This window comes from Vitis riparia, chromosome 5, assembly GCF_004353265.1.
Source record: "Vitis riparia cultivar Riparia Gloire de Montpellier isolate 1030 chromosome 5, EGFV_Vit.rip_1.0, whole genome shotgun sequence".
Lineage (NCBI taxonomy): Eukaryota > Viridiplantae > Streptophyta > Magnoliopsida > Vitales > Vitaceae > Vitis > Vitis riparia.
Window position 1 is genome coordinate 22,167,339 of NC_048435.1, and position 144,179 is coordinate 22,311,517.

Below are 144,179 nucleotides of genomic sequence, written 5' to 3' on the forward strand. Positions count from 1 at the left end.
ATTTTGGAAAAACAATGGGTGACGACGACTCATTTAGTCATGTGTGTGTTTTTCATTTTTCCTACGGTCTACATTGGATCTCTCAAATGGTTTTTGAATGGGAAATCCTAAATTTTCCTATTAATTTCAATATTTCAAAAAAAAAAGAAAAAAAAATGAAAAAGAATTTGACCATTTGAATTCATTTTGAATTTGGCATTTGAAGTAAAATAAAATTTAAAATTAGAAGAATTTTATTACCTTAAAAAAAATAAAAATTAAGAATGAAATAAATAAAAGAATATTAGTGATTTTAGAATTGGATTAGTTCTGTGTCTCCGACGCCATCATTATAAATACTCCTCCTCTCCTCTGCTTCTATCTCTTCGTTTCAATTCTCACAATTCTAATTCTCTCTTTGTTTTTCTCTCTCGCGATGGCTCCCGTTATTGGCGTCAACGGCGGTGCTGGCGGTCTCATTCTGAGTTTCGGCGAGATGCTGATCGACTTCGTGCCGACGGTATCCGGAGTGTCCCTGGCGGAGGCTCCTGGATTTTTGAAGGCGCCTGGAGGTGCTCCAGCGAACGTGGCCATCGCCGTGACAAGGCTTGGTGGAAGATCTGCGTTTGTTGGGAAGCTCGGCGACGACGAGTTCGGGCACATGCTGGCCGGGATCTTGAAGGAGAACGGCGTGCGCGGCGACGGAATCACCTTCGACGTTGGTGCCAGGACGGCTCTGGCCTTCGTCACGCTCCGCGCAGACGGAGAGCGTGAGTTCATGTTCTACCGGAACCCTAGCGCCGACATGCTGCTGAAGCCGGAGGAGCTCAACCTCGAGCTCATTCGATCCGTACGTTTCTTCTTCTTTTTACTCTTCTGCTTCGAGCTCTCTGTCTTTTCCCTTTAGAATTGAGAAGATTCTCGGAGATCTTCCATGGATTTCTCTCTCTAGACCTTCTCTCAATGGAGAAGATTTTCAGAGATCATTCATGGACTCTAGGAGAGAAGACGCCGATCTCACGCGCTGTCACCAGATTTTTCGCTACTACGTTTTTCATCCTCTCGACGTCAGCACTAGGTCCCACCCCCTAGATACTCGCAGTCAAATTTATCCACATCTCGGGTAGTTTCAAGTTTCAACTTTGAAAGTCCCTTTTTTTCCAATGGATAAGTATTTAAATCGGATGGATAGGTTCAACTTATGATCCCTTAATGCTGACGTGGCAAGATCTTAGGTATTGTGTACGGTGTCAAGTCCCAGCACCGAGGCTTCTCCTATGGCGCAGCGGAAGAATGCCACTCGCTTGCATGCGCGTGTTTTCACGCTATTGCATGGCGAGTAGGTCAATATTCATCTGCTGTTCTTTGATTCACGTCTGTCTCCATTGATTTTGACTTTTTTTTAGGAAATTTTGATGTCTTATTTCGTTTTTTTTTTCTTCTGGAAAATAGGCAAAGGTGTTCCACTACGGATCCATAAGCTTGATAGTGGAGCCATGCAGATCGGCGCATTTGAGGGCGATGGAAGTGGCGAAGGAGGCCGGAGCACTGCTCTCGTACGATCCCAACCTCCGGCTGCCACTGTGGCCGTCGGCGGAGGAGGCGCGTGAGCAGATCATGAGCATCTGGGAGAAGGCGGAGGTGATCAAGGTCAGTGACGTTGAGCTGGAGTTTCTCACCGGCAGTGATAAGGTGGATGACGAGACAGCGTTGTCGCTTTGGCACCCTGGCTTGAAGCTTTTTCTGGTGACCCTTGGGGAAAAGGGCTGCAGATACTACACCAAGGTATGTGAACCACATTTGAAATTTCTCAATTTCTCAATCTCTCAAACCAAGTAAATTTTTTTTTACAGATTTTTCCTGATCTTCTTAATAAAATTATTTCAATATGCCATTTTATTTGATTTCTTCCGAATTAAGAAAAATTCGATACTTGCATAATTGGGTAAGAGTTGCATTTGATGGGTATCATATGAATAAATACCTATAATTTTTGTATAAAATTACACGCTATGCCATTCGATTGAAAAGTAAATGAAGATGATCCGTTGGTGTAAATTTGGATTATTCTTTCTGAGAATTTGGTTGATTGTCTGTTCATTCATTGATTGCTCTGAGCCTCTCCAGTGACTTGTTTGACTTTTAGCTGTAAAGTGGGTTGGTGACGCCTTCAACTCCACAATTAGGGGTGAATGCGATACATGGGCATTCGTGCATTGTGAGGGAGATGGGTCCCACTATCTGGGGGACGAATCAGAAATCCATTAGGGGCTGTTTGGTAATTTCACGTAACGTGACAGCGGCTCCACCGAACTCCATTCAAGGAGTCCATAGGAGGTCAAACCCAAAAATCCCAATAGCCACATATCATCAATAAAAAAATAAAATGAGATAAAAATATTCGTAACTAGTTAAAGTTCAAAACAATGATAGACAAGGAAGAGTCAGGATGGCTATATTATTGATATTTTATTTTAAGTTTTGAAAATGAGTATTTCCCCATTTTAGTGAGGGTGGGTGGAGAGGTAGTTGAGAGAGTGGTGAGATTTGTAAAGTACATATATATATATATATATATATACACCAAATTGCGCATAAAGCCCTATATTAATGCCTCTCTATGATTGTAATGCTGCAATTAGGTAGTGCTACAAACTGCCAAAGCTTGTGGCTTGGTCTTGGTTTGAACTCTTGGTACAACAGTCTTTTTTTTTTTTTTTTAATTTTCTGTGGACCCATAGATTGAAACAAACAGTATCATTTTCGAAATATCTCCATTCCCCAGATTTGATTGAAGGTTTGTCTGATATCTGGCAGGCACTCTCCGTTTGGAAAACGGAAAAGGGGGGTCAGATACATACGAGTCTGTTGATTAATACAGCTCTGTAACTTTTTCTAAGGAAACATCATTTGTTTTGTTTGATTCCTTGAATTAGTGAGACTTTTCACTGCATGCTGCCCCATATATATATGTTATGTTGTCTTTGTACCTAAAATGAGCACGTGATCCGACACCGACTATTAGTACCTTTATCTCTCCTCTTGCTATATGACGGTATGAAACTGACTTATTTTTGGTCAGTTTTGGTAAGTATGGTATGGAGCCAATTATGCTGGTAGCACTACTTTCAGCACTAGGCACCCTAAAAAGGCTCTCTCAAATTCTTTTATTAATACTACAATTTTCTTTCTTGACGACTTCGCCGAACAACACAAGTGAAGGGAACTGCTCAACCAAATGTTTCATGAACTACTTTTGAACCATTGACAGCCTAGATTTACCTAATGCTCATGATTTTTTTTTTCTCTTTTCCTTTGTGTTTGTGCAAAATGCAGAATTTCCATGGAGCTGTAGAGGGATTTCATGTCAAAACGGTGGATACAACTGGTGCTGGGGACTCATTTGTCGGTGCCCTTCTATGCAAAATTGTCGATGACCAATCTGTCCTCGAAGACGAGGTAAGCCTTCATCTTCATCTTGTCATCAGTTTTTTTACTAGGCGTAAGGGAGGCCCCTTGTTCTGTCACCTAAAATATGAAATTGGCATTCAATTCCCTCTCCTTCCATACTTGTCTTAGAAGCTTGGAAGAGTCGCTACAACCACCAACATTTTTTTGGCAAACCATCTGTCTCTACTTCTTTTTCTTTTTCCTTTGGGTAAATGTAGAATTTTAGATCTAACCTAGTCCTACCATCTAATTTCTGTTTGGTGCGCAATCATAGCATCAATAAAAATGAGTGTCCTACGCCACCTGCAAACTTTTCACAGAAAATGCTCCAAATCCAATGGGACCCCAGTTGAAAGCCAATAAGCTAATGTTATTGTGGAATGACAAAACCGTTCACAACTGAAGGCACACGATAAAATCTTTTTTCTTTTTCGTAGTCATTAGATGTAAAACTATAAATGTATGATTTGATTTGTCTAATGTGGGACAATTTCTGAAATTGCAGGACGAGGCAAGGTTGAGAGAAGTCCTGAAGTTTGCAAATGCATGTGGAGCCATTACAACTACAAAGAAAGGAGCTATCCCCGCTCTTCCTGCCGAGGCTGACGTCCTCTCCCTACTCCATGGCGCGTAGACACACTTTCCCATTTTCCTTTTCCTTTGGCTTTTTAGTTTTTATTTTTCTTTTCTTTAAATAGTCTGGGTTTGGGTTTCCATTTCAAGTTGAACAGGAGTTGCTTGCAATTCAATTAAAAAGGAGGATCTCCGATCTCTCTGAGTTTTTTGTTTTTTTTTGTTTTTCTCTCTCTCTCTCTCTAAAATCCCTCTCAATGTAATGATGGAAGACCGTGCTTCTAAGGTATAAATAAATTTCTCTTTCATGTTTGGCATTTGCTCTACTTCTCCCCTCTATCCAGCAATCATTGAGATCTACCTCTCTCTCTCTCTAATATATATATATATATATATATATATTTAAATATTTAACAAATATTCAAAAAATAATTCAAGAGCCTACCGCGGAGGAGGCTCTGACGATCTTCATCAACTTAAAGTTATACTTTATCAAAGTGTGAATCGCATCTTCAATGTCCCTAGTACTGTTGGTGAGACAGAAGAACATGGGTGTACAGGATAAAAAGAGTGCATTGGGTGGACTGGAAATAAAGAGAGCATTATAATAACAAGGTACAATTAAAAGTTTTTTAACCTTTCTAAACAATAAAAAATTTGAAGTGTTAAAAACATTAAAAACAATTTTTAAAATTACTGTCCGGGTTCTAGTGATGGTGGCTGCTTGCACCTATATGGGTAGACTTTAAACCCAAGACATTAGCTGAAAAGTAACCCACAAAAGAGGTGTTTTGATCTGATGAATATACCCATGCATTTATTAGACCTAACTTTAGCAGCCAACATTAAAGACTCGGGTTGTGACTACTGACTTGTGACCAAATACAACTACAAGTGCCCTGTTTGCCTTGCCATTTGCAGCTTCTGTGGTTGCCTTCATGACCCAAAGTATGCCTACTCAAAGCATGTCAGACCATCAAACAACCCTCAAAACCTTCATATTTTCAATTATTTTTCAAATACTTCATAAAAAAAAGACAAAAAAACGCCTCAAATTAAAAAAAAAAAAAAAAAAAAATCATGTTTTCATAACAAATTCTAAAAAACTGTATCGGATTAAAATTTTCCAAATATTTTTTCTTAGAAGTTAGAATAGTTATTTTTAACCGGACCTGGTGTTCCGAGTTTGCGACTTACAGAAATTTGGTTCAGTTGAAGTATGATAATCGGGTTGACTCAACCAACAACATATAATTAATATCATATCCGCAGGAAAGAGCATAAAAATGGAATGGTTTTTTTGCATTATCCTCTTCTTTAAATCACTGCTGCTATTTCAGAGGGTCATGGGACCAATGCTGCCAGGGCACTGTCACCTTTATAGTCTCGGTCGTGCCCTCCTGGCAGCCATCTGGAGTAGGTGCCTAAGTCGCTTTCCTTCAAGACCCACCACTCGCAGATAATATAAAACAGAGGGATGATACACGACTAAGGTCAAGATCCAAATTGACAAAATCAAGTTGAATTGAAGCCCAGCAGTTTACTCTTTTTAACCAAATTTAGAAAATGATAATATTTTCTCTAGTCATCTGTAAGGCCCATTGGTTTAGGGTGGACTTGGACACCAGGGAAGGGGAATGACAATCTAAAAGAAAGGCCCATGTACCTAAAACTCAGAATTTTCAGAGGAAGGCAAACACAGCTTTAGTCATGCAATTAAGATTTCTATTATGCATTTTCAACATCCAAGTTTGGTTCTCAATGCCTTAAGGCTTTTGAATTATTGCTAAAAGAGTAGGTAGTTACTATAATGCAATTGCCTGCGGAGGGTATTCACTAACCTCCATCTGCAGAGAACTCCAAACTTGCTTGCATTTTTCCCACTTGGTTTCCAAGTGAGCCATAAATGCCTTAGCCCATGGTTCATTGCTCCCTCCCATGCTCAGGTCATAAGGCACTGAGAAACTGCCAGAGCATTACAACATAAGCAAAGCACATTTCAAGATGAGGTGGTGTTTGTTTTTTGGCTGAATAGAAAAGCCAAATATTTTGGCTTTTTCTATTCAGCTAAAAGTAACCTGTTGACATTATCCAATATAATTAAATTAAACTTATTGATAACAAGTTCATTTTAACTATGTTAGATGATGTCAACATGTTACTTTTAGCTTAATAGAAAAAGCCAAAATATTTGACTTTTTCTATTCAGCCAAAAAACAAACACCTTAGTGTATGAAACAACAATAGTAGTAGCGGTAATAATTAATAATTACATAATTGGGGGTTGGGGTGGGGGGGGGGGACTCACCTCAGTAATTCTTCTTTCCCAGATCCTTTGTAGGCATCATTCCTGAAAAAGTTCGAACTTTCTGAAATTAGCAGACCATTGGTATCAGCCTTAAAAAAAAAAAGACAGATTAGCACGCCATTTGCCTCAGCCTCAATGAAAACGACAGACCCTTGGAAGGGGGACCAACTTCAAGTGGCAATGGACTAAAAGTATGCATTTTTTGTGGAGACTGACCAATTTACATATATTTCAGCAGATTTTTAAAGAGTTCATCCTCGACGTTGCAAAAGAAGTATTTGCTTGAGTACTTTGCCAAGCTCAAACACTGCAAAGAGGACACATGTCTTGAACATCATGTTGAACATGACACTCCTCTTCGCCTCTGGAATGTGTCTGACACTCCTTGGACATGTCTGAAGTTTTTAAAGTAAATTTTTGCCAATGTGTACAACTAACATGCAGAGCATATGATACATCGTTATATAAGAAACATATACAGGTGTTAAGGGAAAAGGAAAATGACAAAAAGTAGTTACAGTGGGATATAATATGATTATATATGTTATATTTGTTGAGTTCATCTTCCAAGTTACTCAAAACTGTTAGCACATAAATTTAGCTAAATAAACTGTGTATAAAATATAATTATTACACATAGAATAAATATGCATTATATACTGTCAGAATGACTCTAGATAATGCTGAATAGTGAAGAGCGATTCATGTAGCCATGTCATGTCCTTGGATTGTCCAAGCCCTACGTTTTTCAGGATGTCACGTCTAACATATTGTGTTCTGTGTCTATGTTCAAGCTATATTAACATGCACTATATTTTGCACCTTGACAAATTTTCATAATGTGAAGACTCTTGACAATAAGCAACACATAAAAGTACTTTCATTTCTATCTTTCTTCTTGCTGTTTAACTGCAGATCAGCTGCATGATGGACAAACTTGTCCTTTCAGCAAACAATCAAAGGGATGACAACAGTGTCCACTTACCGTAACCCTCAATTTAGGATTTATTACACAGGAGAGGAGTGGAAAATAAAGAATTCCAAAGGGTTTAGCTTAAAGAAACCACAATGGAAGTCCTTCAAGTTGCATCTAAAAAGTACATCAGACAAGATTCAGGAACAACAAACCTGCAGATTAAAATTTTGAATATGCGAAGGGACTTGGTTGAAAGATTAAAAATAGCATCTGAAATATGCTCCGTGCTGAACAAGTACACCACTGGATATCCAAGAAGCCATCTGCAGTAAATTAAATGCCCAATTTTACCACCTAATTATAAAATGGTAGAAACAAAGAAGCCATCTGAAGAGATTAAACATCCTTTTTCACTGTAACATAACAAAATGGAACTAACATGAAATCCAGAAAAAGGAATTTATAGAAGTAGTCAAGTCAATATCTCAGTCTTCTCCATTCAATCCAAGAGATAACTTTTCAATAGGCAACCTAACTAGGTGATCTTAAATATTTTTTTCAAAAACATGTGTGCATGTTCTCTATAAAAGGTGTTGATTTCATAAGCATTAAAATCAAAGTTCCGTTGCATGTATAGGATCAGTGGCGGAGCTATGATTTCAGTTCAGGGGGGGGGGTAAAGTTTGCCAATTATAAAAGATGTGGGCTTTAGCCCAATGGCCAGCCATGACACTTTTCAGGGAGGGTGGAAACAAGGTCTGGGATTCCCCTTGTGAGAAGTGGAAATTTCTTTTTTTTTTTACATTTTCAGGGGGGCACCTGCTCCCCGGGCCTTGCCTGGATCTGCCCCTGTATAGGATAAAATACACTTTTCTTTGAAAGGTAACTTTAAGAGAACTCTATATCCTTGAGCAGGATACTTTATTTGTGCATATGCATGTATTTACACACCTAAATTTGTGAAACATTTCTAGTTTGCATGCATACAGAGTTCAGTAGATAGGCATGACTGCATACTCAAATTTTACAATGCTACACAAATTCAATATGCAATAAGATTACTACTATTATTTTGTTTTTGATGCATATATGCAATCAGATAAATTTAGAGAGGAAGTTTTTGGGGTGTGGCTTAGGAAGGAATCCTTTGCTACATATGTGAGGACAATTTATTTTAGCCTCTTTTTCTGTATCCACACCAAAAATTTATTGCATGTGGCCATGGTTATACACTGATGTTGGATTCAGTTATCTTAGGACACCATGCCTGATCTTGTATCAGTGAGTCTTGGCCCAGTGGTAAAACATGACTACAATAGATCAAACAGTGTGATTTAAGTTCTACCTACTCACAAGACAGCTTAAGAAAAAAAGCATCTGTTTCTATATCATTTGTCACTTAAGCAGACAAAAGTATGTGATGAACTACTGAACTATCAAGAATGTGACTCATTCAATCAGGTAGACCAAACCTGCAAAAACTATCACAGTGTCATATCATTTTTTTAAAAAAACTTTTGAAGCAAAGATTCTTCTTCGTGCGAAATTCAGGTTTATGAAATAAGCGCATTAGTCAGCCCCCCCACCCCCTTCAACAACTGAACTGTGCCCTCAACCACCATAGTGCATTCTCCATAAATTCTTAACCTTGACTAATGATCAAAAACCTCTGGTCAAAAGAATATCTATGCTATTCCAATATAATAGTACCTTTAACCTCCATATCAAAAACCTCTGGTCAAAAGAATATCTATGCTATTCCAATATAATAGTTCCTTTAACCTCCATCTTGATTTCTCTGGGGAATCATAAATTCATATATCAGTTTCTTCCAAAGGAAATCCCAAATTACAACAGCCTTAGTTGACCATGTTCTTATGTTCTGAATTTGTAGTCTGATTTGTAGCAATTTCGCTTTAATTTAATGAATGAGAACTGAAATCTGTTTCTCTTCTTGCAAGTTCATAGTTCAATCAGAAAGTCAATGTACTTCTTGAGAACTAGGGTTTCCTTATCTGGTTGCCACTTTCCCATAACACATTAACTTTTTGCTTCTACTTTCATATTTCTTTGGCTTTTTTTTTTTTTTTCTTTTTTAATTCTGTTACTTATCCTAAATGATACTGATGCTCATCTAAGCTTTTTGGAAATATCATTGCACATGACCAAAGCTAGTGTGGTCCTTAAAAGTGGAAAAAACAAGTCCATACATGCCATATACCTGCCACAAACATGGAAAATTAACTTCTTCATAGTTTCAGTACTTCATCCAATATCTGGATCTGGAATCCATTCTCAGTTTATAGATGCCAAAAGGATTGTGTAAATCCCACTTCACATTTAGTCTATGTTTGGTTCCTGGAAAGTACTAGGGAAAAGAAAAAAAATGTTAAGAAAAATTATTTTTTCATGTTTGGTTTTATTAAGGAAAATGCGAAAGAAGGTCAAATATAATTAAAATTACTAAAAATTTTGTATATTTTTAAATTATTTAATCTTTATATAGAATAGTTAAATAAGTGAAGAAAGTTTAGAGTAGTATATACAAATAATTTATTGATTTTAAATCTATTTTTTATTTTCCTTCACTTTTCTTTCCTTCTTCTTTTCCTCTCTATTTTCTTTCCCTTGCAATTTCCTTTAAATTTTCAGAGAACCAAACATAGCTTTAGAGTTTTCCAAGACAACGTATATGTCATTCACAATTAATTTTCAGACCCACCTAAACTTACATCATAGAAGCTAGAGAGACTTTTTTTTTAAACAAATAAAGGATAAGACTCAGAGGGTGTTTGTTTTTTTAGCTTTTTGCTGAAAGCAATTTGCCTTAGACTTTAGGTTGTTTATTTTTCTACTTTTTCATAACGTATTATAAATTTTTGGTTAAATAGAAAAAACCAAAATATTTGACTTTTTTTAAATGGAAAAAGTAACGTGTTGGTTTTTCTTTACTTTTCAATGCTTAATAAAAATAAAATATTATATAAACAAACAACCTAATACTTAACACTGTAAAACATTATTTAGTTTTAAGTTCTATTTAGAATTAAGTACAAAAAACAAACACCACTTAAATCAAGGGTGTGGAACCAAAGCATCATAATATATCATATCTCAGGAGAAATGCATGCACATGCGAGGAAGAGGATAGGCAGTTACCCATTTAGAGTTGGCACAGCGACTTGAGTGCCTTGAATGGCACTACTGAGATCAATGATGTCTGAAGATTGAGAAGCGATGGGCTCACTAATGGAAGGTTTGGCAATAGACATGACCTCTGTCGTGATAGAAGGCAAGAGGTCATTGTTGATTTCGTCAACAGGAAATAACAAAGAAAACCATTTCTGAACTGATATAAGCTGCATTGTGACTGAACTTTTTTCTGCTTGTACTATCATCTGGAAGATGAAAAGAGTCACAAATAGAAAATGTCTAAGATTTCAGAAAACAAAAAGGCCCTAACCAGGAGCAACCTTTGGAGGATTGTGTTCAAGGTCCACAAAGTGCAGTTCTGGTTCTGAGTTTAAGCTTGACCTCACATGCTCAGCCAGTTCTTTGACATGTATCAAATATATCATATCTTCTATGACCATTATTCTCAGATGATAAAAAATGGATGAGGCCTGAAAACCAAACCAAAATAAATAATAAATTTAACTTTGGAACACTGTAAAATTGGTGCACATTTAAATGAATAAGGCATTCAAATAGAATTATAGGAGCTCCTAAACAAGTGGAAGCCCCGACTAGAGAAAAGAAGAGGGGGAAATTATCTGATTAATGATAATACAATGCATCTAACACCAATGCCACAAAAATGAACCTTGTAATAAATCAATGAAGATTGCTACATAAAATTAGGATCATATCCTAATGAAAACTTCAAGAGTCAAAAAGAGACAGTGACACTGCTATATATAGAACAAGTGAAAGAGGGTGCTTGGTAAAATAACTTAATATTACAAGTTAAAGTTAAAAATAACTTTAAGTATTAAGTCAAATTAGTTAACTTCTTCTTAATTTCAAATATCTTTTGTCTTATGTGTCCACATCTACTGAGAGTATATTTAACAACCATGACTCCACATATATGACTCATTTTTTATAGCAAATATTTTAAAGTTATCTTATATATTTACAATACTTTAAATATGGATGTTTAATAAAAAAATTTATTGCTTAAGATTAATGGAAATATATATTAGTTAATTTGCTTAAGATTAATTACAACTAATGAGGGTAAATATGTCAATTTGATAACTTAAAATACATTTTAAGTTAATTTTATCAAACAACCTTAATATTTAAAGTAAAAAATAAGTAATAAGTTTTAAGTTAATAATTTAAGAACAATTTAACTTACAGTTAACTTATGTCATCAAGTAATAAGTATTAAATTTCACCAAACACACACAAAGACTATGTTCACAAACAATGATAATTGTAAACCATCTTTACACAATAAAACAACTTACATATTAATCCTGGAGTAAAATGTTGGATCAAATTGATACATTTCCACAGGGAAAAAAGAAAGAAAGAATTGATAAAACAACAAAGTTTTAAATCTTAATATTTGGGTTCAGCCAAAAAAAGCTTTATCTACTATTCAGCTTTGTTTAGAGCCATGTTCTTATTCAAACTAAATGCTAACCTGTCTTTTTTTACTACATTGACCCATATTCTTGTGCCTGCCTTTCATTCTCTGAGCATCTTCAAACTCCTCACTGGCACTGTGTTTAATCTCCTTAACATATGATTGGTGGAACATCTCAATTCCTCTTCACATTTTCCTTTGGTCATACCTCCAACCTCTCCCAATATATTTATTGCTTATTCTATCTTCTATTTTTTGCCATATCCATGTAAGCAATCTCATCTTGGTAGCCTTCATCCTTTTAACAAACTGTTTCTAGACTGTCAAATACTCCAACCCATAAAGTGTGAAGAGAGAGAGAAAGAGGGAGAAAATTAACTATGAGTAAAAGAAATTGAGACTTTCTTGAGAAGTTTTGTTAAAACCAAGGTCTAATAAAAAAGGGACTGCTTCAATTCCTGATGGTTGCCCCTAAATTATGAATTTGTACAAAGAACACCCTAGGAAACTATATTAATTCATTTCCACATGACTTTCAAAGATCACTATCATTCTTTTTAATTAGGTATAAAAGATTGGATTTTTTTTTTTTGATAGGTAAAGCAAATTCGTATAAAAAGTAAAGAGGAGACACTAAAAACAGTGCCCTCGAAGTATACAGGAAGTATACAAAACAAGCCTAAAGACTCAAACTAGAGGGGGAGGGGCAAAAGCAAAAAACATCACTTGCCCGCCCTTAAAGCCTAACCAATCAAAGAAACTAACAAGAGAAACATGACGCATATCTACAGACATCCTAAACCAAGACCACAGGTTACATACAAAAGAATTTTTCAATCTTTGGCTCGATAACTCCTCATTATCAAACACTATTAAATTCATTTCCTTCCACATTGTCCAAAATATACATAAAGGGGTCGCTTGCCAAGCCTTTTTACGAGCTTTACCCACAAACAACCCATGTCACCCAAGAAGAGCTTCCTTCATTGAACAAGAGAGAATCCAAGACACACCAAAGAGGGAGAAAAGAAGATTCCAAAGAACCCGAGTCTTCGCATAGTGAAGAACAAGGTGATCAACCGTCTCTGCTTTAAAGAGGCAAAAGAAACACCTATTTGCCAAAAAGAACCCCCTCCTTTGAAGTTGGTCCAAAGCTAAAACGTTCCCCCAAGAAGCCTCCTAAGCAAAAAAAGCCACCTTAAGAGGTGCGCCCGATCTCCAAATACTACCACTAGGGAACAAAGGAGGATCTTCGGTCTCCAAGATAGAATATAGAGATTTGATTGAAAAGGTCCTACACCTCGAAGTTGTCCAAATCACTCTATCTTCCAAATCCCTATGAACTCTAGTTGCTTGAATCTTTTACAGAAAACGGTTCACCAAATCTAGCTCTCAATCATTAAGGGCCCTAGAGAAAAGAGGGGGTCACTCCTTTCACTTTCAGGGTTCTAAACATCCGTCACCTAAGCTTTCTTAGATGTAGAAAGGGTAAATAAGGAAGGAAATGACTCACTAAGTGACTCATCTCCACACCATTTGTCCATCCATAATCTCACTCTTTGCCCATTGCCCACTTGGAAGGCCAACCTACCACTCAAATAATTCCACTCCTTAATAGCTTTCCAAAACCCCACACCAAATCTCTTACTCACCTCACAGGAACGTCACCCCTCATCCTCTTCACCATATAGGAACATCACCTTAGCATTCATCATAATTGAAAATCATATAACAAACCTTTTGTTAACATCTCAACAATATAGTTATTCTTTTAAAAAATTACTCTCCTTTTTATTTTTCTTTTCTATTTCACTTTGAAGTTGATCTAATTAAGTTGTGAAAGTACACTACCACCTAAACATGTTAACAAACTTTATATGCACTTTTTAATTGTTTGTCAAAGTCCTTGATTTAGACAGTAGAGAGAAAAATAATATAGGAGAGAGAAATAGAAGTAGAAGACATAAATTCCAAAGGAATTATGAACGTCATTAATAAAAAAGTCTAAAGTATTTAACATCACATACAGAATCCTAACTCTAGTAGGAAACTAATTTTAATAATCCTATATCTAATAAAACTTCATTACTAAAGAAAAATAATCCTAAAATAAATAATAAATAACAAAATAAAATATTATCACTTTCGATATTTATGCAAAATGTAAATGCGTAATTTATCATTTTTATCTCCATCAATCTTTCAATACCTTTACAGTTGTATCCATGACTTTATAAGTATAATAAGGACAATGTGATGTTGAAATTCCTAAAAGGCCAATATGTATATCCTACTTGGAGTGAAATGTAGCAGTAGCTCTTGGGGGAGAGGTGTATAGCACATGATGCAACAAGAAAAAGAATCCAGTGTATCCTTAGGACCTTTTAGCAAGACAAGGACTAATGAGGATGGGAATTAAAATTAGTTGGAATTAAAGTAAGATTAATATTAGTTGAAATTAAAGTAGGATTAGTATTTATTAAAGTTAAAATAGAAGTAGCTAATTAGGTTATAAGACAATTAAAATTAGAGTCATAATGGGTTATTAGAATTCTATTAGACTTTGGATTTCTTAGTTTGATGATTAATAGTGTTATGTTTTCTTGTATATTTTGCAGTTTTTAATAATAAAATTCCATTGATTTTCTTCTTGGTGAGACTGCTAGTTCTAAGTGAGACTTCTAGAAGGCCTTAGTACAACTCTAAGGTTCTATCCCTTCATCTTTTTATCTTTTTTCTCCATATTTTATTTTATTTTATTTTGTTGTCATAAACTTTATCCCATGTTTCTCTCCTTAAACCCTAAAAGATAAAAACCCTATCTCACCCATTTGATTTTAGGCAGCTATTCTAGGATTGTACTACATTGGTTTTGGTACCAGAGCCAAAATTTCTTGGCTTGAAGGTGTATACAATTGAGAAACAAAGCAACTTATGCAAGCATAAGTTCAAAAAATACTTCTAGCAATTAAGATGCCACTACAATATGCTTAAAGGAAATTTCTACCACACAACAATCCCATCAAGATATCATAATACAACTAAATACAAAACTTGATTAGATCATGAAGTTCTTAGAAAATAATCAAGAAAAACAACCAATTGAAGATTAGACTGCAAGTTGTCAATTCGGACAATCGCCCTTTAGGCCATGTGAAGAACAAGACAATTTTATGATGGGAAATCAAAGAAGGGGCAAACTCTTGAGCAAGATGATGATGTGACAAAAATTGCACGCCTTAAAGTTGCTGATTTTATCAAGAATTAAATCTAACAGCTTATCTTGATTGGATTATGTTAATGTATGCTTTGCCCAAAAATAGAAAAGTTCATTTTGTAAAGGCAAAGTTGAAAGGAACAACAAGTCTACGGTGGCATAATATTTAGAATCAACTTTATAAAACCGGACAACCACCTCTAGACATATGGGACGGGATGAAGTTGAAAATGAAGGTGCACTTTTTCCCAGTTTACTATGAACAATACATGTACACAAAATTGTTTTATCTTGAACAATGTACTAAGTTAGTTAAAGAATATACAAAAGAAATCTATAAGTTGAGCATTCAGAATCAAGTTTGGAAAATTGAGGCTCAAACTTGTAGCCCGTTATAAAGCTGGATTTTGAATGAAGGTTCAGCTTGAGATGATAGTTGCAAACATTTATATCGTGGATGATATTTATCAACTAGCCCTTAAAATAGAAGAAAGACTCAATTTTTGGGCTTCTTGACGTCCAACATCACAAATTGTGAGCACTTTCTCCAACAGGATGACAAACCAAACCTTTAAGCACAACAAACTTCAAAACTTCTAATGATGTGAATGGTGAGGGCAACAATCAACAAGCTTCAAATGTGCCTAATAGAGATGCTAATAAGGGTAAAACTTCAATGAGTATAGAGATAAAAAGGTAGGCATGATTCCTTTATGCTTTAAGTGTGGTGGGTGGTCATTATGTTGTTATGTGCCTAAGCAAAGGTTTGCACTTTAGTGTTGAGGAACCAAAATATGAATTTGAAAATTAGCTAAAGGAAGAGGACACTCACAAAGAAAATAAACTTAGTGACAAATGTGATTACTACGATGGTATGATAGAAGGCCATAGACTTGTAGTGTGATGTTTGTTAGTTGTACCAAAGGTGAAAAGAGAAGAACATTGGTGTCACACTAGCATTTTCCATATATGTATCTTTTGCCAAGGGAGATTATGTACCATGATCATTGATGGAGGTAGCAATTTAAACATAGCTTCGTAAGAGCTTGTTGAGAAGCTAAACCTTAAAACAATGAAACATCCAAATACATTTCGAGTAGCATGGGTTAAAGACACCTCCATTTCCGTAAATTTTCATTGCTTAGTCACATTCCTTTTTGGTAAGGACTTTAAAGAGTTTGTATGGTGCGAGGTCTTACCAATAAAGTGAGTCATATTTTGCTTGGAAGACATTTGCTTTTTAATACAAGGGTTCAACATGATGGCTATGAAAATACATATACTCTCATATACAATAAGCGTAAGAAGATCCTTCATTCAATAAAAGTTCTACTAGTTAAGAAGCTAAAAGAGGAACAACCAAAACACATGCTTACTATATGTCAATTTGAAAAGGAGAGCATGGAAACTAAAATTATTTTTGCTCTAATGACTCAAGAAGTGGATGAATTTAAAGAGAAAGATAAAAAATATCCAACAAAAGTATGGAATATCCTTGATGATTTTTCTAATTTGTGGCTCGCAAAATTACCTAATTAACTTCCTCTTATGCATGACATACAATTTTTTTTTTCTTTTTTTTGGATAGGTAAAAACACAATAATATAAATAAAGAGAAAAGGGCGCCCAAAGGATGACCTAAGCATACAAGGAGTATACAACAGGCGCCTAAAGGCAAAAACAAAAGAGAAAAGGGGCTACAAAAAACCTTACCCGTCCTCATTTAGAACCTAACTAATCAAAAAAGTTGATCAAAGGTAAAGGCCCTTTGTCTATAAACAACTTAGTTCAAGAACAAAAACTACAAACAAAAGAAATTTTCAACCTTTGATTTGAAAGCTCCTTATTATCGAAAGCAATTTTGTTTCTTTCCTTCCAAACCATCCAAAAGAGACATAAAGGGGGCCATCTTCCAAGTTTTTTTGTGTTTCTTGCCCACAAAGGAACCATGCCATCCAAGGAGAGTCTCTCTAACCGATAAGAGTCACACCAAAGAGAGCAAAAAGTAACTCCCACAAAACCTAGCCTCAGTGCAATGAATTAGAATGGGGTCTATAGATTCCTCTTTGACGAGGCAAAGGAAACAACTTACTGCAAGCTTGTTGATGACACAATTAATTTGAGAACTATCAATTTGTTTCACAACATTGGAAAGTCTTTTGAAGTTTAGTACTTATCTTGCATGAAATTGAAGAAATTTAAGAGATCTTGAGATCCTATCTTACTATGGTAAAAAGTTAACGAAGAAAAAAAAAAGGTGAAAGGCATTGCTTAAGATTTCAATTATCGTGGAAAATCATTAAATCTTGAGGTCGAGTTTTTTTCCAAGTCGAGGTAATTGATGGGGATGGACACTAGTATTAGTTGGAACTAAAGTATGATTAGTATTAGTTAGAATTAAATTATAATTAATATTTATTGGAATCAAATTATGAGTAGCTAATTAAGTTATAAGACGATTAAAATTAGAGTCGTAATGGGTTATTAGAATCCTACTAAACTTTGGATTTAGGTTTTTTACTTATTTTTTATTTATAAGAGATTGTATTAATAGAAGTACAAAAAATACGCAAGAGTATGTAGGTCGTATACAAGTAAAACAAGCAAAAAGCAAAAAATAGTGTACAAAAAAATACCCCCTCCCTCATCCAATACCCAACCACTCTATGAAATCAATCAAATGCATATAGCCACCACATATATACACCCTAACCCACAGAGAGAAATTGTTTAGGAATAAACTTTTTAGCCTTTGATCAGACAATTTCTCACTATTAAAAAATCTCCTATTTCTTTTCCTCCATATCGTCTAGAAAATGCATGTAGGAGCAGCTTTCCAAGCCTTAATTCGTCTTTTCTCTATAAAAGACCTATGCCATCCTAGGAAGGTTTCCCTAACTAACTTAGAAATAACCCACCATACACCAAAAATGGAGAACACCAGCTACCATAATAATCTTGCCTTATTACAATGAAGAAGGATATGATCTATGGACTCTAACTCCTCTTTGCACAAAGCACATCTATTGGCCAAAATACAACCTCTTTTTTTAAGTTAATCCAAAGTCAAAACCTTCCTCTAACAAGCCTCTCAAGTGAAGAAACTCACCTTTGAAGGAATCTAAGGGTTCCAAACTATCTTTAAAGTGAAAGGAATAGTACCACCAGTCTCTAGCACGGAATAAAGCCCCTTTACAGAGAAGACCCCTTTGCTCTCACCCTTCCAAACCACTCTATCCTCCTGATCCCTTTTCATTGAATGTCCTTGAAGTAAAGAAAGAAAGCACTCCATGACACCCAACTCCCAATCATTCAAGTTCCTAACAAAACAAAAATTCCAATGTCCACCTTCTCCTTGATGCTCCCACTCTATAAATAAGGTTAATTGACATAAACCAAAGCATTAATCATAATAATATTACATTTTTTCGTATAGTTTGCAATTTTTAATGGTGAGACTCTATTGATTTTCTTCTAGGTAAGACCCTTAAAAGGCCTTAGGGCAACCCTAAGGTTCTATCTCTTCGTCTCCTAATCTTATTTCTCTATATTTTATTTTATTTTGTTGCCACAAACTTTATCCCATGTTCTTCACCTTAAGCCCTAAAAAATAAAAACCTTAACCCACCTATTTGATTACAGGAACCATCCTAGGGGTCTCCTACATCAAGGACTCTTGTGACTATGAAGGATGGATTGCAGCTAAAAGACTTCATAGCAAGAGGGATAAAGAAAATAACTTTTAACTAAATGGATTTGGGATTTCTTGTTTCTAAGCTCTAAATAAGCACTTCTAGACTTTATTTCAAATATGCTGATATGTAGGATTTAAACTTCATTTGTAGATTCCAATCAAATCTACATCCACCCAATCTGGTATGTGTAATCAAAGAGAAAAGCTTTTTCCATCAAATCCCTTTATTCGATCCTAGAGCCAGGAAGTTCAATTCCTTTCCTTGTGGTTATTATTTGGAATTCCTTGGTTCTGCCTAAGGTGAGTTTTTTTGCTTGGAAGGTGACATGGTGAAAATTGTTGACTTTGAATTAGCTTAAGAGGATAGGGTGGTAATTGGCAAACAAATATTTCCTCTCTCATAATGATGAAGAATCTATTGATCATATAGGGTTTTATGGCAGTGGTTGTTTTCTCTTTTTGGCATATCTTGGATGTTATCATCCTTGGTCAGAGAGACCCTCTTAGGATGACACAACTCTTTTATTGGTAAAAATTGAAAAAAGACGTAGTGAGTAGCTCCTATATGCATTATTTTTTTGGAGAATTTGGAAGGAAATGAATAGAAGTCGTTTGAAAACAAGGAGTTTTCTAATCATAGATTGAAAAACACTTTTCTTTGTAATCTTTCATCATGAAGTAAGTTATATATAGATGAAGGCCCAATGTCCTTAATTGACTTCGTTGATTGGTTGGGTTCTCATTAAGGAATGAAGAAGTTTTTTATCGTCCCTCATTCTTTTTTATTGTGCCTTTTGGCAACCAATGTACATGTCCCATGTACTTTGGTGTGCTCTTTTTGGTGCACTATTTATATTATACTCACTTTATTTACCTATTAAAAGAATTTTCCTATAGCTAAAGCTAAGATATCCAACTATGGCATCATACATTTGAAAATACAATTACAGCATAGAAATAAAGCTTTCATGGAATCAATTCACTTGGATATAGGAACAATAAAGAATGAGAAACAGCAACACAATTATACCAGATCTAGTAAGGTAGTTTGGAGTCAAACCTTTTGACTGAGTTTAAGAACTGCACAAAGTCGTTCTTGTAGTTCAGGCATCTTTCCTCCATAATCCACCATTACAACTGGCCTCATTCCAGTGCACAAGGCTAGTATATCTGCCCAATAAGTTCCAGCAAATGACATTTCATCATGAATAAAATGACATCGTTTTGGATCATATAACTTTAATAGATTGACATTAAATAGAAAAAAACCAAAATATGAAGCTTAGAAAATAAGAGGCTCCACTTAACTGGCAATGTTTTCCTAATTGAATCTTGCTTTTCATCCTTTTCTGAATAAAATAAGATATAAAACAATGGCAGACATAAGATAAAAATTTTCCTTTTTTTTTTTTTTCCTTCTAGAAATAATTTCTTTGTGATCAAGAAGTTGAATATTATTTTTTTATATGAATCCAAGCTCAATCCTGGAGCAAAAGTCTTCTCTCCTTCATTTACACATCCTAGATCAGTTACTCCTCCAGCAGTGCCTGCAGTTGCAGGTGTGGCTTATGTACCAAACAATTCAACTGTGGTTCCTGTTGCTTCCTCACAGCCAGAAATTGGAATTAGCCCTTTTGCACCTCGTTCATCTCTGCCTGTCAAGTTTGTTCCATACAGCAACCTGATAGCTGGAAATGGTGGCAGTGGTTCTCAATATTCACAACCTGTATCTATTTTTTGGTGTTGATGAGTTCTCATTTCATTCTATAAATGTAGTTAGATATTTTATTTCATTATAATGCAACTTTGGATTTGTATGACCTTCAACCCTGAATCTGACCCTTAAACACAAGGGACTATCAGCAATGTCCCTAGAAACAACATTCAAAATCCAAGAAGTGACAATACTATTGCAGCGATTCCACACAACAAAAAGAAGATCAATGGCGGGTGGTTGAGGAAGACTTCCATCAATGAATCCCAACTTATTCTTTGCTGTGAGAGCCATAATCATGGCACGATTCCATGTATTGTAATTGGATCCTGTAAGTTGATGGGAAACCAGAAGGAGCCCGGGATGATCTCCACTGTGAAGGAAGTAAGGGCTGCCAGAATCCTCTGCAGAAGTGCCGACCATCACGCGATTATCATTGGAATTGGCATTGGAACCACCATGAGCCATGGGTCAGGGAGAGAAGAACTAGATCTGCTTTGATACCATGTTAGAAGAACTCAAAGAAAAGGAAAATTGTTTCTGGAATTCATTCTCATTTTTTATTTCATAAAGTGGGGACCAATTTGTACATTCTACAGAGAGGCTTTGAACAAACTCTGTTATAACAGCTTTTTACAGCTCACTATTTTTACTATTTTGTTACTCTCATACAAATGCTGCTACAAAATACCGAAAATACCCTAGTAATTCTTAATACAGTTTGTAAGTAGAGTGAAAAATAAGAGAAGTATTTTTTTTTCTCCCTCAAATTTCTTCACTTTGCCTCTGTTTGGTTCATAAGAAAATTACAGCAGAATACAAGGTAAAGAAATGGAAAAAGTATAACATCTGGGCCATCTAGTTGTATTAGGTACACATAAAGAAGAATCTTAACATCAAAATCCATACTTAAAGTCTGTATCCATGTTTTCTCAGCAAACAAACAGAGGTGAAGAGAGTGAGGAAAAGATTTTGCACTGGTAGTAGCTAGGCGTGGGACTACTACACAAATAAATACGAATCTAGAGCTCAAAAGCTACAAATTCAAGTCTGTTCCACCATTTTCCCAGAAAACAAACAGAGTTATTCCAACAAGATGTTGTATTCCTAGCCCTAGTAATTTGTATACTAAAATCTTTCTTTTCTCTCCCTCCACTCTTTCAGCAGTCAAAAGAGTCTCTGTGCAAAATAATCGAAAAATCAACCATAGAACTATCCAGAAAAACAAACAAACAAACATGTAGCTTGCTTTGCTTTCTGTTTGGTTCATGAGAAAATTACAGCAGGATACAAGGAAAAAAATGGAAAAAAGTATCACAACTAGGCAATCTAGTTGTATTAGGTACAGATGAAGAAGAATCTAAAGATCAAAATTCGTAACTTAAAGTCTGTATCCACGTTTTCTCGCCAAAAAAACAGAGGTGAAGAGAGTGAGGAAAAGTTTCCGCACTGGTAGTAGCTAGGCGTAGGACTAATACACAAATAAATAAGGATCCAAACCTCTAAAGTTACAAATTCAAGTCTGTTCCACCATTTTCCCAGCAAACAAACAGAGTTATTCCAACAAGATGCGGTATTCCTCGCCCTAGTAATTAGTTTACTAAAATCTTCCTTTTCTCTCCCTCCACTCTTTCAGCAGTCAAAAGAGAGTCTCTGTGTAAAATAATCGAAAAATCAACCATAGAACTATCCAGAAAAACAAACAAACAAACACGTAGCTTGCTTTGCTTTCTGTATGGTTCATAAGAAAATTACAGCAGAATACAACGAAAAAAAAAAAGAGGAAAAAGTATCACTAGGCAATCTAGTTGTATCAGGTACAGATGAAGAAGAATCTAAAGATCAAAATTCGTAACTTAAAGTCTGTATCCACGTTTTCTCGCCAAACAAACAGAGGTGAAGAGAGTGAGGAAAAGATTCCGCACTGGTAGTAGCTAGGCGTAGGACTAATACACAAATAAATAAGGATCTAAACCTCTAAAGTTAAAAATTCAAGTCTGTTCCACCATTTTCCCAGCAAACAAACAGAGTTATTCCAACAAGATGCGGTATTCCTCGCCCTAGTAATTAGTTTACTAAAATCTTCCTTTTCTCTCCCTCCACTCTTTCAGCAGTCAATAGAGAGTCTCTGTGTAAAATAATCGAAAAATCAACCATAAAACTATCCAGAAAAACAAACAAACAAACACGTAGCTTGATTTGCTTTCTGCTGGGTTCATAAGAAAATTACAGCAGAATACAACGAAAAAAAAAGATGGAAAAAGTATCGCAACCAGGCAATCTAGTTGTATCAGGTACAGATGAAGAAGAATCTAAAGATCAAAATTCGTAACTTAAAGTCTGCATCGACGTTTTCTCGGCAAACAAATAGAGGAGAAGAGAGTACGGAGAAAGGAAAATACCTATTTCGAGACGACGCTTTGACGAAGCTTTGAGTCGCCATTTGGTTCGGGAAAGAGAGGTAGACAACACCTGCAGGACTCCCTCCAATTTTGCAGTCTCCATTCCAATTCGATTCAGACAACAAAACACAGAAGAAATTGTAATGGTCTTCAAAAATTTTGCACACTGTTGTATCATGTATAATACCACGGGTTACTGGTTGCAGCTCAGTGCAACTTCGGGCCCTTGACCCGATCCTTCCCAATCTGAACCCGATCCACCTCAACAAACCTGTCCGAAGTTTTCTGCCACGTGGGATTACCAGCTTTACAGCATGGCATTTTGGATGCACTCTCTTTTTTTAAAAAAAAAATTATAACTAAAGACATCGGAATATTTTTAATTTTTTTAAAAAAATTTAGACCTATCTATAAAATCTTAAAATTTATTTTTTAGGAAATAATAGCACAAGGTAAATGTAAATGTGGCATGTTGTGATTGGTTGGTGCTGATTGGATCGTGACGACCATTTTAAAAAATTTCGTTGGCAAAGGAAAAACTAGTCATTGTCCGCGTGTATAATTCTAACTGGTCTGATTACGAAATATTAATCAACTCATTCGCACGTGCATAACACGTGATACAAAATTTAATTTCTGTGAGATATATAAACTGCCGATTTCTCATTTTCTCACCCTTTATTCTCTTCCCCAGTTTCTACTGTTTTCTGGAAGCGCAGATCGCCGGAAAAGGCATCGGAGGTAGGCCAAACTCAGATCAATCGTCCGGAATTCACGCTACACACTTTGCTAGAACAGCTACCGATTCAGCTCTTCAGTCTCTCAGAACACAAGGTTCGAATTTTCCTTTTCCTTTTACTCCTTTACTTTTCTCGGATTTCCTTATCTTCGAAACAGAAAATAGGGTTTTTTTTTGTCGCGATTTCCTGCGATCTCCCTGGATGTGGACGATTGGTAGAGTCCTAATTTTCCTTTGCCCACCATTCTACTTGATTTGGATCCAGTCGAGGTTTTAGGGTTTGTGCGCATGGAGGAATGCTTTATTAATGAATAGGGTTAGCGAATTGTTCCTTCGTGGCATGAGTTTGCAAAATCAAGGTGGTTGTGCATGTGAGAAGCAATTCCCGGAATCTATTTGCAATGGATAGTACTGCTTGTAAATTTTTTATATATGTACTTCTCCAAGTGAAGTTGATCTGAGTTGATGTGCTTTTACAGATATGTACAATAATAACGTTGGAAGCCAAGGTGGGGTTGGGGTTGGGATTGGGGTTGGGGTTGGCCCTGGGATGGGGCCAGCAGCCAATCCCCAACCTAATAATCCTTTTGGGAATGCGTTCTATGGAGCTGGATCAGGGCTGATTCGAGGTGGGCTTGGTGCTTACGGGGAGAAAATATTAGGATCCAGTTCTGAGTATGTGCAAAGCAACGTAAGTGGCATTTGTTAATCTCTTACACTACAAAATCCACATAATTCCTTATTTCTATTAAATTATTAACTTTTTTATTAATCTTTATATCCATAGATATGCACTCACACAGGTTCATATGATCATGGATGGAGCTTGTATTTTATTTGAGTTACCAATTTTTCTAAAAGCTAATCACAAAGTATTAACGGCAGACAAATCATATTTTTGATCAGAGATAATTAATTAACAGAGCTTTTATACCATGTTGAGTTACCGATTTTCATAATAGTTCAAGTTGATAGGATTTGGGCTCACAATGCATATCATGTTTTTTTTTTAATAGGTAAAAGCAAATGTATTAAAAACAAAAAGTATACACATCGTATACAAAGCAACCAAAGAGAAAGGAGGTGCAAACACACAAACTAGCAATCACACCCTAATAAGAACCTAACCAATCCACAAAATCTAGCACATTGAACAATGTTTTATACTGTTGGGAGTTGTCTTTTGGAACTAATAATTTAGGGGAAAATTTTATACCATGTTGAGGTGCCAATTTTCCTAATAGTTCAAGTTGATAGGATTTGGACTCACAATGTATATCATATTCTAACACATTGAATGGTGTTTTATACTGTTGGAAGTTGTCTGTCAGAACTAATAATTTAGGGGAAAATGCCTGATAGTTCCATTGTTTTATACTCTACATAGCATCATCACACAGAGACACAAGCGAGTTCTTTGATATGGAGACATCATTATAATCAATCACCAAAGAAAGGATATTAAAAGGAAATCATGTATTGAAATATCAAATTTTGTTTTGATAGGCACATCTATTGAGATCATGATCTTTTTTAGAGCAAGCTTGTAAGAAAAATTATAATAAACTCCTTGTAATGCAAAATCAATGGAATCATTAATTTTTCATGGGACATCCTACTGTCTAGCTTCAATATCTGTGAATGACCATGTGCTTTTCATTACACTGGTACTGATACACAAAAGCTATTTCTAGGACCCTCAGTTCAAATGGCATTTATGTGAACCAAAACAAAAAAGAAGTAGAAAACAACACTTTTTGGTGTGGAAGAAGTAGAAAATATGGATTTTGATAGGTTTCTTGAATTCAACTTGATGTTGCAACTGTTCCACTTTGTCATGTTGTTGCTTATCTATCTAATGTGCCAGACCTTGGTACTTGCATTAATTTGGTTATTTCATCTTCTAACCAATAGAACTTATTTTACAATGCTGTTTCATGTGAGCCATTTGGGACATAGGATATTGTTATTTTCTTGATATATGATTTTGAGGGTTATTTTGATTCACAATTTGTTCTAAATGAACAGATAAGCAGGTACTTTTCTGATCCCCAGTACTATTTCCAAGTGAATGACCACTATGTGAGAAACAAATTGAAGGTTGTTCTATTCCCATTTCTGCACAGGGTGAGTATTTGATTCACTCTGTTTTTCTTCCTGTCAGGAGAGTTTTTTTCCCCATTGCACAACAGTTCTATTTTTACTTATTCCCCTTTCCTGCAGGGCCACTGGACGAGGATAACTGAGCCAGTTGGTGGCAGGCTCTCCTATAAACCCCCAATCTATGACATAAATGCTCCAGACTTGTACATTCCATTCATGGCATTTGGTACCTATGTTATTCTTGCTGGCTTATCACTGGGTCTTCGTGGAAAGTAAGAACTAATCTAATAGGTTTTTATGTATCTTTACATTTTGTTTTTTCATTCAGGGAGTGCTGGGAAACTAATGAAAATGAAAGTATGCCAGCTTTAGCATTTGAATTTAGTTTTTCCTTTTTCATTTCTGGCACTCCAATAAGTCTGATTTACAAAGTGTAATAGGAAAGGTTTCTCTTCCATTCCATATCATAATATAAAAGCGTTTTGGAGTTTCTTTAGTTTTTCGTTACAGTTTGCCTCCATATAGGTATGGAGGGGCATTCTTGCGATTCTTGTCATTTACTGAAAAAAAAAATAGTGGCAGGATGCTATTTGGTTATGTTCTTTGAATGTATTTTAAGAAGAGACCTAGATTTTCCTATCCTTTTGGCACAGGTTCATTGCTTTTCCCATGCCTTTTACTGCATAAGAAAAGTTAACTGCCATATAAAATTATTAAAAGGAGGAAAGAGTTAAGTGCCTTACATTGTTGTTGAAGCTAATTGTGCCATAATAGATAAAGGTAGAAGTATGGGTGTTGTGATTGTGCACCTTGTGTAGATGGTAATTATGGTGGTATTAGTGGTAAGAGGCAAAGGTAGAAGTATTGATGTTCTCGTTGGACTTCAGAACTGATTTATTTTGGTACATCAGAGAGATGGATGGAAAACTTCTGGTGGAGGAGTTGGGTTTTAGGAACTCTTCCCTGGGGGAGTATAATGAATTGGCAGAGTTAGACACAAGTCTTGGTAGCAAAAGCAAGGTTTTTGCAGCTCAAAGAAAGGAATAGAAATCCCAAATGCTTTCACTGAATGGTTTGGTGTTTGATAGGAGAATTATTTTCACTAGTAGGGTTGAAGGATGAATGATGTATGGCTGTCCAAGGGTTCAGAAATTATTGTATGGGTATCTAATTTTCCAGCTTTTGCATTTTAAAACAGGGTTCAGCAATCATAACATTGAGGGTTTTTTATTTTTTTTTATTTTTATCAGAGCAATCATAACATTGATGGGTGGGCTTTAGATTGATAGATGGGTTTGAAAGAGCTGGTTTAGAGGTGGTATTTGGAGAGGAGGAGGTGTTAGCAGCTTTACTCAACCTTGGGTTTGGATCATTTTCCCATGGTTTTTTAGTAGACATTCTGGGCTACAGTATGGGGTATGAATATCCTGATTCTCATGGGTTTGGAAATGGCCCCCTAGAGAGGAGGGGCAGTGAACATGGAGGACTTTTATCTATTAGTTTTATTAGGGACCTATACAAGCTTTTACAAAGATTTTAGCTAACAGGTGGAGAAAAGAAATTGCAAGATGTTCTTTCTCCTGGACTCTTATACTGTAACATTAGGTAGGGGACTAGTTAGCTAAGCATTGAGTCTTGGGGTCAAGAGATCTTTGTTAGGGATTTTATGTGTTCTTGCTTTGTATCTTATTCTAAGGTCTTGTAGGGTCACTGGTTGTGGTCTGTGTGAGTTTTGGCTTAGTACAATGTAATTCCTTTATTTCTCTAGTGTACTCCCTCTTTCTTTTTGTCCTGAAGAATAGAGCATCCTTCCTGAAACCATATGTTGGAACTTATCGGAGGGAAATCAGTTTCATCACAGGGCATATGTTTACTTCATTCCAGTGGAATGGATTCAGTTGGAGTAATTCTGTTTTCAGTTATTGAAGGTGTTTAATCAAAACAAGCTAGTGGCTCCCTACGTTTGGGAGAAACTCAATCGGAAATGACTTTACTTATGACCCCCAGAGAATCCCATTCCTTTTCCTGCAACTCATACATTTTGGCCAAAATGCCCTTACAACTCATATTTTGACAAATTTCCCCACAACCTATATATTTGGCAAATATACCTTTACTAGAACAACTAATTAATTTTGACTTGAAAAATATTAATGTGATTTAGGGGAAAGAACATGGAAGTTGGTGCTAACAACAAATTTGTGGTTGAAGCTTGAAAGTCTTTTGGGAATAATTTATGGAATAGTTTTCTACTGTAACAGAAAATATTGATTTAGATCAGTAAGTTTAATTAAGATTCTATTAGTCATTTGACCCAAATGTGAGTGATTGGTATTTTTTCTTGAGTCACCATTAGTCATGTATCCCAAGTCACTCTTTTCATGAAACCAAAAATCAACCATGGAATGAGCATTATTTACAAACAAAACATTGTCTGTTTGGATATACTTCCTATTTTTTGTTTTTAAAATCAGAAATTTCTATAGAATAGTAGAACATTTTGTATAAAAAGTATAAATTTACCTTATATCCTTAAAAATCACTTTCAAAATTTTTAAAATTCGAGGTAGCAAAGATGTTTTGATATCTCAATTTTTTTGAACAGGTTCTAAAACCATTACCTTTTCAATATAAGACTTTACGAATTCTTGTATCTTATATAGAAGTTACTACTATTTTATAATTTTAAAAACAGAGCATAGGAAGTTTATCCAAACAGACATTAAAATATCTCCTTTTGTATCCCTTTGTATTAGAACATTATTGTAAATATATGCATTTTATGCCAATTTCTTAACAGTTGATAAACAGCACAATAGCATAAAACCTATCTCTTTCTGTTCGGATAGTTTTGTAACACTTCAATGAGAATTCCTTATGTTGATCTGGTTCATTCTGTTCTTCTTACTTCCCATTTTGATTCCCTTTCACTTTCTTTCCAGTTTAGTGAATACACAATATATATAGAATGATAAAAGTAACCAATTGATAATTGGAAGAAGAACAAATGTTATTTGGAATATGATGGCTAGGTATTAGAAGAGTAGTAGAGCATGCTCTAGGAGGATCTATAGGGAAATTACCATTATTTAGAGAAACTTGGTGGTGGAATTATGAGTTCAAAATACTATACACAGAAAATGGTCATGCTGCAAAGTTAAGGAGAAGGAATAGAGATGAGGGAAGTCTTGAACTGGTGGATAGAAAAAGTCAATAAAGTGGTAGATGAACCTAAATTTATGTACTGAGTATCTTTGCTCTTTTCTTGTCCCTCTCTTTATGTATCTCTATATTTCTCTCGTCTTATCTTTGATGCAACCCTTTTCATCTCCCATCTTGTCTCTTTTCTTCTCTTCCACTTTCGCTCTCCCTTCTCTTCCCTCATTGACTATCCAACCGTGCTGGGTCTGGGTCTGGGTCTGGCTTTTTCGATTACTCCTGATCCGTGTAATGGAATAGAGTACCATATCGTTCCCGGGAGCACATACACAAATAGAATTCGTTTTTTGTACGATACAAAAACAAAATGAATTTAACATAGTTACCCTAATAGAATACTTTTCAAATTGAACCTATCTCCTTTTCTGGCTCCGATTTTGTGTAACTTCAATTACTAATTTTAATTTGAAAGAATCGATCTCCTTCAAATTTCATACTGACCTTTTGATATATGAGTCCGAGTACTAATCCAAGGAAAGAGGATATTAAAAAAAAAAAAAAGATCAAACAACGATCCCACCACTCTTACCAAGGTAATGAATAATCTTTTTTAGGGGTCCCATCGAAGAACTACCTTGGTAAAGTCGTTTGAGCTTTCAATTAACTACCTTGTTTCTTTATAATTTTTTTGATGACTTGATTTTACATCTCAAACTTGTGTGGTATATTGCTATTGAGCTGAACCTAAATCATTTAATTCTCACTCTATGGTGCACACGTATTATAACGTCTTTCATTTCCTTCCAGGTTTAGTCCAGAAGCTCTAAACTGGCTTTTCATCAAGGGATTGGTTGGTTGGTGTTTGCAAGTCTCGCTGCTGAAAGTATCGTTGCTTTCATTGGGTAGTGGGGAGGCTCCCTTGCTAGACATCGTGGCATATGCTGGTTATACTTTCACAGGAATGTGTTTGGCCGTCTTTGGAAGGATTGCTTGGAGCTACTCATATTATTTCTTGATGCCCTGGGCATGCTTATGCATGGGAATATTCTTGGTGAAGACAATGAAAAGAGTTCTCTTTGCAGAGGTGAGAAGTTATGATTCAAGCAGGCATCACTATCTCTTGCTCTTCATTGCTTTGGCTCAGCTCCCACTTTTCATATGGCTTGGCAACATTAGCGTTCATTGGCTCTTTTAAACTGCATCTTTTGATACTGTACTTAGAAACAATTTCTATGTTTATAACAGTGTTAAAGTTGTAGGCAATTTATTTATTTTGATTACTTTCTTGGGTGAATTGTTTTGATTTATGATCTCATTCAAGTGCATGTTGTACACTCCTGGACTTTGCGAGTGTTGAGACTTTCATCGGACCTGTCTAAGAATGTAGTAGCCAGATAACTGAACGTTATCTAGATAGGTTCAAAATATGTGTTTCAATACATTCTACTTGATAAATAGAAATCAACTACTTGGTATCCTTGTTCAGAATTATTCTTTCTGAGTGAAATGCCCTCTTCTTTGCTTCTTGTGGGTACCTATGAAAGAAAAACCTTACCAGGAAAAACTAAACAAAATATTTTGTGGGATTGCAGTCAACACCATCCCTACCGCTTCATTACTCTCCAATGAGAATTCTTGACCACCCTGTCTTACACATTCTGAGGCTGGTCTTTGTCCTCCACGAACAATGTAATGCTTTGTGGGCAGCTTAAGCAGTTGTGTGCAAGACTCCCGCTAATCCTTAGTCCACTTCTCTGGAACTGTGGTGGCAGGCCGCCTGTTAGAAAGTTGGAATCCAAGAACAAAGTTCTCCATGATCCCTCCAACTTTGCCCCATAGTCCCTTGGAATTGTGCCTGTGAACCGGTTTTGCCCTAGATTAATTGTCGTTAAATTTTTAGCACTCACCAAATTCACTGGCAAATGACCTTGCAAATGGTTTGTATGTGCATGAAGCTCTTGAAGCTGTGCATCTCGCTGCCCAAAACCCTGGTCACCTCTATCATAGTGAATCTGTTAGCTGAAACATCAACCCGAACTGTATTAGGCAATATAAGAATTCCCTCACTGATGGCACCAGAAAACCTGTTATTGCTCAAATCTAATATTCTGAGATTTTGAAGCCTGCTTATGGGAGAAATGTGGCCTGAAAGTATATTGTGGCTTAGCAGTAATGTTCTCAAGTGAACCGGGAGGGCGGGTAAATTTCCATAGAGTTGGTTCCTGCTGAGATCTAATGAGTTTAGCTGCCATAGCCCATTAAGGCTAGGTACTCTGCCTGACAATCCGTTGTTTGACAAGCTTAGGCGGAGCAAGCTCCGAAGCCCGGCAATATGGACTGGAATTGAGCCAGAGAGATTGTTTTCTGAAATATCCATTGTTTCAAGCTTCTTCAGCTGTCCAATCCCTGCAGGCGGAGTGCTGGTGAAGAAGTTTCCTGACAATGAGAGCGTGGTGGGCATTCTTAGATTGCTGATGCTTTCAGGTAATGGCCCTCGAAAGTTGTTTTTGCTTAAAACTAAGGACGGTGATCTCTGTTAGGTTTCCAATTACGGGCAGCAGAAACCCATCATACCCAATTCCATCAAGATCGATGGCTGTTACTCTGCCGCTTGAATTGTCAACTGGCGTGGAGCACAAGATCCCCAGAAATTGTTCTCCGGAACTCTCACATGGATCCATCTTGAAGTCCCAGGTGCTGATAAACAAGTACAGCGGGACTGAGTTGGGATCGATTGATGCTTTGAAGGAGCGGAGAACTTCAGCATCTGATTCCAGAGTTCTTGAATGAGCAGGCCAGGAGATGAAGGTAATAAGCACTGCTACAACAATTGAAGATAAGCCAGAACAGGAAAGAGAAACCCTCTGATTTGCCCTTCTTCACAATTGGCCAGATAGGTTAGATTCTGGGTTATCCTTTTTGGTCGGTTCTTAAATTCTCATTATATATGCGTACTGGATTAGGTGGTGCTTGGAAATAAGCATTTTGGCATGCTCATTTCAAGACCCCTGTGTAGGTGGGGAAAATAATTTCGAAGTGAATAATCTAAACCACTTGGTGGGTGGGTTGCTCCAATAGCATGTGGACGATGGTGCAGTAAGATTGTAGAAATATGGATGGAAATTTCAACATTGACTAAAAATTCCTTCTCGGTAAACAAATGGTGATCAACCCACTTGAGATTCAAAATGGGCCCCTGCGATTTCAAACGGTTCAACTAAAATCACTTGAAAACCTTTGAAGCTTCCTTCTCAAATGGAAAACCCACTTGAAATAAATTGCCTAAAAATATCAAAGTAGAAGATCAAACTTTACCAACCCCTGCTTTTGCCACATTACATATTAAACTCAGAGAGAAATGCAGCATTCAATTATTATAGTTTGGCAATTTGAATATTACAAATGCTATTCAATGGAAACAAAAGAAATAAAATGAACATACTGAGGGCACACAACACAAAACCCTAGAAAATACTAAAACCCTTAACCAAGATGGTTATGGCTCCAAAAATTCATGACCAAAAATCATAAGATACATGCAAGACTTATGTACATAAGTACACACATACCATATGTATTATGATACGAATCATATATAGTATATCGTTGTCCTAGTTTACGTGCGCCTGTATAGTAGAGTTTTGAGTCTTAAGTTCAGCCAAGATCAGGCACGGTGAAGTGTTCGTCCTCGTCGTCAAGGATTTCAATCCTGGGCCTTTTGTAGGGCATGCTGGATTTGGTGGCTCTGTATGAGGCGCCGTAGCTTGGTTGTGAAATTGGGAGCTGGGGAACCTCAGCTGCTGCCATGGCCTCCTGGGGAACTTGATCACCAAAGATGCCCATTTCTGTCAACCACTCAAGCTCACCAAACTCGAGTTGTTTATTCTGCAGGTGGAAGAGATTGAAGAATTTGAGAATTTGCAGGACATGTAAAGTAGAAAAGAAAAGCTTACAGACATTTGTAGTGGCCAAACTGTACTAGAATATTTGGTATAATGGACTTGGAGAAAGATTCAACACAAGAAAGGGGTCTCATAATTCTGAAACAAACTATTCTAAAGCTCAATCAAGTTGAATCCATCCCAATAGTTTGTTGTGATCTTGCTAATTTTCTCATGTCCCATACAGATTTATATTTCTAAATTTAGGTTCTTACTTTACGGTGAGCGATATTCTGTTCGGGTTGCAATCAGTTATCAAGTTACAAACTATGCTGAAATAGGTCAAGAAAACACTACTCTATTTAGCTTAAGGGCTTGAAGACCTGGTCCAAGTTTATGACATAAATTTCCTAAAATTATACCATTTGTTCATGAAGAGAAGACATACAGAAAAAACTTGGGTAATGGGAAATTGCAACTTCTTACCTTGTCAGAGGATTCAAAGTCCGAAAACTGTAACAAGTCATCAACAGCCCATGAAGAAGATGTAAAGTTAGGGGCTTGCTGTGGAGGCATTTTCATGGTAATCTGTTGTGAATTCTGATTGGGTGGTGGTTCCGAAGAGCTCTTATCAGTCTCCTTGGCACATTTTGAGCTTAAAGCCACCCGGATTCCAGTGGCCAAAAACCTCTGGTGGTTGGCAGCAAGGTTACCAGCTGAATGGATTGGTTCATCACAATCCCGGCAAAAGAGAGCCCTATCTTCAACACAGAAAATGAAAGCTGCCTTCTCCTGTAAAATGAGGGACAGATAATTTAGCAATAACTAACACAAACCTCATGTAAAACAACATAGTTCATCGAAAACCAGTATGATCACTGACATCTTGAGCCAAATATTTTTCTCTTCTTATCCTAAAAGGAATTGGGTTAGGCACGACTTATTTATTTAAGCATACTCGGTTCAACATTAGGGTTTATACTTCAAAAATTTGAGAAATATTCAAGTATGACTGTTACAAAGTGTATGCTACTGAAATCACACAGTGGCTTAGGCTTCGATGGCCCTTGTTGGGCTGGAGGCTTTATTTATCTCGTCTAACAACAAATTGCCCATTAGTGAGAGGTCAAACCAAACTTTTTGATGTGGTTCAATATGAACCTCATCTCAAGGCATACTGTTAGGGTGCAGTAATGCTGCTCTTAAACTGAAGGATGAGTTACCCAAATAATGGTTCTTAAAACAGGTTTGTGGGGTGTAATGTTGAATGTCATAGAAGGTTTGAGCTATTTTGATTGGATACCAATTGATTTTTCAGATAAGATGGTTAAAGCTCGATCCAAGACATACCAATGCTCATCACGGGTAATACTCATCCCCAGGCATATACTTTGATCCTAAGGTTCATTTCTTGAGCTATCATTTCCCTTTGAGCAACATTGTTGCATAGTTAACATGAAACCTATAGGAGCCTTTAAGAACTCACTTCATTTTGAGGCCTCTAGGGATCTGATCTAAACAATATCAATCATACATTACTTTGATCAAATACTAACTACTGATATGCCATAGCTGTTTTATACTACTTATTAGCTCTAGAAGCATTCCCACCAAGAAGAACATCTGAATTTCCAATAGTTTTGCATCTTATAATGCTCTACATGGTCTATTTTGATTGTCAAGAAACTACAGTAAAAGGAAAGGAAATGAAAAAGAACAGTATGTGTATGATCTTACAACTACTATTCCAACTCAAATTAGTACCAAAATTTCAATCCTAAATACTAGGGATAACAAATTTTTTCTTTGATTTTCCACTTACTTTTTCTTGGCAAACGAACACAGCAGAAGAAAAGAGTAAACACCCAAATTATATCAAACACATGAATCAAATCAAACCTTTCAAACTGAAAAATTAAGTGAAAAGAGAGAGGAAGAAAGGAAGATACTTGGCATATGTCACAAGGTGGAAGCTTGTTGGAGAGGCATTGAAGAAGAAGCCTCTGGTGCTTGCTTGCAAGCTTGTTTGCTGCATGGACCTCAACATCACATTTTGCACACAGTGCTGCCTCATCTGCACAGCAAATAACAGTGGCTGGTGCCCTCTCACACACATCACACTGAATCTTCATCTTCTTCTCACTCACGTTGACCTCCTACCTCAAAATTCCTGACTGTTTTCAAGCTTTCCCCCCACTTTCAGGATATACCCAGATGTTAGATTGGACTAAAAATGAAGATTACACACGCACAAACACATATTCTCAAGATTCAACAGGCACCCACATGAAGGAAAGTTGCAAAAAGGCCAGTAACACCAGCACAAAGATGTATGCCCCAAAAAGAAAAGGAATTTCCTATATGGGAAAATTTTCTTCTGACCCTTTTTTGGGAAAATCTGAAAAGAAAAAGGGAAAAAGTAATAAGGGTTTGAAAATGGCAAAGAAAGGAAGGCAAAAGAGGAAGAAAGAGGAGATGAGAAGTGAGAGGAGGAAATAGAAGAAATGCTGTGAGGTGTATATGGAATCTATGAAGATACAAGAAGAGAAGAGAGTAACATGATTGGTTGAGAATCCATAGGGATAAGGCTGTAGATATTTCAAATCAAAAGCTGGAGACCTGGTGGAGGCAGCACAACACTGTGGGGCCTCACCATTTGTGGCTGTGAGGTTCTACGGTGTCCCCTTCTACTTGTGGCCACTATTGTTTTGGATGATTCATTGCTTCATCTCAAGTTTTTTATTTGGCCTTTAGACCCTTTTCAACTTCAATTTTTGTTGAGGAAAAGGGGAGAATTTTTTGATTTGATTTGTCATTGCCCCTTTTATATGGATAATTTTATCATATCCTGCTTCCTGAAAGGTGTCATTTCCTTTGAAGAAAGTGATTCCTAAAATAAAAATATCATTGAAATAAAAAATAAAAAAGGCCATCATGGGTATGAATAGTATGATCATATATGAGATCAAATTAAAATTTAATTGATATTAAAGTTTATACATTTTTTGTATTGTAAATTTTTTTTTTGAAAATTAATCTTTTATTATTCAATTACAATCATTAGAGTGGTTTATATTTTTATTTTATTTTTTTAAATCTTGTGATTTAAAAAGTAGTATGGTAGAATAGTCCTTTAATATATTTAGTAGTGTAAATTGTAATATTTTATAAAATAAAAGAAAAAAATTGTCAACTTCATTTATTCAAAGAGTCACTTTAAAAATGATTTCATATTATAAATATTAAGTTTTTAAGTATTTTTATGAAGCACTTTTAATTTAAAAAATGTTTATTTTTTAAAAAAGTTATATGTCAGATAAAATTTAGGAAATACTTTTAAAATATACAGTTAAAAAATCACTTATTACATAATAAACACTTGAAAAATGATTTTCTTAAAAATATTTTGAATATAAATAATGTTCAATCGTATTATAAGAGTTAAATAGTGTTTTTATTTAAAATATTTTTTTTATCAAAGTATTTTTAGTAGAATAACATGTGTTTGGGGAAAAAAAAACACTAAATTTTGTCAAAAAATTTTTTAAATTAAGATGATGTTTGTTTTTTTATTAAATGAAAAAAACCAAAATATTTTATTTTTTCTATTTAATTAAAAATAACGTCATGATGTCAAACAATATGACTAAATTAAACTCAATGATAATAAGTTCATTTTAGTTATGTTAATTGATATCAATAAATTAATTTTAATTGAATAAAAAAAAATTAAATATTTTATAAATATTTTTTTTTAAATCAATATCGATGGCTACTCTAAGATATTCTCTTGATTAAATTTTTTATTTGTAGGTGGAAAAAATGGTTGACCAAGTTTTTCTAAGCATTTTTTAAGAGGCACATGGTGGAACCAAGATTAAAGGTGACTGTATTTCTTAAAAGAAATAATTAATTTGGTGATTTGGATTATTCCAAATGTTTTTCTTCTAAGAAACTCAAGAATATTTGGGAATGTCTTGAATGGTTCAACCTTTTTTTTTTTTTCTTTTTTTTTTTAACATGACATTTTTTTTTCAAACATATTATCCATCAATTTTTTTATAGTCAATGTTTTTTCATACATGAGAAATTTATATTTAATAGATCTGTATTTTTAAAAAGAAAATAAGGATATTTTTACAAAATGGGATTTCACAAATATTTCTTTATGCTATATTTAATTCCTAAATTTATTAAAAAAAAATTATGAAAAAAATAAATATAATTAAACCTCCTTTTTTCTTATCTTTCCTCTCTATTTTTCTCCATATTTTTTCTTTTTTCTTTTTTTTTCAAAAACCAAATATAGTTGAAAAGCTACTTTTATTTTCAAATGTAAGCACTTTGACTAAGGAAGAAAAAAAAAAAAAACCCTACTTATATTTTTATTGCTAAAGATATTTATACAAGCAACCCTAGAAGCAAAGTCAAAAACAAAAAAAAAAAAAAAAAAAAAAAGAGGAAGGAGAAGAAGAAGAAGACAAATGAGACATGTTTAGTATATTAAACATCTTTCCAAGCACTCACTCCATTTTGCTAAACCATGATCTGAAGCATTTGACAGGAACCAGAAAAGGCAAAGAAAAGCTCACCCTAAAAACCCTAATTCCAGGCCTTCTCTTACCCACTTCTCTACCAATTTCCAGCAGAGCTCCCATGGCTGCCTCATTCAACTCCTTCACTGACCTCCTCAACTTCTCCTTGATGCCGCCCTTCTCTTCCACACTAAAATGATAACTAGTCAAAAAAGCCCGTCTCGATTGAGAATACCCACTACCCTGCCTAAACTTAGTACCCCGCGATCCATCGCTCCAATGAACAGACTCGTCATCATCAATCGTCACTTGAACCTTGGTCGCGATGATCGGACCAGCTTTGGCTTCATGCATGGTTAAGAGGAGGAGTGAGTAGTGTAGTTTGAGGATGAAGTGAGTGTGAAGTATTTATAGACTAATGATGGGTGATTAATGGTTGAACAAAGGTGGAAATTGTTAGGGTTGGTGAATTTGGTTGCACCCAAGATTTACTTTTCATAAACTTTGGTTTTAATTATTTTTCTAGAAGAGATTTTCTTGCACATGCATGACGTAGCTTGATATGGTAATCAACATTTTTTCATCTTGTAACTTAAATTTTATTCATTATCAAGGAGTCAATTAATAATTATGATTTTTTTTCCCCATAAGTTGACATTCCTCAAAAAGAATATGAATTGAGAAATTTATTTTTTGAATACATTTTGGTTATGTTTGGTCCCAAGTACTAAAAAAAGAAAAAAAATGAATTTTTTTTAATGTTTAGTTTTATTATGGAAAATGGAAAGAAAGTAAAATATAATTAAAATAATAAAATTTTTTTATATATTTTTAAATTATTTAATCTTTATATAGAAGAGTCAAATAAATGAAAAAAAGTTCCAAGCATATACAAATGATTTATTAATTTTAAATTTATTTTTTATTTTCCTTATTTTCTATGCTCTTCTATTTTTTTTCTCTCTATTTTCCTTAATTCTCATTTTCTTTTAAATTTTTCAGAAACCAAACATAGTCTTTAGGAAAAATGGTAGGAAAATTTTGAAAGGATTAACCTAAAAATTAATAGATTCCAATATTTTTGTATTGTTTGCAATTTTTTACAAATATGAAGCTATGTTTGGTTCCAAAAAATTTAAAGGAAAATGTAAGGAAAAGAAAATATAAAGAAAAAGTAGGAAAAAATGAGGAAAAAAAAAATTAAGAGTGCATTTGACAGTAATTTTAAGAAGTGCTTTTCGATCTTTTTTATACTTGAAAAATAAAAATTTTCAAGTATTAAAAATGTCATAAACATTTCTTAGAATCACCACTAAACGCATTCTAATAATGCATTTGATAGTGATTTAAAAAAACGTTCATAATCTTTGTAACACTTGAATAATAAAAATTTTCAAGTATTAAAAATATTGAAAGTGTTTCCTAATATTACTGCTAAATAGACTCTAAAAGTCTATAAATTATTTCTATGTGCTACTTCAAAATCATTTTCTTCTTAATATTTTTTGAAAACCAAATATAACACAAAAAATAATATATTTAATGACAGGAGGAATAGGAGTTTCAATTTTTTTTTCTTTTTATGGAAATAACTCAATAAATACAAAAAAAAATTACCTCTTCTTTGGTAGATTTTTATTTTCATAAAAGGTGATAAGTTATGTTTATTAATTGTATAAAATTTAAATTTGAAAAAAAAAAGTGTAGTTATAGTATGGTAATATCTTGGAAATAAAAGAGAGAAATCAATCAAATCGTTGACTTTGTCTTTTTAATCAATCATGAAATTTAATACTTTTAGTAACCGCATTTTGTGAACGACAGTGGATTTCCAAAAACAAAAGAATTTCACACTTTTTTTTTCTGAATTAAAAATATTACTATGTATGAGGTATATCTCTTAAAAGTCAACTTAAGTATTAATTATTATATCTTTTTAAAAATATATTCTAATTTAATTTAATTTATTCAAATCCTGGTTACAATATTGGGTCCCAATTTAGGCCCATTTTGACCCATTTCATGATTGACCCAAGCCCAATATGAAATCTCAAAGTTAACCAATGGACCCTTTAAGTGAAGGAACCAAGCCAAGCCCCAGCCCAAAACCAGCAGAGGTTTTGGGCTATGATTCTAGCGCCAAATTGGCCCATTAGCAATTTCAACCTTGATGTAGAAATATTAGGACCAAATTTCCTGATTTTTAGTGAATTTTATGAGTTAGAAAAATTGTTAAAACAGTTCTTTTCCAAATTTTAAAGGATTCAACAAAATTTAATTATTTATAAGAGTTAATTTCATTGAAACCCCCTTGAACTTCAATGTAAATACACTAAGTCACCAAAGTTTCAAATTTCATTTACTAGCACCCTGGTAAATGTATTTCATATATAAATTTATTTTTTTAAGGAATAAAATTTAATTTTTAGAGAATTGCTAATATTTTTACTTAAAATATCTCTAAAAAAGAAATTTGATCATCAAAATTAATTTATATAAGTGCTAATTGACGAAATTTAAAACCAATGATAGTCGAGTCTATTTACATCAAACATCATGGATTTAAATTTATAATAATTTAAGGTTAGACAATTAGGATGATGTGATAGAAATATTAACATTATTCTCTTGGTTTTAAAACTTTATTTTAAAATGTTGAAGCATAAAAAATAAAAAATAAAAAAAACAAGAAAAAAAATTAAAAATTAAATTCAAAATCAATAATTTTTTTTATAATTTTTATAATATTATTATATTTTTCATATTTATATATAAATATAGTTTCTCTCTCTCTAAATTTCTTTTCAAGTTTCAACTAAATATTATGATTCATTTGAATATTAAAAATTAAAAATTAAGTTCAAAATCAAATTTTTTTCTATGATTTTAAATAAAAAAATTAATATTTTTTTTTTGGAATTTTTATAAGTTTATTATATTTTTCATGTTTGTATATAAAATATATTCTCTCTCTCTCTCTAAATTGCTTTTCAAGTTTCAACTAACCATTATGATTCCTTTGAATGCTTTCAAAGCCATTAATGATATTTCAGACACGTGACATGCCTCACCCACTTGTTTGAATAATTTTATACAACTTGTAATTTTTAAAAAGTATTCTATATATATATATTAAGCAATTTATTGATACACATGTATGGACATGGGCTTTATGTGATATTATAATATTATAAGTCTTTTTTTCAATTTTTTTTTTTTATGAAAAATCCTAATTTGAAAAAGAGTAAAAAAAAAAATATAGAAATCATTTTTATAATTTATCAAAAATGAGTTTTTGAGCCTTTAATTCCAATTTCCTTTTTCAAACACACCATTTTAAGTTATTTTTATAAATAAACTTAAAAAAATTTGAATAAAATTTAATACTTACTATTTAATTATTTAAGTTGATTTTAAGTTAAATTATAATTGTGTAGAACTATAAGGGCTCATGAGGTGATTTTTCAAGACTTCTCAGAGGGGGTAGGGACCCAGCTGCTGACTTATGGATCCCTTCTCTAGGCATGGGCGTGCGGCTGCAGGTGGGCGGTTGGAAGCCCATGCTTGCTGATGCATGAACAACAAAGGGAGGTAATGGCTTGCCCAGGAAGATAACACCTGCTGCCAAAAAGAAAAGAGAAAGAAGTAGGCGGGAGAGGTTACAGAGAGTGTGAGACTAAGAAAGAAGTGGGGTGGGAAGGTTTTTTTGAGAATGGGCTTTCCAGGTACGAACCCCATATTCACCATTGTCCTTGTTTGTTATTTTCTCTACTTTGTCTCCGGATATTATTGTTTGTTTCAGGTATGTATATCAGGCCATATTGTTAGCTTTCCTTGATCTCTAGAATAACCATGGATTTGTGATCATTATTTTATCATTTTTCCCTCTAGGTTTTGTTGAAGAGTAAGTCGACTCTGTTTTTAGCTTCACTATGAAATATCTTAGCATTCACTCCCATATTTTTGTATGAACCTATGGTCTTTCAATCCGTTAGCAAGCTTGTTGAATGAAGCATGAAACGGGCTTTGCATGTTTTTTTATTTATTTATTTTATTATTCCCATTTTTTGTGCTCTGTTCTTACCGTTTCCTCTGTTACTGGAGGTGCAAATGTCCCTGCAATGAATGATCTTTTGGCACCATTTGAGATTGTTTTTGGAAGATGAGACACCCAATGGTGATTTTTCTATTGACGGTGAGCACGGTCAATACGCAGTTGGAATAGATATTGTAAGGTTACCCAACCAAGGAAGACACGAAGGAGACCTATTTTTAATGGGACATGATGTTGCTCCTCTTGATTGTTATGCTGGGAATAACAGAGTCCAAATGAAGAAAGCCATTTTGATGTCATTTCCATTCTGACCATACGTTGAAGGAGGAACCCTCCCCAGCTTGATGGTTGAAAGCTTTCTTTTCAAGTCTTGGTAAAAGAGGCGCTTCGTGACATATTGCCAAGGAGTCCAATGAACGGTCCATGCTTATATGATACCCCCCTATACCTAGCTCCAACTTCTCATGACTCATACCCGTTGGAAAATAATAAGGCTGGTGAACGGGTTGCTGTTGATTCAAGGAAGCGAAATCCCGCTGAATTCGTGTTGTGGAAGAATGTAAGGCCTGGTGAGTCAAGTCAGGACAACCCGTGGGGTTTTAAAATACCAGGACGGCATCTAGAGTTTCAACATGATGAGTGCACGTTATTTGACCTTCAAATTTGATATTCATGGCGGTGGAAAATGGGTTTGGATGTTTCCATGCATGGCTTTTAATGGTGATTGTGGTGGTGGTGATAAAGAATATATAAAATAGGTTCATTGCCTATTTACTGGAGACGTGTGCACATGAGGGTCACCACAACCTTTTTATTTTTATTTTTTTATTTATTATTTACTATTTCTTCACATTTTGATGTCAAAATATTTTTTTTCAAGGTTTCAATTTCCAATTTAATTTTTGATAAACAAAAAAAAAAAAATCTAAAATTCACGTTTATTCATTTAATCATTATTTTCATCATTATTATAATTCTATTTATATAATTATTTATTTTAAAATCCCATCTTTAAACAATTCCAATTTTCCGACTTCCGAATTTAATTTCTGATTTAAAAATTTTCACTATTCATATTCGTTTATTTAATTATTATTTTCTTTTTTATTATTATCATTCCATTTATTTATTTTATCTTAAAATTCCGTATGTTAACAAATCTTCAAAATCCCGATTTCCAAATTCTATTTCTAATTTCCTGAACTCCGATTTCCATATTTATTTATTCAGTTATTATTATTATTATCATTATTAATTCAACTTTCAAAATCTTATTATTATTATTATTAATTCAACTTTCAAAATCTTATTATCATTATTAATTCAACTTTCGAAATCTTATTATCATTATTATTATTGTTATTATTATTATTAATTCAACTTTCAAAATCTTATTATTATTATTATTATTACTATTATTACAAATTCAACTTTCAAAATCTATATTCTCGTAGATCAATTTCCTAAAGTTCATTTCTCATCTTCTTTAACAAATTTCAATTTAATTACCGGAACTCTAATATTTCAAATTTAATTCCCAATACTTTAATTTTCAAATAAACTCCAAGAATCCAATTTTTCACTTGAATAGTTTTAATCTCATTTCGGCTCCTAAATAGTCTTATGATCTTCTTGATTTTACATAAGCAATAATAATTTCTTCATAATTTTAAAACACGGGATTTGTGAAATTAGCTCATGAGCAATAAATTGGGCTTTGGTGGGGGCTATACATAAGTGACTTTATAATTGATTGATTGACTTGATTATCATACATGATTTATTTATCCTGCTCTCTAACATGCATGCTATTATTCCTTAATTGTGCACTAACCCTCCCTCTTGATAACGCATATTGGTTCGCCACTCAGGTACGTATTTTCTCACATCATGGTCACTCCTTAGGCTTGTTTTAATTTTCATACATGCATGATCAATTTAAGTATTCATTGACTTTCTCATCGGTTGCCATGTCAGCTTCATTTTATTAGTAGAGACCCGACTTTAGGGACTTAGAGGAGTGTTACGGTCTTCACCGTACCTTCTCGATAAATAACCTGACTCTCGAACCCGATCCGGTTTTTCACAGATCACCTTTTCCAAAACAAGGAGTCACACTTAGGGTTTTTCTTTCTTATTTTGTTTACCATTTAAAAATAAAACAAAAATAAGTGGCGACTCCAAGTCATTTTCTTAATCAATAATAAAATCAATTTTTCGAAATACTCCAAGTCATTTTCTTAATCAATAATAAAATCAATTTTTTGAAATAAAAATCGAGCTCGCCATCAAGTGGGAAACGCATGAGCCGAAATACGGGGTCCACAAATTGTTTTAAAACTTATTATTTAATTCTTATATTAAGTGTTAAAATTATTTGATAAAATTAATATAAAATTTATTTTAAATCATTAAATTAATATATTTATTTTCATAAATTATAAATAGGATAAAAAAGATTGAGTAATAATGAAGTTCACGAAGATAATTAGAATAAATAATAATAGAAAGATAAAATAAAGACATGAACTTAAAAATAAATTATCTGTTTTTATTTATTATTTAATTATTTTTTAATTTAAGTTATATTTTTAAGTTATCTTATTAAAATATTTAATTTATTTAATGACTTAAATTAAATTATTAAATTAATTTACAAAACTTCCACTCACTTAGAATTAGATTTAATTTTTTATAGACTCAAATCGATTTCTCCTTCTTTCCACTTTCTATATTATTTTTATTTTTATTTTTCAGAAAAAAGAACGTAAAAAAAATTGCAAAAGTTTCCCATTCCGCGTACAACTAGATTCTAAATTCCTAGAAGCCAAACGCAGGCCAAGGGTATTTCAGTAATTCGCTCAAAAAGCACATAAGCATATGACACGTCTGTATTCTTCTCCCTCACCGATTGGTACAGAAAGACCTAGAAATTCTAGGGTTTTACGAAGAATTAGAAGTGCTTTGTGCTCAAAGGTAAACCCTAATTGCTCTGATTCTATGATCTTTCAGCACCCCAATTTCTCAAATTTTTGGTAAAGAAAAGCGCTCAATTTTCATTGTTTTCTCTGTTCATATCTGTCGGGATCTGTTGTTTGGAGTTGGATATCTGAGTTTTATATAAGGGTTTTTGATTTGTTTGAAAACTGGGTTTTTCTGATTGATTGTCGAGAGCCCATTTCTGGGTTTGACGTTTTTGAGTAGTTCTGATTAGTGGTTTCCAGCAGTGGAGTGGATCTGAATCTGTGTGGAACTGGTGGGTTTTGATAATTTGGGTGTCTAGGGTTTTGCATTCATCAGAATTTATTGGGTTTTGGAAAGCCTTTCTTATTTCGGCTCTGAAGAAGTTGTGTTTTGATGTTTTTTAGTATAAAAAAGTTGTGATCTTGTTGAAGTTGGGGCATATCATTCTTGTAGATATAATATTGGTAATAACCTAGCTTGAAGCATTATCTAAGTTTGGTTTGAGCTGATTTCGAGTTAGTGAAGAAAGTGTAAAAGGTGGGAGAGTTAAAAGGGGCTTTAGATGGGGAAGCCACTGTTCTATGAGATCTTAGAGAAGCCTGCCACTAGTTGTATTATAGGACTATGCTGTGCAATTTGGTTCTACATACAGAAGAAAAACATTGGGTATTCGCATGTGGGTTTGAGTTATGAGACAGCCATTGAAGGGCATCATTGGAGGATAATTACGTCAGCCCTTTCCCATATAAGTGTTATTCATCTTGTTTTCAATATGAGTGCCCTTTGGAGTCTTGGGGTGGTAGAGCAGTTAGGGCACATGGGCATGGGCGTGGAATTCTATCTCCAGTATACCCTCGTTTTGGTCGTGTTATCTGGGGGGCTGGTGTTGGGGTCCTACCATGTTTTGATCCAACGGTTTAAGCTAGATTATTTCCGAAGAGTGACAGCTGTTGGGTATTCTTGTGTTGTTTTTGGCTGGATGACAATCCTCTCTGTGAAGCAACCCTCATCGAAGTTGGAACTTTTTGGGTTTCTTTCTCTTCCCATCAGTTTTGCACCTTTTGAGTCGCTCATCTTTACTTCAATAATTGTTCCTCAGGCTAGTTTTCTTGGCCATTTGTCTGGAATCATTGTTGGGTATGCTATTGCATGGGGTGTGATACACGGGATGACCAATTACTGGGCAGTTTCAATGTTGGGATGGATTGTGCTCGTGTTCGTCTTTAGCTTAAAGCGCTCTGGTGCATATGATTTCAGCTTTCTTGAGATTGAACCTGTTACAGATCCTTCTTTGCCTTCTGTGCGGTTTCTTGCATCAGGAAATGGTAGAACTTTGCAGATGAGTGCCCTACCAGTTGGAGGTTCCGATCTTGTGTAACTTCAGGTCAAGAACGTAAAGGTTCTTTGTAAAAGTGGACTTCATCCTCTTTGAAAATCATCTCATACTGATACCGTTAGATATTTCCCTGACAAACTAGTCATTTGTGCTTGGAACGTAAGGATGTTCGGAGGTAATCAAAGTTCCTTACATCTACCACTCTCTTCTGCTGTGATATACAATCATTCAAGTTCATGGTGTAGCTTTCCCTGCTCATTAGACTGTTGATGCATCCTTGCTGACCAACATGGTAAGTTTACTGGTCATCATCTGCCTTCAACACAATTTGTTCTTGGAATTACAGATCTTTTCTATTTCTGGATTTTCTTGTGCTGATTATCATTGTTTTTGTTAATAATTGGAGAAAAATAATTTTTTATTATGACATTTCATGTTGCAATTTTAGATATGGCCATTGTTACTATGAACTGGGGAACTATAAGACAGAAATCCATCCTTTCTTGTGCTTGACGTCCATTCCTTTCTCTCTCTTTTTCAATTTTTTCTTCTTAATTTTTTATTTTTCTTTGTTATTTTCACTCAACGTCTTGAGGTGGGCTAGTTATGGACCAAGTTCATGATTACATTTAAGACCTGGTTACTCATGGTGTTGAATCTCTCTTTGAATAAAAATTCAATTGATGAATGGATGTGAATAGATTAGAATAATAGGCCATGTTTAGATGCGAAGCGATTTCTTTTGAGTAAAACTTGTTTTAGCTTTAGCTTCCCTTCTTTAGGAATAGCTTTCTAATGAAGCATTTTCATGGAAATGCTATCAGGAAAGCGTTTTGAATGGAATGGGTGTTCTGTTGCTAACATATTGAGGAGGGTCAGTGGTAGCTTTTGTACATTGAAAAAAATGAAAATGGAGTGTACTGAAATTCAACAGCATCGGTAGAAAGACTCAAAGATGTTCCACACATGGGAAACTATAGAACTTATAAGATTGAATACTAAATTCAAAACTTTTCTGGGGGGCTGCTTCTTCTCAAGTTAAATATGCCTTCATATGATCCTGATGGACAGGCAGTCAAATGCTTTTGAGTTCTACTGCATTGGTAGTATAAACTATAGTTGATTGAACTAAAGGATTGAAATGTAAATCTCAGCATAGCTTCCCTAGCACTTTTGCCAATGTATTTCCCTTTCCTGAACATGATTGCTTTGGTGTTAGTTCGTTTGTACAGGGTGGTTCTATTACTATTCTAGCTAGTCGCTCAACTTAGTAACCACTATAGTTTTTATCATATTGCATATAGGTGACCACAAAATCATAGTAGAGAGCTGAGTAAGAGTTAGTAACATCTACTTATATCTGGGTTGTTCACATCAAACCCCCTCCCTGTTTTAGAGGCTAGATTCCAAATCATCGTTCCCAGCTATAAATTTTAATTCCAAAGAGTTGCATATTCTCAAGATTACAAACTATGTAGGGTCGAATACTCAAGAGTTTACATTGTTGTTGTTTGGATGCAGTTGGGATTTATGAGACACCTTTTCTTTTTGGATTGATCATCTTTGGTTACAATGCAGACAGATTGCTAGTTGAGGTCAAGGATTGAACTTTTTTGCCTCTGTTTTATGTAATGAAAGGAAAAATTACTTTCTTGTTGTCTGTGTTTATGGGTAGTGTCTTGGCTTTAGAAGCAGGTCTCGTGCTTATGTGTTTTGTACCTTATAATGTCATCACTACGAAGAATGGGGATTAAGAAGTGTAAGGATTCTTTTTTAAAACCCTAGGGGGCCTGTTTGGAATGTTTTCAAAATAGTTTTGAAAAAACTGTTTTTTGAGAACAGTATTCAAAAACAATTCCATGATACTTTTTTAGAACAAAAGTCTTTTTGAGAACCTGGATTGTTATTAACCCGATTTCTATATTTTCAAATATTTCTTAAAATTAACTTTTGTCTAATGCTTTACTTATAATCATTCTTCATATTTGTACAATTAATTTTAAAACAACCTGTAGAAATCAAGTGAAAACAATTCAAATATGTTTCCAGAAAATACCCTATTTTCAAAACATGTCTCAAAAAGCTTGTTTTTTTGTTAAAAAGTATGAATCACCTTTTTGCGTTTGGAAAATAGTTTTTTGTTTTAGGAATAGAGAAAATTGTTTTCAAAACAGTTCACAAATAGACTCTTGTGGTATATTTGGATTGTTGGAATAAAGAATGGAAATGAGAAATCAATCCAGTTCCCATTCATTAATATGTTTGGATATTTCGTTTCACTGGCATGGAAATCAAAGCATACTTACTCCAACTTAGATTTTGATTCCTTTTGTCTAATGATGTTATGATTTACCTTCATTTCTATTCCATTTCCATTTTAATCTTACCTCTCAAACCCTAATAGGTTTGGCTTGACATTGTTGAATGGTTGTGGACAATAGAATTGAATTGTTAAGGGATTCTAATGTTTTGAATGAACCAAGTTTGTATTGGAAATGAAAAGGAGAATTTGGAGGGATTGAATATGTATTTGTAGTTTGTTTAAAACTATGGGGTCCTAGGTGGAATTTATTTGTATGTAAACATAAAAGAATGTAATATTAATTCTTTTTATCTGTTATAAAATATGCTTATAGAATTTTCAAATTTTTTTTATCAATATTATAATTTATTTTGCATTAAAAATTAGTAATAATATTAAAAAAGAAAAAAGAAAATTAGAATGAAGCATAGCATTTAAAAAATCCACATACGTTTTTATCTATTTTTTTTTTAAATATTAAATTATAAGGAATAAATATGAAATAAAGAGATGATAATTGTTTTAATAAATAATGTAATGATAAGTTTTGTACATGATAAAACATATAAATTATATATATATATATATGTTGTTAAAAAAATGATAAAATTTTAAATTGTATTTATTTGTCAAAAATAAATAACAATATAATATTTTCATAAATATTAATAATATTTTATATTAAATAAGTATAAAAATAAATTCAATTCATTTTCTAAATATGCAAATAACTAATTTTTTAATTACATATATAAGTTAATTCCTCAATTAGGACCATTATTCTAGATTGTAAATTGGTTTGGTCTAAATTCAATTTTTAATTGATATAATTTTTCAAGTTCTAGATTGTTTTAAAAAACTATTAGAATCGTTAACAAATCAAACTTATTAAGTATCACGTGATTTTGAGAAAATAAAAAAATTGGAAGAAATATTATTATGTATAAAGGCAAAATTGATATAATATTTTAAACTAGTTTTGGTATGAGAAATTCCAATATTAATTGATTTACTAATGAATCAAACGCATCAAGATGTTTACATGCTTTTATTCGCACTCAATTTTCAATTAGTTTCCTGAAATTTTTTTATTTTTCTCTTTAGGCAAATGGACTTTAAATTAAATGAGATTTAATGTCATGTATTCTTTAACGAGTTTATTAATTTTTAGAAAATAAATTGGAATGTAAAATAATTTGGAATGCAAAATTTAAGCTAATTAATGTCAGAACTTCTAGTGTCAAAATTGGTTTAGAGGAGAAATTGGCATCGTTATTATTTAGTAGTTTTGTGGGCAAAAAATTCTGATATTAATTGGCTTAAAATAGATAAAAATTCATGTGAATTTTAAGCTATTATGATTCATTATTCATTTTAATAAAAAATATAGTTATAATATTCATATAAAAAATTGACAATTACAAATATTTTTCATGAAGATTATTATTATTATTATTATTATTATAAGAATGGTGTATTTAGGAAGATAAATGAGTTTTTTTTTTTTTTTTTGTTTTAAGTAGAAAAAGGTAAAAAAAAAAAAAAAAAAAAAAAAAAAAAAAAAAAAAAAAAGAAACTAAAATGCTGCATATTGGAAGATGAGACCTTGAAAAAAGGATAAAGAAAATGGGAATATTTAGGAACATGAGTGAGTTGTAAAGTAGAAAGAAAAAACAAAAATTAAAAAAAAAAATGTTATATTTAGTAACATAGATAAGCTTATAAAGTAAAAAATGTTAAAAAAATTAAAAATAATGATAAATGAGATGCATTCAACAAAATCTCAACTATTTTCTTTATTTTGAATTAGAGGGGAAGTGAATGAAAATATCAATGACATTGATATGGGAGGTATTTGATGAAATTTCAAACCAATGAAGATTAAATGTATTTAACCAAAATATCAGGAAAGGTTAATGCAATTAACTCTTAAAATCATTGATAATGATTCTTTTTTAACAACTATTTTAATGGTTTTGAAAATGATATGAAAGACGCCCTTAAATCATTTTGTTGTCTTACTCATGTAAGAAAAATATGTCCAAAAAATAATATTTTTTGAAGTTTTTTTATGTGGAAGAAAATAAAATTGAAAAAGGTGAAAAATCAACCTTTTTTCCCGAAACAATCTCTGATTTAAATGAAGTTTAAAAGAGTTGTTATGACATTCTTACATGATTTCCGTTGATTAACGCGAGTCCTTAAAATGACTATTGTACAAGACAATAGTCATGGGAGATGGTGAATCCTAATTTATAAAAACTTAACCATATAAAAGGGATTTAGAAGAAAATACTATAATTTTAAAAAATATTTATTAAAATATAACACTTTTGAAATTATTTTTGAATCTACAGTGTTGATGCACAACAAACAATCTCTCTTCAAGTAGCTTCTTTTACTTAGTTGTTAGTTGGAGCTATAAAAAAAGGTGTGTTCAGATAAACTCCTTATTCGATGGTTAAATTAGCTTTTGAAGAATTTTTGACAGAATTCTGATATGAATAAGAGTGTGTACCCTTTCACTAAGTATTTGATGTGTTTTTATCAATGTCTTAAAAATGGGATCGGACCAACAGGTTCAACTGGTTTGATGATCGGACCCTGGTTTGGTTTTATTGAGCTTTTGAGCCAGAATGGGCTTTGGACTGACATTGAACCAGACAAACCGATTGTTCAACCTCCAAATCGGACAAAACTGAGACGATTCGATTCAATTCAGAACCTGAGTTTTTGGGCCAAAATAGGACTCAATTTCCAATGGGCCACATCCGTTCACGGCCAACCCACCATGACTAGCAACCAAAAGTATTTGATGTGTTTTTATCAATGTTTTAAAAATGAGTCTGGATCGGTAGGTTCAACTGGTTTGTCGACCAGACCTTGGTCCTGTTCAATTGAGCTTTTGAGCCAAAATGGGCCTCAGATTGGCATTGAACCGGACAGACCAATTGTTCAACCGCCAAATTGGACAGAACCAGGACAATTCGATTCAACTAAGAATCTGGGTTTTTGGGCCAAAATAGGCCTCAATTTCCAATGGGCCACACCCATTCACAACCCAACCCACCATAGCCTGCAGCCAATTGAGATGAAAGTAGCTGAATGAGGTGCATTTATATATGTATGGTTTATAGCCCTAGGACTTGAACTTGGACCAAGGGTTCAAGGTGAGCATGGTTGCACCAACCTACTACTAATTAGTTTGTGCCAATGGTTGTAAAAAACTAATAAAATCATCTCAAATATCTAATATTTTTTAAACACTTCCATTTTCCATATGTAATATTTTATATGTTTTATTTAATAAACTTTAAAATATTAATATATTTATACAAAAGATGAAAAAAATAAATATTATTGATTTTTAATTTTATTTATATTTATATATTTTTTAAAAATTTATTTTTAATTTTAATAAAATATAAATTATATATTTATGATGTTACATGTTCGACTGTGGTTTAACCATCGGTCTGATGATTAAATCGTGAAATAGTAATTTTTCCACTTCGTTAACTGGATCCATTACGAAAAGATTGATTTTTATAGTGGATGGGTCTTCTGACGTTGCTTGTCCTTGTAATTGTCATTTATTGCAACTTTAATACGCAATATTGACTATTTATGTTGTACAATAATTGCTTGTCTCATGTGAGACGCATAATGGTTGCAATTATAACCTTATTGCCCGAGTGCACGTTATTTGATGGGTTTTGACCAATGATGAAAATATCGGTAATCACGAATATATCGGCACTTCGATTTTACGGATATATCAGAGATATATCGATGGATATTTTGGAAAAAAATATCGGTAAGTTTAAAATTGTTAAAAACTCATTAAAATGTAAGGAAAACCTCATAATAATATAATTAGAAGTATAATAGACATTTTAAAGTTATTTTATTGAAAATTTTGATATATGTATAACATGATTTATCATATTTGATAATAATATCGTATGCATCGATAAAAATATGAATTTTATAAGTATACATTTATTATTAAATTACAACTAATATTATGATATTTGATTATAATATGTCTAAATTTAAAATATATATTAATATTAAAATATGATCCATTTAATTTAATTGTATTAAACAATATAAAATAAATTATGATATATATATATATATAATTTTATAATATTTAATTAATTATTAATGATATTAAAAACATTATGAAGAAAATTATATAATTTTTATATTTTTGGTAATTAATTAAAAGATTTTGCATTTAATTATAAAATAATTATAATTAATTTGCTCTTTAAAATATTCTTTTAATATTTTCTTTACATAATGAGTTTAAGTATATATAAATTTATTGCATATTATATAACAAAGGGCAAGTTAACCCAGGTGGCAAGTGAATGATTTTGGTTTGGGGTTTAAATCCCCTCGAAAGCAAAATGGGAGGCGCACTATAGCGCGTTTGACTTTCGTTGACTCGCGTTGACCATGCGATATATCGAGAAATATCCCAAAATATTGTCGGACCTCGATACCCTTCGATAACATTTTCTTCCATTCGATAACATTTTCTTCCATGGTTTTGACCAAGTACTAAGTTGGACGGATGATACATGCAAGTGGCATTTCCTCACATTTGGTACTTTTTGTGACATTAGTTGAAAATTATCTTTTCAAAAGACAATTTTAATTCAAATATAAAAATTATATTTTAAAAAATAATTATAAAATTCAATAAAAATTGTCTCTTTAAAAATGCCACATTTTAATAAATATTTTTTAAAATTGTAATATTTTTTAAAAAATTCCCAATATTAGACTACTTTTCTTCCACTAAATAAACAAATGAAAAGAAGAAAACCCATTTCACTCCATTCATTCAAGGAAAAGGAAGGATAAAAGCAATAATATACAAAACTTTTACTTCTATTTTGTAGGCAATCAAATAAATCAATTTTAGAAGTATGGGGGAAGTTTCCATTTAAAAGAAATCAAAGAAGAGTGAAGAAGGAGAGTCTTAAAATATCTTAAAATAATAAATCTCTCTAATAAATTCTCATATTTTTAGTTTTCCATTTTTCTCTTTATTTGTTAATTTATCATTTTCTTAAAAGAAAATACTAGATATTGCACGCTATAATTAAATAAAGAATAAAAAATATAAAAAATATGTACCATGGAAAAAAAAGCCTAGCATCATAACATTCTCTTTTTATTAAAAGAAAAAACAATTATTAAATTTTATTTTTTAATGTTTTTTTCCTTCTAGTTCTTATTAAATTAGGTTCTTATCTTTATAATTAGTATCCTAATTATTAAATCATTCTCTCAAAAATAATTAACTTAATATACATATATTGTGAATTTTTAAATTGTATAATTTTACATAAAATAAGTCAAGAAAACTATATTTTTTATTTAAGTTCCTAAGTAAAATTTTTATTTTAAAAATAATTGAGAATGATTTTAACAATATATTCTTAATTCTTATATTCTTACATGATATATACGAGAACCTCTCTCTTTTCATAGTATAAGAGCCTTAACCTTCGTTTTATAGAGAAAAAAAAAAAAAAAAAAATCTAAGAGAGGACTTTTGATTCAAAAAAAAATAAACGTGGTCTTTTTTTCTCTTAGCTTTCTCAGGAAGAACGATAAAAAGAAGAAACGTGTTTTTTTTTTTTTTTTTTTAATTATGACAATTTTATTTATATATTGGGTCTGGTCAGTCAAGTTGGGACCACTGAAGTACCCAAACCTAACTCCAACATCAACATTCAATCACTTAAAATGACTCATGATTTCATTTGTGATAATCCTCTCTCAACTTCCATTCATTGTCCAACAATCAACCTCAATTACCCCATAATTGGTAACGAGTCCAATGACCCATAATCCCAAAATATTGAATAAATAAATTTAATAATAATAATAATAACCATATCCATATCATACCATGAAAAAATTCCCCATATATATATATATATATATATATATATATATATATAGAAGCTCAAAACTGCATCTTTATTGGACCACGCGAGATAACCCCGGAGTGCATGGCAAAATGTGTTAAAGAGCAAATCAGCAATAAAGGCTTTTGTGTCCCTGATAGTGTTCATGCTGGTATGCATTGTTGTTGTGAAGTTCCTTAAATGATGTGTATCTTTTGCTTTGTAGTAAGGCTTTCTCTCTTTCGTACCCGTATGTGGATAGACATGCAAAATTTGAATTCATATCAAGAAACGAATTTGAATTCATATCATATCTAACAAACATAGGGAAAATGTAAATTGTGAAGAAAGGGTCAAACCTAGAATTTCCGCTAAATCAAGCTCCGACATCATGTTGATGTTTAAGTTTTTCTTGGTATGAAAAGTTGGTTCATGCTATTATTTTATTCTATAGTATTAAATATTGGTTATAACGTTTTAATTGGCGAGAATTTAATTTATCATGCATTTTATCTTATATTAAATATGAGTTCCACTACGGATTTTTATTCTGAAATTTTGGAACAAAGTGACATTTGATCTAAATGATATATCAGCTTTGGGCTTATTTTTAAACTATTGTTCAAACTAATGTTGTTTTGTTTTGTTTTTTATTTTTTATTTTTAATTTGTGTGAGAGTACAACCTTAAAATATGTCTTCAAGGTTAGGTTAGAGAAACTCATATAACTGTAGGAATTTTTTCCTAGGCCCAATTTGGGATATCACACTTTTTTTTTTTTCATAATTATAATTATTTTATTTTATTTTATTTTATAAAAGAAACAATAGTTTGAGAAATCTTTTAGATATGAATTTTAAATTTATATTAAAGTATCAAAACCGCAGTCACTAAATACCTTTGTTTCAGAGTAATTTCCTCCATTATTATGATTTTTGTTTTTTAAGAGTAAAAATCAATACAATTTTTTACATTCAAAGTCCATGATAAAAACCTAATTCAAAAATGCTAATCAAAAGTATACCTTTGAAATCAAATTCAAATTCTTTAAACTCCATGATAAATTTTCATTTTTAATATTTTTGCAATTTTATTCCATTGAAGGAAAAAAAAAAAAAAAAAGAAGAAAATAACTTTCTAGATATGAATTTGAAACTAAGTATCATGAAAGTCATAATTCAAAATATTTCATCTTGCTTAATTCTGGATTTATTAATAAGGATATTTGATCTTTCATAAATTTTATTGGTGACATGTGCCAATAGATATAAATCAAAATCACAATCAAATCAAAATTTAAGGTGATTTTTGTCACCCTTTTGTGGTGATTATGACTATGATTGATTAAGCCAAATTATATGAGAAGACTTATCCATTATACTTTCAAATAAAAAGGGAAAAGGAAGCTACTATATTTTTGGGAAATATTCTCAAAGCATATCTTTGTTTTCTTTTTTTAAATAGAAAAATAATTTTTTAAGCTTCCATTTGACACTTTCCATTTTTTTATTTTTAAAATAATAAAATAATAATGACCTTTATATAAAATATGTCTACATAATTAAAAAAAGCCCACTATATAAGTGCATATATAATGTTAAAAACTGCTTTCCCTATTTGATATGAAATCTCATAAGTTCCTTGTTTTTCCTTTCCCTCAAACTTTTTGAAATTAATTAAAACAATTCTTTCTATATTCTTATTTTACAATAAAAATGAATTTCTAGCAAACGACCTTTCAAATCATTATGTTAGATCAGATTCAACCCGCCAGGGTAGCCTAACTGGTTAGGATGAACTCTGGGAAGTGTGGTCCCAATAAATAACACATGATCCTGGATTCGAATCTTACAACCACTAAGGATACCTTGAATTTGAAGGTTTGATGCAACATGCACAACCCTACATATAAAAAGGAAAGTTTCTTGTTCTGCTCAGTAATGAACTGAAGCTCTTTACTCTGTTTTCATCTTCTTCTTTCTAGGTTCTTTCTCTGCTATTTATAAACGTTCCTTCTGAAACATAATAAAACTGCAAGTTCATCATTATATAGACAAAGAATGCACTCCAGATTTACCTAATTCCCAACAATTCTGATACCCTGTCACATGAATGATGAACAATAAAAATGACCAAGACACCCAGGACCCCAAATAGAGCATTCATCAGTTCCCTTTAACCATACAGTTTACCCCACGCCTAAAAGATTTCAGAGATGGAGGTTGAAGGTGAGATCAGAAGATTTTGATTGGCAGCAAATGGATTGTCTTCACCAGCATTCATCTGCATATATCACAATGAATTCGTAGATTGTCAGGGTGGAAAAAAGAAACTACATCTGAAAAAAGCAAAGGAGAAATGATCAAGGTCCCATTTGGGATTTTATTAAACAAGAAATAACTTCCTACTTATGTTAAAAATAGAGCTTTTAAGGCACAAGCTCTTCCAATAAAATCAAACATTCACCAAAGCCAATCCAAACATGGTCTAAAGTTTATATTGTCTTATATATGGCTCCGAAACAGAATTTAATGCCCAACAAACATGGGGTCTCAACTCAGAGAGATGGCATGAAATAAGCTCCAAAACTCACTCCTGCTAATGAGTGTTGAGCACTAATATACGTTCATTAAGCTTGTCACTCTACCTAACTTCTTTCTTAGGTGTAAACATAACAAACAAGAACAGGAATTTTAAAGTACATAGACTAGATCCTAAGTTTTGAGCTTGCACATCAATCAAACGAATCAATTCCGAAGTACCATACAACTTGGGATTACCCATGAAACAATGGAAGTGAAGTAAAAAATGTTAAATAAAGCAGACATAAAGGAAATATATCTCAAAAATGTTGTAGCTTAAGCCTAGGTTTGGGTCTTGCAAAGTATTAAAGAAAGTGAAAATATGTTAACAAAGTAATTTTCTTAGAATTGGATACCATACAAAGAGATAAGAGAGAAAAATACTAAAAGAGAAGGAAAACACTATAAGATTTTCTTTTTCATTTTCCTTAAAAAAAGATAGAAAAAGCTTGTGCAAGGTCTATTTCTTAGTATTATTTTCCCTCAACTTTTTCATGAATAATCAAACAAGAGAAAAAAATTATAAATTTTTCTTGCCTTTTTTTTCCTTTATATTTTTCATTCCTATTTTCTTACCCTGAAACTTTCCAGGGAAACAGACATAGTCTAAAGCTTTGCTTAGTATGAGAAGAAAAAAAAAAGTCATGGAGTATATCAAATTGTTGGATGAGGCAGGCCCCTAGGTCCATCATTGGCGGGGAGTATTTTAAGAAAAAAAAATTACATATTATTAGGTAAATTAGGCATCCCAATTCAATTTAGTTGCAGGAAGGTGGCATCCCAAAAAATTTGAAGAAGCCAGATTTTGGACACTTGGTAGGATCTATTAGCAACAAAGTAATGATCTACATGTTTTTTGACTAGCAGGGATTTTCACAATGCAGTCCCAGCACCAACTTCTCCATGACATGAAAAAGAGGCTAAGATCTGGATATTATTATAACATTGAATTTGAATAATAGCTAAATATGATAATAGTACTTACCATTTCTTTATGTCTTCTCCACTTTCTTCATGATCAGCAATCCCATTGGCACGAGATGAACCAGAGACAGAACCACTTTCAGGAGCACCTTGAAGAAGGTTGGAGAAACCCTGCCCAATTGATTTCCATAATCTTGTAGGCAAAGAGGACTGCAAACTACCAGTGGTTTCCTCAGTTGAAGTTTCAAAAGGTCTGGCTGAAGCAGGGTTCAGCTCTGAGAATCTGACAGCTCCTAATATTCGTTCTGGAAGCTCTGATTCAGTTTGACTCTCAATGAGAAAAGCTAGATCAACGGTCAGGGTAGTGATGTAACCAAATGCCAGATGAACAATTGCACTTGCAACCATGGAAGATCCAATGTCCACATCCACTTCTATGAAGTTATCTGATACACAGTACTTACAAGTAAGGGCTCGGCCAATTATGCATATGGCCTGCTCTCCAACCGCTTTTCTTACAATCCAAGGGCCCTGCACAATGTTGGCAATCAATTTAAGTCTGGAATTTCTAAACCCGTCATCACCTTTCAAGAACTGCTCCATCAAAGACCCCTCTGGAATAGGTTCCGTGGCTAGGAAATATGCAACAGCACTATAATTATCCTTGTTTGGAACCTGTAGATTGAAAGCCCAAACAAAAGGCTTGTCACCCTCAGGAAACTCTTCCTCAAGAGCCTTCCTAACACGGCTGTTTGGATGGTTTAAGATCTCCCATATTTTTGTAGAACCTCTAATCCAGTCAAACCCAAGAGGCTTTAGAAGACATTCACCACCAGGAATTTTAATCCTGGTCGAAAAGTAATCAGGACCTCTTACCATGAACTTGTCTCCAGGGGGTGAAGCCCAACCATTTGGACAGTTATCTGGTTCGAGAAGTGGAACAGCTCCTTCCGCTTTCACCCTCTCTATCCACTCATGCTCATTTTTCTGATCAAGGTTAGTCATTATGCAAAAGAAAGGCACCTGTTTGGCAATAAAACATTATCAAACACTGTACCCACACATGTTGTCAAATAATCGTGGAGTGAATATGAAAGGAAAAGGATGTAAAAATGTGACTATTGAATCCCTTCTAGTATTTTGAAGTTTATTCCACAGCTTTTTGATGTTTTTAACAATCTATAACAAGGGCACCTCTTACAAGGTTAGTGTCCACAAGCAAAATAAATTGATCACTTTATAACCTGCTAATGAGCTAATGGTCAGGCAATGCTAGAAATGTATACTTCACAAGAAGGAAGTTCACACACTAGAGAACTGTTTTTTCCAGAAAGTACAGCTTACTTGAGATAATTTTTTGATGAGTAAAGCAAGAGAATATTATAAATAGAAGACGCCTTCAAAGCATCCCATAGTATACTGGACATATACAATGAACACCTCAAGACGCCTCCAAAAAGGAGGGGCAACAAAAAACAACGCCCTTCTTAATATGAGCACAACCAGTCCACAAAATGTACAACAAAGGGGCGACCAGAAACTAAAAATAACTTGGACCAAGCCCAAAGATTACACAGAAAGGAAAGATTACTCAAGATGATGGCTTCTCCACGAGATCCAATTTGTCAAAATCAATGATCTATTGGGAAAAATAAGTTTAAAGAGACAAACCACTTTCTTGAGTTGTGTTTACTTTCATTAACAACCTATTTTTCAGCAGCTTACTTCAATTTATATGTAGTGCAAGCTGGTCCTCTTGTTTCCGAATGTGTAACTACTCTTCAAAGTTGATTGATTGCAAACAATCATGTTGAAGATAGGAATAGACACAGAAAGAAGGCCAAGATTTTGCACTCGAGGAAATAAAGTGTCTATTAGCATGGCAAGATAATGACTTTATTTAATAGGCAGACAAGGAGAATTTATTAAAAATGCAACTAGAAAGAAAGAGAAGTAACCCAAGTATGCCAGATATATACAGATACCACTGAAAGCTGAGAGAGAGAAAAGAAAGGAAGGAAAAAAAGAAAACACTCCATCCACTTCCTAGACAATCAATAAAGTCTAACAGAGATCAAAAAGAAAAACCCGAATATTGAATATAAAGAACACCAAAGTCTACAAACTGCAAGCCAAAAATGAGAAGAGGATAGTTTGCCAATTACATATCCTACTTATGAATGCAACAACTTGAGAAAAAACTAAAGCCTTTTTATAAGTTGATCCATTATAAGAATTTTCCCCTAAATTATCTCTGAAAAACAGAAGATAACTTCAGCTTGGTGCCAAAAGGTATCAAACCTCCTTAGCAGAGAAAGAACCATAAACTCTCAGACCCAAGAAACTTCAATATAATTTGACAAATAAGCTATCATTTTTCACTAACCTTCACACTGACTTATCTGAGCATCCTACCGTCACCAACATAGATTGCATGTACTGAAGAAAAGCATGCACCATCCTAATTCCCTGTCATGGAAAAACCTTGTAAAACAAGGAGACCAATTACTTTAGTCGCCTGCCCCATCTCAAAGGTCCGCCACCCAGGCATTTCTAAGAGAAGCAATACCAAACAGCACCATACCATACATTGAATCGAAACTTTGTGCACCTAGCATCTGCCATAGATATGATCATACAAGCCTAGAAGGCAGTCCGATCTTTTCTGATCAGTTTCCAAAGACTAATATCATACATCTCCTCTCCCTTTCAGGCCCAACCTCCTTCCGATTTCCAACTTCCAATTTGATCCTGGATGACCTTCTTTATAAGAAATACCACTTTGTTGTGAGCCTCCAAAACCACCTCCTGAGTAAAGCCTATATACAGTGAGACTCATAATTCCAACCCCACTCCATCCTTTCTCTATGGTAGATAATCCAGACAAGGTATGTTCTCAAGAAGACTAACCCTACCTGAAAAAATTCGGGCAGCTAAAACTACATGTTAACCCTGCATCCTCACCCAGCACACATAGAGAGAACCCCACTAAATCCCCTCCAATCTAAGAACACTACAAGGTGTACCTTCTAATATATGTAAGTCAAACCATCCATCGTTACATAAGAATTGCCACTTGAACTCTTCCAACAAACCAAACTTTTGGAGCATCTTTCTTCAATGAAATCTCAAATTGACACCAACTTGAAAGGAGCACCCAAAGGTAAACCTAAATAACTTAAAAGACAACCTTCCCATTCTACAACCTGGAATGAAAACTGATGGGATCTAGTTCTTTAATTCCCAGACCAAGGCCTCAAAGTAATAATGATCCACCTAAGGAACAACTAGTCATCATTCACATCATAAAAAAGGAGGAAGTTGTTAAACAACTGAAAAAACTTGATCCACTTCCCCACTAAGAAATCTCCTCTATTGAAACCACAATTTGCAGTTCTATAACAATAACCTAAAGCTTTCATAACTAACACAAACAGATAGGAGAAAAGAAAGGTTACCTGCCTCAAGCCATGAGAGATCCAAAAAGAGTAGATCATACATAAAATAAAGTACCAAAGAAAAACAAAACCACAAGGAATCAAAAATAAGAAAATACAAAGTAAAAACAAGCAATCACTCTAGTTAGACCAACCCATTGGGATTACACACTGCTAACCAATCAAGTTGTAACGCGGTAAGAGGAATCCTCCTAAAAACCTTAGAACAAAAAGCCCAAAGAGAAGCAAGGAAAAAAATAGAATCCCAAAGATTCTCTGAATTCCTTACTTTATCCTAAAAAATCCTTGCATTTCTTTCCCGCCACACCACCCAAATTAAAGCGATGCACGTGGCTTGCCATAAAACAATCCCTCTCTTAGAAGATCCAAAACCATTAAAATTAGTAGATAACATGTCAAAGATGCTCCTTGGGGGGGACCCAATCCGTCTTTGCTAATTGAAATAATCTGTGCCACAACCCCATCGTCAAAGAGCAATGGAGAAAAAGATGATCTACTGTTTCTCCATACTTCATGCACAACTTACAAATGTCGGTACTAAGTGCTTTGTAGGGTCTTCTCAACTTATAGCAAGTCATTAGTATTAACCTTCTTGTGAGCCACCAACCAGACAAAGGATTTGACTTTGAAGGGGACTTGAGAATTCTAGACGAACTTAGTAGGGAAAACTGGAGGCAAATCAGAGAATTGAGATAAGGCAAGAAAGAAAGATTTTACTGTAAAAAGTCCTGAAGGAGATAAAAACCAGGATCTCATATCTGGAACCGAAGGTGATATATGTAGACGATGAAGAGACCGCATGAGGCTTTCTAAATCTTCTATCTCAGAATCGGAAAGGTTTCGGCGAAAGTTAAAGTTCCAAGAGAATGGGCGAGTAGATCCAAGAATTGAAGAAATAGGAATATTTTTATCTGTGACAACTCTAAGTAGTCTTGGATATTGGACCCCCAAAGCTTAGTCCCCCCACCACAAGTCTTCCCAGAACCGAATTCTATCCCCGTCTCCTACCACAAACCAAGTAAACTTGGAAAACTCTTCAAAGACTTGTGCAATAACCATCCAAGGACAACGATGTGATCCACTTGATTCATTTATGCTTAAAACCCATTTTCCCCATACTGGTAACAAGAAGCCCCAATTAGGTAGTTAATATGATCATATGCTTTCTCAATTTCCAATTTATGAACTATATTCATCTTAGAACTCCTCAATCTAGAACCAAGTGCCTTACTAGCAATGAGAGCTGCATCAAGGATATTCATCTCATTCAGAGAATCTAAGACTCATCATCAATCACCTTTTTAATTTGCTGACCAAAATCTTAATTATAGGTCATACAAGCCCTTTGCCAAGCTTATAGGCTCAAAGTATGTCCTTAGCTTCACCTTTGTTCCAACACTTAAATTCGCATCCAAGCTCCTTTCAAATATCCACCTTGTGAAGCTTACCAAGGAAACTAATCACTTCACTATTTTTTGCATTCCACTCCTTAAAATAATATCCAGAAAATTCTAATATATCATTTTCCCTCCCACCAAAAACAATTTAAACCCCTAACATTAAATTTTTCTTGGTGTGGAAAATCAAAAGAAGCAATAAATTCATGATTAAGAGGTAAATATTATTGCTAAAAAAGAGAGCTAAAATTAGCTCAATTCATGTTCTATAGACACAAATGATAACAATGTTAACCACGGTCCCTGAAAATCAAAAGAAATTATCTTAGCTACACTAATATTATACTAAAGGAACTCTTCTTATACCTCATGCCACATTTTCCCTATAACTGCAAATTACATACCACCAAAACTCCTCAATGCTAGGCCATAAACACCAATACATTATTCACATCTCCTCACCACCAGCCCTAAAACATGGCCTGATATGTTCATCTTAGCAAAGAAAAAACAGAAGCCCTTAAATCCAATACCTTTTCGGACCAAATAAACAGAACACTTTCTCAGCAACCAAACAAAGCTCGACCCAACACCCATATTCACAATTCCACAAATGATAATAAAAATGAAACTTAAATTCATTGATATTAAAATGGCTTAACCCATATAGCCAAATAACTCCCTCGAAAAAACCAAACAGTACCCACACTCATTCAAAATTCCATTAAGAAAAAGATCAAGGACATGGATATTTGGATTGCATAACCAATATAATAAAATAAAAGCAAAACTTTGGGTGAAATTGAGGTTAAATTAGAAACATGTTAGGGAAAACCTTAGGCTTGATTGGTGCGTTTTATGTAAGGGGAGTGGAGGGTCTATTGATCATCTCTTACCGCATTGTCCCATAACTTTGGGCCTTTGGCATGGTCTATTCAGATAAGTCAAGATTGATTGGATTCCACCAAAGAGTATATGCTATATGATGATCATTTCATATGGGGGTTTGGGGAGCTCTAGTAGAGGCAAGATCCTTTGGCAAATAGCTTGTTGAACTTCTTAGAGTTATCCAACTCAACTGGCTTTCGGTATGTAAATAAAAAGGGTTTGGACATCCTTGAGAGGTGTTGTGTTTGTAGTCTAAACCTTTTATATAAACTCCTTGTATAGTATAGGAGGTCAATCATATTATGATCAGTTTTTTATAATTGTGGGGAGGACTCCTCATCTTTCTCATGTTTTCATTAATATAAATATATACATCTCTTGTTTCTAATCAAAAAACAAAAGAACAAAAAAGGCTTAAACAACCCTACCAATATAGACATCTTAGCATTTAAACAGAAAAAAGAAAAGAAAACCTTAAACCCAATATTACAAGCATTTACACATCTAAGTTACAACAAGCATAGGACTAATTCTCTCTCAGCAACCCAAGAAAGTTCGACTGATCCCCAAACTAATTCAAAACTCCACAAATAACAATAAAGATAAGATGAAACTAAACAGTATGCAAATGCAGTAAACAATATGATCAAATAAAAGAATTTTTTTGGTGGAATTGAAGTTAAATTATAGTCAATCTAGAGCAAAAAATGACCTGATAACCCCACCCATATATTCATCTCAGCGGAAAAAGAAAACATTTAACTTCCATAGCAGCAACTAAAAGCCCAATACCTTTCCCAGACAAACAAGCACTGCTAATACAGCCATATTACACCAACCACAGAGGTAACTTCCTCAGAAACCAAACAGAGTTCAACCCAACACCCAAACTCATTCCAAATTCCAAAAATAATAAGAAAAATAATATTAATCTCATTAAAACTCACATGGGTTAACCAATATGGTCAAATAAAAGCAAATTTTGATATCACTTTCTCAGAAATCAACCAGAGCTCAAAAAATACCCAAACTGATTCAAATTTCACAAATAACGATAAAAATAAGAATCAAGTCATGGATATTCAGCTGGGTCAACCACTAAAAGAAAATAAAATCAAATCCTTGGATGAAATTGAAATTCAAGGAAAAAAATGGCTAACAGCTCCATACGTGTACTGAGAACTTAAACCCAATGCCCTTCCAACCAAACAAGCACTGAGACAATTACATAACGCCACCTACACAAATAGCTTCCTCAGCGACCAAAAACATTTTAATCCAACGCCCAAACCTATTCAAAATTCCACAAGTTATAATAATAATAACAATAAGTTTGAAATCATGAATATCCAGATGGGATAACTAATAAGATAAAAAATAAAGTCAAATTTGGACTATACTAAGATTAAATTAGGGACAAAGATGGCCTAGATACCCCCAGATGGGATAACCAATAAGATAAAAAAAATGAAAGGAAATTTGGACTAAGTTAAAATTAAATTAGGGCCACAGATGGCTAGGCAATCCTACCCCCAGATGGAATAACCAATAAGATAAAAAATGGAAGGAAATTTGGACTAATTAAAATTAAATTAGGGGAAAAATGGCCTAGATAATCCAACCCATATATTAGCACAAGGAAAAAAAAAAGACAAAAAGGAACCCTTAAACCCAATAACCTTCCCAACCAAATAAACACTAGCAGAGTTACATCAAATTATACAAAACACATAGAAATGGTTTCCTCAATTAAACCGAGTTCAGCTCAACACTCAAGGTCGTACAAAGTTCCGCAAATTACAATAATGACAATAACCTTGAACTCATGAGCGTTCATATGGCTTAACCAAAGTGATCAAATAAAAGCGAATTTAGATGAAATTGAAATTAAATTAGAGCCTATTAAGGCAAATCAATGCTCTAAATAGTCCAACCCAAACATTCATCTTAACAACCAAAAAGAAAAAAGAGAAGACCCTTAAACCTAACAACCTTCCAGACCAAATAAGCGCCAACACAATTACATTACATTACAGCAACTACAAAGAAACAACTTTCTCGGCAACCAAACAAACCTCAACCAACAGCCAAAACTCATTCAAAATTCCGCAATTTTAAATAACAACAGCCTTAAACTCATTAGGTTTCATATGGGATAACCAAGATGATCAACCCGAAGCGAAATTCTTGTACGAAATTGAGATTAAAAATTGAAACCAATCTAGGGCAAACAAAACGTACCCGCTTTTCTCCGAGTCAGCGTGAATGCGATAGGAGGAAGAGAGACAAAGGAGAGTCGTTGCAAACTAAAAGAGAACGTAGGAGACGGAGAACGAAGATGGAAACGACGTCGTTCTCAAGAAATGACTATATTCCTTTTTCTCTCCTTCTTCTCCTTCTTTTCTGTGTGTGTCAGAGAATTGGATTCGCCGATGGGGCGCTTCCTAGTGGGACCCACCTTTGGCTTAAAGTGCGCACGCTCTCATGAATTTAATCCAGAATTTATGCTGTTTCTTCCAATAATGTAATATATTCTAATTATATTATTTTCAAAATTAATTATTAAAAATATCTAAAATGGTTCTTTTTTTTTTTGTCTTTTTTTTTTAATTTCATATTTTTAATTTCATTATTATTATTATTCACTTTATTATTTATAATATCAATATAATTAGGATTAAAATAATTTTTATTAATAATATTATTACCAAAAAATGAGTATTATTAGTAAAAGAATTAAATTATTTGTATTAATACATCAAACTAACTTTTCATGGACCGACTCACAACTTAGGTTTGACAAATTAACTAACACGACTCCTGGAAAAATGTTACCAATTCTTAATGCTTATAAGAAAAGATTGTCAATTCATGTGATGACCATGTCATAAACTTTGACTTCCACCCTGACTATATAAACGTTTGAATTGCAATATAATACTACATATCACAAAGTTGCATATGCCTTACATGTGCATAAAGTTATTATACATGTTATCAACTTCTATAGAAACACATTGTTCATGTTGTTTTTAATAATAAATAATTACTTACAATAAACATGAAAATAGTAATGATAAAACAACAATAACAATAACAATTATTGGTAGATTAGAGGGTTGACCGCGTTCATCGATATCGTGGACATTTAGGTGAATGGATTATAAGATTTAGGTATACGTCTTTTTTTTTTTTTTTTTATAATAATTGCTTTTATAAGTGTTGGTAGTGTCTGAAGTCCTATAAGTGATATCAGAGTTAAGGTCACAAGTTCGAACATGAAGGGTGTCACTAGTGTAGGAGCTAAATAATTACCATTTCATTCGCTTTTTGGTTAAACGTAATATCTTTTATTATTAAGATACTATTTTTTAATGATATAGGGACCATTTTAAGTTATATTTTTGACCAATAAATGCATGTTTGAACAATTCTTATTTTTATAGGAGTGTATGGTAAAAATTTTATATTTTTGATTCGTTTATATTATTTCCAATATCCTGAAACTTAATTCTTTCAATTAAATTAATTAGGGTAGGTTGGGTACTCTCGAGTTGACTCGAACATGAAACTTTTTTCCCTTTTTTTTTTTTTTTCTTTTTTACCAAAGTCTAACTCAAATTCCAATTCGCATCACAAAATTGCAATTCAAATCAAGTAAAGTGAATTAAACGGGTCATGCAATTAGGGTGAGGGTGAATTAGGTGGGTCATATTAGTAGGATGAATTAAGCAAGTCATGCAATATGGGGTGAGAGTTGGCTGCCAAATTCAAAATCAATGGAGGCCGGGTTACTAAACTCCTTTGTGATTAAAATTCATTCCTAGTTTATTTTATTAAATTTAGGTTAGTTGGGTGAGTTAAGCTCATATACTTATGTCAGGGTCAAATTGGTCAATCTTGAATACGTAATTATATTTTATATCTATTTAACAAAAATTTGACTATTAGGGGGTGTTTGGTACACGGAAATATAGAATAGAAATGAATATTTTGTTTCCATTCCTATTTTTTTGATGAATGTAAATGAATTTTATGATTCAATTTTTAGCATTTGGATGAACTTAAGAATTCAAATTGAAATGATTATTCGTTTCCATTATAATGTTTGGTAATGATAAGAATGAGAATGAAAAAGAAATAAATTGATAATAATATCCTTAAATAATTTATAAAAGTTTTTTTTTATTACTAAATAATAAGACTTAAAAAAGAATAAACTTATTATGGGATGAAGAGAGAGTGGGGCAAGATGAATGAAATCTAAGGGTAAAAAAGTAATTTTAAACTATCTTATATTTTCTTATGGGATGAATGAATTAGAATGTCATCTATTTGCGATGAATTAAAATCCCACTTATAAGTGAAATTTGATTTTTGTTAGAACTATTTTTTATTTTATTCTTATCTACATAAATTTATTCAAACATGAAAATGAGGAAGGAAAGTCCCAGGTATCAAACAACCCTTTAAATTATTAATCACAATAAATTATGTTACGATGAACTTATTATTGTAAAATAATAATAATTAGAACAACTACAACAATATCAATAATAATAATAGTAATTATTATTATTAGTACTAGTAGTAATCATAATCCGTAATAGTAACAACAATAATTGTAGTAGGTTCGATATATTAATAATAATAATAATAATAATTATAATTATTATTATTATTATTGTAGTAGTAGTTGACAATACTAATAGTTGAATCGTTTGACACTTCAAATTTAATTTGTTTGTTTTATTTTTTAATTCTAACTAACATTTTAAAAGGTGGTGTTTTTTTTCCACTGAATTTTAAACATAAATTAAAACTAAATAGTACTTAACAGTATTAAATATTAAGTTGTTTATTTTTTTAATATTTTATTTATGTTAAACAAAAAAAAAAAAAGTAAAAAAAAACTAACATGTTACTTTTTTCACTTAGAAAATGTCAAATATTTTAGTTTTTTCTATTCAACTAAAAAGTTATAATAAGTCATGAAAAAAATACTAAAAACAAATACCCTGTATAACACTTAATAGTGTTAAGTTGAATTATTTGTTTCTTTAGTATTTTATTATCATTAAGTATTAAAAAGTAAAGAAAAACCACTATACTACTTTTATCATTAAGAAAAAACTTAATATTTTGACTTTTTTATTTTAGTTAAAAAATTTAAGAAATAAGTAATAAACTAACAAAAAATGAAAAAAAAAAAAAAAGAAGCAAATTACTTTCATAAAAAAGTTTAAAAAATAAAAACACCTTAATATTTTATTTTTTTTATATGTGTTCACGTACACTTAATATAGTAAATTTAATTTTTCAAGTCCAAAAATTAAGTTGGGTTTAGGGTCTTGTTAACTATGGCTAATTTGCCATCCTTTAAATTTAGCTTAAAAGTATTTAGTTATGTTCATAAATAAATTTATCACTATTATCTTTTATTGTTTTGATATTGAAAAATGTTTTGATAATAAGAGGGAAAATTGATTTTTGGAAGAAGCCCTATCAAGTGTTAGTATAAAATTTATAAGTGATTTTCTGGATTTAAAAAGTGATTTTTACACTATTTTCCAATATCTCATTTTTGTTTATATAAATAGTGATTCACAAGTATTAGCATACAAGGAAAAAAATGAGTTTTTATATACTCGTGTAAAAATAATTATATGTACATATCGATCAAAGGTAGTATCTATATCATTAAAATGTAGTACGTGAATGGTCAAAGGTAGTGGATTTGATAAAAAAAAGTACATGAAATGTTAAATATTTTTAGATAGCTACTTGAAATTTGTATTTTATAAATTTGAGTTCTTATTTTGTAATTTTTTTTCATATGATAGTATGGAAACACACTTTTCCAAAGAAACAATTAATTTAATCCATTAGGTTATGTTTGGATTGAGAAAAATTTGAGGGAAACTGTCGAAGAAAGAAAATAGTGAGAAAAAGTAGAAAGAAAAAAAAAGTAAAAGAAAATAAAAAATAAATTTAAACTCAACAAATTATTTTTATTTACTATTTTAAACTCATTTTACTTAGTTTAATTTATCGATATAACATTAAAAAATTTGAAAATGTTTAAGTTTCTAACTAGTTTTAATTATATTTAATTTTCTTTGATATTTTTTTTATAAGATAATCGAATACGAAAAAAAAAAAATTTCTTAATATTTTTTTTCCTTAGTAATTCCAAGGAATCAAATATAACCTTAAGAATCATTCCAAAATAAGTCTACCAAGTAGAGGAAAGTTTGTTTATTTTTACTCATATCTAAGGATGTTACTTTAACTCTCGCATGGACTAGATTAATTGAAACCCTATTAAGAAGGAACATAGTCCTTGACGACTTAATTTGGTAACAGATATTTGGTAAATTTATTAATAACTTAACGACTTAATTTAAGTCATGAAGTAGATTAAATATATTTAATAAAATAACTTAATATCGTAATTTAAAATAAAAATAACTCTAAGTATTAAGTCAATATTGTTAACTTATTTTTAATCTTAAAAACTCATTTGACCCATTTACAAATGGTTAGTAAAAATATAATTTATGATTATAACTTTACATTCATAACTTGTTTATTATTATTATTATTAGTATTTTTTTTAAGGATAAGTATTTTTGTAGTTGTCTCTTGTTTTTATGATACTTTAAATATGAATGTATAACACATAAATTTATTATCTAAAACTAATGAAAATACAAATATTAGTTAAAAGTAATGAAAGTAAATATATTAATTTAATCATTTAGAATAAAATTTAAGTTTATTTTTATCAAATAACTTTAATATTTAAAGTAAAAAATAAATAATAAGTTTTAAGCCAATAACTTAAAAACAAATTAACTTAAAGTCAAGTATTAAATTTTATCAAACACCTTGATGTTTACCTCAATTTTTAAGATCTTCCTAGAGAAGAGAAATTGTGCTCTAAGTTTCCTACGGAGGGTATTTCCTACGTGTCTTCAACAAAGGGGATACCATTGAAAAACCTTCATCACGGAGGAGCAAACACCCAAGTTGTTCCATCGGAAAAAGAAACCCAAGTCCTCTTACTAACATAGGATATTACCTAAGCCTCCTCGTGATGAGAGTGATACCCAAATCTCATTGCCATGCCACCCCGTTGATGAGAGGGTCATGCCTAAGACCTCTTGTTGAGAGGCTGTGCTTATTCCTCAAGTCTCTCCTATAAACAAGGGCTATATCCTAATTCTTCTACAACAATAAGGACATGTTTAGGCACCTTAACTAATGAGGGATTGTTGTCTAAGAATCCATACTAATGAAGAGTATTAATCACCAAGCTCCCTATTAACAGAGAAGAATATCGTCTAAGTACTACCACCATTAAAGCTTATCATCTAAGTACTTTCATAGGCAAAAAGAAGATTCATCCAAGAACCCCTACCAATGGAAACAATGAATCTTTAAGATCCTTCATCAATGAAGGGATCATCTAAGTATCCAAAGGCATCACTTAAATTCCCATAACTTGTTCCTTAACACCATGATTCTCTTGTAAAATGTTTTGAGAAACCATTCAAAATATGAAAAATGCCTTAAATTTTTTTGTATTATGTATAAACTTACGATAATTTCGTAAAAATGAATCGGGAAAACTATTTTTCATATTTGTATAATTCCCTAATAGAATTTTATTATTGAAACCTGTTCTTTTTGGGTGTGTATCAGCCTATCAGCAGGTACCTTCCTACTCAATTAAAGGAAGCACTAAATGAAAATCAAAGCATGATGTTGGCTTAAGACCCAGCTGCTGCTATTGTTTTTCTTTCACTAAAAGTTCAATGAATAGGTTTCTTCATTTTCACAATCACTGCTAGACAGATGGAGGGATGAGTTTGATTGAAGAAAAACGAGCCTTCAAGAAATACTCTTTGTGTTGTGCCCCAGATTAAGAAAACTATTAATACTACTTGGTGTGAATGTAATTTGGTTGCCAGTTGGAAATGACTCCTTTCATTTGGTGATACTCTTTGACTTTACCCAACATGGTATTAAGAAAACTTTTTATTTTTATTTTTATTTCTTTCTCCTCTCAACTCCCCCGCCACCCTTTAGCAGCAACCTTCCATCCATGGTCTCCAGAGGATGTGTAAGTTTAAAATGTGTAAGTTTATTTATGCATTTCTTTATTTTATTTTATTTTATTTTCTTACTTTGATTTTAATAGTAATTGTTTATGAGATTTGAGGATGTTAATTAATATGAAATTTGAGTCCTTTTGTTGTTGGTGAAATTTGTTAGAGGATATTTGAGATGAGTTTTGCTCATTTAAATTATTTAGTTTGGACATGAAATAATATCGTGGTATATTTTTGTTACATTTGGTTTTTATATATTAAATTAAACTATATTTTGGATGTTATTTTGGGTTAGCATAAATTGGGCTTAATTTTGATTATGAATTTAGAGTTTATATATTAAATTAAGTTTGGATTATGAAGTATTAAATCTAAACCTAATTGAATTTATTTTGATTTGTTACCTTTGGGCTTACCTAATCAGTCTTGGCTAATTGGACTTGTATATTGGTTTTTAATATGAAGATTTTGGACTAGGGCCTATAGCATGTAGGATACTTTTGTCGGGTTAAATTTGCTAACTTTGAGCATATTTTTTATTAGTAAATTTTATTGAACCAATTTGAGGATTGCTTTTGAATTTATTGAATTTGGGCTTGAATTATTTTAAGCTTTGTGTATTTATTGGATATTTACTTTGGACTCATTCTTGTTTTGCATGAGTCCATTTCACTATTGGCATTATGTTGGCTAAGCATGAATTTATAACACATGGAGAACCAAATTTCATTGAAGAAAATGAGACTCATGAAGGCTGTAAATGGGGCATTAAGCTTGTTATAAATTTGTTTGAGTACATATTTTATTTTCCTATTTCTATTTAGTTTAACTTCTATTAGTTCATGTGAATGTTTTTATGTATATATTTGTTGGGTGTATTCATAATTGAATAGTTAATAACTTAGAAAATTAGCTTTAATAAAAGAAATGGTTCAATAATTATGTTTTAATAAAAATAATACCTCATAAAATATTCTTCTTAATAAAATAATATTTTTTTTAATAAAAATTTTGAAAAATGCTTTTAGGAAAATCTAATTTTTTTTTAATAAAACTCAAAAAAATTGTTTTTAGCAACTATTGTTCAAAAAATTATTTGTTTAATAAAAATTGTTTTGTAAAAAAAATTGTCCCAAAAGTTAATTTTTAATAAAATTTCCCAAAAAGTGATTTTTAAATAAATTGTGTTTCCTTAATTAGAATTATTATGGGATTAAAAGTAATTTTATAAATAAAGGTTTTATTTTTTATTTTTTATTTTTTTAATGAGAATAGGATCGGTTTTGCAAATTAAAGTTGTAGAAATTATTTTCTTAATAAAGTTGGGTTGAAAATATTTTCATAAACAAAGTTTGTAAAGAAATTAATTCTTTTATAAATAAAAATTAAATTGAAATACTTTTGTAAATATTCATACTTTTTTCTAGTAAAAGTAAGTAAAAATAATTTTTATTACCAAATTGAAATTTTATAATAATTTCTTTTGATAGAATAGGTGCAAATAATTTTCTTAAAAATAAAAATTGAATACAAATAAAATTCAATCAAATAATTTGTTGCAAATAAATAGAAATCTTTTTTTAAATAAATAAATTAAAATTATTAATTCGAAATTATTTTTAATAAACTCAAAAATTTCCAGAAAAAGTACTAAAGCGAGGATTGCTCTCCATTTCCTACCTTAGTGACTAAGGGTCCAATTGGAAAGTGTTTTCGAAAACAGTTTTGGAAAACATCTTTTGAGAATAATTTTTTAAAACAACTTTTAGTGTTTTTAGAAAAAATAAAAAATAAAATTGTGTTTGGATGTTGAATTCTAAACAACAGTTTTTTGTTCCTAAAAAAAAAACATGTTTGGTTGAATTAATTTCTCTTTTTTTTTTTTCAGAGCTTTTTCTCTGTATTTTTAAAGATTTTCTTCTGCATTTTCGAAGAATTTTTCTTAGGTTTTTTAGAATTTTTTCTTTATTTTTTTTTAGAGAATTTTCTCTTATTTTGATTTGAAAGCAGTAAAAATGATGCACTTGGTTGTTTTTCTCTGCAATGAATGTGTTGGTGGTGGTGGTGGAGACCTTCACAAGGAAGGGGATGCCCTTGAGAAGACGAAGAAGATGATGAACAAGCCTGATGAAAACACGGAGAACAACCCAATTTTTTTATTATTAGAGAACACGGAGAACACGCAGAATAAAACAATACCAAGCCCCCAAATTTGTTTTCTAACGTTCTTTTGTTTCAGAGAACATAAAACAGTTTTGGGAAACATGTTTAGTAACCTGAGTGATGTTCTGTTCTTGATGTTCTTCGTGTTCTTAGAATCCTCTATTTTTAGAGAACATCTTCAACTTGGACGTTGTATTTGAAAACTGTTATGAAAAACAGTTTTTGTTGTTTTCATAAACAAAATTGTATTTGGGAATTGGATTTGGAAACAGTTTTTGTTTTTGTTTTTTTTTAAAAAAAACATATTTGGTTGAGTTAATAAAATTTTTTTTAGATCAAGTAAAATAAAAAATATATTTAAAGGTTTTTTTTTCTCCGATTAACTTGATATTGTAAGCATATAAATAATTTTTAAATTCATATTTTATTAAAATTTAAAAAATTATTCTCAAATTTATTTACACCAATTATAATTTTTGTTAACTTTTAGTAGATAAATATGAACATGGAATATGATATAGATAAATAAGGTAAAAAATCATTCAAATATAAATATAATTTTTATATCATTTAAAAATAATTATTGATTTTTTAATATAATTTAAAATATTATAAGATAAAAAAACTATATGATATAATAAATTAAAAATGATTCAAATATAAATATAATCTATTTACCATATAAATACATGTCAAAAGTTGATAATCGTATAAATGTATCTTATAAAAATCATGTTATTATTTATTAAATATGATATTGCATATAAATTATCAAATATTAAATTTGATGTTGCATATAAATTATAAAATTTACAAGTTTTTTTTTTAATGTATAAATTATCAATTATTAAATATTACTTTACCAAATATTAAATCCGATGCTACATATAAATTACCAAATATAACTTTACCAAATATTAAATTTGATGTTGCATTATAAAGGATAAAATTACAAGTTTACCAAATGTGGTTCTCCCCTATCCCAATAACCACCAGCAAATCCCCAAACCTAAAACCCAAATCTCTCTCCCAAATCCCAATCATAGTTGAGGGTCGTCAGATCTGGAGAAGGAATCTTGTTCAGTCCCGACATTAGCGACGATGAGTCACCATCCATTGACATTAAAGCTCCCACGGTCCGTCAACTGTAGTGAGGTCAAGGAGCCCTCATCCCCTAATCTCTCATCTTAATAGATGATGAATGAGGTAACGGTTGGGTTAATCGGGAATAGTTCTTCTTCTTCTTTAATCTTCATGGCAGACAAGATTGATGGTTTGAAATTAGGATTTGAGAATCTTAGAATTGGACTCGTCGTACCACGCACCGTTGCTCACGACATATACACCTGTGGCCTTGCCTTTCAAAGCATCGCATGGTCGCTGACGCCTTTTACACCCACAACCATTCACTCACGCCAAGACCACCATAGTCAACCAACATGACTGCCATCTTCATCCTCCATTTCTAGCTGCTGAAGGAGAAGTCGCATGTAGGGAAACACAAAAAACCAGTGGAAGAAAACACAGAGAACAACTCAACCTTGAACAGTGAAGAAAACAACCAAAACAACTTTTTTTTGTTCTCTGAAAAGAGGCCTCTCGAGAACACGGAAAACACCAAAAACAAAAATCACCCCCTTTCCCAAACACGTTTTCAATGTTTTTTGTTTTCAGTAACAGAAAACAGTTCTTGAAAATAGCAACCAAACAACCCCAAGAAGGAGCTCGTTCTTCGTGTTTTCATTAAGAGTGTTCTTCATGTTCTCAAGTGTGTCACCCCTCAGTCTTCATTGTGAATAGCTCCACAAACAACCAAAACAGATAAAAAAATCTCTAGAAAAACAAAGAAAATCTCTGAAAAATAAGAGATTCTCTCAAAAAGGAAAACTTTCAATACCCATGAGATGAAGATGAAGAATGGACAAATCCAAATAATTGATTAATTGAGAATAATTCCTTGGTTCCAACCATTTCGTTGTGGTTAGAGAGATTTGATTTCTCTTATCGGCGAGGGGATTGAAGATGAATGCATCATGCCTTCCCCTTTCTCTCTGTGTGGGTGACTGATGTGCCCATCTCCTCTTTGCATCTGGGGTTTGTGGGTATGCCCTTGTGGTGTTTATGAACAGGGGAATGAGAAGAGGCAACAGATGATACATTATTTTATATAATAATAATTTGTTATTTTATATATGTTACATGAATATTGAATAAATCCAAATTTATATGGTAATGGTGATATATATAGTCTATTATATAAATTCTAGTATGATTTGAATAAAAATGTGTAATGATGTATTATTTTATATGTTAATAGTATGATGTTACCAAATAATGTGAATTTAATGATATTGTATCATGAGTAGATTTAATAATATGGTATAAATTTAATGATTAAAATTATATAATTATAATTATTTTTAATAATATTTTTATAAGTTTTTGAACTTTTTAATTAGCATATTATGCATTTCACCCTATACTAGAGACATGGAAAATATAGTTAATGATCAAGACCGCAATTTTAAATAATGTGTTGTACTTGCACCTTGAGAATGTTTTCATTGGCATATCTCTATCGAGATATCTAATATACCTCTAATGTATTTCCATTATTTATAATTATTAAAAAAAATTGAAAATGATGCAAGTGGTTTTAAAAATTGATATAATTTCTTTAAATTTTAATGAAGAGTAAATATAAAAATTATTTATGTTTATAAAATGAAATTAATCGAAGAAAATATTTAATTTTAAAAAACAATTTTCAAGTTTTTTGTTTTACTTACTCAGAAAACTTTTTTATTAACTCAACTAAACATGTTTTTTTTAAGAACAAAAACTATTTTTTAGAATTCAGTTTTCAAACGTATATATATATATTTTTTTTAAAAAACACTAAAAACTATTCTTAAAAATTAAACAGACCCTACGGCCCCATTTGGTAACTGTTATCAAAAACAGTTTTTTATTTTTTAGAACAAAAAAACTTAAAAGAATTGTTTTCTATTTTTTTTTTATGTTTTCTATTTTTAGAAAATAGAAAAATATGATAGAAAATAGAAAATAGGGTGTTTTTAGATAACTTCTTTTAATTATTTTCAGTTGTTTTTTGAGACCTATTTTAAATAATTATAAATATATATATAATAATTAAAAGTAAAGCTATAAACATAAAAATTATTTTTAAAATATATTTAAAAATATTAAAAATAAATTAAAAACATTTTAGCTTCAAAGATATAGTGGACCCCGCATTTTCACATGTGTTCTCACTCGACGACGTGACTCGCTTTTTTATTTGTTTAGTGAAAAATTGATTTTTTTTTTTTTTAAAAAAGACTTGGAGTCGCCACTTATTTTAATTTTTTTTTTTAAAAGAGAAAAATAAAATAAGAAAGAAAAACCCTAAGTGTGGCTCCTGAAGGAAAAATAGGTCTATGGAAAAACCAAAGTCGGGTTCGAGGGTCAGGTTACTAATTGGAAAGGTACAGTGGTGAGTCGTAGCACCCCTTTAAGTCTGTATACATACGACTTCTACTAAACGAAACAAGGAAATTGTGACAATTAAGTAGTTAATTATGGATATCAAGAAAAATAATCAATGTACAAGTCATGATGAAAATCAATATACACAAAAATAATCATGAAATCTAATTATAAGAATACATGAAATGAATAACAAGAGAATTGTGTAAAAATGATTTATTGAACTAAAAAAAAGGGTATTAAAAAAAATGGTTTTCAAGAAATTTCAAAAGATTTTTGTAGACCCCCCCCAGAGACGGATAGCTAGCTTTTTTCTATTATTACTATTTGCTGACCACCCGGGAAACAAGCTGCCTTGGGCGGCCATGGGATGTGATCGGGATAGCTGGTGATGGCGGCCAGATGGGACAGAAGGCAGAGAGTAGGTGAGGGCTATGGAAAAAAGGCAGAAAAAGAAAAAATATCTGGAGAGGAGTTTTGCTGGTGAAAAGGTGGGAAGCTGAGGGGGGTTGAGGAGGCAAGCTGGAGGAGTTTCTTTTCTCGGGGAGGACACCGAGGCGAGGGAGCAAGAAAGAACCTGGAGAGCAGTGGAGCGTATTTTGGGTAGAGGGTCACAGAGATAACAGGGAAACGAGCAGCTGCAGGCGAGTTTGAGGTGAGTCTCTTGCTTACTTTGATTCATATTCATCTCATCTCCTTCTCGTTTCGGTTTGCTTCACATTACTCATTAGTTTGGGTTGGATAATATATTGAATCTCGTTGTTTTTCTGGATTATTTTCTCGTTATTGTTGTTGATCTCGTTGTTATCCTTATGGTTTGGCTTGGGGTTAATGAGACTCTATTTCTCAAGCATTTTTGTAACTCTAGCTTGAGATCCCCTCACCGGTAAAGACCAGTTACGAACCCACTAGCTGTAATGAAGGGAATTTGTGACTATTCCAGCGAGTGTGTATGTGCATGTCTTCTCACTCTTTTATGTAATCACTCATCTCACCCCTTCCAGTTTCTCAAGTCCCATGCGTACGTGATCATCACGCATGCACCCGAGACCATCATTCACACTCCCATTACCATATCATACCCACAGTTCATCATCACCATTCCCACCCGTGTCATCCTTGCTCACGTATACCCATTTCCCATGCCATGCATGCCACCACCTTTCCTCTCTCTTTTTCTCTTTCTCTTTCCCTTCTTCTTTCTCCTCCTCTCCATGCATCTCTTCTCTAGCGCCGCCGGCATAGCAAGATCGACGCCAATCCGAAGCGGCATGCGGTGGTTCCTGCCCTCGCCATCTCAACCACCTCCACTCTCATAGTCTTTGTCATCTCCGGCGCCTTCATCGGCGACGCGTGGTTCAGCGCCCTGCTCCGGCCATCATGGGCGGTTGTGCCCGCCACCGCAGCGGCAGCGTTTGCATGGATGCTGCTGGATAGCCGCCCCCCCTTTCCTCCTCCATTACGTCGCTGCTGGTGGAGATGACGATGCCCAGGTGGATAGGAGGGTTGTGTTGGTGATGGACTCGGGCTTGCCCATGGTGTTGGGTTTGGGCTTGAGTGGGAGCCCAGCCCAAGCAAGTTGATGGAAGTCAATGTCTTCTCAAATAAATGGGTTGTGATGGTGATGGGCTTGGGTTTGGGCTTTGCTAGTGGACTTGGAGGTTTGGATTTGGGCTTGAGGTTTGCTGATGGACTTGGACTGGAATAGGGTTGCTAGGGTGATTTTATTATTACTATTATTATCATTATCATTAATTCAACTTTTAAAATCTTATTATTATTATTAACATTATTATTAATTCACACTTTCAAAATCTTACCATTATTATTATTATTATTATTATTATTATTAATTCAAACTCTCAAAACCTTATTATTATCATTATTATTAATTCACACTTTCAAAATCTTACCATTATTATTATTATTATTATTAATTCAACTTTTAAAACCTTATTATTAACATTATTATTAATTCACACTTTCAAAATCTTACCATTATTATTATTATTATCAATTCAAACTTTCGAAATCTTATTATTATTATCATTATTATCATTATTATTATTAATTCAAACTCTTAAAACCTTATTATTATCATTATTATTAATTCACGCTTTCAAAATCTTACCATTATTATTATTATTATTAATTCAAACTCTCAAAACCTTATTATTATTAACATTATTATTAATTCACACTTTCAAAATCTTACCATTATTATTATTATTATTATTAATTCAAACTTTCGAAATCTTATTATTATTATCATTATTATTAGTATTATTATTAATTCAAACCTTCAAAATCTTATTATTATTATTATTATTATCATTATCATTAATTCAAACTTTTAAAATCTTATTATTATTATTAACATTATTATTAATTCACACTTTCAAAATCTTATTATTAGTATTATTATTAATTCAAACCTTCAAAATCTTATTATTATTATTATCATTATCATTAATTCAAACTTTCGAAATCTTATTATTATTATTATTATTATTATTATTATTATTAATTCAAGCTTTCAAAAGAATCTTATTATTATTATTATTATTATTATTATTATTATTATTATTATTATTATTATTATTATTATCATTATCATAAATTCAACTTTCAAAAATCTATGTTCTCGTAGTTCAATTTCCTAAAGTCCGTTTCTCATTTTCTTTAACAAATTTCGATTTAGTTACCGGGGCTCAAATCTTTTAAATTTAATTCCAAATACTCCAATCTTCAAATAAACTCCAAGGATCCAGTTTTCACTCGAATAGTTTTAATCCCCTTTCAGTTCCTAAATAATCTTCTGATCTTCTTGATTTTACGTAAGCAATAATGAATTCTTCATAATTCTAAAACACGGGATTTGTGAGACTAGCTCATGAATGAAAAATTGGGCTTTGGTGGGGGCCCTAGGTTTGATCCTTGTTGATCGTAAATTGTCATGCTTAACGTATTTTGCTTGAGTTTCGTTTGTACTCCGATATGCATGAGTTATATTTTGTATTCATTAATTTTGCACTAATCCCGTTTCTTGATAGTGCATTGTGGCTCGTGGCCGAGATACGCATCTACTCTCATTCTGGTCAATCTTTATTGCGTGTTTTGTTTCCCATATTGTGCATGATTTAGGTGAGTATCCATTGATTTTTCCTACTGATTGTCATGTCAGCTTCGTTTTATTAGTAGAGACCCGACTTTAGGGACTTAGAGGGGTGTTATGGTCTTCTACCGTACCTTCCCGATAAGTAACTTGACCCCCGAGCCCAATCCGATTTTTCGTAAATCACATTTTCCAAAATAAGGAGTCGCACTTAGGGTTTTTCTTTCTTATTTTGTTTACCCTTTCAAAAATAAAACAAAAATAAGTGGCAACTCCAAGTCATTTTTCTTAATCAATAAAAATTATTTTTCGAAATCAAAATCGAGCTCGCCATCGAGTGGGAAACGCATGAGCCGCAATGCGGGGTCCACAATTTTATAAAAAATGATTTTAAATTAATGATTTCAATTTATTTATTTACAAAAAGGAAGTTTCAATTTATTTTCAATTAATGATTTGATTCAATTTTATTTGTATTTAATTTTCGAAAAAAAAGGTTATTTGTACTTATTGTATCAAAAAAAAAAAATTATTACGAAATTTTAATTTGGTAACAAATATTATTTTACTTGCTTTTTTTTTTTTTTTATAGAAAATAATGAAATTTTACAATTTTATTCACAAAATTATTTTTATTCATTTTCATTTTAAAAAAGTGATTTTTACAAATTATATAAAACGACATAACTTTATTTGCAAAAGAAATTTTAATTAACAAGAAAAACAAAGATTTAAATCTTCTATTTTTTAAAAACACTTTTTATCCCATTTTAATTAAGGAAAAAGAATTCATTTAAAAAAATGTTTTTAGACAATTTGATTGAAAATTAATTTTTGGGGACAACTTTATTTACAAAACAATTTTTGGACAATTTTTATTAAACAAAAATTTTTTTGGACAATGTTATTAAAAACAATTTTTTCGAATTCTATTAAAAACAATTTTTTTTTTTTTGGATTTTTCTAAATGCATTTTTCTGAATTTTTATAAATAATAAAAAAATGTTCTTTTACTAAAAATAATATTTTAAAATTATTGTTTTATCAAAACACAGTTATTGAATTCTTCCTCTCATTTAAACAAAATTTTTAGTTTGTTAAATGTTCAATTTTGTACACACTCAATAAATATATACGAGCGAATATTTACAAGAATAAATAAAAATAAAACCAAATAAAAGTGAGAAATAAAATGTATCCAAATAAACTTACAACAAGTTCCACGTGTCATCAATTCGTACTTAGCTAACAAGATTGCAGAATGAGCCCATACAAAAACAAAAATAGCACAACTGTAAATATAAAAAAATATGTAGAGTTCAAAATAATTATTCAAGTTTCAAATTAGTCCAATAAATTTCAGCAATTAAAAATGGACCTAAATTAACAAATATAACCCAACAAAAATATCTCACATGCCAATAGTCATAGTGCAAGATTTCCCAATTAATTACCAAAATATAGATACAATTAATCAAACCCAAATACAATAAATTCAATTGGACCTAAATTTAATATGCAAACCTAAATTCACAACCAAAATCAACCCAATTTAATATTCAAACTCACATCGAAAATATACTATAATATTACATCATATCCAAATTAAATAAATAAAAAGCTAATTACCCTTTTTTTTTTAATTATTTATCATGATTTGGTGGTAATAGAAAGATCAATCAAGGTCTCATCATGATGGGTTCAAAGATGTATCTCATTTTGAACACAACATTTAGAGATTTAGAGGATAAGGTCTTGTGTAAGGTTGAAAATGTATTCCTTTTCTTTACATTAGACAATTGCTTAGAACAACACCTGAGACACCATTATTCTGTTTAAGCTTTTATTGGAGGTGAATGAAGCAATGGATGTGAGTAGGTCTTTCAATGTTCTGTTCTACTTCTTTGTTGACATAATGTAGAGAGCCCTAAGAATTTTTACAAAAAATAATAATGAAAGTGAATGTAATTTATAAATTTAAAGTAGTCTTAGAGCTGTTTAGATGATTTGTGGCAGATCAAACTTATCGACTAGGGTATTGGCCTTTCTCTTAATTTTCATCAGTGTTCCTAATCGTTATCCACCTCAGTCCTTGCATGGCCCTGCAAAATCTTGAAACTATAGCTCTACCAAAATGAGGCATTAGAAGCTAAACATGAGTCAGCAGCTCTCTGCCTTGCCTGACCTGCTTGGCATGGTAATTCCAGCAAGGGATTGTGTACACTTGGCCCTTTTTGTTGTGGCCATTTTTGTTCATCATCCCCCATTTTTGTTTCCACTGCCATTGCTATTCTGTCTCCAGGGCTCGTACACATTTAGCTAGCCTGCAGATGCCTCGACCAGTTTTTGAGTACTCCCTGAACTTGATTAATTATGGCAACTGTATTTGCCTTTATTCTCCCCTGCTGCAGGCTAAACTTCATGGTTCTGAGACCAAAGAATTTTGTTGAGTATGAAAAAAGATGGAGTGGGGGTTAAAGTAAAAGACTCAGATAAAGCTTTGAGTTTGGGATCAATTAATAAATCTGACACAACCTCAGAATCCATAGAGCATTTTTCAAGCCTCTTGGATTTCTGTGGCCTATAATGTCATGGAAGTTTCTTGATGATTTCTTCTAAACTGGGTCTTGTATGCTATATCATAAGCCCTACTGCTATGTCAAGGAAGCTATCCCTTTCTCTCCAGCTACAAAATAAATTTTATGGTTCCAATTATTTTCTCTAGCTGCAACCTAAATTTTGGAGTTCCAATCCCGAAGATTTGAGCCTTGTAGAAGCCTCTTTCTCCTCAGCATTATAGGAAAAGAGGAGGCAGAATGGAGGATTCATGGCCAAGGTCATTCTCTCATGGGTGGCACAGACTCTCTATTCTTCTCATTCGAGAACCAGGCCTTTTGAATGGAGTTGAAGAAAAGATCAATTCCATCTTCTTGGAACTGGGATCTTTGATGAGAGAACCGTCAGAATTAGAGGAGTTCAGGGGCATTGCCTATGATATGAGGATGTCATTGATGACCTGGCACTGAAATCAGCAGAACAAGGAGCAGAGGAGTTCACAAGAAGCTGGAGCAGATCAAGGCTAAGATCTATGATGTTAGTAGAGGACCAGCTTCTTAGGCTTGCATACCAACTAAACCAGTAGAGGATCAGAACATAGCCAAAACAGTTGTTTCCCCAGTTATAGAGAAAGTTACCGGCCTTTTTGCTCAGTTGTAGCTTCGTCCTCAAGTGAGAAGGAAGGCCGGAAGGTTGCAGGATGAATTTAGGTTAATGAATCATTGTTATAATCTAGAATCAGAAAATTTAGATGAAAGTGGAATAATATGGATGGAGGAACTCTGCAACATTTCTATTTATGCAGCAAATGTAATTGGGTCCTACACCAACAGGAGGAAACAGTTTAAAAGGAAGGGAACTTTAAGGAGAGTCATCACAGCCTTGGACAGATTGTGGTCTCAGCTTCGTCTAGGCATGGAGTTGGAAGCAATCAATGCAAGGATCCAGGACATTTCTGAGAGCTTGTGGACAAATTCATAAGAAAAATCCATACTAATTGAATATACATCAGTAACTTGGAAGAAAGCCTAACAAAAATCCGTAAGCTAGTGGACAAACTCTCGCAGACATCAATTTTATGTCTTTCACATGAGGAATTTCTCCCCTTTAATTTGCCTAATATAGATATTTTTCCATTTCATCCATACCAATCATCTCCTTTGTTTTCTTCCTTAATTATTAACTACTTTTATGCAAATGGATGTAAAAATGTTTAAGATTCCACACACAACATAACACAAGAAGGTAAAGGTGGATATATATATATACTACATATTCCCCTTAAATAAAACAAAGCACAAATGGGACGAACAATTCCGGTGAAAGACTCCACCATCAAAATGAAACTTAAAGCTAATGCAACAATGGTGGAAGTCTCACCACCTCAATAGAAACTCTTTTGCATGAAAGGATTGAAAACCATTTTTGAGAAAAATGGAATTTCTATGGAAATGGAGAAAATCCACCCAACCTCTTTGTCATCAGCATTCCTAATTCACAACCAGCCCCTGGTATTCATGTTCAGTAATACCACAATGAGCCATGAGAAGCCAGACATGAGTGAGCAGCTCTCCACCTTGCGTAAGCTCCTTGGCATGTTCATTCCGTGGACAGTGACATGCAGCATAACATAGCATCTCTACCCACACATGACTCATCATCTCCCATTTCTTTTCACAGTTCCATTCCTCTTCTGTCTCCAGGGATTGCAATGACTTGGCTAGCCTACAGGCTTCGGAAAACACTGACTTGCTTCTATCTCCTTTCACTTTCAATGGTGGAATTTCAGGGTTCACTTGAAGGACTAACCTTTTACAAGCTTGGATTCTATCTTTTACACTCTGAAAAATCTGTGGCCTCAGCACAGCTGTCTTGAAATCGGATTTATCCAATTGCATTGGGCAGCATAAGGGGGCGCTTGAGCAGAAGATACACCATATAATCTGATAGCAGCTTGCTTGCTTTACAGTTTGAGTTCTTGACAGGGCTTGAATTTTTGTTTAGATCAGTATAGTAGCAGAGATTGGTTGCTAGGTACCAGAGGAGACTGCTCTGGTCGAATTCTCCCCCAATGTTCCAACCTAATCTAAAGAAATACTTCATCTTTTCAAGTGTCCAATCTCCTCTGAGTGAGCACATAATTTCTTGCCTTCCTTAATGTCCAAGGCACTCTTTGATATCTCCATAAGCTGTTCAAAGATCAAGCTTTTCAAATATTTGGGGACAACATTTGAATTCTTAGAAGAACTTCCAGACAAAAGAACTTCGAGACCTCACTGAACTTGATAGGCAATTTTTTGAGGCTGTAACTTATTAGACTGTACTGTGCCATGGAATCAGACCATCTCTTGTTTTCAGGGAAGAGATAAGGTAGTCAGCTACTGGATATGGCTTCACAGATCAGAGGAACACAGTAGAATAATAGAATAGATCTCCAGAACAATTGCTCCAACCATGTTATAATCACGTCAGTAGTTGAGTACTCATGCTTGTCAATTATCAAGAAGCCCATGAATGTTGAGATTGCTGAAAATAGACAGATGAAATGGAGTAGGACACCGGATTTATCATAAGCCTTCATTGGCTTGGTATAGAAGATGTCATACATGAATCCAAGCTCAATCTCAATCACTTGGAAAGCTTCTGTCCAAGATATATTCTTGAAGGAGGACTTGCATTTTTTAAGGGCTGTCGGCTCAAGGATGAGATCTGTAAATAAACGCTTGAACTTGGGGAAGAATTTGTTAGCCTTTTGCAAAGGTTCTTCAACTGGGATACTTTTGTTACTGGGGTCTGGCGAAGGTATATTCATCACCTCAGATGTTTCACTTTCTGGCTGGCATGAATCACAATATCCCTCAGCTGTCTTGCAATCACACCCTGCCATGAATGCTGAATAACTGAGCCCATCATACTCTGCCATGAATGCAGCATAACAATGCCCATTACACCCACACGCACAGCTGGGCCCCTCATCACGGGTCTCCCCATCACTGGTCTTCTCATCACTGGTCTCCTTCACGGAATTTCTAAAATGATAGCTGCTTCCGGACCTTAGAAACCAAGTTTTCTCCCCATACTTGATCAGTCCTGTCACAAACATTGCATTGGTTAGAATATTGAGTAGTGTGCGCTTCCAGGACCTTAAAAAGATGCTCAATGCCCACAGAGACTTCAGGAGTAGCTGAATCAAGTGTCTTATCCATAATTCACTGTCTTCCAAAGAATAGGCAGTGATGGTGTCCGGGCCTCCAAGGTGCTGTAGCAGGAATGGTAGCCAAAATGCCTTTATCATATTGTTTTGTTGTGATGAGCTATCTTCACCAGCTCCTTGGCACTTGAAGAGTACACCAATAAAAATATCAACCATCGCATCTTTGGTTGTGTAAGCTTGCCAAATGATGGATATAAGCAAGTTTCCGGGTGTATATTTTCTCCTGTTCCTTGTGGACACTTCTGAGAGCTTGTGGACAAATTCATAAGAAAAATCCATACTAATAGAATATACATCAGTAACTTGGAAGAAAGCCAAAGAAAAATCCATAAACTAGTGGACAAACACTTGTAGATACCAATTTATATGTTTCAGATGAGGAATCTCTCTCCTTTATTTTGCCCAATATAGATATTTTTCCATTTCATCCATACATTGATCATTTCATTTATTTTCTTCCTTAATTATTAACTACTTTTATGCAAATGGATGCAAAAATGTTTAAGATTCCACACACAAGATTAAACAATAAGGTAAAGGTGCATATATATTCTACACATGACCCTTAAATAAAACAAAGCACAAATGGGACTAACAATTCCGGTGAAAGACCCATCTTTAAAATGAAACTTAAACCACATATGCAACAATGGTGGAACTCTCACCACCGCAGTAGAAACTCTTTTGCATGAAAGGATTGAAAACCAATTTTTTAGAAAAAAGGAATTTCCATGGAAATGGAGAAAATCCACCCAGCCTCTTTGTCATCAGCATTCCTAAGTCACAACCAGCCTAATCCTGGCATACATGTTCAGTAATACCAAAATGAGCCATGAGAAGCCAGACATGAGTGAGCAGCTCTCCACCTAGCCTTAGCTTCTTGGCATGGTGATTCCGTGGACAGTGACATGCAGCATAGCATAGCATCTCTACCCACACATGACTCATCAACTCCCATTTCTTTTCACAGTTCCATTCCTCTTCTGTCTCCAGGGATTGCAAAGACTTGGCCAGCCTACAGGCTTCGGATAACACTGACTTGCTTCTGTCTCCTTTCACTTTCAATTGTGGAATTTCAGTGTTCTCTTGAAGAAGTAACTTTTTACAAGCTTGGATTCTATCTTTTACACACTGAAAAATCTCCGTGGCCTCAGCACAGCTGTCTTGAAATCGTATTTGTCCAATTCCATCAGGCAGCATAACAGGGTTCTTGACCAGAAGATACACCATATAATCTGATAGCAGCTTGCTTGCTTTACGGTTTGAGTTCTCGGCAGGGCTTGATTTTTTGTTTAGATCAGTATAGTAGCAGAGATCAGTTGCTAGGTGCCAGAGGAGAATGCTCTGGTCGAATTCTCCCCCAGTGCTCCAACCTAATCTAGAGAAACAGTTCATCTTTTCAAGTGTCCAATCTCCTCTGCGAGCACATAATTGCTTGGCTACCTCAATGTCTAAGGCAATTGTGGATTTCTCCATAAGCTGTTCAAAGATCAAAATTTTCAAATATTTGGGGACGACATTTGAATTCTTAGAAGAACACTCATCCAACTTGGGACAAATGCAGAAGAAATTCCAGACCTCACTGAACTCCTCCAACATCTGAGAAATGCCAAAGAACTCCCAGACCTCACTGAACGTGATAGGCAATTTTTTGAGGCTGTAACTTACTAGATTGTACTGTGCCATGGAATCAGACCATCTCTTGTTTGCAGGGAATAGAAAAGGTAGTCGGCAACCAGAAATGGCTTCACAGATGAGAGTCACTTCTGTTTTTTCTTGTTTGCTCAACCAACTCATAGTCCAGTCAGAGGAACACAGTAGAATAATAGAATAGATTTCCTGAACAATTGCTCCAACCAGCAACAACCATGTTATAATAACGTCAATGGTCAAGTACTCGTGCTTGTCAATCATCAAGAAGCCCATGATTGTTGAGATTGCTGAAAATAGACAGATGAAACGGCGTATCAAACCCCATTCATCATAAGCTACCATTGGCTTGGTATAGAAGATGTCATACATGAATCCAAGCTCAATCTCAATCACTTCGAAAGCTTCTGTCCAAGATATATTCTGGAAGAAGAACTTGCTTTGTTCAAGATCTGTCGGCTCAAGGACGAGATCTGTAAATAAACACTTGAACTTGGGGAAGAATTCATTAGCCTTTTCCGAAGGGGTTGCAACTGGATTGCTTTTGTTTCTGGGGTTTGGCGAAGGTTCTGGGATGGGGTCTGGCGAGGGTATATACACCACCTCAGATGTTTCACTTTCTGGCTGGCATGAAACCAAATATCCCTGAGCCTTCTTGGAATCACACTTTGCCATGAATGGGGCATAACTGACCCCATCATATTCTGCCATGGAAGCGTCACAACAATGTCCATTACACCCTGCCATGAATGTGGCACACGCACAGCTGGGCCCCTGGTCGGGAGGGACTGGGGGGCACCCGGTCGGGGGGGGCCAGGGGCACCCGGTCGGGAGGGGCCAGGGGCACCCGGTCGGGAGGGGCCAGGGGCACCCGGTCGTGGGGGGCAGGGGCACCCGGTCGTGGGGGACCGGGGGCACCCGGTCGTGGGGGACCGGGGGCACCCGGTCGTGGGGGACCGGGGGCACCCGGTCGTGGGGGACCGGGGGCACCCGGTCGTGGGGGACCGGGGGCACCCGGTCGTGGGGGACTGGGGGGACCCGGGGGACCCGGGCGAGGTGGACCCGGGGGACCCGTTCGGTGTGGGCCCTGAGGACCCCGTTGGGGTGGGCCGATGGGCCGGGTCAGTGAGCCCTCGGTATCGACGACGGATCATGGTTTTTCTAAAATGATCGTTGCTTCCGGACCTTAGAAACCAAGTTTTCTCCCCATACTTGATCAGTCCTGTCACAAACATTGGTATGGTTATAATATTGAGTGGTGTGCTCTTCCAGGACCTTAAAAAGATGCTCGATGCCCACACAAACTTCAAGAGTAGCTGAATGAATTGTCTTTTCCACAATTCATTGTCTTCCAAAGAATAGGCTGTGATGGTGTCCGGGCCTCCAAGGTGCTGTAGCAGAAATGATAGCCAAAATGCCTTTATCATATCGTTTTGTTGTGATGATTTATCTTCACCAGCTCCTTGGCACTTGAAGAGTAAGCCAATAAAAATATCAACTATCGCATCTTTGGTTGTGTAAGCTTGCCAAATGATGAATTTAAGCAAGTTTCCGGGTGTATATTTTCTCCTGCTGCCCAGGAGGACGAGCTCAATTTGTAAAAGGAGGCTGACTAAAACCAATCCACGGAGTAGCCAGTCATTAAGAAATCCTATCACAATTACGGGCAAAATTTCCTGGACAATCCTCCTATTCATGATCATCATGCAACTAGTACTTGAAAATATAAAAAGAAATTATCAGATTAATACAAAAGATCTGAATGTCCATTGATCATTAGAAATGACAGAGTTGAATCAATTAGGAACAGAATTCGGCATGCTCAAAACTTAAACCTTTTGACACATCTCAGTCATACAATACTACTATCCTCCTTTCTTATAGATATTACCTACTATAGACACCTTTATAGCTTTAAAAATGGGATATATCATAATATGATCCATATACAATATAGTTATTATCCATTCCCAACCTAATGATCCCTCACAGTTTTAAATGAGGGATATCACAATGATTCCCATATGAACATGACATCCTCATTGTTCCGTGGGATTACAGAGTGTATAGAAAAAGTTCTACACCAGAGTTGAGGTTAGGGGTTACATGTGGAAAAGAATTGCATCCGAAGGGAATCGCTCATCTTCATGTAGATATTGTTTACTCTAGATGCAATGTGTGTCTATAGGATTAAGAAAACTGTACACTGCAACAAACTTTTTTTCCCTATAAGAGCGGTATCACACTATTATTAATTCATTAAATAATTCAATTTTTTGCTTCCTCTCTTGCTTTCAACACAGTGATTAGCACATCTAAGCAATTTCTTCCATGAGCACATTTTTGGGAATGGGGAGTGATTTTTTTCAGAGGGTGTTTCTGATTTCAAATAGTAAAACAAAATGCACTTCTAATTTCAATTTTCAAGTAATGAAGGAAACTAATTACTTCACTAGAAACCAGATTCCAACTTGCTTGCCTGGTAAATAGACACCGGCACAACTACATGACATTACAACTACATAGAATAATGAGTTTCTCAGCAACCAAACGGAGCTCAACCCAACACCCAAACTCATTCAGAATTCCACAAGCTTACAAATAACAATAACCTCAAACTCATTAGTATTCATATGGGCTAACTAACAAGGATCAAACCGAAGCAAATTTGTATGTAATTGAGAATAATCTAGGCCAAACAAAACATACCCACTTTTCTCCGAGTCTGTCAATGTGATGTGAGGGAGAGAGACAGTTGGAAGTGTGATGGGAGGTCAAGAGTGAAAGCAGAAATACTGAGTGAAGTCTTCCCTCCGTCATTTTTTATATTTGGTGTGGCATCTTAGTGAGACCCACTTATTGGTTTAAAATTGCAGATTCAGTCTCTTTGCCGCTACTTTAATTAGCGCGGGTCTGGAGTTTTGTGGATAAGTAACGTCGATCTCTCTGGCTTTTAAAATAGAAAAAGATGCAAAACTTTTTATAAACTTTTGCATTTTAGGTTGGTCCCAAGCGAGCTCCAGTTGGCCGGATGTTTCTTTGTGATCGACGAATTAAATCCATTTGATCTTATTAATCTTTATATATTGATATTAAGATTTGAACTAATTGAATTCAAAGTGGGAATCTATCAATGTGGTTTGTTTAAATTTAATTACAATAATTGAACCCTCTTCATTGTGATCTAATTTGATTCCTCTAGACAAAAAAAATACAATTTTTTTTCTTGTTAATTTAAGTTGTAATCATAAAGCCCGACATTATATGTCAAAAAACACAAATAATGTTATCATGATAAAATGGGTCAAGTTTTTCTAGGTTCCTGAAGATGCTCAAAAATCTTCATAAATAATTGACAATTTTGGTTCTACCATTTCTGGATTCAAATGAGGTTTCTTGATGCAGAAATGAGTTTCAGGGTTTTGGGAGAGTTTTCCCAAGGGGGAGCGACCTGAAGGCATGTCAGTTCAATAGGTGTATTTGAATAACATCCATCTACATTGGGTCAAGCCAATAAACTTGGTATTTGCATCGGGTCAAGTTGATACACTCAGTAAAAAAGGAACCCACCTTTGATTTGATCCAAGAGGCAAAAGCTCTGCATGAGTACCACACCATTAACCATGAAGACTATAAAAACAAACCCTAAAAAATAACTCAAAAAGGAACATATAAGTAGCTCCTCCCCAACCAAAGACAGGTTGGTTCCCTGTTGGGAAAACTCTCCCAAAACCTTGAAACCCATTTTTGTATCAAGGAACCTCCTTTGAATCCAGAAATTGTAGGACCAAAATTGTCAATTATTTATGAAGATTTTCGAGCATTTCATTTGGGGCCATCTATGGGAAAGTCTAAGCTCATCACGCTTAGAACGAAAAGCCATTCATGAAAGATCAAGAAGATCTTGACAAACGTGAGGAGCCAACACCCTTACGCATATACATTAGTGTCAATGAGTTTTCCTTGCCAAAAGTCATTAGTTGAATCATCATTCTCATATCAATTAAAAGATCTCAAAGCCATAAAACCCATATAGTCTTTGAATCACTCATCTCTTTACCATAAATAAAAATTTTCAAGTATTAGAAAGATTATAAATATTTCTTAAAATCACTATTAAACACACTTTAATATTTAAATAATAAAAATTTTCAAGTATTAAAAATATTAAAAGTATTTCCTAAAATCACTATAAAAAATACTATAAATAATTTTTCAAAATTTTAAAAATGTTTCCAAATCTTGTTAAGCGTTTTATTTTTCTTTAAAAACACATTTTAAATTTCGAGTATTTCTTAAAAACATGCAATGCATATCTTGATTTTCAGCTAAAACTACTATTGCCTTTGTTGATTTTAGTAAAACGAAATGCACTCCTGACTTCACTACAAACCAGATTCCAACTTGCTTGCCTAGAAAATATCCACTGGTACCCACTGGCACAACTACATGACATTACAACAACTACATAGGAAAATGAGTTTTTCAGCAGCCAAACAGAGCTCAATCCAACACCCAAACTCATTCAAAATTCAACGAAGTTACAAATAACAATAACCTCAATCTCATTAGTGGGTCAAGATGCTAAACGTTTTAGTGAGACCAAACAAGCAGAAATAGTGGGGTGAAGATGCAAAACATCTTAGTGAGACCCGCTTATTGGTTTAAAATTGCAGATTCATTCTCTCTATCGTTACTTTTATTAGCGCGGAGTCTTGTGGAGAAGTGACGTCCATCTCTGTCATTTAAAATAGAAGAAGAAGCAAAACAAGTGATGTGATCAACTTTTTGCATTTTAGGTTGGTCCCAAGCGTGCTCCCGGTGGCCCCCATGTTTCAATTAACCAAAATCGATAAATCAAATCAAATCCACCTTATTAATTTTTATATATTAACATTAAGATTTGGACTAATTGAACTCATATTGGAATTCTATCAATGTCGTCCTACTTCATTTTGATCTGTTCCTCTAGACAACAAAAAAAACAATTTTTTTTTCTTGTCATAACATAAAATTCCACGTTATATGCCAAAAAACCAAAATAATATTATTATATTATGGATGATAATGGTACGAGTTTTTCTTGTTATCGATCTTATCTTACCTTAAATGGGAAGAGTATGGGATAAAGATAAATAAATTTAAAGATGGATTTAATAAGTTTTTAAAACCCTAAGATGAGTTCTATTTCGATTATATATAATTTTAAATAAAAATTCATTTTAGTTGATTTTTTTTTCATTTTTCAAAAATTTTAATATAAATAAAATATTAATTTTCATAAAAATAAATTATACATATTTTTAATATTTATTTATTTGTAAATATTTATTTTAAATAAAATTTTTAAAATTTTTAAATGAAAAAAAAAATGTTTTTTTATAAAAAAACTTAAACAAGGCAGACCGGGTTTATTTATTTTTTTTCATTTTTTTTGCAATGAAAGAAATTACAAATGTGGTTGGGCCGCCCTATGCAATCTTGTGATTCATTTATTTATTTTTTTGGTGGAGAAAAGAATTAACAGAATGTGATTGGTGGTAGTGAATTGCACGCTGCCTAATAGGTAACTTCTTTAAGAAAGCATATTGAAATTATAATATCATACTGTGGACCCCGCATTTCAGCTCATGCGTTCCCACTCGATGGCGAAACTCGCTTTTTGTTTTAAAAATAATTTATTATTTGAAAATAACTTGAAGTCGCCACTTAGTTTAATTTTTTTAAAGGGAAAACAAAATAAAAAAGAAAAACCCTAAGTGTGACTCCTTATTTTGGAAAAGGTGGTTTGTGAAAAACCGGATCGGGTTCGAGGGTCAGGTTACTTATCGGGAAGGTACGGTAAAGACCGTAGCACCCCTCTAAGTCCCTAAAAACGGGTCCTTACTAATAAAATGGAGCTAATGTAGCAATTGATGAGGAAAACAATGAATACCCGGAACTATCATGCCCATATGAGAATCAAAACATGTGTATGGAAGACCAGAATGGGAATAGATACGTACCTGGGCGACGAGCCACAATAAGCTATCAAAAAGTGAGGTTAATGCACAATTAAGAAATAATTTCGAGCATGTCATAGAGCAGAATAACATCAATCATGCATGACAATTAAATAAATCAAACAATCACTCAATTATAAATTCACTTATGTGGGGCCCCCACCAAAGCCCGTTTTATTTTAGCAGGAATTAATTCCACAGATTCCATTATTCTGGAATCATGAACAATTCATTCATGCTTATTAAAATCAAGAGGAGTAGAAGATTGTTTAAAAACCATAGTGGAGTTAAAACTATTTGAGGGAAAATTGGATTTTTTTTTATTTGAAAAATTGGAGTCTCGAAAATTATTTGAAAATTGATTTTTTAATAAAATAATAATAATAATAATAATAATAATAATAATAATAATAATAATAATAATAATAATAATAATAATAATGATAATAAAAAATAAATGTGAAAATTGGAATTTCGGAAATTGGAAATTGGATCAGGAAATTGGAAAATTGGAATTTCGAAAAATTGGAATTAAATTTGGAAATCGAAATTTTTGAAGAAGTATTTAAAAATGGAATTTTAAAAATAAATACATAAATAAAATAAAATAATAATGATTAAATGAATAAATGTGAAGATTGGAATTTTGGAAAACTATTGGAAAATAGGAATTTTAAAATTTTAATTTGGAAATTGGAATCTTAAAAAAAAAAACTTTTGAGAATGGAGTTTTGAAAAATTAAATTTTGAAAGTTATTTGGAGATGAAAGTTTGTTTTGGAAAATTAAACTTTGATATAACAATAATAATAATAATAATGATAATGATAATAATAATAATAATAATAATAATAAAATGAAGAATTAAACGTGAATGAAAATGGATTGGAAGAGTGGAGAAAATGGTGGGAGAGAGAAAGAATGAATAAATAAATAAAAAGTTGGTTTGATGTTGAAATGGGTGAAAGCTATCAAACCCATTTATTTTCTTTCTTTAATAGGTTAGCAACCGGCATGGTTGACTCATAGACAGAGCCCCCCTTTTTATTATTATTATTATTATTATTATTATTATTATTATTTAAAGAAATGAGAACAAGTAAAAAAAAAATGGAAAAGTTAAAAAGGAAATTCACGTGTCTCTTGAAATAATAAAAAAACTATGCCTGCATGCAGTAGTGGGAAATATGTGAAAAGGGCTGGTGGGGTCATTTTCCATTTGAGATATTTAAGGAAATGGGTTTCTTTCCAGCAAATTTTTGACTGGCTCTAGGAGCCATTCTTTCCCTCAGTCAACCCATCCTCACAAATCATCACTCCATCTCTCATATTTATGTCAAGAAACTGATTCCGCCGCCGCCGCGTGATACGCGTCCAACGACTCCCTCTTTGTAATCCAACTCTTCCGTAATTTCAGTTCCAGAATGGTCTCCGGAACAGAGAAAGAAAAATGCGAACAAGAACAGAGCATAACCACGGGAAAACAAACATGCCATTGAGCTAGGTCCTGCTTCATGTACTAATCAGAGGATCCGGAACGGGTGGAAGAAACATGGAGTAATAGCATGATTAATAAAAAGACCGAGCTAAAAGGAGCAAATCGAAACAGTAATTATTCCTCAAAGGAATCCAAAAAAAAAAAAAAAACCAGGAAAGCACCGAAACAGAGTAAGCATGAAAACTCATATTTCACATAGCTCAATGCCCAATAAAATAAAATAATAACATTCAAGTGGCAAGATGAGATGATCAAAACTTGTGACGATGAGGAAGAGAGAATAAGAAAGGTGCAAAGAAACCATACCCGAAGTGTTCCTCTGATACTCCAGAAATCAGTAAGTTTTTTTTTTTTTTTTTGCTACCCTCAACTCACCCACTATATCCGTCTCCCCTTTGCTTCCTCTGTCTCCCTGTGGTTATCTCGCCTCCCCCCAAAAAAATGAAGACCTTCCCCCCTCATTTTTTTCTATCTTCCTTCACACGTTTTCTACCCAACTGGTTGCTTCTTTTCCCCGCCTCCAACTACTCTGCTTCCTGCCCCGCAAAAGTCTCACACGTCTCTCTCTCTCATCCCATCTAGTGGCCCCCCCAATCCTCTATCTCTAGCTGGCAAACACAAGAACTAATAAGAAATAAAAGAAATAAAAAAAGAAAGAAAAAAAAAGCCCCCAGCTGAGGGGGGTCTACGCATACATTCATTTCAAATAATATTATTAAAGTTGTTAGTGGATATGTTATAAGAGTATATTTGCTTTCTAAAATGTACAATGAAAAAAAAATTATTAAAAAATTGAATTTCTCACCTTTGGTTCTCATATAAAAAAATAAAAAAATAAAAAATATAATAAAAATTAATTTTCCCTTTTTTTTCAACCATTAGCAAGAAGAAGCACTTCCAGAATCCCTGCAATGACCTTTAAAAGTAATATCTCGGGCATCAATCTAAAGAGAGTTTGGTAGCTTTCCCTTTAAACTCGGAATTATTAAGGGGCAGCTCGGGCACCAAGGTTTATTAAACTCCTAACAACCAAAGACTAAGGAAGAGGCGGTAGATCGAGGGAAGGGCCAGAGGAGCACCACCGCCTACGCAGAATGGGCGACGAAGGCAAAGCGCCCAGTTTTTTGAAAAGTATGGCTGCGAAAGCCTTATAATTTAATTCATATAAAATGTTATATGCTTTCAGCTGATTCCGATTCAATCTGGAGCAACAGACGCCCTTACACAGAGAGAACCATTCGACCCGCAAGGAACACTTCCGGAACCAAAGCCAAAGGAAGTCATGATGGAAAGTCAAGGTAAGAAGGAAAAATTTATGATTTTTAAATATCTTAAAAAATTAAAATGAATAAAATGAATTTAAAAGTGATATACAAAAATAATTTATTTTCTTTTAATTTTATTTTTTTCACTTTTTATTTTATTTTATTTTTTTTTTATTTTCTTTCTTTTACATTTTTTGAAAGCCAAACATAGTCTAATTTATTTATTTAAAACCCCAATTACTAATGTTAATTGTTATAATTATCTAATTCTTATTTAAAATATAATTGATTATATTAGGGTGTCATTGATATTGTTTCCATTCGAAATGTTTTTTGTAAAAATGTTGTCTCTTAGAGTGTTTTTAAAAGAATCATATAAAAGTGTTTCTCCAAAAAACATTATAATTGATTTTTCAATCCTTCAAGTGATTTTTCTAATTTTTAAAAATATTTCTTAAATTTTGTATTATTTGAAACTAAGGTTAAAAGTGTTTTTCGAAAACACTCCCAGCTAAAACTACTATTGCTTTTGTTGATTTTAGTAAAACAAATTGCACTTCTGGTTTCAAATAATGAAACAAAACTAATCACTTCACCACCAACTAGATTCCAACGTGCTTTCCCAGTAAATAGCCACTGGCACAACTACATGACATTACAACAACTACATAGAAAAATAGGTTTCTCGGCAGCCAAACAGAGCTCAACCCAACATCCAAACTCATTGAGAATTCCACTAACTTACAAATAACAATAACCTCAAAATCATTGGTGGGGTGAAGATGCTAAACATTGTAGTCAGAACAAACAAAGCAGAAATAGTGGGGCGAAGATGCAAAACATCTTAGTGAGACTCACTTATTGGTTTAAAATTGCAGATTCATTCCCTCTGTCATCACTTTAATTAGTGCGGGTCCGGAGTCTTGTGGAGAAGCTACGTCCATCTCTCTGTCATTTACAATTGATAAAATGATGCAAACCATTTTATAAACTTTTTGCATTTTAGGTTGGTCCCAAGCGTGCTCCCGGTGGTCCTATGTTTCTCCTAGATCGATAAATTAAATCCAATCCACCTTATATATTTTTACATATTAACATTAAGATTTGAACTAATTGAACTCAAAGTGGGAATCTATCAATGTGGTTTGTTTTGATTTAATTACAATAATCCATCCTACTTCGTTTTGATCTGTTTTGATTCCTCTAAACAACAAAAAAATAATTTTTTTCTTTTTTTTAATTTAAGTCATATATCGTAATCATAAAACCAAACATTATTTGCCATAAAACTCAAATAATGTTATTATAATAGATATGACAATGAGATTGATTTTTTCGGTATCGATCTCATCCTGTCCCTAATGGGAGTGGATTTGAGAAGTTTTTAAAACCCCAAGATTAGTTCAAGTATGAATTTGTCACGCCATGTCTATCTTGATTATATATGATGTTAAATAAAAAAATTATATAGTTGATTTTTTTTCAACATTTTTAACATAAATAAAATATTAATTTTCATAAAAATATAAATATTTATAAATTATATTTATTTATAATAAAAATTTACTTTCAAACTCTCCTGTAGTCGATGGGACGACCTCAATGAAGTTTTGGGTTTGTGTTTTTTATAATGTGCTTTATGATTACATTTGGATCAAATGGACCAACTATTTGAATGGGCCGACCCTTGTGAGAGACACAGATGATTTTTAAGCACTCTAATTATCTACAAAAAATTATTAAAAAAGATAATTACCCCTTTTTTAATTATCATGATTTGGTGGTGATAAAAATACTACTTAGCCTTTCTATATATGAGGATGTGAAGCTGAGGTCTTGTTCAATGAAGAATAATGAGTTGGTAAGATCAATCAAGGTCTCATCAAGACGGGTTCAAAGATGTAGCTCATTTTGAACACAACTTTTAGAGATTTAGAGGATAAGGTCTTGTGTAAGGTTGAAAATGCATTCCTTTTCTTTACATTATACAATTGCTTAGAACAAGACCTGATACAGCATTGTTCTGTTTAAGCTTTTATTGGAGGTGGTAATGAAGCAATGAATGTGAGTAGCTCTTTCAATTTTCTGCTCTGCTTCTTTGTTGAGATAATGTAGAGAGGGCTAAGAATTTCTACAAAAAAAAAAAAAAAAAAAAAAAATTATGAAAGTGAATGTAATTTATAAATTTAAAGTAGTCTTAGAGCTATTTAGATGATTTGTGGCAGATCAAACTTATCGACTAGGGTATTGGCCTTTCTTCTAATTTTCATCAGTGTTCCTAATCGACATCCACCTCAGTCCTTGCATGGCCTTGCAAAATCTTGAATCGTTCAGCTATACCCAAATGAGGCATTGGAAGCCAAACATGAGTGAGCAGCTCTCTGCCTTGCCTCACCTCCTTGCCATGGTGATTCCATCAAGCCATTTTTTGAGCACTCACAGAACTTGATTAAGTGTGGGAACTGTATTTTTGCCTTTATTCTCCCCAGCTGCAGGCTAAACTTCATGGCTCGGAGACCAAAGAATTTTGTTGTGTATGAAAAAAGATGGAGTGGGGGTTAATAAAAAAGACAGTGATAAAGCTTTGAGTTTGGGATCAACTAATAAATCTGAGACAACCTCAGAATCCATAGAACATTTTTCAAACCTCGTGGATTTCTGTGGCCTATAATGTCATGGAAGTTTCTTGATGATTTCTTCTAAACTGGCTCATGTATGCTATAAGCATAAGCCCTACTGCTATGTCATTAATTCTGTAAATGAACTACTAGATCATGTAACAAATTCTGACCCTCTTCTTAATTGCTTTTCTAGGTAGCAACTTTAGTGAATTGTTTATTTGTTTGTTTTGGCCATACCATACATTTGTTCACTGGTATGCTACAAATCTTTAAAAACACGTCTCTATCAGTATTGCTTCCAGATGAGGGTGGCGAAAGTCCATCCTCATAAGAAACAAAATAGTAGGCTTCTCGCTTGTGCTCCCTGGCTACATTTCAACAAAATGTTAAGACTGCTTTCAAAGGGGAGAGAGTGAAGCCCTTTCTAATCTTTTATAGTTGTGTTGTTGGGGAATGGTGTTACGGTGTGAAATGAACTACTTAAATCATTAATTAGTAAGGTTATTAACTGGGTAATATGCAAATCAATGGTTTTAGTTGAAGAAAGATTCCACATGTGACTGGGATTAAGGGAAATGTCAAGGAAGCTATCCCTTTCTATCCAGCTACAAGATAAATTTCACAGTTCCAGTTATTTTCTCTAGGTACAACCTAAAATTTTCAGTTCCAAACCCGAAGATTTGAGTCTTGTAGAAGCCTCTTTCTCCTCAGCATTTTAGGAAAAAGAGGTGGCAGAATGGAGGATCCATGGCCAAGGTCATTCTCTCATGGGTGGCACAGAAGCTCTCTGTTCTGGTCATTCAAGAATCAGGCCTTTTGAATGGACTTGAAGAAAAGGTCAATTCCATCTACTTGGAACTGGGTTCTTTATTGAGAGAACCGTCAGAACTAGAGGAGTTCAGGGGCATTGCCTATGATACAGAGGATGTAATTGATGACCTGACACTGAAATTGTGATGTCCCACATCGGATAGGGGAGCAAGTTCCTGACGCTATATATGTAGAGACTCCTCTTAACCAAGTAGACGCGTTTTAAAGCCGTGAGGGCCCATTTGGGCTCAAAGCGGACAATATCTACATGGTTGGGTGCGGGTCGTTACAAATGGTATCAGAGCCGATCTCCGACCCCGGTGTGGAGGTTTGTTTGGCTCCGTAAGGGGTGTTTGTCTGTTTGGCCCCGCAATCCCATGGGACACAACGAGGACGTTGTGTCTGCATGGGGGGGTATTTGTGATGTTCCACATCGGATAGGGGAGCAAGTTCCTGACGCTATATATGTAGAGACTCCTCTTAACCAAGTAGACGCGTTTTAAAGCCGTGAGGGCCCATTTGGGCTCAAAGCGGACAATATCTACATGGTTGGGTGTGGGTCGTTACAGAAATCATCAGCAACAAGAAAGAGAAGTAGAGTTCACAAGAAGCTGGAGCAGATCAAGGCTAAGATCTATGATGTAAGTAGAGGGCCAGCTTCTTACGCTTTCATACCAGCACAACCAGTAGAGGAACAGAACATAGCCATCACAGTTGTTTCCCCGGTTATAGATAAACTTACAGCTCTTTTAGCTCAGTTGTCTTTCGTCCTCAAGTGAGATGGAAGGCCAGAAGGTTACAGGATGAATTTAAGTTAATGAAGAATCAGAAAATTTAGATGAAAGTGGAATGAAATGGATGGAGGAACTCTGCAACATTTCTATTTATGCAGCAGATGTAATTGGGTTCTACACCAACAGGAGGAAACAGTTTAAATGGAAGGAACTGTAAGGACAGTCATCACAGCCTTTGACAAATTGTGGTCTCAGCTTCGTCTAGGCATGGAGTTGGATGCAATCAATGCTAGGATCCAGGACATTTCTGAGAGCTTGTGGACAAATTCATAAGAAAAATCCATACTAATTGAATACACATCAGTAACTTGGAAGAAAGCCTAAGAGGTGCATATATATTGTACATATGCCAATTATTTCCTTTATTTTCTTCCTTAAGTACAACTACTTTTATGCAAATGGATGTAAAAATGTTTAGGATTCCACACACAACATAACACAGTAAGGAAGAGGTGCATATATATATATTCTACATATGCCCCTTAAATAAAACAAAGCACAAATGGGAGTAACAATTCTAAGGAAAGATTCCACCTTTAAAATGAAACTTAAAGCAAATGCAACAATGGTGGAACTCTCACCACCTCAATAGAAACTCCTTTGAATGAAAGGATTGAAAACCATTTTTGAGAAAAAAGGAATTTCTATGGAAATGGAGAAAATCCACCCAATCTCTTTGTCATCAGCATTTCTAATTCACAACCAGCCTAATCCAGGTATACATGTTCAGTAATACCAAAATGAGCCATCAGAAGCCAGACATGAGTAAGCAGCTCTCCACCATTCTTTAGCTCCTCAGCATGGCGATTCGGTGGACAGTGACATGAAGCATAACATAGCATCTCTACCCACACACGACTCATCATCTCCCACTTCTTTTCACAGTTCCATTCCTCTTTTTTCTCCAGGGATTGCAAAGACTTGGCCAGCCTGCAGGCATCGGATAACACTGACTTGCTTCTTTCTCCTTTCACTTTCAATGGTGGAATTTCAGTGTTCACTTGAAGAAGTAACCTTTCACAAGCTTGGATTCTATCTTTTACACACTTAAAAATCTCCGTGGCCTTAGCACAGCTGTCTTGAAATCGGATTTGTCCAATTCCATCAGGCAACATAACGGGGTGCTTGACCAGAAGATACACCATATAATCTGATAGCAGCTTGCTTGCTTCACGGTTTGAGTTCTCGGTAGGGCTTGATTTTTTGTTTAGATCAGTATAGTAGCAGAGATCAGTTGCCACGTGCCAGAGGAGAATGCACGCATCGAATTCTCCCTCAATGCTCCAGCGTAACGTACAGAAACATTTCATCTCTTCTAGCGTCCGTTTTCCTCTGTCAGCACATAATTCCTTGGCTTCCTTAATGCCTGGGGCATGCCTTGATTTCTCCTGAAGCTGTTCAAAGATCAATTTTTTCAAATATTTGGGGACATCTGAATTCTTAGAAGAACATTCATCCAACATCCGAGGAATGCAAAAGAACTTCCAGACCTCACTGAACTTGATAGGCAAATTTTTGAGGCTGTAACTTATTAGATTGTACCGTGCCATGGAATCAGACCATCTCTTGTTTGCAGGGAAGAGATAAGGTAGTCGGCAACTCGATATGGCTTTGCAGATCCGAGTCACTCGTGTTTTTCCTTGCTTGTTCAACCAATTCATGGTCCTGTCAGAGGAACACAGTAGAATAATAGAATAAATCTCCTCAACAATTGCTCCAACCAGCAACAACCATGTTATAATCACGTCAGTAGTTGAGCACTCATGCCCGTCAATTTTCATGAAGCCGATGAATGTTGAGATTTCTGAAAATAGACAGATGAAACGGCGTACCAAACCCCATTCATCAGAAACCTTCATTGGCTTGGTATAGAAGATGTCATAAATGAACCCAAGCTCAATCTCAATCACTTCGAAAGCTTGTTTCCAAGATATATTATTGAAGAAGGACTTGCTTTGTTCAAGATATGTCGGCTTAAGGACGACATCTGTAAATAAACGCTTGAACTTGGGGAAGAATTCAATAGCCTTTTGCAAAGGGGCTGCAACTAGGATACTTTCATTTCTGGGGTCTGGCGAAGGTGTATTCTCCACCTCAGCTTTCTTGCAATCACACCCTGTCATGAATGCGGCATAACTGACCCCATCATACTCTGCCATGAATGCGGCATAACACTCACACGCACAGCTGGGCTCCTCATCGCTGGACTCCTCATCTCTGGGCTCCGTATGAATGGTCTCCGTATCACTATTCTCCTCATGACGGATCTTGGTTTTTCTAAAATGATTGGAGCTTGCGGACCTTAGAAACCAAGTTTTCTCCCCGTACTTGATCAGTCCTGTCACAAACATTGGAATGGTTATAATATTGAGTGGTCTGCTCTTCCAGGACCTTAAAAAGATGCTCGATGCCCACACAAACTTCAAGAGTAGCTGAATGAATTGTCTTTTCCACAATTCATTGTCTTCCAAAGAATAGGCTGTGATGGTGTCCGGGCCTCCAAGGTGCTGTAGCAGAAATGGTAGCCAAAATGCCTTTATCAAGTCGTTTTGTTGTGATGAGTTATCTTCACTGGTTCCTTGCCACTTGAAGAGCGCGCCAATAGAAATATCAATTATCGCATCTTTTGTTGCGTAAGCTTGCCAAATGATGGATCTAAGCCAGTTTCCTGGTGTATATTTTCTCCTGTTGCCCAGGAGGAGGAGCTGTATTTGTGAGAAGAGGCTGACTAAAATGAATACACGGAGTAGCCAGTCATTAAGAAATACTTTCACAATTAGGCGCAAAATTTTCTTTCTCATATTCATGATGATTATGCAGCTAATACCTGAAAATATAAAAAGAAATTATCAGATTAATACAGAAGATCTGAATGTCAATTGATCATTAGAAATGACAGAGTTGAATCGATGAGGAACAAAATTCAGCATGCTCAAAATCTAAACCTTTTGACACATCTCAATCATACAATACTACTATACTCCTTTCTTGTAGATATTACTTGTAGTATACTTTGATTTTATGGATATATCGAAGATATATCGACGGATGATTTGGAAAAAATTCTGATAAGCCTAAAATTCATCAAAACTTATCGAAATATAAAAAAAAAAAAAAAACCTTATAAAAATGTAATTAGAAGTATAATAGTCATTGTAAAGTTGTTTTGTTAAATAAAATTATTTATGTATGATATAATTTAACATATTTGATAATAATATTGTATGCATTGATAAAAAATATAAATTTTATAAGTGCACATTCATTATTAAATTACATAAAATATTATCAGATAATAAGATTATTATATTTGATTGTAATATGTCTAATTTTAAAATATATTTAATATTAAAATTATGATACATTTAATTCAATTATATAAAAAATATGTATAATTTTTTAATATTTAATTAATATATTAATAATATAAAAAACACTATAAAAAAAATTATCATGATGATATTTATATTTTTAGTAATTAATTAAATAAAAAAATTCATCTAATTATAAAAAATTATAATTAATTTGTTCTTTAAAATATTCTTTTAATATATATATATATATATATCAAGGTGAACTTGCCCATTAGTGGGTAAGGTATATTCTTAAACTTTTGTTTGGGTTTGAGTCCCCCTATAGGTAGAAAATTAAGGGATTTTTGTGACCCACATTGGAGCTCACAATTTGAGATATTTTCCCTACTTCATAGATTAATATGCAAATGCCAAATTTTATGGAAATTTTCATCCATGAACACAAGAAAAAGTTCCACACTGAAATCGAGGTTAGGGATCACATGTAGAGAAGCATTGCATCCGGAAGGAATTGCTCTTCTTTATGTAGATATTATTTGCTCTAAATGTAATGTGTGTCTACATGATTTAGAGAAACTATATACTACTTTTTTCCCTCTAAGAATGGTATCACACCATTAATAATTCATTAAGTAAAAAATTCAAATTTTTTGCATCCTCTCTTGCTTTCAACACAGTGATTTAGCACATCTAAGCAATTTCTTCCATGAGCACATTTTTGGAAATTGGGAGTGATTTTTTTCAGAGGGTGTTTCTGATTTCAAATAGTAAAACAAAATGCACTTCTAATTTCAATTTTCAAATAATGAAGGAAACTAATTACTTCACTACAAACCAGATTCCGACTTGCTTGCCTAGTAAATAGACACTGGCACAACTACATAGAAAAATGGTTTTCTCAGCAACTAAACGGAGCTCAACCCAACACCCAAACTCATTCAGAATTCCACAAACTTACAATAACAATAACCTCAAACTCATTAGTATTCATATAGGCCAACAAGCAAGGATCAAACCGTAACAAGTTTGTATGTAATTGAGATTAAAAATTGAGAATAATCTAGGCCAAAGAAAACATACCCACTTTTCTACGAGTCTTGGAATGTGATGCGAGGGAGAGAGACACACAGATGTGACATGGGAGGTCAAGACTGCAAGCAGAAATAGTCAGTGAAGTCTACGTGAGTGAAGTCTTCCTTACCTCATTTATTTATTTTTTTGGTGTGGCATTTATTTTTTTGGTGTGGCATTAATTTAGTGAGACCGACAATGTTTTAAAATTGCATATTCAGTCTCTGTCATCACTTTAATCAGCGCGGGTCTGGAGTTCTGTGAAGAAGTAATGGCCTCTCTCGGGCGTTTAGGTTTGTCCCAAGCGAGCTCCAGGTGGCCCCAGATGTTTCTCCGGGATTGACGTATTAAATCCAGTTGACCTTATTAATCTTTATATACTAATATTAAGATTTGAAATAATTGAACTCAAATTGGGAATCTATCAATGTGTCAAAAAATAAAAATAAAATATTTTTTTTTCTTTTTAATTTAAGTTGTAATAGTAAAGCTAAACATTGTGTCAAAAAAACACAAATAATGTTATCATAATTGGAAGGACAATGGATTAGGTTTTTTTATATGTCAATTTTTGTCCCTACCATAATGGGAAGAGTTTGAGATAAAAATAAACGGGTTCAAAGTGGGTTTGAGGAGTTTTTAAAACCCGAAATGGGTTTGGGACAAGTTTATATATAACTTTATGTCAGTTCAATTTGTCTTGATTGTTTATAATTTTAAATAAAAAATTATTTTAGTTCGTTTTTTCTTTATTTTAATTTTTTTTAACATAAATAATATATTAATTTTCATAAAAATAAATTATAGATATTTATAATAGTATTTATTTATAAATTATATTTACTTTTAATAAAAATTTAAAATTTTTTAAAATAAAATAATGAATTTTTTTTAAAAATTATACAAGATGGAGCAGATATGAAAATTTGTTATATTTCTTCTGTTATATTTATTTGATGTGGATGAAAATAAATATAAATACTAGTTGACAGATATGAAAATTTAATTTTTTGTTTATTTATTATTTAACGTTAATAAAAATAAACATAAATAAATGAGAAAGGGATAAGGTGAAAGTGACCCCAACCTACCTCATTTATCATCCTAATAAGTAACTCTATCCAGTTACATCCCATCAATCAAATCAAAGCTTATCCTCAATTCCCATCATGTACTAAACCTATCCTCTCCTCCAAGCTTATCCTCCATTGCCATGTAAGGAATCTCAACGTCCACATTGCTGCATACATGATAAGAAATACTTATTTTATGCTAACGACATCAATTATGAATCAAATGCAATCTTTTTCTTCTGTCTTCAATGAAGCTCCACTAAGCCATTCCATTAGACCTTCATATTTTTTGGGATTTTAGCTACTGCTTTAGTATTGTTCATTCCAATTAATTCAGCTTATACCAGAAGACGAATATGTTGAGTTGGAGTATTAAAATTGATTACTGTGAAAACTTGCCTTTCTTATTGAACAAAGAAATATGCAGAGTTTGTTAGGTTGTTACAAGTTAGTGGATTTTTTTTTTTGTTATTTTTCATTTTCTGGATGAGCTGGACTCTTCTCGATTGTTCCAAGCCTTCCTATATATGTTGCTACTGTACAATCAGTGAGATGATGGAATCAATGAATTAGTTTTATTCCTCTCTCAGGCCTTTGTTTGCCTTTCTTGCCATTTACCTTTTGTTTTTCTATTATGGTATCAGAGCGTATTCCTTCCGTTTTTCCTTCCTTCTGAGCATGGCTAAGGGCAAACCTCCTCAACATCCTTTTCAGTCTCCCATGGAAGATCATAGTAGTCCCTATTTTCTTCACAATGGTGATCATCCAAGTCTCTCTCTGGTTTCTCTTTCACTTGCTGGATCTGGTTCAAACTATCATTCTTGGCGCCGATCAATGGTTATAGCTCTAAATGTTAAGAACAAACTTGGGTTTATCGATGGAACCATCTCACGTCCTACTGCAACAAATCTCCTTGTTGGTCCTTGGTCTCGCTGCAACAGCATGGTCATATCTTGGCTCTCTAACTCGGTTTGCAAAGAAATTGCAGAGAGCATCCTCTATCATGAAACAACCATCGAAATATGGAATGATCTATACGAACGATTTCATCAGGGCAGTGGTCCTCGAATTTTTGAACTCAAGCAAAAAATTCTTGCTCACACTTAGGGATCGGCTGATGTCAATACCTACTATACTCGACTGAAATCCTTGTGGGATGAGCTTCGAGAATTCAAGGTGATACCAGTTTGCAATTGCGGTGGCATGCGTGTTTATATGGAGGATCAACAACGAGAATCTGTGATGCAATTTCTATTGGGTTTGAACGAATCCTTCGCTCCGATTCGAGCTCAGATCTTGTTGATGGAACCGACTCCTCCGCTGAACAAAGTTTTCTCCCTGGTTGTTCAAGAAGAACGGCAACGATCTCTTACCACCTCCAACTCTCCGGCATTCACTGCTCCTGTTTCCTCCAGATTTCAAGCGGCATCCAGAGCTTCTTCTCCTACTAATGCCTCTCGATCAAGAAAGGATCGCCCACTCTGTACCCATTGCAACATCTTAGGTCACACAGTTGATCGGTGCTACAAAATACATGGGTATCCACCTGGATTCAGAAATAAGCCCAACTTCAGGCCCAATGGTTCTCGCCCAAATTAGATGCTACCCAATAGTCTTCACACGAATCAGTTGACTCTCACAGATGGCTCCACCGCCTCTGCATCTCCACTGCCTCTCACTCATGACCAACACAATCAGTTATTGGCTCTCTTGAGTTTGCACAGCTCGAGTGGCTCCTCTGCCTCATTCGGTGACAGCAACCCGCTTCAGCAATCCATTTCCAACTTCACTGGTATCCTTTCTCTTTCTCCTTCATCATCCACTCTCAACCCTAGCATTTGGATTTTAGATTCAGGGGCAACCCACCATGTTTGCACTAATTCCTCCATGTTTCACTCTATTCATTCATTTTCTTCCAACACTGTCACTTTACCCACTGGTACAAAAATACCAATCACCGGAATAGGCACCATTCATCTGTCACCTCATCTCGTACTTGAACATGTTCTCTACATTCCAACATTTCAATTTAATCTTATCTCCATTAGTGCCTTAACTCAAACCAATTGTTTTTCCTTTGATTTTACTACTTGTTTTTGCTTCATTCAGGACCATTCACAGGGGAAGCTGATTGGGATGGGTAGACGTCAAGGCAACCTTTACCTCTTAGATAGCTCAGTCTTTCGTTCTATTTCCTCTGTATTCGTTGTTGATAACAAAACTTCTGCTCATGTAAACAAATTGTGGCATTTCAGATTAGGCCACCCATCCAATGTCAAACTCAGTGTATTGAAACCTCATTTACAGTTGCAAAGTAATGACCAATCTTTCTTGTTCAATTTGCCCTCTGGCAAAACAGAAACGTTTGCCATTTGATTGCCATAATAATTTATCTCATTCTCCCTTTGATCTCATACACTGTGATATTTGGGGTCCATTTCATATTCCCACACATGATGGATTTCGTTATTTTTTGACAATCGTTGATGATTGTACAAGGAATACATGGGTTCATCTTCTACGTGCTAAATCTGATGTCAAGACCATTTTTCCACAATTTTTCTCCATGGTTAAAACCCAGTTTGGTCTCACAATTAAAGCAGTTCGCAGTGACAATGCCCCTGAATTAAACCTGTCCAATCTCTTTACCCAACTTGGTGTGCTCCATTTTTTCTCTTGTGTTGAAACTCCTCAACAAAACTCGGTTGTTGAGCGTAAACACCAACACATCCTAAACGTAGCTCGGGCCTTATATTTCCAATCCAACATACCTATAGGATATTGGGGGGATTGTGTGCTTACTTCGGTTTACTTTATAAATCGAATTCCATCACCATTACTGAACAACAAAACTCTTTTTGAGCTACTTCATCATAAATCACCATCTTACTCCCATCTCAAATCTTTCAGATGTCTTTGTTATAGTTCAACTCTTCCTAGCACCCATTACAAATTCTCTCCTCGAGCCTTACCTTGTGTCTTTTTAGGATATCCTTTTGGTTACAAAGGTTACAAAATTCTAAACTTAGAGACCAATCGAATATCTGTCTCCCGGAATGTTATCTTCCAAGAATCTGTGTTTCTTTTCAAGTTATCTCAAAATAATAACTTTGTTGCTTCAGATTTCTTTTCTGAAAAGGTGCTGCCTGTTGTACCAGTTTCTACCCCTTCCCCTTCTTTTGATAATTCGACTTCACATCCTAACAGCCCTGACTCTTCCTCCAATGACACTTCACCTCATACCACCTCCCACACAACCACCAGATCTTCTAGAGTATCCCAGCCACCCAAATATCTCTCTGATTATCACTGTTATTTAGCTTCTTCTACTCCTCATTTTGATATATATATCCAACTCCACTCCTTACCCCTTATCCGATGTCATCTCCTACAATAAACTTTCCCCTTCTTTTCGTGCATTTTCTATTTCCATTTCCACCATCACAGAACCAACAACATATGCTGAGGCAGTCGTTGTACCCGAGTGGCAGCATGCTATGCGAGCTGAACTGCAAGCTTTAGAGTCCAATAATACCTGGTCTTTGTGCACTCTACCCCCTGGAAAAACAGCAGTTGGTTGCAAATGGCTTTATCGTGTTAAATATCATGCTGATGGTTCTATTGAAAGGTACAAAGCACGACTTGTTGCCAAAGGGTTCACACAGCAAGAAGGTGTTGATTTTTTTGATACTTTTTCACCTGTTGCCAAGATGGTTACTGTCAAGGTATTACTCTCTCTTGCTTCTATTTACAATTGGCATTTGACTCACATTGATGTCAATAATGCATTTTTGCACGGTGATCTGTCTGAAGAAGTTTTCATGCATCTTCCTCCTGGTTATCACCGTGAGGGGGAGCCTTTATTACCTTCCAACACAGTTTGTAAGTTACACAAATCCATCTATGGCTTGAGACAAGCATCTAGGCAGTGGTTTGCAAAATTCTCTGGTGTTCTAATCTCTGAAGGCTTTCAGCAATCTCATTCAGATTATTCTCTATTTATCAAGACAGCAGGAAATGATTTTATTACTTTGTTAGTGTATGTTGATGACATAATAGTTGCTAGTAACAACAAGATTGCTGCTAATAATTTGAAGAATTCTCTCAACAAAAGCTTCAAATTAAAGGATCTAGGAAATCTCAAGTATTTTCTTGGACTTGAAGTAGCTAGATCAGCTAAAGGGATCCTGATAAACCAGAGAAAATATGCTCTGGAACTCCTATCTGAAACAGGCTACTTAAGATGATGGAGAGCTGCTAACAGATCCCAGCATGTACAGAAGGCTCATAGGGAAGCTTATATACCTTACTATCACCAGGCCAGACCTAACTTACTCGGTGAACAAGTTGAGCCAATTCCTAAGTCAACCGAGGAGACCCCATTTGCTAGCAGTCTACAGGATTCTTCAATATATCAAAGGATCACCAGGCAAAGGTATTTTCTTCTCAGCTTCCTAATCTCTTCAATTAAAGGCCTTCTCAGATTCTGATTGGTGATTACTACTCAAAAAGTGCTATTTGATAGCTTATAATTAATCCTTTTAAACACTTTTGAGTAGTAGTTAGTGCCTTTTAACCCAATTAGCATGTTAAGGCCCCTTTCAATCAATTCTAATCAAAATGTGTAAGTTTTGGTGTTTTTGTTAGTATTTTGATCACCAAAGCATTGTGAGATTGAGGAGAGTTTTATGGAATCCTTGGCAAGCAATGGGAAGCTTAGAGGCATGAAGAACCAAAGCTTTGAAGTCCTTTGCCATAAGCAAATCCGGAATGCAAGGAGAAAAGCAAAGAGGAAAAAACAGAGTGAAGAAAACAGAGGAAGCATTCTTGATGACAGTCACTGCAGCCACTTTTGGAGCACTTCCTGGAGTCCAAATTATGCATACAATATGTCATTTGAAAGCTTAGGAAGTCAACAATCCAATGCTTCAAACCGTGTACAATTTGGAGCTGAAATGAGGAAGTTACAGCCTTTGGAAGACAACTGCTCCAAGCTGAAGGAAGGCTTCAGCAAAGTGTTGCGAAATCACCCTTTTGTTGCGAGATATTTCGCAACACTTTTGCACAGTGCTATGGGCTCCCCCTGAAGCCTCATGCCGCGATGGAAGCCAAACTCCACAAGGTGGAAGTCAATTTCGTGAAGGTGTTGAAGCAGCTGGTTGCTATGAAGAAATTTCGCAGCCCTTCTTGTGCACCTGCGAAATTTCGCAGACCTCACTTTTCACCTGCGAAGTGGTCCTTAGTGCTTCCCGATATTTGTAACCGACACTTGGAGATATTTTTCATTAGATTTTTGTTGTCTAAATGCCCAAATTCTCCTTGTAAACCACCAGTGATAGAATTCCTTAGCTTTTAAGTTAGGAATTTGGCAAAAATATCTATGGAACAGCTATCAATGTAATTGTGGTATAAAGGGAGCCCGAGGAGCCTGTTCTGGGGGTGATGAATCCTTTGTACAGTTTTGGCAAGGAAGTAAAAATACAGGGCACTTGCTCTGTTTCTTCTTTATATTCTTATTTTCTTTTTCATTTTCATTTTCTTGCTAGCCAAACATTCTCTGAGATGTTTTCTCAGAGGATGAGAGGCTAGACTCTTTGTCTCTTGGAGCTAAGGTAACCGGGTGAGTTTTCTCATGCATAAATTGAAAGTTTTGTTGTTTTAGTTGTTAATGAAGAGTAAGTGTGTCCCGTTAATGGTTTTTATCTTTTTAGTTAACTTAAAACACCTTTGAATCACCTGGGCCAACACTTGGTAAGGCAAGTGATCTCCATCCATGGAGATGCACTAGTTTACCCCTTGCGAGCCTTTGGGAGGTGGTTTGAAGGTAGGATTTTCTAGAATAGCCAACACTTGGTAAGCTTTTGGACTCTTAGGAGACATCCATTAGTTACCTCTTGCGAGCTTTTGACGGGTAATCCAAGGTTAAAGATCACCTTGAATGGTAAAGGCTAAGTGAGAGGCTCAAACCATTGCAAGTTGCATCAGTGAGAGGGATTTAGTGTTTGAACCCATTAATGGGAAGCATTTGTACAACACCGGTTGGAGAAGGAACTATATGTTAATTCTCTAATGCGAGGAAAAGAAACAAGTGACCGGAACTCTCCTTTTTGTATGAGGAATCTGAGCCTAGTGATCTGAAACTCCAAGAAACACTTTTCTTTTCTAAGTAAAATCAGTTACTATTTTTGGTTAGCTTAAAACCAATCTTTGTTCAAACGTCTTTATGTTTTCTTTTAAAGCTAACCTTGAAATGAAAAGGCACCAATTCAGCTTTGAATTAATATCATTTGTGAAGTGAAAACCCATCCCAGTGAACGATCCTAGAGCCACTATGCTATAGTAGCTTTGTCTTTGCTACCCTAGTATATGGTGTAATAGGTTATAAATTTTGTTGATTAATCCCTCAATCAAGGAGCACCAGCTGGACACGAATCAGCTGAGACACCAATTAGGCATGAATCAATTGGGTAGCATGCCCAGATTCTAGAAAATCAGTCACTGGATTTTGTATATTTCTTGGAGATTCTTTGATATCATGGAAATAAAAAAAGCAAAGGACAGTTTCAAGATCCTCAGCTGAAGCAGAGTATCGAGCAATGGCTCATGTGACTTGTGAGCTAACATGGTTGATTGCCTTACTCAAGGACTTAGGAGTTCCACACACACAACCTGCTTTGTTGTACTGTGACAACCAAGCTGCTCTACACATTGCTGCAAACTCGGTCTTCCATGAGCGTACTAAACACATAGAGATAGATTGTCATATTGTAAGAGAGAAGATTCAAACAGGTATGCTCAAAACTCTGCATGTTGCTTCACAACATCAATTGGCTGATATACTTACCAAACCTCTCTTTCCTTATCAATTCAATTATCTCATAGACAAGATGGGAATGTATAACATATACATTCCATCTTGAGGGGGAGTATTAAAATTGATTACTATGAAAACTTGCCTTCCTTGTTGAACAAAGAAATATGCAGAGTTTGTTAGGTTGTTACAAGTTAGTGGAATTTTTTTTTTTTTTTTTGTTATTTTTCATTTTCTGGATGAGCTGGACTCTTCTTGATTGTTCCAAGCCTTCCTATATATGTTGCTACTGTACAATCAGTAAGATGATGGAATCAATGAATTAGTTTTATTCCTCTCTCAGGCCTTTGTTTGCCTTTCTTGCCATTTACCTTTTGTTTTTCTATTATGGAGGAATAGAATTTTGGAATTCATGGCAAAGGATGTTGTATCAAGGGTGATATAGAAGCGTTCTCTTTTGCTCATTCAAGAGCTTGCAGCTTTGGTTGTAGTTGAAGAACAACTCCAGTTCGTTGAAAAGGAGTCGAAGAGTACTAGGATCCATGATCAATATAGCCTATGATGTGGATCGAGGATGTCATGGATGACCTCATGCTCAAACAAGCAGTACAAGAAAGGAAAAAGGGATTTCTGAGAAGGTTTGTTCTATCGCAAACCCTTAATTTTGTCCTTTTGGTAGGTGTTTTTTTTTTTAAGTTTTTATTGCGGCTTCAAATCTCTTTTGGAGATATATCTTGGAGGGATTAGGTGGAACCTGATCGTGATTTTAGTTGCCTTCAAATTTAGTTTAGGATCTTGCTTTTCCTAGTGATTTTTTTTTTATTTTGTTTTTTTTCTTTGGGATAGTTTTTTTTAATTACTTTTTTTTTTTAAATTTTTTATTTTTAAGATTGACTTTATTTTAGATTAATTCACTTAGGAATGTTTATTTTTTTTACCAAAATGAATTAAGTAAAAAAATAAACATCACTTTAATCTTATTTTAGAATAATGTGTTTAGTATTGTTTTAGATTAATTCATTTGGTATCGCTTTTAGATGAATTCGATTAGAATAATGAATTAACTAATTTTAATTCTTTTTATTACGATACTCATTTCATGGTTTTGAGAGTTTTCATTTGGTCTCACTCTTCTATTTGGGAGTGAAGGAGGATATCATTAGTGGATGGAGGGTCACGTGTCTTTAATAGAATTCTCATCACCATGCATGGATCCATTTGAGGAGTACTATCAGTAACTTGGGAGAATTTTCATCACTCGTCCTAAATACAGTACCACTACATGCCCATAGAAAGCACTTCACCATCATACATTTTAGATGAGCCTCACTCACGTGAGGATGAGGAGGGAACTCACGTGATCATGATGTGTTTTTGACAATGTTTTAAAAATCGGATCGGACCGGTCGGTTCGACCATCGACCGATCACCATTCCGGTCTGATCTAGCCAATTGGCCCGCAAAGTAGTTGAACTGGAATCGAATCGGTTGAACTGGTGATCAAACCGCAGAATTGGACGAACCGGCCGGTTCCTTCTTAACCGTTCGACTCAAATTTTTTTTTCCTCCCAGCATCCGCGCTGCTGTTCCCATTATCGCCGGTCACTTGAGCGTCGTCCCGCTGGTAGCAACCCCCACTCAATGGAAAGCCCTCCCCTGAAACGTTGCGAAGCCTCGTCGCCGGCCACTCAACCCCCCCTCCCCTACGGCTGTTCCCATTATCGCCGGCAGTGTTTGAAATATCGAAAAAATTTGGCAATATTTCTCAAAAATCGTGGAGTTAGGGTTTGTGAAATTTAAATCCATTGGCATAAAAGCAAAGAGACCCCTAGAACAGATCTAGAAAACACAGGGAGCAAAAAAAATAGCAATTTTGTTGGTTTTCCTTGGGGGTTTTGAACGGATTTTCTCGGAAATCAAATGGGGGATGGATTTTCTTGGGAATCAAAAAGGGGTTGCAAAGAAAAAAATAAAAAACATGATTAGATTAGTAACTGTGAGGATTGAGAGTGGTGGAGGAAAGTAGGGCCTTTTTACCTTTTAGGGATTGTGTCGTCTGGAGGGCACCTTAAGAGAAAAGGGCTTCTTGATGCCTCGAGTGAGAGAATTCCTCCATATAAATAATAATTAATTATTAATTATTAATAATTCATCTTAATTTTTATTAAATCAAAACCGTGGCTTGAGTTCAATGCATGCTACCATTGGACTATGATAGTCTTTGATAATATATATTTAATTTAAATTTGTTAAGGTTCATCATTAAAAAAAAAATTTAATTTTAATTATTTTATTTTAAATTATATTTAATTGATTAATAAAAATATAAAAAATAATATTATATATTTTTTAAAATTTTAATAGTATATTTATATAAATATATATATATATATATATATATATATATATATATATATATATATATATATATATATATATATATATATTTATGATGTCATCGGTTCAACTACGGTTCAACCATCGGTCCGACCAGTGAACCGTGAACCGGTAATTTTTTCGGTTCAATGTCCAGTCCGATTCTGAAAACATTTCTGAATGTTCCAGAAGACTTTTGCCACGGGGTGAATGGGTCAGAACCGTACTACCACACGGGACTGGGAGAAGACTCTGGAAGAAGCATCAATCTTTCTGTTGGCAGCTGGCATATGGTAGCATGAGGATTGCGTGTCTAATGGATTCCAGAAGCTTCAATGGTGGGGGAGGACACACCGACCGGGAAGAAGAATCCTCTCCGTCTTGCAGTGGGTTTTTCGGAGAGAGAGGAAGAACAGATCATCATGGCATTGCATCAACATGGCATGACCTAGCGTTTTCTGCGAGCTTCAGTTTTCGGCATTAGCACCATGTCCATCTCTGGAAGGAGAACATACCACCGCCATTGAAGATCTGCACCAGCACACCAGTTCCATCATTTGGACACTGCACCCACATCTTCATCTCGCCATTTTTTAGATTTCTGTCAGCATAACACGCAGGCTCCACCACCTGGCTATCATCTGCGCACCATCAGCGCATTATCTATCTCCGCCATTCTGCATCCTCTGAACACACGACATCTTGACATCTTCATTTGCTGCACATCAGAGCATCGCTACCATAATGCATCTCGTTCCGGGAGGTTCCATCAGTTGTGTTCCAGATTCAGTATCACGTCAATTCATCACCACTTCTCTCAGTTTCCTTCACCTTTCTCGCTCTCCAAACAGTGGAACAGACACACCACCACCACGTGCTAGCCAGAATCATCAGGGATTTTGAATGCGCATCTTCAGCAGAGGAGAAGAATCATCAAGGCATTCTGGAAAAGACCACCAATCGGATCCCTCATCTGCGGACAGCGCACTAACATCAGCTTCACTTCCACCAGTGGCAAGCGTCTCCATCAGCTTCACACATGCATCGCGTTGTCTGCACACCACACCAGTCCCGTCTACCACAGCATCTGCATATCCATAAATACGTACGCATCAACAATAAACCTCCAATACATCATCCATGTCTCCTACATCTTCATCTGAGTACACACAATCAGCATCCATCATGAAGGAAATCAGCATGCACTACTAAGGATCATTAGCACGCAAACTGCCATCAGCTCCATTGAAGAAATACATGCGGCCATGTCAGATTTGCAGGAGGATTGAGTTCACCCACTGTTGCACTATGACACCCGTCAATGATACATGCACTCATCATCAGAATTTTAATCACCATCAGAACAAGATATAAAGGTGAGTTTTGATATCCTTATTTCTATTTGAATAAAAAAAAAATCAATAACCTAGCACATACCGATCATGGAAGGATGTTAGTGAAATGCTTTGTTTGATTTAAAAAGAATAAACTGATGTGAGGATGGATGGTGGTCGGCCATCGAAATTCTTTGGTAATGGCTTTTGTTGAACTTTCAAAATCAACTGAATGTGGAATAATGTGGTCGGCTACGAGCGATGTCAATGGCTGGTGTTTGTTTACAATGAATGCATGGCAGGCATGGAAGAGTGTCAATGCTTTGTTTTAATTTTTAATTTTTATTATCAGTGGAATGAGAATGGGTGTCGGCCATGGAGATTAGTTAATGGTATATATGTGATTCAGACTTATAGGAGAGAAAAAAAGAAGTAAAAATACTTTCTAAAATTACTACCAAATAAACTTTAAATTTCATCTATAAAAACATTTATGAACAAAAATTATTTCGTCCCGATCACTAAAATTATGTTTGTTGAACTTTAAATAAAAATCTATATATGAATGTAGTGGATGGTGGCAGCCATGAAGTTGTGATAATTTAGTTAGCTAGTTTTGAATTTTAAAATTCTATAAAAGCTACGTGGAAATGAAGCTTAATGTAGTTCGATTGTTTGGATTAGAAAAATCAACATGAGGAAGAAAGGTAGCTATGCATGTGTTGGTATCAGCGGCTGTCTGAATAACATAAAACTTAAGGGAGTGAATGATGGCAGCCAGTTTTTGATAAGAATAATGTTAGTATTAGTGGCATGTTTACATGAAATAATAATAATAATAATAGGGTAGTGGAGATATACTATGATATTTGGTGATTGTTTTAAATTAAGCATGGGAATGTAGGAAATTATACTTAGAACATATTTGGATGTTAATTTGGATTCTAAATTAAGTTACAACTGTTAGTTTGTTAGAATTCACATTCACATGCTTACACTTTTTCTGGATGGTTTGTGTTTGAGATTTTATATGTCTTAATATTTTTAAAATTGTTTTCAACCGTGTTCATAGTCAAATCAATCTTCTAACTTCTATTTAAAATTCATCTTAGTCATTTTAATTATGAAATTTCAATTTTCCAAAAGACAATGCAACCTTATTTTATTCGGTTTGCATACTTAAAAAAAGGTTTTAAAATGAATTTTGATCTTGAATGATACACGAATTAAAATTCATAACTCCAATCAATAGAGTCATTTTCGACTTTGATGAGCTTTGTTGTGATCATTTGAGGTTGAGAATTATGGATGAATTCATGGAAATTAAAAAGGGATTTGGTAGATCCCTACATACAATGTTTTCAAAAAATCAGTTTTCTATTACCACTGTTGAATGTCCATTTCTCCTTTGAATTTTTAAATTGGAATTCAATCACTTAGATACCCCCTAAAATTATTTCAATTCTTTTATATTATTATTGACTCCTTAAATGTGTGACATAAATTTTTTCTAACCTAAAACACTTCTCCAAACAATGGATTTAATTTAGTATTCCAACAGGTGTAGTTTAACCACTATTCTAGACACCTGAAATGTTTCTATAAAAATAGATTGCTGGATGACTTTGAAAGATTGGTTTAATATTTTTCCTTCATTCTAGACATCTTGAAATTGATTTTTGATACATAAAATATTGAAAAATGTTTTCCCAATTTTGAACCAAGAGGTTATTTGGTTGTTTTTAAAATTGATGCATATATTTTCTTACCTTACCAATATTTTTATTGCAAATTAACATGCTGAACATATGGTATGATTTTTTTGTATCACTTTATCACATTTATGGGGTGGCTAAAAAGTTGATTTATTCATGCTATAGAATTCAATCTTGTTCTAGACCTTTTAGGATATTTTAGTGAACCGGAATTGATTGAAGATTTATTTAATTGTTTGATCACTTGAATGATAAGCTAAACATGTAGAATATGTTCTATGAAAATTTTTGTGATTAAATTCATATTTTAGATATTTTTTTAGCATTTATTTTGTGAACCTTCGTATTCTGATTGTATGCTGAAATTCCTATATATAACTTTATTTGTTATTTGATTTGGTGTTATTTGGCGTATCTTTGTTTGATCTTGACTTTTGTATTATAATATAGACATAATGAGGGTGTTACCTAAATTTTTCTATGATAAAATATTACTTTTAGGTATTTATTTATGATTTTCTTAAAGCAATTGACTATTCTGCCACTTTGTTGCATATTTTGACTTGGTCACTTATTTTGGTATTTTTGAGTCCTCTTGTGAATTAGTTTGTCTTTGATAATAATTTGTATGTGTATTCTATGTGATAGTTGATATTTTTTAGGTTCTTTGCCATTTTATTTGAGCCATACTTATGCCATGTAAATTAGGGTTCACTATCATAGTTATTTGTTGTCGTGATTTATTCTAACCGCTATAGCTATATGCAAGCACATTGTAAGCTATGAATGCTATCAAGGTATGCCCTTTGTTTCATTTATTTCTTCAACTCTATAAATAGATGTATTTGTGAACATCTTTGTGTTTGATTATGCTTTGATCATTGCTTATTTTTCTTGCGTGATATGAATTGCATGTTGTATTATTCGTTAAACTAACTTTAATGTTTACATGAAATTGCTTTAGGTTGCAGCTCAGGTACACATATATATCATTTTCTTTGTGTGATTGATTTATTTGGTGTGATTGTTTCAATATGAATAACATCCTATTAAGCTTAAGATAGTCATTTTTATTATCTTTGATATCTACTAATTTTCATATCAATTGTCATAGTTATCTCAATTTATTTAGTAGAGACTTGTTTTAAGGATTAGAGGGGTATTATCTTATAGTATCTTCCCATAGAGTAATCTGACCCTAGATCTGGACTTGAGTTCTCAAAGACATGATTTTCCAAAATAAAGAGTCATTTTTTAATGTTTTATTTTCCCCTTAAAAAAAAAAGTGACTGACTCTAATTCTTATAAAAATTAGTTTTTCACTAAAAAGCGAATCTCACAAGCGAATGGGAACACACGTGAAAAATACGGTCCACACTCTATTCATCACTAGATTCATTCATTAATATCAACTTCATAGAAAGTTGGAATGGATGAAGGTACAACTTTCCAAGCTAGCTCTTTCTGCCTATGTTCCTATTCTTCATGCCTCGTATGCTATTGATATTGAAGAAATGGATTGGGAATGCCAGAGCTCACTACAAGATCAGAATACGGCCAACACTGTTGTTTCCCCAATCCTTGAAAAAGTTATAGCTTTGCTAGCTCAGAAGTCTCTTTATCCCCAAATGAAAAGGAAGGCTAGGAGGTTACAAGGCAAATTTAGGCTGATTAGTAGTTTTCTAAGAGAACTAGAATCAGAAGAGTTAGATAGTAGAGGAATGGCTTGGATGGAGGAACTCTGTGACCTTTTTCCCATTCTGCGGTAGATGTAATTGGGTTCTTCATCAACCGATTAGAACATCTCAGTAGGAGTTGGAGGGGACCTTTTGGGAGAGTTGTTTTGGCCTATTACAATTTTAAATGTCAGCATAAGCTTGCCATGGAGATGGATGAAATTCACTCTAAGATCTTGGAGATCTCTGTGGGGAGACAAAAAAATGCTCGCACTTGATGTATTCGAATCAGAAAGCCAACATCTACATTCTTCAGAATCCTGTCAGCTTTTATGATGATGTGCATGCCCTAATGACATGGTTGCTCGCAGAGGATAAAAGTTTCTGTGTGATTTCAATAGTAGGTATCAAAGGCATTGGTAAGACAACCTTAGCCAAGTTGGTCTATAACAATGACATTGGGGATCGTTGCCCTTATTCGTGCCTAGACCTCTGCAACTTGTAAATTTCAAATTCCTGAGGACGTGATGAAAGCATTTATGTACTACGACACTAACAAGCCAGTAAGTTGGTGGGATGAGATGACACAGATGGTCAAAGCTTTCCTGAGTGATAAGAGGTTTCTCATAGTTCTAGATGATGCCCACTGTGTCTCTTGTTTTAATGAAATCATAGCAGCATTCCAAGACACAATGAGTGGGAGGACAATGATTCTAACCACATGTGAAATGAGTTTGCTTTCAAATCTCAAATTGAGGAGTGTTCATCATGCATGGCGATTACGAGGAGATGATGAGAGTTGGGTATTATTTACTTATGCCATGAAGGTAAACATACTATTAGAACTACTAAATCTGAGAAGTGAAATTGTGAGAAAATGTGGGGGGTTGCCAATGGCAATGGTAAAATTGGCAGATGATTTGTCACAGAAGGATGCAGCCATTAAGGAATGGTCCAGTGTGCTCCAGCAGTTTAATGGAGACCATGACCTATGGTCTAATACCTTGAACAAGATCAACGAGGATTTGCCCTTGCAGATGAAGCGATGTCTGTTTTATTGCAGGCTATTTCCTCAAGATTTTGCGATTCCAGCAAGAAGATTATGTTGTGGCTTGCAGAGGGTTTGGTGCAACCAGGGGGAAAGAATGAATCTCCAGAAGATGTTGCAGAGGTGCTTGATAAAGTTGATAGCTCAGGGCATGGTTCAAATGATAAACAAGAAGCCTAATGGGAATGTTAACTCATGTCGCCTTCCTGATGCCCTACGACAGCACTGGTTATCAAAAGCTCAACAAGCTACATTTCTTCAAGTTCAGGCTAACACAAGATCTGAGTTGTCCCAAAGCACTGGTCTAACCCACCACCTTGCTGATCACTTAGATAAAGAAGATGCCAGCTTTGATCATATCCACGGTGGCTACAACATTGCTTCCACATCATTGATGCCTCAGTACTGCCTTACTGATCACTTGGATAAAGAAGGAAGAAAAGCAGGAGAAGACATAGGAAACTTTCTTCATAGATGCATTTCTAGCAGTTTCCTCCTATTACTAAGGGTTCTTGATCTTGAAAATGTATACAGGCCTAAGTTGCCCAGGGAACTTGGTAAAATAACTCGACTGAGGTACCTTGGCTTGGGATGGACTTTCCTGGAGATGATTCCCTCATCTGTAAGCAAGCTGCAAAACCTCCAAACATTGGATTTGAAGCATACTAGCATCAGTACTCTTCCTAACTCAATATGGAAGATGCGACAGCTGAAACATTTATACTTGAGTGAGAGTTATCTAAGTAAATTCACGTCTCAACCACAAGCAAGGTTTCCAACAGCTCTCCAGACCTTGTGGGGATTACTTATAGATGAGGAGACTCCAGTGAAGGATGGCTTAGACAAATTGATCAATCTTAGAAAATTGGGATTGGCATGTCGGTTAATTCCATCTCAACAGGGGACAATGTCGTTACAATTGGAGACAGTGGCTGATTGGATTTTGAAGCTGAACTGTCTTGAATCTCTGAGACTGAAATCAGTTGATACTAATAATCAACCTTGGGATCTAGTCCTAAAGCCTTTGTCTGGTCATGGGGATCATTCTAGTCTTTATTTGTTGGGATGGTTAAACAATCCATCAATCTTATCTGAATTCCCAGAGTCTCATTGACCTTACTCTATCAAGATCAGAACTAAATGAAGACCCTATCCAAAAATTGGACAAGCCCCCAACCTGAAAGTTCTTAGGTTATTGACCAAATCTTATATAGGAAAGAACATGCTTTCCTCTTCAGGAGGCTTTCCTAAACTTCAAATTCTTAAACTATGGAAGCTAGAGCAATTGGAGGAGTGGAACGTGGAAGAAGGTGCACAGCAAGCTCTCTATGATTTGGAGATTAGGTCCTGTGTAAGGTTGAAGATGCTTCCGAAAGGATTGCAACAAAGAACTCTCTGGAATTTGAAGTTAACAGATATGCCCAAGGAGTCACTACTTTAAGTTCATAGTAATATTCGCTTCTTAGGCTTTGAGAATTTTTTTTTCCCGGTTCAGAGTCAAGAGGGTTGAGAAGCGTCATACTCTTCATTGTTGTCAGGTTCTCCTTTGCTTAGTATTTCAATTAATCACTACTCTGATTGCTTAACAGAAATGATACGAGTTAACTAGACATATAGCTTCTGGGGTGTGGGTTCAGCTAATAAATATAAAACTTCCCCTTTTTTGAGGTGAAATTTGTTTTGAACTTACAATAATATAATTTCAAGATTGTGGTTCTCGCAATAAGCTTTGAGTTTGAGATCAATTATTCAATCTGATCATCTGTGAAGTCTATTGTTGAACAATCATACTAAGCTTAAACGAATAAGATCAAGAAGGCTACAAACACAGAAATGGTGAAAGCTTCCCACCAAGTTTTCACCAAGTGTATTCTGGAAGAAGAGTGAACCAGATCTGCAAAGAAGTGCCCGAAAGCGTCAAAAATGTAGTAAGCCTCATGCAGAATGGTTGACTTGGGGGTAATGCTGCTCTCTGCATCTGTATTAGAATGACCTACCGCAGTTTCCTCTAATATCACTGTCCCCAGCTGTGAAATCTTAAGAGTCTAATGCCATTTGAACTATACTTGTCCGTGAATTTTAGATAACTAGGCACTGGCCTGGTCAGGACAAGATGGCAAGACTTCTCATGTCTTTTTTTAATAAAAAGATAATCACCGTCAGAACTAGAGGAGTTCAGGGGCATTGCCTATGATATAGAGGATGTAATTGATGACCTGACACTGAAATCAGCAGCAACAAGAAGGAGAAGTAGAGTTCACAAGAAGCTGGAGCAGATCAAAGCTAAGATCTATGATGTCAGTAGAGGGCCAGCTTCTTACGCTTTCATACCAGCTCAACCAGTAGAGGAACAGAACATAGCCAACACAGTCGTTTCCGGTTATAGAGAAACTTACAGCTCTTTTAGCTCAGTTGTAGCTTCGTCCTCAAGTGAGAAGGAAGGCCAGAAGGTTACAGGATGAATTTAAGTTAATGAAGAATCAGAAAATTTAGATGAAAGTGGAATGATATGGATGGAGGAACTCTGCAACATTTCTATTTATGCAGCAGATGTAATTGGGTTCTACACCAACAGGAGGAAACAGTTTAAAAGGAAGGGAACTTTAAGGAGAGTCATCACGGCCTTTGACAAATTGTGGTCTCGGCTTCGTCTGGGCATGGAGTTGGACACGATCAATGCTAGGATCCAGGACATTTCTGAGAGCTTGTGGACAAATTCATAAGAAAAATCCATACTAATTGAATACACCTCAGTAACTTGGAAGAAAGCCTAAGAAAAATCCATAAGCTAGTGGACAAACACTTGCAGACATCAATGTTATGTCTTTCACAGGAGGAATCTATCCCTTAATTTGCCCAATTATTTTATGCAAATGGATATTTTCCATTTCATCCATGCCAATTATTTCCTTTATTTTCTTCCTTAAGTATTAACTACTTTTATGCAAATGGATGTAAAAATGCTTAGGATTCCACACACAATATAACACAGTAAGGAAGAGGTGCATATATATATATATATATATATATATATATATATATATATATATATATTCTACATATGCCCCTTAAATAAAACAAAGCACAAATGGGAGTAACAATTCTAAGGAAAGACTCCACCTTTAAAATGAAACTTAAAGCAAATGCAACAATGGTGGAACTCTCACCACCTCAATAGAAACTCCTTTGCATGAAAGGATTGAAAACCACTTTTGAGAAAAAGGGAATCTCCATGGAAATGGAGAAAATCGACCCAACCTCTTTGTCATCAGCATTCCTAATTCACAACCAGCCTAATCCTGGTATACATGTTCAGTAATACCAAAATGAGCCATGAGAAGCCAGACATGAGTGAGCAGCTCTCCACCTTGCGTTAGCTCCTTGGCATGTTCATTCCGTGGACAGTGAAATGCAGCATAACATAGCATCTCTACCCACACATGACTCATCAACTCCCATTTCTTTTCACAATTCCATTCCTCTTCTGTCTCCAGGGATTGCAAAGACTTGGCCAGCCTACAGGCATCGGATAACACTGACTTGCTTCTATCTCCTTTCACTTTCAATGGTGGTTGAAGAAATAACCTTTTACAAGCTTGGATTCTATCTTTTACACACTGAAAAATCTCTGTGGCCTCAGAACAGCTGTCTTGAAATCGGATTTGTCCAATTCCATCAGGCAACATAACGGGGTGCTTGACCAGAAGATACACCATATAATCTGATAGCAGCTTGCTTGCTTTACGGTTTGAGTTCTCGGCAGGGCTTGATTTTTTGTTTAGATCAGTATGGTAGCAGAGATCAGTTGCTAGGTGCCAGAGGAGAATGCTCTTGTCGAAATCTCCCCCAGTGCTCCAACCTAATCTAGAGGAACAGTTCATCTTTTCAAGTGTCCAATCTCCTCTGCGAGCACATAATTGCTTGGGTGCCTCAATGTAGGCAATTGTGGATTTCTCCATAAGCTGTTCAAAGATCAAAATTTTCAAATATTTGGGGACAACATTTGAATTCTTAGAAGAACACTCCAACTTCGGACAAATGCAGAAGAAATTCCAGACCTCACTGAGCTCCTCCAACATCTGAGAAATGCAAAAGAACTTGATAGGATATTTTTTGAGGCTGTAACTTATCAGACTGTACTGTGCCATGGAATCAGACCATCTCTTGTTTGCAGGGAATAGAAAAGGTAGTCGGCTACTAGATATGGCATCACAAATGAGAGGCGTCACTCGTGTTTTGTCTTGTTTGCTCAACCAACTCATGGTCCAGTCAGAGGAACACAGTAGAATAATAGAATAGATCTCCTGAACAATTGCTCCAACCAGCAACAACCATGTTATAATCACGTCAATATTTGAGTACTCGTGCTTGTCAATTGTCAAGAAGACCATGAATGTTGAGATTTCTGAAAATAGACAGATGAAACGGCGTACCAAACCCCATTCATCATAAGCCACCATTCGCTTGGTATAGAAGACATCATACATGAATCCAAGCTCAATCTCAATCACTTCGAAAGCTTCTGTCCAAGGTATATTCTTGAAGAAGGACTTGCTTTGTTCAAGATCTGTCGGCTCAAGGACGACATCTGTAAATAAACGCTTGAACTTGGGGAAGAATTCAATAGCCTTTTGCAAAGGGGCTGCAACTGGGATACTTTTGTTTCTGGGGTCTGGCGAAGGTGTATTCACCACCTCAGAAGTTTCACTTTCGGGTTGGCATGAAACAAAATATGTCTCAGCTTTCTTGCAATCACACTCTGCCCTGAATGCGGCATAACTGACCCCATCATACTCTGCCATGAATGCAGCACAACAAAGCCCATTACACCCTGCCATGAATGTGGCACACGCACAGCTGGGCCCCCTATCGAGGGGGACCCTGGGGTATCGGGGGCAACCAGTCGGGGGGGACCAGGGGCACCCGGTCAAGGGACACCCGGTCGAGGGGCACCCGGTCGAGGGGCACCCGGTGGAGGGGCTCCCGCTCGAGGGGCTCCCGCTCGAGGGGCTCCCGCTCGAGGTGGACAGGGGCGTTGAGTCAGTGAGCCCTGGGTCTCGATGACGGATTATGGAATCTCTAAGATGATCGTTGCTTCCAGACCTTAGAAACCAAGTTTTCTCCCCATACTTGATCAGTCCTGGCACAAACATTAGCATGGTTAGAATATTGAGTGGTGTGCCCTTCCAGGACCTAAAAAGGATGCTCGATGCACACAGAGACTTCAGGAATAGCTGAATCAATTGTCTTCTCCATAATTCATTGTCTTCCAAAGAATAGGCTGTGATGGTGTCCGGGCCTCCAAGGTGCAGTAGCAGAAATGCCTTTATCATGTCGTTTTGTTGTGATGAGTTATCTTCACTAGTTCCTTGGCACTTGAAGAGTACGCCAATAGAAATATCAATTATCGCATCTTTGGTTGCGTAAGCTTGCCAAATGATGGATCTAAGCCAGTTTCCTGGTGTATATTTTCTCCTGTTGCCCAGGAGGAGGAGCTCTATTTGTGAGAAGAGGCTGATTAAAATGAATACACGGAGTAGCCAGTCATTAAGAAATCCTATCACAATTACGGGCAAAATTTCCTGGACAATTCTCCTATTCATGATGATCATGCAGCTAATACCTGAAAATATAAAAAAAAATTATCAGATTAATACAGAAGATTTGAATGTCAATTGATCATTAGAAATGACAGAGTTGAATCGATCGATGAGGAACAGAATTCAGCATGCTCAAAACCTAAACCTTTTGACACATCTCAATCATACAATACTACCATACTCCTTTCTTGTACATATTACTTGTTATAGGCGCCCAATGGACCTTTATAGTTTTAAAAGTGAGTTATATCATAATATGATCCATATACAATATAAATATTATCCATTCTAAACCCAATAAACCCTTATGATTTTAAATGAAGGATATCACAATAATTCCCATATAAACACAATCAATGATGAAAATATCGGTAATTACGGATATATCAGTACTTTGATTTTATGGATATATCGAAGATATATCAACGGATATTTTGGAAAAAATTTCAATAAACCTAAAATTCATCAAAACTTATGGAAATATAAGAAAAACTTTATAGAAATGTAATTAGAAGTATAATAGACATTGTAAAGTTATTTTGTTGAATAACTTTATATATGTATGATATAATTTAACATATTTGATAATAATATTGTATGCATTAATAAAAAATATAAATTTTATAAGTGCACATTCATTATTAAATTACATAAAATATTATCTGATAATAATATTATTATTTGATTATAATATGTCTAATTTTAAAATATATTTAATATTAAAATTATGATACATTTAATTCAATTGTATTAAATGATATAAAATAAATGATGATATATGTATAATTTTTTAATATTTAATTAATATATTAATAATAATAAAAACACTATGAAGAAAATTATCATGATAATATTTATATTTTTGGTAATTAATTAAATGAAAAATTTTCATCTAATTATAAAATAATTATAATTAATTTGTTCTTTAAAATATTCTTTTAATATATATATTAAGGGGTAAACTTGCCCATTGGTGGGTGAACTTGCCTATTGGTGGGTAAGGTTTATGCTAAACCTTTTGTTTGGGTTCGAGCCCCCATGTAGATAGAAAATTAGGGGATTTCCTGACCCACATTGGAGCTCACAATTTGAGATATTTTCCCTACTTCACCGATTAATCTGCAAATGTTGAAATTTATGAAAATTTTCATCCATGAACACAACAACCTCATTGTTCCATGAGATTGCAGGGTGGATAGAGAAAGATCCACACTAAGATCGATGTTAGGGATCACATGTAGAGAAGCATTGCATCTGGAGGGAATTGCTCCCCTTCATGTGGATATTGTTTGCTTTAGATGCAATGTGTGTTTACATGATTAAGAGAAACTATACACTACTACAAACTTTTTTCCCTCTAAGAATGGTATCACACTATTAATAATTCATTAAGTCAAAAATTCAAATTTTGCTTCCTCTCTTGCTTTCAACACAGTGATTAGCACATCTAAGCAATTTCTTCATGAGCACATTTTTGGAAATGGGGAGTGATTTTTTTCAGAGGGTGTTTCTGATTTCAAATGGTAAAACAAAATGCACTTTTGATTTCAATTTTCAAATAATGAAGGAAACTAATTACTTCACTACAAACCAGATTCCAACTTGCTTGCCTGGTAAATAGACACCGGCACAACTACATGACATTACAACTACATAGAATAATGAGTTTCTCAGCAACCAAACGGAGCTCAACCCAACACCCAAACTCATTCAGAATTCCACAAACTTACAAATAACAACCTCAAACTCATTAGTATTCATATGGGCTAACTAACAAGGATCAAACCGAAGCAAATTTGTATGTAATTGAGATTAAAAATTGACAATAATCAAGGCCAAACAAAACATACCCACTTTTCTCCGAGTCTGTGAATGTGATGTGAGGGAGAGAGACAGTAGGAAGTGTCATGGGAGGTCAAGAGTGCAAGCAGAAATAGTGGGTGAAGTCTTCGCGAGTGAAGTCTTCCCTCCCTCATCTTTTCTTTTTGGTGTGGCATCTTAGTGAGACTCACTTATTGGTTTAAAATTGCAGATTCAGTCTCTGTCATCACTTTTATCAGCGCGGGTCTGGAGTTTTGTGGAGAACGTCCTATCCCTCTCATTTTGGTTTAAAATAAATTATAATTATTTATAATATTTATTTATTTATAAACTATATTTACTTTTTAATGAAAACTTAAAATTTTTTAAAATAAAAAAATGAAAATTTTAAAAAATTATACTAGATGGGGCTAGTATGAAAATTTCTTACACTCGTCCCATCTTATTTATTTATTTATTTAATATAGATGAAAATAAATATAAATAATAGCAGACAATGGTCTTATTTATTTATTTAATATTGATGAAAATAAATATAAATAAATGGAATATGGATGGGTTAAAGTGAGAGTGACCTGTTCTAAATTACTTATATCACTTTAAAATATATTTAAATTTTGATATTATATATTCTATCCTATTATATTCCATCAATCAAAAGCTTATCCTCAATTATCGTATTCCATTGAAAGCTTATCCTCAATTCCATAATGTTGGGAATCTGATCCTATCATATTGAAGTGAAAGCTTATCCCATGTTGGGAATTTCCACGTCCACATGGTCCTAAGAAATGCTTTTTTTTTATGCTAAAGGAAAAGTACCTTTTGAACAACCTCTAATGGAATTCTTTTCCTTTTTTTTTTTTTTGGAAGTAAAGTCAATGTTGATGGAAAACTACTCCTGAATTGTAATATTGCATGATCCCCTCTCCCACATCAATTATGAATCGAATGCTTTCTTTTTCTTCTGTTTTCAATGAAGCTCCACTAAGTCATTCCATTAGACCTTCATATTTTTTGGGATTTTAGCTACTGCTTTAGTGTTGTTCATTCCAATTAATTCAGCTCATACCAGAAGACGAATATGATGAGTTGGAGGAATAGAATTTTGGAATTCATGGCAAAGGATGTTGTATCAAGGGTGATACAGAAGCTTTCTTTTCTGCTCATTCAAGAGCCTGCAGCTTTGGGTGTAGTTGAAGAACAGCTCCAGTTCATTGAAAAGGATTTGAGGAGTACTAGGACCCATGGTCACTATAGCTTCATAAAGAAGTTAATGGAAATTGCCTATGATGTGGAGGATGTCATGATGACCTTGTACTCAAAAAAGCAGTACAGGAAAAGAAAAAGGGATTTCTAAGGAGGTTTGTTTTATCGCATACCCTTCATTTTGCCCCTTTGTCATGTGTTTTTTTAAAGTATTTACTGCAACTTTGAATCTCTTTTGGAGATATATCTTGGAGGGATTACGTGGATCTGATCGTGATTTTAGTTACCTTCAAATTTAGTTTAGGATCTTGCTTTTCTTAGTGAATTTCATTTATTTAGTTTTTTTAGCTTGGTATTTCTATATATATATTTTTTAGGATAGTTTTTTTTTTTCTTATTATTATTATTATTATTATTATTATTATTTTAAGATTGACTTCATTTTAGATTAATTCACTTAAGAGTATTTGTTTTTTTAACTTTTTATTGAAAGTAATTTGTTTTCAAACTTTACATTTGTTTTTCTATTTTTTTATGATTTATTATAAACCTTTTACTGAATAGAAAAAAAATAAAATATTTGATTTTTTCTAAACGGAAAAAGTAACATATTGATTTTTCCTTACTTTTTAATACTTAATAAAAATAGAATACTACAAAAACAAACAACTTAATACTTAATACTATTAAGTATTAAAGTTTTATTTAAAATTAAGTAAAAAAACAAACATCATCTTAGTCTTATTTTAGAATAATCTATTCGGCATTTTTTTTAGATTAATTCAATTAGTTTTATCTTCAAATTAACTAATTTTAATTCTTTTTTTTTTTTATGATACTCATTTCATGGTTTTGAAAGTTTTCATTTGGTCTCACTATTCTATTTGGGAGTGAAGGAGGATATCATTAGTGGATGGAGGATCACATGTCTTCTATAGAATTCTCATCACCATGCATGGATCCCTTTGAGGAGCACTATTAGCAACTTGGATGAATCTTCATCACTCATCCTAAATACAGTACCACTACATGGCCATAGAAAGCACTTCACCATCATACATTTTAGATGAGCCTCACGTGAGGATGAGGAGGGAGCTCATGTGATCATGATGTGTTTCTTAATGTTCTGGAAGACTTGGCCAAAGGGTGAATGGGTCATTACCATACTACCACACAGGACTCGGAGAAGCATAAATCTTTTTGTTGGCAGCTGGCATATGGTAGCATGAGGATTGCATGTCTAATGGATTCGAGAAGCTTCGGTGGAGGGTGTGGGGCCTTCCCCCATGTGTCAGTCCACTACTAGTCCACGTGGCGCTCCCCTTAGTACTATTCGGAAGACCGTCATGGGACTCCAAGGCCCTCGTCCGGACCATATAGGCCTATGACTAGCGGCACTAGGCTCCCTCAAATTGGCAACGTGTTCCAAATAGCTTCCCTGTCTCCCTACTGCATGCAATCATGCTTTCCTGACACAAAGAATGGCAGATGAGACCTTCCTCGGTTCACACGCCTATGTTAGAAGACTTTCACACATTACCCCATACTTCCAACTGTTTGAGGCGACAGGCAAACCATCATGGCGCACCATCTGGTGAACCCTGCCAACTGCCCAAACTGTGATGATTACCCTGCCATCCACAATGTTGCCATCATGACAGCAAAAGTCAAAGTGCCAACTTAGCGCAACAGTGACCCCCTCCTAGGCACTATAAAAACTCTTCTGAAATGAAAACTCAGGTACGCAACACCAAGCGCTCCCCCATTTACTCTCCTTAAAAGGGTTCCTACCCATTATGGTGTCTGACTTAAGTTTCGGAGGGTGTGTCCGGACATCCTTTGTGCAGGGAAGAAGAGAACCCAACCTCTAGAAATTGGGGAGAAGTTTTCGCTTTGACAATAGAGATAGGATATAACTCCAATTGACTTCAGCATCAACATTAGTGTCGTTTGTGGGAACGAGACAAAGATGTCGACGCCCTCAAGAAGCCGATCATCAGTCATGGGTAGCGAGGGCTACTTCGTCTGGCATGAAAACATGGAGAGACGCCAGCAAGAGAGTGAACAACAAGTGCAAGCCTTGCTCCATGAAACGAGGAGAATTAGAGAGGAGAACGAGGTGTTGCGAATACAGGTGTCTTCATTAGGCCCTCCTCGTAGTCGATAACCTAAAAGTTAGCGAATAGACTCCAGGCAAAACGAGAAAGTGTCATATCATAGAAATACAAAGTTCTCCCATAATGGACAGGAGGTGCAAACTAAGGAAAGGCCCCCACCAACCTGCTACGTGCATTTGGATGAAAGCTCTTATTCCACTCATATCTTAGCTAAAAGTAGACGAGATAGGAGATCTCAGCTATCAAATGCAATGCGCACATGGTTAGGGCCTTAAACACTTGGTATGGAAAGAAACCCGCATGTAGTAATGGCCCAAAAGGTCTATCATAATCCCTCGGTTGCACTGGCCATGCCAGACTAGCACCCCCATCTGCTAGCCAAACCACAAATAGGGGCTCTAACAAACTGAGGTTCTCCCAGCTTTGTCAGTAGACGACTGGATGACATGCTCTCCACGCCTTTCAACCCTTACATCATCAACTACGAGCCCCCAAGAGGGTTCATGGTACCAAAGTTCTCCACATACGACAAAACTAGTGATCCATTCAACCATATCATGCATTACAGACAACTCATGACCCTTGATATAGGGAATGACGCACTATTATGCAAGGTCTTACCAGTCAGCCTCCACGGCCAAACTCTTTCATGATTCCACCGCCTACTAGAAAACTCTGTGAATAATTTTTGGGACCTGTCAGAGGCCTTTATGGGACAATATCTATGTTCAGCATGACATAAGCAAAACATTAGTACCCTGTAAAACATAAAGATACAGGAGACTGAGTCTTTGAGAGAATTCGTGAAACGGTTCAGACAGGCTATACTTCAAGTAGAATCTTGTAGCATTGACGTTGTCCTACAAATCTTTGAAAGAAGTATCTGTCCGAGAACACCCTTCTTCGAATCTCTAACAAAAAAACCTCCAACAACGATGGACGACTTGTTCAAACGAACAAACAAATATTCCACGCTCGAGGACGATGTCCGCGTAGCTACACAGTAGGTCTTGGTTACCAGTCAACCCGCTAGAAACGATTTAGCAGGAAGCTCCAAGCCCTCAAACCAATTGAGGCAAATTGGAAAGGGCGGGATGGACAACAACAGCCAAGCTTAGTTAGTCTGACTCACCTCAACATCTCATACGATAAGCTCCTTCCCATGATCAGAGATCTGTCCGATTTCAGATGGCCAGAGCCAATCAAGACGGATCCCAAAAAAATGAGATTGGAGCAAGAAATACACCTATCACAAGGATCATGGTCATACCACGGAACAATGCAAGAGTCTCCATTACTTGGTGGAAAGGCTAATAAGAGCGGGACACTTGAAGCAGTACGTCTACTCATACGAAGGAGGAAGTGTGATGACCTAAGATCCGACCATCCAAGTTCCTACCACTTCAGCGGCCCCAAGGGCCATAATCAACTACATCCATGGGGGGGTTGTGGATGAGAAATACAATTCTAAGCGAAAAAGACAAAGGTTGCTTTGAGCAATCTCCGTAAGAGAGCAAATTAGCTCCATTCAATACAACTTGCCCAATAGGAGCATACACCCAATAGACGGGATAATCACCTTCCCTCCAGTAAATCCCAATCGGGTACTTCAGCCACACGAAGACGCCTTGATCCTAACATTGGGGATAGGTGATTTTGATGTAAGGAGGATTCTGGTTGGTCTAGGTAGCTCGACTAACCTTTTACAAATGTCAGCATATAAGCAGATGTGACTCTCACCCTTAGTCTTGGAGAATCCCGAGCGAGTATTGTCCGAATTCAACGAAGCGTCAACAATTTCCCTAGGAGATGTCGTGTTACTCGTCCAAGTTGGGTCGGTCACCCAGAATGTATAGTTCTTTGTGGTGGGGGATCTTTCCCCTTTCAACGCCATTATGGGACACACATGACTTCATGGCATGAAGGTCATCCTTTCCACGTATCATCAAATGGTAAGTTACCTCACTGAGGATGGGCATATCGACCTTCTTGGCAGCTAGCTAGCCGCACGACAATGCTATCAAGTGGTACTCGAGTCCGGAGCACCAAGCAGTAGTGAACTGTGCTCAGAACAAGTAAACACGGAGAGATAATAGCAACTACAGTGCCCAGTGGACAAAGATCCACCAGTGGTCGATCCACTTCGGCCTCTACGTCTCTCGGACAACAATGATCACATAACTTATACTAGCTCATTCCTCTCACCAGAAGAATTAAAGGTAATCGAAGGAGTGTTTTGAAAAATTTTCAGTTTGAGATGAGCTTGATGGAATAGTCATTTCCTCTTAGACGATTAAGTCTTTAAAATAAGAGGTCTAGCTCTGATACCAATTGAGAAAATAAAGGCTATGCTTAATTAAGAAAAACACCTAAAAAATGGGGTGAATTGGGTTTTTTAAAATCTTTTCAAACACAACAAGTTCAAGCATAATATAAACAAAAATAAAGAGATAGAGTTAGAGAATTCAAACTCAGGTTTTATAGTGGTTCGACACTTCCTTGCCCACGTCCACTCTCCTCAATCTCCTAACTGAGTGAGTGTTCCACTAACTTGAAGCTTCGACCAAGCTTCCAATCTTCTTACACTTGGATTTTGGCTCCAATGAGCTCTTACACAATCTCTTCAAGATTCAAACCTCTTGAAGGCTTTAACACTTAGGTTTTACAAGAATGAATCCCTCAACCTAGCTTAAGGATAGCTCAAATACAAGACAAAGTTAGGATGACACACAAAAGTGCACTAAAGGATATGCAAGTGATGATTTAATGCACTAAGAAAGAAATGAGAGCTTTTTGGGTCAAGAACAGGTAGGTAGGCAATTGATTGCAAGTGTTCTCTTATCAATAAATGAAGTGGAGCTCTCAATTTATAGGTTTCTAAACTTGGGAGCCAAAAACAACAAAAGGTAACCTCGACTGGTTGAGCTAGGGGTCAATCGGTTCACTAGTCGTTGGAGCATTTAATTCTTGATAGGTTACCATTGCCTCGATCGGACTTTGACCGGGAAGAGATGAACCTCGACCCGGAAGAGAAGGCTACTAGTAGAGAGAGAAGATTTTGGGCATCCCTCGATCGGACCTCGACTGGACAAGGGCAACCGGTCGATCGGTTCCCCAACCGGTTGAGTCGGTTGGCCATAGCCTCAACCGGTTGAGCCTTTTAGCCCCGAAAACCTATCTTTTTCAATTCCTTTCTTTTCTAACACTTAGGCAAGGTCTTTAGGTGAATTATTATGCCAATTTAAAAATATTTTGCCTAACGTACATTTGTTAAAACTCAGGTTTTAATGAAATCAAAGTTTTAAAGGATAAACCGAGTTTTCTAAGTTGCATGAAACAATATGAAAATCCTAAGTGCACTCATGCATTCATCTTACATTCATTTCCTATGATCACAAACCTTCCAAAAGTCTTGATCTTGTATCCATTTGGTTCTTTGATGCATTTTCGAGTTTATGCCTGAGATTCTTAACCATTAAACCAATTAGTCACTTAACTATGGTTTGTTATAATCAAAACCTGATTAGGAGAACCCTTGAGCTAATAGTAATCATAATCCATAATAGTAAAAACAATAATTGTAGTAGGTTCGATATATTAATAATAATTATTATTATTGTTGTTGTTGTTGTTGTTGTTGTTGTTATTATTATTGTAGTAGTAGTTGACAATACTAATAGTTGAATTGTTTGACACTTCAAATTTAATTTGTTTGTTTTTTTTCTTAATTCTAACTAACACTTTAAAAGGTGGTGTTTTTTTTTTCCACTTAATTTTAAACAAAAATTAAAACTAAATAGTACTTAATAGTGTTAAATATTAAGTTGTTCATTTTTGTAATATTTTATTTCTATTAAACAAAAAAAAAAAAAGTAAAAAAAAACTAACATGTTACTTTTTACATTTAGAAAATGTCAAATATTTTGATTTTTTCTATTCAACCAAAAAGTTATAATAAGTCATGAAAAAAAATACCAAAAACAAATACCCTATATAACACTTAATAGTGTTAAGTTGAATTATTTGTTTCTTTAATATTTTATTATTATTAAGTATTAAGAAGTAAAGAAAAACCACTATATTAGTTTTATCATTAAGAAGAAACTCAATATTTTGACTTTTTTCTTTTAGTTAAAAAATTTAAGAAATAAGTAATAAACTAACAAAAAATGAAAAAAAAAAAACAAATTATTTGAAACCTAAAAGCAAATTACTTTCATAAAAAAGTTTAAAAAATAAAAAACACCTTAATATTTTATTTTTTTTATATGTGTTCACGTACACTTAATATAGTAAATTTAATTTTTCAAGTCCAAAAATTAAGTTGGGTTTAGGGTCTTGTTAAGTATGGCTAATATGTCATCCTTTAAATTTAGCTTAAAAGTATTTAGTTACGTTTCATAAATAAATTTATCACTATTATCTTTTATTGTTTTGATATTGAAAAATGTTTTGATAATAAGACAGAAAATTGATTTTTGGAAGAAGCCCCTATCAAGAGTGTTAGTATAAAATTTATAACTGATTTTCTAGATTTAAAAAGTTATTTTTACACGATTTTCCAATATCTCATTTTTGTTTCTATAAATAGTGATTCCAAGTATTAGCATAGAAGGAAAAAAATGAGTTTTTATATACTCGTGTAAAAATAATTATATGTACACACCGATTAAAGGTAGTATTTATATCATTAAAATGTAGTACGTGAATGGTTAAAGGTAATGCATTTGATAAAAAGAATACATGAAATGTTAATTCTTTTTAGATAGTTGCTTGAAATTTGTATTTTATAAATTTAAATTCTTATTTTGTAATTTTTTTTTCATATGATAGTATGGAAGCACACTTTTCCTAAGAAACAATTAATTTAATCCATTAAGTTATGTTTGGATTGAGAAAAATTTGAGGAAACTATAAAAAAAAAAAAAAAATAGTGAGGAAAAGTAGAAAGAAAAAAAGTAAAGGAAAATAAAAAATAAATTTAAAGTCAATAAATTATTTTTATTTACTACTTTAAACTGATTTTACTTATTTTAATTTATCGATTTAATATTAAAAAATTTGAAAATGTTTAAGTTTCTAACTAGTTTTAATTATATTTAATTTTCTTGCTATTTTTTTTATAAGATAATTGAATATGAAAAAAAAATATATTTTTCTTAGTATTTTTTTTCCTTAGTAATTCCAAGGAATTAAATATAACCTTAAGAATCATTACAAAATAAGTCTACCAAGTAGAGGAAAATTTGTTTATTTTTACTCATATCTAAGGATGTTACTTTAACTCTCGAGCAAGAACGAGAATAATTGAAACCCTATTAAGAAGGAACATAGTCCTTGAGAGACTTGAAGTTATAATAAAACAATGTCACGTAACATATGTTTAGTAAATTTATTTAATAACTTAATGACTTAATTTAAGTCATGAAGTAGATTAAACAAATTTAATAAAATAACTTAATATCATAATTTAAAATAAAAATAACTCTAAGTATTAAGTCAATATTGTTAACTTATTTTTAATCTTAAAAACTCGTTTGACTCATTTACAAATGGTTAGTAAAAATATAATTTATGATTATAACTTTACATTCATAACTTGTTTATTATTATTATTAGTAATTTTTTTTAAGGATAAGTATTTTTGTAGTTGTCTCTTGTTTTTATGATACTTTAAACATGAATGTATAACACATAAATTTATTATCTAAAACTAATGAAAATAAAAATATTAGTTAAAAGTAACGAGAGTAAATATATTAATTTAATCATTTAAAATAAAATTTAAGTTTATTTTATCAAATAACTTTAATATTTAAAGTAAAAAAATAAATAATAAGTTTTAAGCCAACAACTTAAAAACAAATTAACTTAAAGTCAATCATTAAATTTTATCAAACACCCATGTGTTTACCTTAATTTTTAAGATCTTCCTAGAGAAGAGAAATTGTTCTCTAAGTTTCCTATGGAGGGTATTTCCTACGTGCCTTCAACAAAGGGGATACCATTGAAAAACCTTCATCACGGAGGAGCAAACACCCAAGTTGTTCCATCGGAAAAAGAAACCCAAGTCCTCTTACTAACATAGGATAAGCCTCCTCGTGATGAGAGTGATACTCAAATCTCATTGCCATGCCACCCCGTTGATGAGAGGGTCATGCCTAAGACCTCTCGTTGAGAGGCTGTGCTTATTCCTCAAGTCTCTCCTATAAACAAGGGCTATATCCTAATTCTTCTACAACAATAAGGACATGTTTAGGCACCTTAACTAATGAGGGATTGTGTTGGGAATTAAACCTGAATTCCTGAGAAACAAAAATAGAGAAAACACACACCAAAGAAAAACAATCACACGTGGTTCGGTAATTTGCGTACGTCCACGAAGTTGCAGGGATATCACTATTATCAGGGAAGAATACAGAATACAACCTACCGCGGCTACAATATTTACAACCACACCACACTAAAAAACCCTAATAACAAAAGGTGGTTCCACAACGGGCTAAACGGGCCCAACAAGCCTCAGTAAATTTCCCATTAAAAAACCATGCAAAATTATTTGAGTCGGGTCGCCAAACCGGATCAAATAAAAAACTAGGCTCCACAAAACCCAACAGGATTGTTGTCTAAGAATCCATACTAATGAAGAGTATTAATCACCAAACTCCCTATTAACACAGAAGAATATTGTCTAAGTACTACCACCAATAAAGCTTATCATCTAAGTACTTTCATAGGAAAAAAAGAAGATATCATCCAAGAACTCCTACCAATGGAAACAATGAATCTTTAAGATCCTTCATCAATGAAGGTGTCATCTAAGTATCCAAAGGCATCACTTAAATTCCCATAACTTGTTCCTTAACACCATGATTCTCTTGTAAAGTTGTAGACCCTCGTTTTGGTCTATAAGTCTTTAGGATATTTGGAGGGCTTATTTTCACCACTTTGAGGAGCTTTTGGCAGCTGGTATGGGAGGGTGGCATGAGAGGAGTGATCTTAGAGGTAAGAAATCAGGGATTGACACGTTGCATGGGAATATTCTGGCAGTAGTGAGGCGCGTATTTTTTCTGTTAGAGGAGGTAGGTGCTGATTGGTGCAAGGGGAACCTTTGGCAGGAGGTGGTGCTTTTTTGGAGGGCTGCCTGGAGATATTGTTGGGGATCTTTTGGCTTGGGCAGGGGGGTCTGCTTTTGCTGGGAGAGGTTTGGCTGAGGGTCTGGAGGCTGGTGACAGAGCAGAGAGCTTTAGAGAGAGGAGGAGATTTTTCTGGAGAGGAGTTTTGGTGCCAAGGACGGGAGCAGACTGGTTTTGTGAGTGAGCAAGAAAAGGAGGAAACAGAGGAGAGAAGTTGCGGCTTGCTGAGAACCAAACGACTTTTGATCGAAAGGATCGCTCAGGTTTAGCTATTTTTACACCCTAAGTTCTCCATTATTTCAGTCATTCGATTTTCTTCCTAACACTTGGATGCTTATGTTGGCTGTCTAACGTGTTGAACCCGTTTCTTAGTTTTCGTTTGCTTAGAGTCTGTTTTCTCCTGTATGTGTTGAATTATGGTTCTGCTATTTGTTTGTGTGTTAAAATCAGTCAAGAACCTCCCACCGGTTCTTAGCTCTCAGTGATTTTCATGGAAGAGAGCTAGATTTAATAGCATTATTTCTTCTTTCCCATGCTCTGTTTTCCTTCACTGTGTCTTTCGTCTCTGATGTGTTTAGCGTGAGTATCATGTTTGGGGTTTGTTGCTTGCATTGGGGTGTCTTTGAAAAGGCTCAGTAGCAAGGCCTCTGGGATTCGTGTGCTTTACTGCCCATTCCTTGAGTTGGAGTTCCCCTAGTCAGGGAAGTGCCATGGCCATCACTCTGCGGGGGTTTCCATGGCATCTTGTTTGAGGGCTTAGTTTAGTGTTTGAACTGAGGCTCTAACGTATTGGTTGAAATCATGTTTGGGAGCTATTCGGGCAAAATCTCGGGTTCAATGGACTGGTGATTGTAGTCATGCGCTGCTTCATGGTTATACTCTCTCAGTTTACTCACCGGGAATCTTGTGACAGTCCCAATACTTTCAGAACTCTGCACTTTCTGTGTGAGAGGTGCTATTAAATTGTCACCTGATAGTGATAGTCATGATTTGACAGACGAAAGAAGTCATGGTTTGTTCTCTCGAGCTCCTGATTCAGTGAGTCCATGTGGATGATGCTTGTGTTATAGACCGTGAAACAAAAGTATATTTATATTTGTCATCAAATTCATCATCTGAGACTCACAGAAAGGACGTCCACCATATGTGGAACTTGAATTTAAGAATTTCAAAGCTGGAAGTACTGTTAAATTGGGTGGTCTATCAGAGAAATATGCAGTCCTAAAGGGTATCATAATTTCCACATCAGTGAAAAACACTCTGTCAAGAATAGGTTTGTGAACTACAAAAGGAGTGCTTCTTCATGGTCCACATGGTACGGGAAAGGCTTCTTTGGCTCGATTATGTACTGGTGATGCTAGTGTCAACCTTTTCTCTATAAATGGAGCTGAAATTGTTAGTCAATACTATGGAGAGAGTGAGCAAGCATTGCATGACATTTTTTATTCAGCTAGCCAAGCTGCACCTGCTGTGGTGTTCATTGATGAGTTGGATGCCATCGTCCCTGTACGCAAAGATGGAGGCCTGATAGTATTGAGCCTTGCATCTCACCTAAGTTTAATTAGTAATGGATCTGGGAATAATCATTTAACTTCCATGGCATTACTAAAGGATTTGAGTGTCCATGAGAATGCTCCTTTTGGCACAAATGATTTTCTTCAACTGACCGCTCACCCTAGTTCTGCTGGTGGTTCTCAAGGACGGCTGGATTCTCTGAGGAAGCAAAGTGTTGGAGTTGTCCATCAAAACCAAGAATTCAGCATTCAGAATGAAGAACAATTGAAGATTGCAATGGACATGGATATGACTGTACGTAGTTGAAGCCCATCTTCAAGAGAACAAGGTGACCTCATGCAAACTGTGGCGGCAAGTGGGAGAGTCTTTTAAATCCCCAAAGACATGTACGACTATTTCATGGACACTTCGAGGTTTTTATGAGAAGGCACTTCTGGATTATGAAAGGCATAAAACACGTGGCGGTGAGCTCAGTGGTCCTGTTTCTTCATTGACAGAAGCCCATGAATGTTGAAAATCAGGCTTCAGGATCAGGCAGAGCATGAAGGGATGCTGCAGCTTGGGTTATGCAGGGTTGGCACTCACAGCGTCTTCTTGGTAGCGGTGAAGTTGGTGACCCCATTATCAAGGATAAGAGCTCCATTTCTTTGCAACTCCCGTTTTTTTTTTAAGGAGAGTGTAATGGTTTCTACTGATTCTCGTGCTAGCATGGGCGGATATAGCTCATCACAATCAGTTACAGGGGCTTCAAAGCTGCTGGCAAACGTGAATACGTCAGGAAATTTTCCCACTATTCCTCAAGCTTTGTTCTCGTCTCCATCAATGCTTCCTTGCCTAGATTGTTCCAGCTATTCAAGTGCATGCTCATATCTTCCGAAAGGGCCTGGAACAGTGCTGTTTTGTTCTCGCCAAGTTCCTCCACACGCTCACCAAACTCGATGTCCTAATAGACCTCCTGAATTTTATGTATATTAATATTTCGTCAACAACCGCACCTACTGCACTGCTGGACGTGCTGGTGGCTACTGACCAATTTGAGGCTGCTACCAGTCTGTGAGTGAATTGTTTAATTCCGTTTCACATACAAGAGTGGAATATCTGATGACTGAATAATCTGGTCAAAGAAATGAACCACGTTCCAGTCCAATGTCATGTCTCAAATAATATTACGTACATGTTGAAGAAGTTACTCTCTCAATTCCAGCGACTCCTCGTGAATTGGATTGCCTTTCCAACTATCTTGAGCCGAATTTTCCGCATGATACTAGAATTCATGGAAGCTGTGGAACAAGAGAAATATGGAGCCTTAAGCAATGGGGACCACCTTGAGGACGTCACAGTATCATTGGTTGGGCGAATAATGAGCAGACGGTCATTCTCTTCAAAGCTATTTTTTATGATTTGTATGGTGATGGTGCTAAAGTTCAAGTTATGGCTGATGCAAGGAGCTCAGATATGGATGAGGTTGAATTTTCTAGGTTCCATTCTGGTGTGAAGCGGGGTGATATTGTTGGTGTCACTGGCTTTCCAGGAAAAACCAAAAAGTAAAGAACAAGAACGTCAAAGGGCAGGGAGAACAGAAGAGAACTTCAAGAAGTCTTCTTTACAGGCAGAGATGGAATAATACGCAGTCAATGCTCCAAATGCCCTAAGCTTGGAATCTCACCTCTATATGGTTTGCATGGCCACCTTTGGGCCACTTGTCCTATTTTTTTTTTATATATTTATTTTAATCATCTTTGATTTTAAAATAATTTTCCAATTTCCAGTTTTCAAATAGTTTTCCAATTTCTAGACTTCCAAATAATTTTAACTTCTCACATCTTCATTCTTAGTCTTTTTTTTTTTTCTGTTAAGTTCCCGAAATCCTATTTTCAATAAAATTTGGCCGTCATTTTCTTTTCGGCAAGCCACTTTTGAATTTTTTATGATTTTAAAATATTTTAAAATAAACGTGAATTTAATCCCGTAATTCCGAATAATGGATTTATTGGAATTAATTCATGCAAAATAAAACGGGCTTTGATGGGGACCCGACATATATGATTTTATGATTGACTGATTGATTGATTGATTTAATTATTGTGCGTGATTGATTTGTTCTACTTTGTGATACATATATATTCATCCTATATTGATTTACTAACCCCCTCTTGATAGCGCATATTGGTTCGCCACCCAGGTACGTATTTTCTCGCATCATGGTCACTCCTTATGCTTGTTTTAATTCTCAATATGTGCATGATTGATTCGAGTTTTCATTGATTTCCTTGTTAGATGTCATAATTGTTTCATCTCATTAGTAGAAACCCGACTTTAGGGACTTAAAGGGGTGCTACGGTCTTTACCGTACCTTCCCGATAAGTAACCTGACCCTTGAACCTGATCCGGTTTTTCACAGACCACTTTTTTCAAAATAAGGAGTCACACTTACGGTTTTTCTTTCTTATTTTATTTACCCTTTAAAAATAAAACAAAAATAAGTGGCGAATCCAAGTCATATTTCAAACAATAAATAAAAACCATTTTTTCAAAAATAAAAATCGAGTTCGCCATCGAGTGGGAAACGCATGAGCCGAAAATGCTGGATCCACAAAAGTGTTTTGAGAAACCATTCAAAATATGAAAAATGCCTTAAATTTTTTTGTATTATGTATAAACGTACGATACTTTCGTAAAAATGAATCGGGAAAACTATTTTTCATATTTGTATAATTCCCTAATAGAATTTTATTCTTAAAACCTGTTCTTTTTGGGTGTGTATCAGCCTATCAGCAGGTACCTTCCTACTCAATTAAAGGAAGCACTAAATGAAAATCAAAGCATGATGTTGGCTTAAGACCCAGCTGCTGCTATTGTTTTTCTTTCACTAAAAGTTCAATGAATAGGTTTCTTCATTTTCAGAATCACTGCTAAACAGATGGAGGGATGAGTTTGATTGAAGAAAAACGAGCCTTCAAGAAATACTCTTTGTGTTGTGCCACAGATTAAGAAAACTATTAATACTACTTGGTGTGAATGTAATTTGGTTGCCAGTTGGAAATGACTCCTTTCGTTTGGTGATACTCTTTGACTTTACCCAACATGGTATTAAGAAAACTTTTTATTTTTATTTTTATTTCTTTCTCCTCTCAACTCCCCCGCCACCCTTTAGCAGCAACCTTCCATCCATGGTCTCCAGAAGATGTGTAAGTTTAAAATGTATAAGTTTATTTATGCATTTCTTTATTTTATTTTCGTACTTTGATTTTAATAGTAATTGTTTATGAGATTTGAGGATGTTAATTAATATGAAATTTGAGTCCTTTTATTGTTGGTGAAATTTGTTAGAGGATATTTGAGATGAGTTTTGCTCATTTAAATTATTTAATTTGGACATGAGATAATATCATGGTATATTTTTGTTACATTTGGTTTTTATATATTAAATTAAACTATATTTTGGATGTTATTTTGGGTTAGCATAAATTGGGCTTAATTTTGATTATGAATTTGGAGTTTATATATTAAATTAAGTTTGGATTATGGACTATTAAATTTAAACCTAATTGAATTTATTTTGATTTGTTACATTTGGGCTTACCTAATTGGTCTTGGCTAATTGGACTTGTATATTAGTTATTAATATGAAGATTTTGGACTAGGGCCTATAGCATGTAGGATATTTTTGTCGGGTTATATTTGCTAACTTTGAGCATATTTTTTTATTAGTAAATTTTATTGAACCAATTTGAGGATTGCTTTTGAATTTATTGAATTTGGGCTTGAATTATTTTGAGCTTTGTGTATTTCTTGGATATTTACTTTGGACTCATTTTTGTTTTGCATGAGTCTATTTCACTATTGGTATTATGTTGGCTAAACATGAATTTATAACACACGGAGAACCAAATTTCATGGAAGAAAAGGAGGCTCATGAAGGCTGTAAATGGGGCATTAAACTTGTTATATATTTGTTTGGGTAC

General features: G+C 34.3%; 12 protein-coding genes across 15 annotated transcripts; 4 read left to right on the forward strand and 8 right to left on the reverse strand.

Moving 5' to 3' along the window:
* Positions 1 to 364: 364 nt before the first annotated feature.
* Positions 365 to 4,328, forward strand: LOC117914691 (probable fructokinase-4). Its single transcript, XM_034830135.1, has 4 exons — positions 365 to 829; positions 1,432 to 1,764; positions 3,316 to 3,438; positions 3,941 to 4,328. The coding sequence occupies exons 1-4, from the start codon at positions 416 to 418 to the stop codon at positions 4,061 to 4,063; spliced, it is 993 nt and encodes a 330-aa protein (XP_034686026.1). The 5' UTR covers positions 365 to 415; the 3' UTR covers positions 4,064 to 4,328.
* A 1,194-nt stretch (positions 4,329 to 5,522) lies between these two features.
* On the reverse strand, positions 5,523 to 23,018 carry LOC117913846. Of its 2 annotated transcripts, none has more exons than XM_034828919.1 (7): positions 22,851 to 23,018; positions 19,795 to 19,904; positions 10,690 to 10,849; positions 10,386 to 10,503; positions 7,439 to 7,549; positions 6,311 to 6,352; positions 5,523 to 5,967 (listed from the first exon to the last, which is right to left on the reverse strand). In XM_034828919.1, exons 1-7 carry the CDS (start codon positions 22,951 to 22,953, stop codon positions 5,808 to 5,810), a joined length of 804 nt encoding a protein of 267 aa, XP_034684810.1. In that variant the 5' UTR covers positions 22,954 to 23,018; the 3' UTR covers positions 5,523 to 5,807. The 2 variants fall into 2 exon arrangements, with proteins under 2 accessions (XP_034684810.1, XP_034684809.1); XM_034828918.1 differs by having other exon boundaries at positions 10,386 to 10,624; positions 10,700 to 10,849; positions 22,851 to 23,016.
* A 513-nt stretch (positions 23,019 to 23,531) lies between these two features.
* LOC117914198 (protein YIF1B) lies at positions 23,532 to 30,185 on the forward strand. The gene is made up of 5 exons (XM_034829425.1): positions 23,532 to 23,684; positions 24,069 to 24,280; positions 25,618 to 25,716; positions 25,813 to 25,964; positions 29,659 to 30,185. Exons 2-5 carry the CDS (start codon positions 24,071 to 24,073, stop codon positions 30,044 to 30,046), a joined length of 849 nt encoding a protein of 282 aa, XP_034685316.1. The 5' UTR covers positions 23,532 to 23,684; positions 24,069 to 24,070; the 3' UTR covers positions 30,047 to 30,185.
* A 95-nt stretch (positions 30,186 to 30,280) lies between these two features.
* On the reverse strand, positions 30,281 to 31,835 carry LOC117915290 (probable inactive leucine-rich repeat receptor kinase XIAO). The gene is given in 5 exon segments (XM_034830842.1): positions 30,281 to 30,542; positions 30,545 to 30,844; positions 30,847 to 31,366; positions 31,368 to 31,725; positions 31,807 to 31,835. Coding segments are annotated over 5 exon segments (1,347 nt in total). The 3' UTR covers positions 30,281 to 30,402.
* A 356-nt stretch (positions 31,836 to 32,191) lies between these two features.
* On the reverse strand, positions 32,192 to 35,194 carry LOC117914199 (B-box zinc finger protein 25-like). Its single transcript, XM_034829427.1, has 3 exons — positions 34,682 to 35,194; positions 33,219 to 33,524; positions 32,192 to 32,736 (listed from the first exon to the last, which is right to left on the reverse strand). Exons 1-3 carry the CDS (start codon positions 34,862 to 34,864, stop codon positions 32,506 to 32,508), a joined length of 720 nt encoding a protein of 239 aa, XP_034685318.1. The 5' UTR covers positions 34,865 to 35,194; the 3' UTR covers positions 32,192 to 32,505.
* A 9,007-nt stretch (positions 35,195 to 44,201) lies between these two features.
* Positions 44,202 to 47,395, forward strand: LOC117915361 (RHOMBOID-like protein 13). Its single transcript, XM_034830924.1, has 2 exons — positions 44,202 to 45,913; positions 47,143 to 47,395. The coding sequence occupies exon 1, from the start codon at positions 44,848 to 44,850 to the stop codon at positions 45,661 to 45,663; it is 816 nt and encodes a 271-aa protein (XP_034686815.1). The 5' UTR covers positions 44,202 to 44,847; the 3' UTR covers positions 45,664 to 45,913; positions 47,143 to 47,395.
* Positions 47,396 to 55,650: 8,255 nt separating this feature from the next.
* Positions 55,651 to 65,553, reverse strand: LOC117915448 (protein ENHANCED DISEASE RESISTANCE 2). Of its 3 annotated transcripts, none has more exons than XM_034831041.1 (3): positions 65,347 to 65,551; positions 57,424 to 58,385; positions 55,651 to 56,139 (listed from the first exon to the last, which is right to left on the reverse strand). In XM_034831041.1, coding segments are annotated over exons 2-3 (945 nt in total). In that variant the 5' UTR covers positions 58,368 to 58,385; positions 65,347 to 65,551; the 3' UTR covers positions 55,651 to 56,138. The 3 variants fall into 3 exon arrangements, with proteins under 3 accessions (XP_034686932.1, XP_034686931.1, XP_034686930.1); XM_034831040.1 differs by lacking the exon at positions 55,651 to 56,139 and adding an exon at positions 64,276 to 64,396 and having other exon boundaries at positions 57,420 to 58,385; positions 65,347 to 65,553; XM_034831039.1 differs by lacking the exon at positions 55,651 to 56,139 and having other exon boundaries at positions 57,420 to 58,385; positions 65,347 to 65,553.
* Positions 65,554 to 84,035: 18,482 nt separating this feature from the next.
* On the reverse strand, positions 84,036 to 84,443 carry LOC117915291. The gene has a single exon (XM_034830843.1). The coding sequence runs from the start codon at positions 84,441 to 84,443 to the stop codon at positions 84,036 to 84,038; it is 408 nt and encodes a 135-aa protein (XP_034686734.1).
* A 2,108-nt stretch (positions 84,444 to 86,551) lies between these two features.
* LOC117915292 lies at positions 86,552 to 88,120 on the reverse strand. Its single transcript, XM_034830844.1, has one exon. The coding sequence runs from the start codon at positions 88,118 to 88,120 to the stop codon at positions 86,552 to 86,554; it is 1,569 nt and encodes a 522-aa protein (XP_034686735.1).
* Positions 88,121 to 100,997: 12,877 nt separating this feature from the next.
* On the reverse strand, positions 100,998 to 104,830 carry LOC117913958. The gene is made up of 2 exons (XM_034829096.1): positions 104,793 to 104,830; positions 100,998 to 103,225 (listed from the first exon to the last, which is right to left on the reverse strand). The coding sequence occupies exon 2, from the start codon at positions 103,203 to 103,205 to the stop codon at positions 101,106 to 101,108; it is 2,100 nt and encodes a 699-aa protein (XP_034684987.1). The 5' UTR covers positions 103,206 to 103,225; positions 104,793 to 104,830; the 3' UTR covers positions 100,998 to 101,105.
* Positions 104,831 to 120,295: 15,465 nt separating this feature from the next.
* LOC117915293 (disease resistance protein RPM1-like) lies at positions 120,296 to 123,278 on the forward strand. The gene is made up of 2 exons (XM_034830846.1): positions 120,296 to 121,847; positions 122,980 to 123,278. Exons 1-2 carry the CDS (start codon positions 120,296 to 120,298, stop codon positions 123,276 to 123,278), a joined length of 1,851 nt encoding a protein of 616 aa, XP_034686737.1.
* Positions 123,279 to 124,041: 763 nt separating this feature from the next.
* On the reverse strand, positions 124,042 to 128,392 carry LOC117913957. The gene is made up of 2 exons (XM_034829095.1): positions 128,267 to 128,392; positions 124,042 to 126,439 (listed from the first exon to the last, which is right to left on the reverse strand). The coding sequence occupies exon 2, from the start codon at positions 126,426 to 126,428 to the stop codon at positions 124,110 to 124,112; it is 2,319 nt and encodes a 772-aa protein (XP_034684986.1). The 5' UTR covers positions 126,429 to 126,439; positions 128,267 to 128,392; the 3' UTR covers positions 124,042 to 124,109.
* Positions 128,393 to 144,179: the final 15,787 nt, after the last annotated feature.

Bases quoted from the DNA above. Each gene is read 5' to 3' on its own strand.
- LOC117914198 (XM_034829425.1), top strand. From the start codon at position 24,071: ATGTACAATAATAACGTTGGAAGCCAAGGTGGGGTTGGGGTTGGGATT. The intron at 25,717-25,812 runs GTGAGTATTTGA...CCTTTCCTGCAG, and splicing joins TATTCCCATTTCTGCACAGG to GGCCACTGGACGAGGATAAC. The intron at 25,965-29,658 runs GTAAGAACTAAT...ATTTCCTTCCAG, and splicing joins TCACTGGGTCTTCGTGGAAA to GTTTAGTCCAGAAGCTCTAA.
- LOC117915293 (XM_034830846.1), top strand. From the start codon at position 120,296: ATGAAAGCATTTATGTACTACGACACTAACAAGCCAGTAAGTTGGTGG. The intron at 121,848-122,979 runs GTCATGGGGATC...AATCACCGTCAG, and splicing joins AGTCCTAAAGCCTTTGTCTG to AACTAGAGGAGTTCAGGGGC.
- LOC117913957 (XM_034829095.1), bottom strand. From the start codon at position 126,428: ATGATCATCATGAATAGGAGAATTGTCCAGGAAATTTTGCCCGTAATT.
- LOC117913958 (XM_034829096.1), bottom strand. From the start codon at position 103,205: ATGAATATGAGAAAGAAAATTTTGCGCCTAATTGTGAAAGTATTTCTT.
- LOC117914691 (XM_034830135.1), top strand. From the start codon at position 416: ATGGCTCCCGTTATTGGCGTCAACGGCGGTGCTGGCGGTCTCATTCTG. The intron at 1,765-3,315 runs GTATGTGAACCA...TGCAAAATGCAG, and splicing joins GCTGCAGATACTACACCAAG to AATTTCCATGGAGCTGTAGA. The intron at 3,439-3,940 runs GTAAGCCTTCAT...TTGCAGGACGAG, and splicing joins AATCTGTCCTCGAAGACGAG to GCAAGGTTGAGAGAAGTCCT.
- LOC117914199 (XM_034829427.1), bottom strand. From the start codon at position 34,864: ATGAAGATTCAGTGTGATGTGTGTGAGAGGGCACCAGCCACTGTTATT. The intron at 33,525-34,681 runs GTATCTTCCTTT...CTCATTTTACAG, and splicing joins CACCTTGTGACATATGCCAA to GAGAAGGCAGCTTTCATTTT. The intron at 32,737-33,218 runs GTAAGAAGTTGC...TTCCACCTGCAG, and splicing joins ACTTTGAATCCTCTGACAAG to AATAAACAACTCGAGTTTGG.
- LOC117913846 (XM_034828918.1), bottom strand. From the start codon at position 22,953: ATGGAGACTGCAAAATTGGAGGGAGTCCTGCAGGTGTTGTCTACCTCT. The intron at 10,850-19,794 runs GTTTGACTCCAA...TTTGGTTTTCAG, and splicing joins TTCTTAAACTCAGTCAAAAG to GCCTCATCCATTTTTTATCA. The intron at 6,353-7,438 runs GTTTGTTGTTCC...GAACTTTTTCAG, and splicing joins TTCAAAATTTTAATCTGCAG to GAATGATGCCTACAAAGGAT.
- LOC117915292 (XM_034830844.1), bottom strand. From the start codon at position 88,120: ATGGCAGAATATGATGGGGTCAGTTATGCCCCATTCATGGCAAAGTGT.
- LOC117915361 (XM_034830924.1), top strand. From the start codon at position 44,848: ATGGGGAAGCCACTGTTCTATGAGATCTTAGAGAAGCCTGCCACTAGT.
- LOC117915291 (XM_034830843.1), bottom strand. From the start codon at position 84,443: ATGCAATTGGATAAATCCGATTTCAAGACAGCTGTGCTGAGGCCACAG.
- LOC117915448 (XM_034831039.1), bottom strand. From the start codon at position 58,367: ATGACTAACCTTGATCAGAAAAATGAGCATGAGTGGATAGAGAGGGTG.